The 113,000-nt window shown below is 39.7% G+C and overlaps 1 protein-coding gene across 16 annotated transcripts; it reads right to left on the bottom strand.

Annotated features, from left to right (window-relative positions):
• Positions 1-14,684: 14,684 nt before the first annotated feature.
• Positions 14,685-94,885, bottom strand: Picalm (phosphatidylinositol binding clathrin assembly protein). Of its 16 annotated transcripts, none has more exons than XM_041661002.1 (22): positions 94,644-94,885; positions 66,789-66,931; positions 62,006-62,081; positions 58,133-58,235; positions 52,344-52,437; positions 50,729-50,840; positions 48,806-48,912; positions 46,740-46,781; positions 45,122-45,207; positions 42,889-43,012; positions 42,486-42,622; positions 41,901-42,004; positions 35,953-36,102; positions 32,652-32,759; positions 30,358-30,489; positions 30,242-30,272; positions 29,997-30,096; positions 27,577-27,603; positions 26,054-26,113; positions 24,905-25,009; positions 17,480-17,581; positions 14,685-16,148 (listed from the first exon to the last, which is right to left on the bottom strand). In XM_041661002.1, the coding sequence occupies exons 1-21, from the start codon at positions 94,771-94,773 to the stop codon at positions 17,489-17,491; spliced, it is 2,064 nt and encodes a 687-aa protein (XP_041516936.1). In that variant the 5' UTR covers positions 94,774-94,885; the 3' UTR covers positions 14,685-16,148; positions 17,480-17,488. The 16 variants fall into 16 exon arrangements, with proteins under 16 accessions (XP_041516936.1, XP_041517027.1, XP_041517115.1 ...); XM_041661093.1 differs by having other exon boundaries at positions 27,577-27,600; XM_041661181.1 differs by having other exon boundaries at positions 30,358-30,474.
• Positions 94,886-113,000: the final 18,115 nt, after the last annotated feature.

Here is a 113,000-nt window from a genome sequence, read left to right as displayed (position 1 = left end):
TCGAGCTTGAGGAAGCTGGTAGCATCATTTCTGCACTCAGAAAGCAGAAACTGAACGCTAAACCAGATTCCTGGATTTGACACAGCCCTGCGCCCAAGCCTTCACACCACACTAACCTAATAATGAAGAGAATCCCTCATCCGCTGCCCAGGTGCTGTGTAATCTAGCACTCTTCCCAGGTGTGCCTAGGGTCTTGTCTCCTGGGAGCGTCCAGACCTGCTCAAGTGACAACAGTCACCATCATTAAGAGCAAAAGCAATAAAATTACCTTCACTGAAGAAAGAAATTCGACTAGCAGGAAGCTCACCCCCTCTGGAGCTATCTCAAGCCTGTCTACCCGGTCCCCATGCAAAGGGCACTGTAGGCCCTTTCCCACAAGGCACTGCAGTTGCATGGGTATAATCAGCACTCCTTGGCTCTGTGACCAGAATCCACCACCGTACCTCGTTTCTGCAGTCTTTCTGTTTATAAAGGGTAAACCTCCTGCGTCAGTAAGAGAGAGCTGTTAGGGACCTGTTTAGTGGTAACAAATGGACTGCCTGGTCTGGAGCCTGGCGGGTGACTGCCAGTGCTAACACTATCCTCAGTCACTGTCAAAGTTAAAAACAGGGTCATCTTTCCTAACGTCCTCAGAAGAGGGTAGTGCCACCACCACCAACTGAGTGCTGTTAAGTGGAAGGCGTTAGTTCCCGTTGTGGCCAGTGCTTCCTGCCCTTTCCCAGTCTCTCCCAAATCTCAGAAACAGCAGCAGGTAAAGGTCATGGTTGGCTTCCCTGACTGCGACATGTATTACACACATACCCCCTACACACACACACACACACACACACACACACACGTTAAGTACTTTAAAATAATAATGGGCCAACTGGATGGGAAAACCTAGGCTGTGAAAGCTGGATTACTACAGAATCCATCTTTTCACGTGTACCTAAACGCTAGAAATCAAGTACATACGAGTACTGTAGTGTTTAGGGGAAAACTTTAACTCATTAATTAAAAAAACATAGAAGGTAGAAAATCAGTAATCTAGTAAATTTTACCTTTAAGATCTTAATAGGGGAGGAGGAACTCAAAATATAAACCATAAATAATAAGAGGCAAAAAAACAATTAAGGCCAGAAACTCCACAAAAACAAAGTTGGTTCTCTGAAGGGCTGAGAAAGAAAGAAAAAAAAATCCATGAAAAATGAAATATCACTATGGATTTTTTTTTATTTTTTTTAATGAGAAAAGGAAAAAAAGTTTCAGCCTCCTCCCAGCCTCCCATTTCCCTCCCCCTCCTCCCACCCTTCTCCCCATCCTCCCACCCTTCTCCCCCTCCCTCTCCAGTCCAAAGAGCAGTCAGGGTTCCCTGCCCTGTGGAAAGTCCAAGGTCCTCCCCTCTCCGTCCATGTCTAGGAAGGTGAACATCCAAACTGGCTAGGCTCCCACAAAGCCAGAACATGAAGTAGGATCAAAACCCGGTGCCATTGTCCTTGGCTTCTCAGCAGCCCTCATTGTCCGCCATATTCAGAGAGTCCGGTTTTATCCCCTGCTTTTTCAGTCACAGTCCAGCTGGCCTTGGTGAGCTCCCAATAGATCAGCCCCACTGTCTCAGTGGGTGGGTGCACCCCTCGTGATCCCGACTTCTTTGCTCATGTTCTCCCTCCTTCTGCTCCTCATTGGGACCTTGGGAGCTCAGTCCAGTGCTCCAGTGTGGGTCTCTGTATCTCCATCCATCACCAGATGAAGGTTCTATGGTAATATGCAAGATATTTGTCAGTATTGCTATAGGATAGGGTCATTTCAGGTTCCCTATCCTCAGCTGCCCAAGGAACTAACTGGGGACATCACCTTGGGCTCCTGGGAAGGGTAAGTGTGTGCTATCTAGGGGCAGATTGTCCCGGAAGAGAGCACAAACCCCCCTCCCCCAGCTCCTTCTGCAGAATCACTATGGATTTTTATAGTCACTATTAAAGACATGAAATGAAGAAAAACACCTTCCCAATAAATCTGACAATATCGATGAAACAAAAATGTCTCTTAAATATCATTTCTTAAAATCAGGAAGAGACAAAGATTCTGAATAATCTGTTAGAGAAATTAAGTCTGATTTAAAAACTTGGCGCAAAAAGGTTTTCAAACCTAATTAACTTTACTGGCACACGTTATCAGTCATTGTGGAGAGGAATTACACCAACCACACACAAACTCACCAGCGGAAGAGAAACTAACTCTTGGCCACCCTATGAGGCCAACGTTGTCCCAACACAAACACCAGCATTTCACGCCAAAGAAGCTCATAAGCCGGCGTGGCTTCCGCGTGGAGAGGGAGAAGGGCGACTTCCGCAGTGAGTGGTGACCAGGATGAGGTCTGAACTTCTGAGTGGGGGTTATCATGGCTGCGTGAACGTCGTTAAACGTTCATGCACCATATAGGATAAGGTAGATTACACACTTGGGTATATTTTATCCTCCTATGGAAACACTGTCCCCCGAGGCCTCCTATTCTAATCCATCCCATAAGGTGGCAGCGCGTAAAAGCCTTGCTTATGCCCGGTGATGGGAAACAGTAAGGTTGTCTCCTGCTAGGAGGGTAAAAGATAAAGGCTTTAAGTCAGAACTTAGCCGTTCTGTCACGCACTGGGAAAGCTCGGAGCATGTGGTGTAACATGGCGAGGGTCTGGTTCATTGTTCTGGATTGGCCTTCACAATGTGTACTTCAGAAGAAAAGAAACAACGGAAAGCTTTCAAGCTACCAGAGTGAAAAGCGTCACGGGGACCCAGGGAGGAAGCTCAGTGGAGCACTGGCTTTGCAGGCACAGAGGTGAGTTCAGTGCCCGATACTGCCAAAAGCGTCATTCGGGAACCGCCCTTGCCTTCTGGAGGTATATCGTCCCTTCAACTTTAGAACTTCTAAAACACATCTACAATGTTTTTCTCTAACCACCCCCAATTCTCAGCAGTTTACGCTGTAGTTTTGTTACGTGGCTCTGTTACAAACTGGTAAAGTCACCAGGTCGCTGAACTCACGGGTCAATGCCCCCCATTCAATGCCTTGTTCGTTTGTGGTACAAACCCGCTAGGCGGTCACTGTGTGGAAGGGTTAGCAGATGAGAAGATGACGGGCCTCTTGGGGATGTCATGGCCCAGTGAGAGGCTGGGCTGCCTTTGGTATTGTCTTTAGCAACAACAGCCAGCAGCACAAAATGCCCACAGGGCAAGCTACTGAAGTGGGTGAGTAACCTATCCTGTGTTTAAGCCACATTATTCTATTCTCAGGTTTAGGATAGGTCTGGCGGGGGGGGGGGGGGGGGGGGGGGGGGTTGAGATCCACATGAACTTGGTGGATTCCATTTAATTTCAGTTCTCAGAATAACGCGTGCTTACATTCTGCCCCTCCAGATTTGGGGAATGGAGACCATAAGGCATCGGCTTTAGCCCCTGGCTCAGAACTTACTTCCGTTAGCCCAGAAGTTAAAAGAGCTTTGAAGACGTTAAGAAGGCACAGGCAGGGCTGGAGAGATGGCTCAGCGGTTAAGAGCACTTGCTGCTCTTCCAAAGGTCCTGAGTTCAATTCCCAGCAACCACATGGTGGCTCACAACCATCTGTAATGAGGTCTGGTGCTCTCTTCTGGCCTGCAGGTATACACACAGACAGAATATTGTATACATAATAAAGTAAATAAATGTTAAAAAAAAAAAGAAGGCACAGGCAGGGTTTGAAAACACACATCGCCGAGGCTGGCTAAAACTGGGAACCTCTGGCTACAGAACGTTTTTAGGTCCTAGTTTGCTCTCTGTACCTCAAGGATCGGCTTTCCGTCACAGCTGAGATAACGGACCTTTAACAACCATTGGATTTTCTGTTCAAAACCGTTCAGCTGTCTTTTTGTTTTTTTTGTTTTTTTTTTTTTTTTTGTTTTTTCGAGACATGGTTTCTCTGTGGCTTTGGAGCCTGCCCTGGAACTAGCTCTTGTAGACCAGGCTGGTCTCGAACTCACATTGATCCGCCTGCCTCTGCCTCCCGAGTGCTGGGATTAAAGGCGTGCGCTACCACCGCCCGACCTGTTCGCTGTCTTGACAGTGTGTTCCTGCGGTGACACACAGACCAGCGGGGGCACAAGCTAGTCTCTGGCGACAATGGCTGTCCACACTGTTAGCAAGGGTGCTGTAGTGGGAGCCAATCAATCCGCCATCACTGCCCTGGTGGACCTAAGAGGCTCCACTCTGGACCTGCTCACCTGGAAATGCTCCATCTTCGAACACTGGGGCAGTTCGGGGTACAGGGAAGCTAGAGTCTTTCCGGAGCAATAAAGGCCTGCCTGTTCACAGTCTGCTGGTCCTACTGGGTTTCACGACAGCGCAACACAACAGCTCTCTGTATCTTTCTTGGAATAAACAGGCATTTACATTAAAAGCAAGGAAGTCTGTCCTTAAGCAACAGAGACTTTCTAAATATTAGTGACTAACTGGATTAAATGCTTCCATTTCCCACTCCTATGTTGTGTATGGCTCAAATTCCCAAAAAGTCTTTTTTTTTCTTACTGTGGCTTTTTCAGTTAGCTAAATTTTAGGTTATTGTGTTCTATGATATTAAAGTGCTTTTTAAAAAAATCAAGATACTAAAAAAAAAACAAAAAATCTTCAGATAGAGGCGGTTTCAGATATTCTGAACACCAAGCAAGTTTTAGAGTAAGTGCAAATGCAGACATCTGCAGACTTGGTGTCACGCTCGGTCAGCATTTCTCTCGTCCTGCAGTCAGCCTGCCGGCCTCGCCTTGTGGGTCAGTGCTGTCTCTTTGTATAGTCTCAGCTATAAAAATGTGCTAGCCGTTGCAACATTTCCCTCCTAAGGGGAAAGGAAACCACCTAGGCTAGATCTCCCTCTGCAAGGCTGTGCCTCTCTCAAGACTCCCAAGTGGGGAGGGGAAGGGCCACAGAGGCTTCTGAGCTCCTAGGGAAAATGGAGAATTAACTTGGTATCTATAATACTCCTCCAAAGTTAAACTTTTACACCAGGTATTTCCTCCTAGTCACTTTTTAAAAAGTGTTAATCTTGATACTACTTGTATAAAAACTTCGATGTGAAATCGATCTAGATCTGATACTATCTGGTGAAAAGATACACATTTTTGATACATCGTCTATCATTCATCTGGCCTAAAACTGTTACTTGTTTACTTCACTTTTAAGCTTCCATAATTTTTTTCACTAAAATGTTTCAATGCTAACACTAATATTTTATTTAGAAAGAAAATGGGAATTATAAAATGGGATATGGTTTGAAGACACTGATCAAAAAAACTTCACAAAGTGGACAATTATTTTGATACAAATGGTATGACTGACTAGCAGGAGCTAACTGCATTCAAGTCTACCCTATATCCTGCTTTAGCTGGGGAAAGCAGAGAGGATGAGGGAGAGACAGGTACAGAGGGATTAAGGACCATGGAACAAAATACAAATAAAAATGCACAGAGAACAATATTGTGGGGAGCAGATCTACATAGGACCAGCCAAGTTTCACATATGAGAAAAGCAACTCTATTCTGTTTGACTCATTGTTTTCTGGTGAAGACAACCAAAATAAATGCAAACATAGAGGATAAAATGGTATCCAGAAAGGCCAGTTGCATAACGGAATGTAGTCTGAGTCACTTACTGAAGGGAAAAAAAAAGACCCTCAAAGGCCTGAAGTACACATTAAAAAGTATTCTCCTTGAGAAAGCACCTCTGGGTAACCCAGACTGCCACCTTGCGCATATTGGATGTGTAGATCTGTTTTCAGTAGCTCGTTTTGTTCCCAGTACTGGACATCACACCCAGGGCCTAGCGTATGCTACAGAGATCTCTACCACTGAGCTTATCTCCAGCCCCAGAGTGTTATTTTTAGTTATTTTTATTCATCTATTTATTTTACATCCTGGCCTCAGCCTCACCCCCGTCTCTCCACCCCCAATCTCTACCACAAGTCTACTTTAAAGCTCACTAAGATACGCTATTAGGGTTGGCGCTAAACGGTAGCGCCCTTTCCTATCAGGTACGAGGCTCCGAGTTCCATTCCCAGCCCTGGAGATTTTAAAGACAAACCAAATGCTGCCTCAGGACCTCAGGGACTCAGGCTGCACGGGAGCAGAGCAATCAAGGGATCAGGGCTCTGCTTTGGAAGCGTTCACAGGACTATTGTTAAGGATGCAGAAGAGCTGAATGGACATCGTGAAGTCTGCATTTGAAGATTCAAGAAACCCTAACATCAGCAAACACTCAAGTATGCTTACGCAGGCACTTTGCCCTCATCGACTTCATTATGATGCAGTCCCGAGGTAGGGGCCACAACTAACCCTGTTGTGCAGAGGGAGAAAGGCTGAAGTTTAGCAACTTGCCTGAAGTTGCTTCCAGATTGACTCGAGACCCCATGCTATGTAGCATTCCTGCAAGAAACTTTATCATGTGCCAAGCTTCTACTTAGTAACTCATTAAACGCAGCACTCCTAAGAGGAAGACACTGTTATGCATAATTTACAGATTAAGAAGCTGAGGTCTGGGCTGGAGAGATGGCTCAGTGGTTAAGAGCATTGCCTGCTCTTCCAAAGGTCCTGAGTTCCATTCCCAGCAACCACATGGTGGCTCACAACCATCTGTAGTGAGGTTTGGTGCCCTCTTCTGGTCTGCAGGCATACACACAGACAGAACATTGTATACATAATAAATAAATAAATAAATATTAAAAAAAAAAGAAGCTGAGGTCTAAGGAGGTTGTGTTACTAGGTCCAAACGGACTTAATCTATTAGCAGTGCTGAGTCTACCATGGCTGTTACACTGTAACCGGCACACCAAGAAGTTGGTTCTCTCAGGAGAGAGGTTCTCTGAAGTGCAAGAGAATGTTCTTTATGATGCAAGGATCTCTCCAAACTGCCCTGTAGGCTCGTCTTCCAGATTCTATCAGCTTTCCTTCCATACATCCCATCTCCTCTCCAGGCAACACTGTGCCTGTCTCCCCTTAGGTCTTGCAGCCTCTTGCCTTTGGACCAGCTCTCAATCTGAGATTTGTTCATGCCTCAGGCTGCTACAATGGTCTCCTAACTGGCTTATCTATTTCTTCTTTTCTCTCCATTTTCTAATCGCACTTCAGCGACCAATCCTTTTAACAAAAATCTTACAGCAATTTCTAGTCCCCCTCTCCCCGCCCCAGTTCAGAAAGAAACCCAAGCCTCAGCATGCTATTCAGACCTCAGCATCTCCTGAGCTCCTCCAACCTACTTAGGGTGCTCTAGCCTTTCTACTGACAACCTTGCTGCTCATCTGAAGAGTGGAGCACAAACCCCTTCAGACGTCTGCTGCCTTCGGCTTGTGTATGTGTGGGAGGACTGCTCCCCTCACCTCATCGTCTCGCGTACTTTCCACCCTGCCCAAACTGCGCCGCGCTCAGCTGGTAGAGCAGTCGTTCACTGAGCGACTTCTCAAGCTCCTGTCGCTTCCTAGGCTAACTACTGCACACAAAGGGCACTCGGTATGCTTGGCAGGTCAGAGAAGGAGCAGATCTACTTCGTCTTCAGCGTCTCTGGCCAGCCTGCACACTTCGCTGGTTGTCAGTGACGTTACTTGCTCCCACCAAGCGTACCTCTACATTTTCTTTACTCAGACCTGAGTCATGACTTCTGTCTCTGCTGTAGAGTTAATAACCAAGTTCCCAAATGCCAGACTGAACAAACAGTTTGGGGTTCAAATTTCACTCATGCTGACCATTCCCTCCTTCACTGGAGTCCCTAGTGCTTCTTCCCTGCTTCTCTTTCAGCCCATCCATCTTCCTGAGTAACGGAACTGCTTCAGTGGGGCTCATCCTTGGTGAGGCCTTTGTTATGAATTTATTTACTGCCACCAGATTGTTCCTTTGGTAATCTCAGCCACCACGAATACTACTTTGCACCATATTTCCCATATTTTGAACTTGAGATATGCAAAGCAATGGGAAACAAAGCAAAAGCCATTTTTATCAATTTCTGAGATAGCTTTCCAGTTTCCACTGCCTCTTACAATGAACGAAGTAGAGATTCCTCCTCGGAATAATAAAGCTTAACAGGCAAAACAGACACACAAAGAAGCAGATCATCTCAAACTCTTTTAAGGGGTAGGGAATGGTTAACCTAAGCAGAATACCCCACAACTGAGAGCTGATAGCAATGCTAATTATGGCCCTTTTAATAAGCAGTATCTCACAGACCCACGGGGAGAGGGCTAGATCGAACCAAACACCTGAACCACTTTCTCAGGGAGCTACTACCTTCAGGAAAGAAATTATCAAGCAAGAATACTTTCATTATTTGATTTTCATCTTTGTTCTTTGTGGGGTTGTTTCTTAATTTTTGTTTTGAAAGTGAGAGAAAGAACAAAGTTGGGTGCAAGATGGGTGGCTAAGTGTTAGGAGCAGTGAGACCCCAGATCCTGAATTTCTTGTAATCCCCTGATCTGAGTGCCTAACAGCTGCTCTGAGCACGAGACCTCCAGGAGTTTCTGATGGCAGGAGAGTGGTTTCTGGTGGGTTTGGCTGGGACGTGGCTATCTCTATATAATCTGCCCCTGAAAACAATAAAGGGGGCGTTCTTGGGGAATTCTCTGTCTCTCTGTCTGTGTGTGTCTGTGTATTTTAACCTCCGGCCCCCTTGCCCAAAGCTCACAAACTGGATAATAGCACACAAAGCGCAGACATGGGGGCGCGGTGCGCGGCAGCTAAGGAAATGGGAAGGATCTGGGAGGAGCTGAAGAAAGAGAAAATCATGATCAAAACATTGTATGGGGCTGGAGAGATGGCACAGCTGTTCAGAGCACTGGCTGCTCGTCCAGAAGGCCCGCGTTCAATTCCCAGCACCCACATGGCAGCTCACAACTGTCTGTAACGCAGCTCAAAGTGATTTGACTCCCTCATACAGACATGTATGCAGGCAAAACACCAATGCACATAAAACAAAAATAAATCACTTAAAATTATGTGAAAACTGATTTAAAAAAACTTTTAAATTATGTGTATGTTTGTCTGTTGTCGGTAAGTATACATGAATGTAGGTGCCTACAGAAGGCAGAAGAGGGCAACAGGTTCCCCTGGAAATGCAGTTAATGTCAGTTACGAGATTCCAACAGGGTGCCTGGAACCAAATTGACACCAGTCTTCCGCAAAAGTAGTTTATGCTCTTAGCTGCTGACTCATCTCTCCGGAATCCCCAAACAAGCATTCTAACCTCATGTTAAAAAAAAAAAAAAAAAAAAAAAAAAAAAAATCTAAAAATATATGAAGAAGTAAAAAAACTTGGTATCAAGAAAACAAATAAATCAATTTAAAAACGGGGTACAGATCTAAACAGAGAATTCTCCAAAGAGGAAAATCAAATGGCTTAGAAACAAATGTTCAACATCCTTAGCAATCAGGGAAGTGTAAATGCAAACAACTTTGAGAATCCATCTTACGCCTGCCAGAATGGCTAAGATTAATTACACAAGTGACAGCTCCTGTTGGTGAGGATGTGGAGCAAGGAGAACACTCACCCACTAAGTGGGAGTGCAATCCTGTACAACTACTATGGAAATCAGTGTGTGGTTCCTCAAGGAGATGGGAATCGATCTCCCTCATGATCCAGCTATACCACTCTTCGACACACACTCAAAGGACGTCTCATCTTGTTACAGAGACACCTGCTCAACCATGTCCACTGATGTTCTCCTCATAATAGTCAGAAATTGGAAACAACATAGATTTTTCTCAACAGAAGAATGGGCAAAGAAAAAGCAGTATTTACACAACAGAATACCACTCAGCTGTTAAGCAAAAATATAAATAATAAAAATAAAAATCAAATCACGAAACTCTCAGGAAAATGGGTAGAACCAGAAAGAAAAATCATCCTGAGTGAGTAAGAAAGAGAAATATGGCACATAGTCACTTATGTGTGGATATTTGCTGTTAATGACTACCAAGCTGCAATCCATAGAACCAGAGGGTAGAGAGGGAGGTGTAGGGGGGCACGAGGGTGTGGCAGTTAGAGCTTCCTAGGAAAGGGAAATAAAGGTTATGAATGATGGAGAAGGCTGGAATGGGAGGATCAAGTAAAGAGGGGAGGAAAACGAGGGGCAAGAGGGGGAATATGGGGGAGAGACAACTAAAATTAAGGGTTATCTAAGGGGTACTGAGGAAACCTAATACAGTAGAAGCCTCCTAAAATACATACACATAAAAAGGCAATCTAAATGAAGTCACCAAATAATGGGATATAGAGTCCCAACTGACCATCTCTTGTCACCAATGAAACTTACAATACTGGGACTGGGTCACATCTAATTGAGTTGGGCAAAAGGGTCCCATGAGGACCCCTCAAACAAGCCAGAGCATTGCCAAGACTTTAGCTTGCTTTCCACAACGGATGGCAAGGCCCCATTGCTAAAGACAACACCTATAGAACTCACTGACATTGGAGAGGTCCAGTTGGTGCCTACATAGGACCTTCACCCCACGATCTACTGCCCTTGTAGGGTAAAACAGGAAGGCACTCTGCACACTGCCAAAGGAGAAGGGTAAACACCAACCCAGCCACAAACCTTTGGATCTACAATGGTGCCTTGCCTGCAAGATCTGCTAGGGCAATGGTGACACAAAGCTTATGGGAGTAACCAACCAATATCTGATATTTATGAGCCACTCCATGAAATGGACCAAGAACCTGAGACCAGACATTCTGCTACATCAGTACCTTGTTCAGCCATGATCAGAGCTTATTCCTGCAGCACATGGAAACAAAGAGACCCACAGCCAGACACTAGCAGTGAGAGAGACCTTGGAACACTGTCCTAAACCTTGGTGTCTTCATTAAATCCCTTCCCTCAGGGGTTAGGGAACCCTGCAGAAAATGATGCAGTGTAAGACCCAGAGAGGACGGAGGACACCAAGAAAGTCCCTCCAAAGCAACAGGCTCAAAGCTCATGAACTCCGAGAGACTGAGGCAGCATGCACAGGGCCTGAACACTCACCTGCAGCAGGTGGGGCACTAGTGAAGGACATGGACGCGTGTCCCCATCTCGAACACAGAAGCAATCTCTAATTGATAAACACTTGCAGATGAAAGCATAGTTTCCCCCCAGGGCATCTCGCTGGGGGAACTACTTCTAATAGGCTGCAGGAAGAGCAGATGAAAACTCAGTGGCATCTTTGGATGTCTCATCTCACAATGCTGGGTCAGGGATTTTTCTGCTTATTTAACCTTACTAGTTTGTTTTTTTTTTTTCTTTTTACCCTACAAGTCCTTTACCATGTATATTAAGCCTTCCAGTCAAGCCATTTTTGCTATTGTTTTAAAAATGGGATTGCAGAAGAATATTTGAACAAGTAGATCTGTTGTTACTTGTCCCTTCTCGTGGACTCTTTCCCTTCTGTTTTTGTAATTCTGACGCTTGTTTTATCATACTATATTATTATACTATTATCTCTTAGAAGCCTGGTTGTTTTCTAAGGAGAAGCAGAAACAGAATAGATCAGGTGGGAGGGGAGATGGGAGGAATCAGGGGTAAAGGGAAACCAAAATAAAGATATATTATGGGTGGGTTTACAACTATTTTCAATAAAAGGAGAAAAATGAAAAAAATTAAAGATTAAAATGTGGATGATTGAGTGAAGGTCTGCTTCTGCTGGTTGAATAATAAACTATCTTGCTTGCTTAAGGATGTCGGGCTGATGTGGGATTCCCCTCTGCAGGCTATGAAGATTTCATTGCCATTGGTTATTAAAGAAGCTGTTTTGGCCAATGGCTTAGTAAAGCCAGGCAAAAAATCCAAACAGAGATATAGAGAGAAAGTAGGTGGAGTCAAAGAGATGCCATGTAGCTGCGGAAGGAGAATGACGACAGCCAGAACCTTACCAATAGGCCACAGCCTCGTGATGATTCACAGATTAATAGAAATGGGTTAAGATGTAAGAGTTAGGTGGAAATATGCCTAAGCTATTTGTCAGACAGCATTGTAATTAATATAGTTTCTGTGTCATTATTTGGGTCTGAGCAGGCAGGAAATGAATTAGCACCCTCCATGAAAATAAGGATATATTACGGGGGTGGGGACACACACACATATAAAAGAGAGTGGAAGGTCTGCTTCTCTGTTGGTTAAATAATAAACAATCTTGCTTAAGGACGCTGGACCAGTATTCTCATGTGTAGTGAAGACCAAACGTTCTTGAAGGGAAAACAAAGTATGTATTTTCTGGATAACAAGAAAATAACTCAAGTCTAGAATGGAAGCAGAACAACCTGCCACAACTTTCCATCATAGTCTCTATATGCTGGGCCACTTAACACACATAAGTGTACTGTACATGAGGTCTTTAGAGACCATCTATAAGCTATAAGCCATAAGCCATAAATTGATATATCCTACAGTCATCCTATCCTCTAAAATACTTATGTGCTTAATGTACAATATAATTCAAAACAAGTCCCTACCCCAACTACCGCCTGTGGACTATTTCTTTTGAGTAAATTTCCAAAAGTGGAAATAGTATTCTTGAATTTTATGACAACTCGAGCTGATGCTTATCCAAAATGGCGGTGGTAGCCTTGGGAGTCTGTGTGGGAGAGCTGTGAATTTCCTACAAACTAGGAAGGAGGCAGAGCAGGATGTTCTAGCAAGAGGGCGGCCTTCTAAAAAGAAGGGTGTAACTGTGACAAATGAATGTGGTATGTCTACATTATTTCTGTGGGAAAGGCGACAGCCCTGAGAAGATTTCTTGGCTCTTTCACAAGACCGAAGATGGTAAGGCATAATAAATACCAGATGTGTTACACTCTATACTTGTTTACTTAAGCTACCTGTAAACATCGCCTCATTTGCTGGAGAGATGGCCCAGAGGTTAAGAGCATCAGCTGCTTTTCCATAGGATTCTGGTTCGACTCTTGGCACCCACACGGCAACACACAACTGTCCTTAACTACAATTCCAGGGGATCCGATGCCTTCTTGTGGATTCTGCAGGCAATGCATGCATGCATACATACATACATACACACACACAAGAAAAACACCCATATACATAAAATAAAAAATATGAAGGGGGCTGGAGAGATGACCTCACAGATAAGAACACAGCACTGGCTGTTCTTCCAGAAGACCTGGGTTCCATTCTTAGCACCCACAGGGTGGCTCACAACCACCTGTAATCTCATTTCCTGGGGAACTGATGTCCTCTTTTGGTTTTTGTGGGCACCAGACATGCACGTGGCAGATACACAGACTACTTGCAGGTAAAATAACCACACACACACACACACAAAGAAGAAAGTGCCCTAGAAGGAAGTTTACAGTTTTTGACAATATGTTCATTCTTATACAGTATAAAAGCTATAGCTGTGTTCTATGAAGTTGAAGATTAGCAATATAATTTAAGGCCTAGATAAAAAAATCTCATAGTCCGTGGTTAAAAGGTGTCTTTCACACAATCAGAAGCATAAAGCAAATTTAGAAAATAATTTGGAACGGGTCTCTCTGCCCTCCACAACTACTACCAACTTGCTAACTAGGCATTAGAGTTAGCTGTGTGAGGAATGCACAGCTGTTGAGTTGTTTAAATACTTGGCCCCCAATTGGTGGAAATGTTAGGCAAGAATTAGGATGTGTGACCTTGCTGGAGGTGCATCACTGACGGTGGGCTTTGAGGTTTCAAAACGTGGGCTCGCACTCTGCCTCCTGCTTGTGGGTCAAAATAGAGTTCTCGGCTACTTCTCCAGCATCATGCCTGCCTGTGGCCATGCTCCCCGCCATGACAGTCTAGGCCTCTAACCCTCTGAACCGTTAACCCCTACAACTCACTTCAGGAAGTTGGCCTCGCTGTGGTGTCCTATCACACACAGAAAAGCATGTGCTTTCCTCCTTGTACTGTGACGAAAGCTGCCATTCTCAGGTTTGTAGTTCTCCCGCCAACAATGACAGACAGCAGGGACGGAAGGCCAGAGTGGCCAACAGTCTAGACAGAGGAATATGATTCCCATTTCAGTTTGGAATAATGACAGCAAGCGAATGGACCATGCCGCTAATTACTTGACTCTTCCACCTGCTAATTTAATACCCTGGACATGTTAATTTTCTTCTTTTCCATCCATAAAACAGACTGAATGTAATTCTTATGCAGCAGAGTCCAAAAATACTTAAACAATAAAATAGAGGTGGTTATAGTGCACACACATGCAGAAACACATTCAAACTAATGTCAGGAAAAAGGTAAGTCGCATTCCTTAAAATACCCAAAGTACCAAGAGAGAAATCAAAACTTACTATTTTAAGGACTCTAATTTAAAATACAATTTCCCGGTTTATATGGAAACATTTTAATAATAGTGAAATCTGAAAATCAGTCATTATTAATGAGGCACACTGGCTAAAGACTATGATTTTTGCAACCACAGAAAATCTTTGACAGTACAAAGCTTTTAATCTCTCTGATGAGCTCTAACTACTGGATATTACTCACTATGCTGAATAATACAAGCATCTTAGCATACATAATCTTACACATAAAGAGCACTCTCTCCCTTAACTCACCCTCCTGGAGCATCAGATCAGAAGGGAAAAGGGAACAATACGTAGTTCAGTTTCTGAGTGAGTCCAGTTAGTAACAAGAATTCAAACATAATTCTTTTCAGATGTTTAAATAAAACAAACTTTACATTTTATTAAACCAGCAGATATAACCACTTAGATATAATTTTATTAGCAAAAAATGATGATATTGATAATAAAAAATGAAAGGAAAAAAGAGAATGCACCTCAAACCAGAATACCATAACATGTTTTGTGGAAGCTGCATTTTATTTGAAAATCCACCCATTTGCTAACATACATTTTAATATTGTAAACAAAAATAGAATCTGCAGAGACAATGCAACAAGTATGCTTAACTCATGTACAGAATTGCTTTCCTACAATGAACTGTCCTTCTTAAGGCCCCTCTCCACCCAAGTGTTAGGATGTATTTACAGAAAGCACCGATCAACAGTGCATTTTAATTCTTCATTAACTAAACTCTTGGCTAGACATTGAATTTAAAGATACTATCTCCCCTTATTTAAAAGGTACATGATCATAACATGGCACAAGCCAAATAAAAAGTTCAAGGATTTTTGTCCCCTCCCTTTCCCCATAACATCTCCTAAAGTTTACTGAAAAGAAGGAAAGTCTTGAAGTGAAAGCAATTCCTCACATTCATTTTGGAAAGGCCCTACTGTCCAATGGAATAGAATGACATGCCAAGCACGAAGCAGTATAGATCCTTCCCAATGCACTAATGCTGAATTTTAAATGTAGTGCTTTTCCTAGTCAGTGAACTGTTCCCCTGCAAAATCCTAGGCACAGAATTGACTATAAGGATTAATGCATTTATAATGCTTCCCTAAATCCCATAGAGACTGAGAATTCTTAAGAGATTCAGACCCATGGTTTTGCCTTAAAATATTTAGTGCTCTGTATGTCAGCTGAAAAGCATTCTGAATCAGATTCATTCTTGTGGACAAAAAAATCAAACATACTGTGAACGTCCATACTCATTTTTTAAGGAGGTTTGATATAATATTAATGTTATGTAAAATTGATAATCATAAATAAATACAAATACTTAAGGAATGTCTACTGCAAACTGAATATAATTTTTAAAAAAAAAGCTAACTTCAATTATGGTTTCTGTATTTGTGAGGACTGGAGGAAAGAAATATAATGCATAATTAAAAATTATGATTTTGATCCCCACTGAGTCCTGTTGAATTATGGTAAAGGACACAACTCTTTTCTCCAGGCAGCTTTTCCAAACACACACTCCACACTTTCCAAGTACGGGCTTTTCTTGGTTGGTTACTGATTATGGGTATTAATAGGAGTTGAAAGAACTGAAGTGTTAGTCACCAGAAAGACAGATCTTAGTCTTAAATCATGGCAATTCTTGGCTTTATAAACGATATTGACAAGGCTCTCCTAGAAACTAGTCCCATCCCTGCTGTGGGCCTTCGTGGGTTACTGGAGCGCTCTAATGGAGGAAGAGTTTCAGAGACAGCAGTTTGGATTTTGCTGCAAGTAAGGAGTTGCCACCTCGAACTTGTGTTCATGGAATAATTCCATTCTCCTCCATGTAGTTACATAAACTGTATCTGGAAAAAAAAAAGCCATGGTCTAAGTTAATTCACTATATTACAGGAAAAATCACAGATAAAAACACTTTCTGCCTTCACCATTCAACCAGCCTAAAAATGTTCTTAACATGCTCATCACAGACCCCGATGGCACAGAAAGTCTCACCACCTTCCTGTGTCCCAGTACTCAATCCATGAACCATACTGTAGGGACTCCTAATTAACTATTTAAAAGCAGGAAGGAGTGGAGGCTAGGGGAGAAAACCAATGAACTATTTTTCCTTAAGTTAAAAATATTTATCCATAAGCACAAATGTCCCACGTAACTCATTTGGGAAAGCAAAATATAAAATACTTTTTAAAATATATATAGTTAGAGAATAAAATAAAAGGCAGTGTTGTTTGTACTGATTCAATTATTTACTAATATAATTAAGACCCTGAAGCATCTATAAAGGAATACGTTTCAGTCAGGAGTCACTATTCACCCATCCCTCTTCAACTGCCTATGCACAGCTAAGACTGAGGTAGATGTGCGAGCCAAATAAAACCATGAACTGCCAAAGACCTAGACAGGAAATGTAAACTGGGGGTAGAGCATCAACAAGAACAATTAACTGTCTTCTAGAACATATAGGTGGTGTGGATCATATACACAGATCCTTGTATTCAAAACTTAAGTATTCGTTTGCCCTTAAATAAAAACAGGCTATAGCTGGGAGGCAGAGGCAGATGATCTCTGTGTGTTTGATGCCAGCGTGGTCCACAGAGTTCCAGGACAGTCAGCATTACACAGAGAGACTGTCTCAAAAAACCAAAACCAAAAAACCCAAACCAAACCCAAGGGAAAAAAAAAACAACAACACAAAATTGTATTTTTAGGTTACTATCAAGGAACACATAAAGTGCAACTCTCTAATGAAATTACACAAATGTATTTTTATCATTAGCCATAGCTGTTACACTGAAACTAAAGCTATTCCTAACCAAGACTTAATGCACTGTGCACAACTGGGGCATTCTCTACAATTCTCTTAGGATGGACTCAAACACATCTGTAAGGGTGATATTTGATTCCAGCCATCAGCTGTGAATAGTGGATGCTTCTGTGTTAAGATGTCCCTTGACCTCACACATCCAGTACGTCAAGCTATGTTCCAAAGGCAGTTTCTTTTGTCCTATCCCAAACTAGTTTTATTCTTCACTTAAAGAACAGAAGAGGAGGAGACAGTTGAGGCACAGAGGGAATGCAGGCTCCTTTAAATAAACAAGGAAGAAGAAGGGTGCACGGTGTTCAGTGCTGGCAATCTTTGTATCCACGCCCCCATCTCCCCCACACGCAGCAATACCTAAGTGACTTATAAGAAGTCCTCCAGAGAAAGCTCTGCAAAGGGGTCCTTTCCTGCAGCTCTGTGAGGACTGTGCCTGGAGGGGCTGGATGCTGCCGACAGCTGGGGGAAAGAAGACAGAGACAGGGGAGAAAAAGATCTCAGAATGACAGAACATGAGAGTAGAAAGTGTAATGAAGAAAGAGGTGGTTTTTGCTTTGTCACCTTTAATAAATTAAAGGCAGCCTTTGTAGAAAATGGGATTATTTAAAATGCTATTGCATGTCAAGTTAAAAGATATCCAATGGCATGTGTTTTCCAGAAAACAAATGTGCGCCTCTGAAACATAAAATGAAAGTCTTTATCCATAAAAGCTGGTATCAGTCAAGACTTCTAGTGTAGGGGGAGAAAGGGAGTAGGGAGTATACGAGATAGGATGCATAATTGTGTTTCAAAAAATAGCCTTCCTATGTCCAGACATATGTCCACAGTGGTCCAAACTGACCTCAGTTCAGACTCCATGTTTCCAGATGCAATTATCATTTGCTGCCTTCTTCCCGCAGGTGTCTCTGTTCTTACACAAGGCTTACCTCCTGCTTTTCTATCTGGACACCCTGAAGCCGGTGTACACCCTGAGGGAACTAAGCCCAGACGCTCTGAATAAAGGGTCAGGAAGGTCTCTGCTTGTTTCCAGTCCAAGTTCATCTGATTTTCAGAATTTGCCCCATTTTTTAATTTGAAAATAAAGTTGACCACTGCACCAAGTATCTTTACTCCCAAAGAAAAGACAATTTTTCTGAGAAATTAAGAGGTTATTGTGTGTATGTATGTGTGTGTGTGCGCGCCAACCCGTGCGTGCACTCCCAAGAGTTTCACCAAGCTTATTTGTGAGTATTTAAAACCCAACAAAACTATTTTTAGTTTGGAAGAAACTTCTGTTTCTCCTTTGCTACAGGATCACAGAGTCTGCATGCACAGGACCATTATGAGAAGAACTGATTTTAGGGTCATTAAGAATTAAAATTGATTAAGTAAAATAACTTCCATTCATATTTTCAACACTTAAATTATATAAAGAAATGTAAATCACAAAAAAAACTCTTTGCTGGTTTAAAAATTATTTCATCTCTTTTTAAGTTTTGCTTTTATGTTTGCTTCCTTGTTTTTGTCTTAAGGTCTTTTCCTTAAGAATGATTGGCCAATGAGTTTTAGCAAATAGTACCTCACCAGTATAAGCAATTTGACATTTAGGGCACTATAACCAGCTTACAAATTTGAAAATCATCTTTTGTTATTCTGATCATCAAGATTTTTCCAACCCATACACTACGTTAGAAATACACATTCAAAGGCAGAGAGAAGAGATGGTGGGAATGATAATGGACTTGTCCGTGCTGCTACAGATGGGAGGACTGGGCAACAGGTTTGTCTTGACTAGAGCTCTCAATATCGGCCACTCCAACGGCAAAGTAAAGTGAACCCTAACTGCAAAGATGCCCCCATGAATGGACGCCTATCCAGAAGAAAATGATTTCAAATACCCATTAGTCACTGGGATGAAAGGGCAAACATTCATACTTACTTCCACTCTTAACTTCACCTAGATTTTCCTTTTCATTTCAAGTTAAAAACAAATATACTCCACTGCACACTGAATCTAAATGCTAACTCTATGAGAGCCCCACACTAAAATGTCTCTTTACAACAGGTTTTCATGAAGGCAACAGTTTGAAGACCTGATAGCACCAGGAGAAAATGTCCCTGAAGAATGTATAAGAGACACCACCATTCTCAACATAAGCATGCTAGCAGGAATCAGAGTTTTACAGACAATGTTGAAAGAGTTCAGTTTACCTTGGGGAAAAACGCCCTCCAGGCTTTAAAAGTGTAAGACATGCACTGATAAGTCTTATGTATATACTTAGTAACATTAAATATTTGAGGCCACCAATGATTCAGTGTCTATTTCTACACACTACACTTCTTAGAAAGCTCCCCCAGAAGCAGGCTAACCCACATCCTAGAGTGGTCTGGCTGCAACATCACTCCAGGGCCTTGGACATCCAAGTGTCCACAAGCACCTACTCCTACCTTTTCCCATCGCTAAAGAAAGCACAGATAAAGTCTTCACTGGTGGGAAAGTAGTCAGACACAGGGGGATAAGGAAGGACAAGAACAGGACATGCTGCCCACATTACTGCTCAAGAAAAGCAGAAAGAAGAAAAGGGATGGTGGGCAAGGACACTCCAGGGGGTTAAGACGCAGTAGGACTTTAAGTTTGAAGAAGTCGCCCATGATAGAGTGCTGACTCTTTTTATTTATCATTCTTTGAGTAAATTAAATCTATTTTAAAGATGCCAAGGAAAACACACTAGAATAAGAAGTTAATATACTGGAGGAAAGGAATTATTAAAAACTCAACTTGTCAGAATTCACCACAAAATCCAATTTACAAGCTGGCATAAAATAATACCACTATGGAAATATAGAACAAACAAAATTACAACAGAAAATGCCCTGGTGCACTTTTCCAAATAGCATTCTCTATCCTGGAGTCCTAGTGCTGAAGTTAGTACAGCCACAAGTCAGTTCATATCCAAGTGAATCTATTTCATAATGAAAAGACATCTTACTGCTCCAACACAAGCATACTTAAGTCCTCTTTTCATTTATAAAAAAATTGAAGTATCGCAAAGAGCAGCATATAAAATAGAAATACTAAGATTTCCAAGTAATGAAGATGATGACCGCTGAGATCCCTCTACCGCTCTAACTAATCTTGACAAACACATGAGTGGTGAGAGGGTTCAGCAGGTAAAAACCAGTGCTGCCGAGTCTGAGACCGTGTTTGTCCCCAGAACCCATAGAGAGTGAAGAGAGAACCAACACCACAGGCTGTCTGTCCACAAGGTTATCCTCTGACCTCCATATACCTGGCACCAGCACACACTCCATTCCTATGCACAAATACATACAATACAATTTAGTAAAGACATAAGCCAAAATAAAAAAACAATCTTAACAACTTGCTTTTACAAACACTTGCTTCAAAGTGGAGCTATTTGGCTTTCTTTCCTTTCTTGGTTATAGAATGCATAGTAGAGAAAGAGTAGGGAAATCATAAATTAACAAAAGACAAAGAAATGTTTTAAAATATATTTCAAAATGTACTTTAAATATATACTTCAAGAAGCTGACAAGTTAAACTGCTAAGATAAAAACGGCTGCTTCATCATGCTAATTTACTATCAAAGAGGAAACTGCAGGTTAGAATAAGAATGCAACAGCAAGCTTGGAGAGCCAGGCTCCTAACAGACTTCTGAGAGGTTTGGGGGCTGAGGGGCTGGGCTGTAAACTCAGCTACTCACTCAGAGTCACACAAGGATCATAATGTCCAGGCCAGTCTGGGACACACAGTGACAGAAAGAGAGCCTGGGTTCAACCTCCAGCACCACAGAAAGTTAATGAGAACAAAATTTCTAAGAGATTAACAGCTTCATACCTAAAGTTCTTAGGGGAAATCTGGGCTCGGTGCCACTGACTTGTAATCAAAGGTAGAGGCAGGAAGATCAGAAGTTCAAAGGCAAAACATGGGTACAAAATGAACTCTAGGCCAGAGCAGGGCAGGCTACTGTGAGACATCCCTTCTCGAAAACAAACAAAAGCAAAAATAGATAGATATAACTAAGACAACAACTTCCTCACAGCTTTACATTCAATTCTCCAGTCACTACAAAGACTGCATAGTGTCAATGAGATAGACCCACTCTGACTTTGCTATAAAACAAAGACAACAACTTAAAAGAAAACTGGGTGTAGTTTCTTGGCTTTAAATGACTCACCAGAGATTTATAGAAAGATTAACTGAACTGAATTCTGGCTCATTCATAAAATGGGGTTCGGAATACCTAACCCTAATAATACTTTGCACAAATGTTTATGGTTATCATAAAGGTGTATACTGCCTGACATACACCAGTAATTCAAACATTGTTAGCACCTACATCAAACATTCACCTGCAGTGATGCAAGGCTCCCATCAAGAGCCCTGCATCTGCATAGCTCTGGGCGCTCTGCTAAGTCTGCAGCACTTCTCTCGCTCAGAGAAGCTCACGTTATGACTCTTCATTAACTCACCTTTAGCTTCCTCAGAGAGGGCAACATTATTTTAGCTCTTGTTTAGTGATTAGCAGTGACTTATATATATTATGACCATTCTAAAATGTATTAAAATGTTGTCAATAAAAACACTCTGTATAAGATGACCTCCAAATTCAGATAAAAGGAAATTAGAATTCTAATTTTAAAATTCACCAACTTAAGTTTTTAATTTTAACATCTAATATGTTTACTAATGTAGAAATATATTGAACCAACCTATAGAATTATGAAGGGTATGTGCTTGTTACTATTTGGATGTATGATACCTCTCTCACACATCACACACACACACACACCAAACAAATACAGAAAACAAACAAACAAACAAAAAACCCCATGAGAATGTGAAGGGCAGAGACCATTAACATACCTAAGTCAAACCCATTCCTATAATAATAAACCCACTGTCCTATAACATCATCTGTCTAGCTCATAAAGTTGCAGCCTCCAAAACCTCTTAAAGAGTCCCACACTGTGATAATAACTACATCCATTCCCTCTGTCTCCTCATCCCTTCCTTCCTTTCATAGTGCCAGAGATAAAAGCCAGGCAGAGCTTGTAAGTGATAGGGAAGTGTCCCACTGAGCTGTATCCTTATATAATATAGCAATGGGTTCATTATTGTAGGAATGGGTTTGCCTTACGCTGTGTGTTCACAGTCTCTACCCCTCCACTATGTTGCCAAAAAGTTCTAGCTACAGCTGGCACCTTGACAACTCAAAAGGATTTCTATTTGCTGTATGTACATTATTCAACCTATGTGTTCTGCTCAGTAACACTAATAAAACACATTCCCTTACAGTTGATAAGAATATTTAGAGACAACAGTACTACTCCAGGATTCCAGAGATACCAGCCTTGAAGCTTAGTCTCAGTAACAGTAAATTGTTTCAGGGTATTCAGAGCACAGCCAGATCACTAAGGGCATATCCAATCCATCTGCGTGGGAATATAAATATACAGTGTTGCACGCCATTAGTTTTCTACTAAAGAAACCCCACTTATTGGTTGTTTCAATGAGCAACAAGGCAGGGAAAGGTTTTCCTCTAGAGGAAGCCATATGAGGACAGCTTCATTTCTGACTCCAGCCTCCGAAAGTCCTGCTGTCCTGAGCCGTGACCCTTGGAAGCTAACAGACCAATGCACATCTTGCAGGCTCCAAGGCTGCTACTTTTTCTGTTCTTAAATTTAAAATCCTATTTATGTCATCTCAAATCTATCAAGATACTTAACTTAGAGGAAGAACTTTAAACAAAAATACTGGAGCTGGAAGTGGTTCAATGGTTAAAAGCACTGGTTGCTCTCTTCCAGGACTCCTAATATTTTATGACTAACTGGTATATAATAAGGGCTCTACAGAAGCAACTTTTCATTTATGGTACTAAATCTAATTCCCAAAACAATTTCTCTCATGGTCCTGCAAAACAGTAAAAAGACAAAGATAAATGAACACAAAGTACTACTGGAAGTCCATATGGCTTTCTTCACAAAGATACAGCTGACCAAATCAGCTGAGAACCATTCAATATCCAAGATAAGTACATCAAGACACAAGTGAATGAAAGAATGAATGATGCACAACGCCCTAAAGCAGTGTCATTGCTTCCTTTCAGACACTTAACTGATGTCAGACTTGTGTAGTAGACCATCTACTGCAAACGACAACAAGAACCCTTTTTAAGTCATATCCTCCCTTAAGCAAAACGAGCAGTACTCAAAAAAGCAGCCTTTATATATAAAGTTATAAAACTTTAATAATATTCTTGTTTTTAAAAGTTAAGCGCCCCTTCAATTTTGTGCTTAAACAAAGGTTGAGCCAACACAAGTTCCTCATAAAGAAGTGATAAGACAGCAAGCACAACAACCTTTCCCACCATCAAAAAGCTTCAACAACCTCTAAAACCATTATTATGCAAATAATCACTAAAGAGCTATTTCCTACCACAGCAACTACCACAGTTACTAGGGTAACTACTGTCTTCCTGCTTAAGTGACATAATACCTACACACAGCAAACAATTTACAAACTACTGGTCAGCTGTGCGCATTCTAATTTATATAAAACATCAGTAAAATGTATTTCAAGTACAAAAGGATATAATTAAAAGATTTAGGAACAAACATAGAAAGAGAAAAAAAATAAAACCTATGAGGATTCAGCGTTTTCCATATAAACACCGGAAAAATGCAAATGATAGCACAAAACAAAGATTGCCCCACACCTCTTGAAGTGCAGTGGTGGTAACCTCTAAAAGGTACAGAATGAGGAACATGAACCAAAGGAAGGGAGTGGAACTTGGCTGGGATGCAGCTCAGTAGCAGAGCTTATGTTCAGCATATGTGAGGACATGGATCAATGATTTTAATACCTAAAAGGGATTAAATATGAAATGGTCTCCTATCCATCACTGTCTATCAAATAGACTCGACACATCTTTATAACAATGTTGGTCCTAATAAGTCTACTAATAAGTATGTGCATTAGAAAAGGAATACAAGCTAACTATCAAATACTCTGCTTTCAATAAGCTTCAAAATTACAGTTTACCAACCTTCTGACACTGGAAGCCATTTAGGAAATCAAAGAGTACATTAACAATTCTATGCAGTGAGCAGAGCCACACATAAGGATAAGCTACCCTTCACTTCATAAGGTACTTATCTCATAGCTTCGCAAAATAATAGAATCCAGACTGCTCTAACGTGTCTCCAACTCCTCCCCGAAAAGATAAAATTAAGAAGACACTTAGAGTAATCGTCAGGAACAGGGAGGGCATTAGAAGCATTTACAAATGCTTCTAAGTCTCTCCTTTAAAGAGTCTAACTTAGCACAGCCTTGCCAGGGATTCTTCCCTACTTTTTTGGTTTGCTTTAGTGACAAAAAGTTACTTAGTGGAAAAAAAAAAAGGAACAGACAATTTTTCTGTAGGCTTTCTAAGAGTCTGCAAACATCCCAAGAGCAACACATACAGCAAATCCCAAGCCATCAACTATAGGCTGATATTCTGTGGCAATGGGTTTGAGAGTCTAAATGTCAAGAATCACAAAGAAATAAGCTTCCTCAGCTTTGGAAGCTTCATTCCAAGCATGAAGTTATAGGAAGTTCTCACCTACAAGACTTGTATAATTTACTCGCAACTTTCTTACAGTTAATCAATATTCTAAAAAGTTCTTGCATCAGGCAGCTATAAAGCAAGTAATATCCATGACAAAAGGGAAAGTCTGATTAGTGTTACAGAGCCCTTCCAAATCAACACACACAACAGTTATGCGCATCATTAATACCTGTGCTCCTGATACAGGGCCAAAGGGGTTTGGTGGTCTCATGACAGGCTGGCTGTATATTAAGGTTGGTTGTGTCATTACAGGCACACTTCCCATCTGAGGAGGCTGAAAAAAATAAGATAATATTAAGTTAAGAAATGCTGGGTCACATATTCATTACCGTGGAAGAAGTAAACAAGAGGACTAGTGGGAATAAAAGATGAACGCTACCTCTCTGCTTTGACTGCAAGCAAGGAAGACCGCTATCTACAAATTTCTGAGCACTTTCATATAGCCTTAAAATATACCAAATAAAGCCTAACCTTTTCTATCCAATGGATTTGCCAAACTTTTTTTTTTTTTTTTGGATTTTTCGAGACAGGGTTTCTCCGTAGCTTTTTGGAACTTAAGCTTTACTGTAGTATAACAAAGAAATATTCTGACAGAAAAGACGAAACGAGGAGGAAGAGGAAGGGAGGAGATGGTTGAGGAAAAAGCTTCAAGTATCCAGATTTCTCTAGGTCTACATACAGAGAAAACTGTAGGCTCTATATCTAAATATTAATATACTTCAGAGCATGCTGATTGCCTTTGCATATCAAATCAAGTTTTATGCCATATGCAAATGATCATAAATAATGACTGACTTTATGTGTGTGTGCATACGTGCAGGTGTGCGCACATGTTCATGTATGCATAGGTATAAGTACACACGTGGAGGCCAGAGGTTAACCTCATGTCACTAAGGGAAACAGAATATAGATTATGAGGATGGTAAATGACTCAAAGACTGGTTCTGTACCACAACAATCACTGTCAGTGCACACTAATCTACTGTCTACTGTATTAAGTGGTATCATTTCACTAATCATACCAAAATAGCTTAGAGTAAACACTAACATCTAAGTGAGTTTGCAATGAAAGGCAACATGCACAGCAGAGCTACAAGGGTGAAAATAAGTGGTCAATACTGGACACACTAATCAACAATACCTATTTTACAACAACTATTCTTAAAACATTCTTATGAATCCTTGTTAGGTTCTGGATCTATTAGCATATACAGGGCACTTAAAAAACAACTAAGGTTGTAATAAACTACTATAAATAAACTAATGTTAGGAATAAATTACTCTATTGTCCAAAACTTTTATTTAAAAACATACTTACAATCCCATATCCCATCATGCCTGTTGGTGTGGTAGCAGGATAGGCCATTACAGGGGGTGCCTGATATGGCAAAAGAGAAAGTAAACAAGGAAATGTTAATTCCTGGATGTCACAAGTTTAAAGGATTGTCAGATTTCTATTTAAGACAAATTGCTAAGACAGCTATGATTATGTAACACTTGTGATTACTGGAAATTGTCGATTAATACTCAATGAGAAATAAAATCTCAAAATTAGCAAAAAGCGGAACTATTAGGAAAAAAACACTTAAACTTAGACTCAACAGTAGTCTAAGCTCACAGCTTTCAAAGACCTTTCCACAGAGCACTTGGCTGCTCTGTTTGAGACCCTGGATTCTATCCCCAGCTGCATCAAGATAAGCAAACAAATGAAAAAGTCGCCAGGGATTTAAAAATATCCAGAATTTTAAGTCTATCATTCTTATAAAAGTTGGGTTCCAGAACAGCTAGGGCTACATACCCTGTCTCAAAAAATAAAATAAACAAAGAGTAACATTAAAATGTTTATCAAGAAAAAGATAATATGGATGGGTTTTTGGTGTATTTCTTTAGTACTGGAAGTAAAAAAAAAATCATAAAGATTCCACATGAATTAGTATCATGATGTTCAAAAAATTAGTTTCCAAGGATCTTGCTCATGGTTGTCAAAACCACAGGAAGATTTCAAAGTGCCCCTGAGTGACTCTCCCTAGAACCACAACTTTCATGTAGGTAGCTGTATGCTAGCTTCCTAATTTATCCTAAAACTTTAAATTACATAGAAGGAATTCAAGTTCTAAGTACGTATTAAATGAGGTCTTCTTGTTCTACTTTAACTGATGATTTGTAAACATACAATCTAGAAACAAATTGTTTTAGATATGGCTGTCTTAACAATATTCCCTGCATACCTCTCTCATAAAAGACTAAAACTGAGCACAGGTGAAAGACCAATAACACGGTTAAAACATAAAATTATACAGCAATTTGAACATATGCATGAAGTTAAATGAAGCATAACTTTAAAAATAACACTAACAAGTGAAGTTTAGTATTTAGGTGAGCATGTAGGGCATATTGGTCTCTCCGCACTTCAAAACCAAGATCTATAAGAGCAGTAAGACAAACTGCCTATTACAGCAGAAGCCTGTAAGATTACATGCAATTGTTATTTCAAACATTACACAATCAACATTTCCCTTCATTCAAAAGTCATCAAGTGCATGGTGGCAGCACAGATACACACAGACACCCAGCCATCTGGCAGCAAATGGCAGAATATTAAGCAAGAAAGAAAAATTGATATTTCCCATGCCACCATCAGAATCAATTCTGCAACACACCCATGAAAAATCAGTAGATGCTAGGAAGAATTTCTGGCACACTGAAAATCTGATGTGAAAACAAGGACTAGCTGGAAGGTTATGAGAGTCTGCTGCAGCGGTGGTTAATAGCATGCCAATTTATTGCCAAAAAAAAAAAAAAAAAAGGAAGAAGAAGAAGGGCTAGGTTTTGGTCACTTACGTATTGTGGAAAATGCATGCCATTCTGCTTTTCCCCAGGGAGAACAATTACATAATGCAATAACACTGGATTAGAGCAAGTACTTACACAACAAAATACACAGAGAGCATTTTAGTTTACATGTACAATCACTACCTAAAATTCCGGGTATCTATATATCTAAAAAGAACATCTATTATCAAACACTATCAAGGTTGACAAGGAAAACACGTTTAGCTACCTCCCTATATAGACACAATGGTTTAGTACTTACAAATGTTATTAAAACATAAAATATATCAGTGATGCCTGAACAAAAAATTCAAGTGCATCCTCAAATAGGATGACGTCATTAATCTACCAGCAGGGTGGGGGTTACCAATGAAAACAGCTTGGGTATAACAAATATTTTAACAAAATAAGTGAATTTGCCTGAAATATTAAAAATTAAAAACCTTGACAGTGTTTAAAGAATTAATTAAAAGGTTAGAAATGTAAAGAAAAATCATAAGCAGCAGTTTACTCTTAGTGAATCACATCACAGGCCTCACATGTTAGCCATCAAAAAAAAAACTATAAAATACACACAAATATCTTAAGAGATGACACACACTACAATATACGACACACTGTTATATTGTCAACTTACATACAAATGGCATAGGGATAGGTGTTTATTACATTCTATAAGTCAATATTGGGTAAATGCTAGCCAACGCTTTCAGTATCTCATAAAGATTAATAATGACAACATTAAATAATCAAACAGCACTGTGCTTTGATATTAGCTGTTGTACTCACAGATGGGATGTACACACCCATCTGCAGCCATGAAGCCACTGAACTAACACTCCTACCAGTTCTAGTCACTGAGGCACGTTATAATGGAAAATGCTGGATTCACAATCAAGTTCAATTTAAATCAGCTTTAAGTGCTTTCCATTTGGAGATTTTAAAAGGCACAGACAACACTGTACTTCCAAGTGATATATGTACTCTTAGGATACACTTACTGTAAGTCATGTTCATATGCTTGTGTTTGTATGTAAAACCTAGACTATGAAGCAGACATGGTATTAGACACCTGTAACTCCAGCACTTGGAAAGCCGTGGAGAAGAATGGGGCATATGAAGCTGATCTGAACACTTAGTAAATTCAGAGACAGTCTGGGTTCTATAACAAAACTTTCCATACTCACACCTGCCTCCTTGAAAAACAACAAAATAAAATGAAGTTAAACTCAAATATTTTCATTTTATAAAGTCTAAAGCTATTAACAATTTAACCTAGCCTACAGTTTTAACACATAAGCAATCCAAGGTAAACAAGGCAACGTCCTACAAGGGACTTAATGACAAGACAGCTGCTATATTAAGCACAATGGTTCTAACAGCAATTAGGGAGGCTATAAGATATAGCACCTAAGTAATCAAAACCCTGCCTTCATACCACTCAAAGAAAAACCATATTTCAAATGTTTCAACAGAAAGGGTATGAATTTCTTGGGCAGAGGGAGAGGAGATGTGGTAGATTAAGATAAAACAGGCCAAAGACAGGAAAATAGCCACAAGCTATTCTGGGCCTACTATGTCTTATAGTAATTAAAAACATCAATAGAACCTCTTTTATATTAGGTGCTACATAACCAGCAAACACTGTTTTCTGTTAGCGAACTTTATAATATCCAAGTTCAATATTCACAGCACTTCCCAAGTTATTCATGCACATGTACAGAGGCATAAAATACTGAATTACACCACCGTTCATTCCCCAGTAATACAGAATAAACTAGATGTTCTGCTTCCAAGTGTTGGGATTATAGGCCATATACCAGTATGTCTGGCTTAGAATGAGGCTTTATAAGATGTGAAATTGGTTCAGTGTTCACTAATTCATTGATCAGGGTAAATTCAATCAAATATTAAATGGCTACAAATAATGACAATCAACTCTATAAACTATATAAAACTAACAAAACCCAAGAAAACAATCTGTTTTTCCATGGTGAGGTTCAAAGGATGTACGGACTTTAGATCCTAGACAACAAAATAATAAATTTAGAGTGACAAAACAGTGTGTCCTGCCTGTAGCTTGGAGGCCACATGCTATGAATGAATCCCATTACTTAAGAACTTTGTACTGCTGCTGTATGTTTTAGGAATTGTGCATATACCCTTGTCTATAACGTGTGAGAAAACACTAGCTCCTATCACAACCACACACTACTTATTAAAACAATGTCTAGCCTGGAATAACCTTTAAATACATGTTAGGTATTAAAATGTGCCTGACAAAGATAGTCAACCAGCTTTAAAGAAAAAAAAAATGAAGTAATTAATAAACACAGTAATAATCTTTCCATTTCTGTCTATCAGGTTAATCTTTGTTACACACTGTAGTTAAATATCCATGTATGAGGATCAGAAGCTCTCCAACTCACCATTGTTGCAGCGTTCCAAGCAGTTGTTGGTGCAACCTTTGGTTGCCAGTTAGATCCTCCTGTCAACTTCTTCTCACCTGGCTGACTCCAACTTACATCACTTTAAATAAACATAGACACACAATATTTCTATATGGACACACTGAACATTAAAAGCACCAAACTGACATCTCTATACACACTTCTGAAGTGAAAATCACATCAGCTTCTACATGATATTTAAATAACATGAACAAGATACTCACTTCTTAGTGGTTCCATTTCCAATGCCAAGATCTGGAAAAAGAGAAAAGGATTTAAGAACTAGAATCATTTTACGAAACAAGCTCAAGGGTGACTGAAGAATCGAAGGACTACTTACTGCCCACAAGGTTGGCTAAGGATGAGTCCAAGTCATCAGACACTAACTTGTTTGGTGGAAGTTTGGCAATAGGAAGACTCTGGTTCTGAGAGGCCACTGTTGGTTTGAGGAGTCCACCTAGTTCATCAAAGCCTTAAAGTTACAAACAGACGAAATGGGACGCGTAAGGAACTTCACCAGCTGCAGCTTTCTAAGGGACTTCTCTCCCCTTTCTGCTGGTTTACTCACGGCAAGGTTTCCCAGAACACGGGAAATGCCCTCACGTGGAGAGAGGAGAAATCTGCCATCTTCAAGCAAACTTTAACAGAAATAATTAGTGTAATCTAATGACAAAATTATATCGAGGTTAAAGGGAATGATTTTAAAAAAGTTATAAAAGGGAGGGAGAAAGGATGTAAATCTCTCCCTATCCCAGCAAAAATTTTCTGAACACTCAAACCTAAAGTCCCTTTTATGTTGAGAAAAAATATTTTTAAACGTCTTTTATACTGGAGCTGAAGAAATGGCTGAAAAGTTAGTAGTACCCATATCAGGTAGCTCACAAGCACCTGTAATTTGAGCCCTGGAGATCCAATGTCTCTAGCCTCTACAGGAACCTGTACTCAAGTGCCTCCTCCACATATGCTATTATAAAATTAATCTTTTAACTTCAAAAAATTAAGAAAAAAAAATAAGACAGGTCCTCACTTGTGCAGCTCTGATTGGGCCCAAACTTCTATGTAGATGAGATCAAGCTGACATTAAACTTACAGAGATCCAATCTCTGCCTTCCAAGTGGTAGGATTAAAGGCATATGCCACCATGTCCAGCTACAACAAACCCTTTTACAAAAAGGGTTTTTTTTTTTAATTGTGCGTGTGTGCATGTGCACATGAGTCAGAAGAAAACTTGTAGGAGTTGGTTCTCTCCTTCTACCAAGTGTATCCTGGAGATGGAAACTCAGGTTGTAAGGTTTAGAGCAAGTGCCCTTACCACTGGGCTATCTCATAGGCCTAAGAAGGCATATTTTAGAGAACTTTTCACTTCTCATACTTGGGAATATAAAAACCTAAGTCAGGGGCTGGGGAGATGGCTCAGTGATTAAGAACACTGGCTGCTCTTCCAGAGGACCTAGGCTTAATTCTCAGCACTACATGGCAGCGCTCATAACTGCCTGTAACTCCAATTCTAAAGGATCAAATGCCCTCTTCTGGTCTCTAAGTGAGCCTGCAGACACATGGTGCATACAGAGACAAGCAGGCAAAAAACCCTACAAATAAATAAAAATTATTAATTTTAAATAATTAAAAGACTCTAAACTGTATCCAAGAAAACTATGTAATTACATTATTTCACCTAAAAACAAAAATAAATAAAGGTTCTTCACCAAGGGCTAAAAGGTAAAAAATCCAACAAAGTCAGACCGCTTCAGGACTCAGCAGCATGACTGATCCAGGAATGCTAGAGCCTAAAAACAGGAAGTCACCAAGGATGGTGATTTCCAAAATAAAAAAACTTATTAGTTTCCAATTTCCTTTTCCTAGACAAGCCAAATTCAAAAAAGAAGAGTCAAATGAACCCTCAAATACAGAGTTATAAGCCTAAATTAAATGCACATTAAATAATTCCATACGCATATGCTTGCTTCTTATTTTTATGGATAACTAATTATACATTATACAACTAAAACACTTCAATATGTTTTAAAGTTAAAATTTAGTTGTTAACTGAAGTCAGTGATTATGTTCTTGTAGGAATAAAATTAGAACATTAACGTTTTATAGGGAATGGTATAAACTTCACAATAACCTGAAGCATAAAGCACTGGCCACATCCTAGACTCTTACAGTCTCGACGACAAATTAGCCCTGCAGTCACAACCTTTAACACACGCAGCTTTCTTACATATATGCTATCTAAACATGACAAGGTGAAGACACACTTGTCTTCAGTTTCAGAAACAATCTCACACTGTAATATGCTCATTGTTCGTTTCAGTTAAATAAAAATTATGATAACTGAAAAGTTACAGCACTTTACACACAAGAAACTGTTTTCTCTAATAGTGCTGTGGACCAAAAAAACAAAAACAACAACAACAAAAACAAAACAAAAAACAAAAAAACTTTCCCAAACTCTAAAACGCTACCAAGAAAAATATTCTTTGAAGTTCCCATCAAGTAAGTGGTTGGGGAAGAAGATCAATTTACTCCAATCTATAAATGCTAAAAGCAGTATGTTTCCTATGAAGACTATGCATTAACACACTAGCATATTTGGAATCAGCAAAAATAAAAAAAAAATATTTTTCTTACCTCCAGAATCCACCGTAACATTTGTAGATTTATTTCCAAACACAGACTCAAAGTCAACATTAAGGCCAGCTGAAGGGTGTGGCTGTGCAACTGGAGAAGGGCTGAATCCTAAGAAAAAGCAAAATGCAAAACGCTCAGCTTTCTACCAACTCTATTAATAGTTAAATACAGTAACCATATATTAATAATGGTAATAGAATGGGGAAAGCAATACATTCCTTAAGCAAAAAAGCTAGTTTTTGAAGATAATTTTTTTTCTCCAATACATCACACTTTTGAGACTAGTACCATAGTCCAAGTGATCCTCCTGCCTCAGCCCCCAAGTGTTAAGATTATAGGTGTGAGCCATCATACCCAGCTACATTTCCATCACCCACTAAGGAACAAAGAAGGAGCAACATGCATCGGATTATAGGTTTACTTCAGTCCAGAAGGGAAACCTTTGCTTGTCTTTTATATTAATTTTGCATCTGATAATATTTTTTCCGAGACAGAGTTTCTCTGCAGCTTTGGACCTTGTCCTGGAACTCTATAGATCAGGCTGGCCTTGAACTCACAGAGGATCTGCCTGTCTCTGCCTCCTGAGTGTTGGGATTAAAAGTGTGCTCCACCACTGCCCAGCTCTGATGATTTTTTTTTGGGGGGGGGGTTCGAGACAGGGTTTCTCTGTGGCTTTGGAGCCTGTCCTGGAACTAGCTCTGTAGACCAGGCTGGTCTTGAACTCACAGAGATCCGCCTGCCTCTGCCTCCCGAGTGCTGGGATTAAAGGCGTGCGCCACCATCGCCTGACCCCTCTGATGATTTCTTAAAACCTAAATTCATCTAGAACACAAAGGTCCTGCTCTCTCTCTCTCTGCCGACGACCTTCTGTATCCTGTATCTCTCTCACCTACTTTTTTCCTACTTTATCTCAAAAGTTATACTTTAAAAAAATTGTTATTACATGTATTTATTAGTGTCTGCCTGTGTGTGTATATATATATGCATGTAGGCATGCATTGTCACAGTGTATGTGTGGAAGTCGAGACAACTTCTGAGAGTTAGTTCTTTCCTAACAGAAAAATATCCCAAACTGGAATTAAAGGCTTTGTGCCACCAAGGCCTGGCCCAAGTATCTTTAAACACAGACCAGCAACATAGTTCAGTGGGTAAATGCATCAAGCTTTAGTTCAATTCCCAGGACCCACAGGGTAGAAGGAGAAAACCAACTGCAATGAGTTGTCCTCAGACACAGATACATGTCCACACTCATACACACTCATTAGAGGATTAAAGTCCAGGGCCAACCACTCCTGGGTTGTAGGTATACTTTTAATGACAATTTAAATGAAGGGAATCAAGTAGTGTGCACAAACACACAAAATTAGCTGGACTCTCAAAATAAAGTAGTGCACTAGCCAAAAACACATTCGCCGGGCTGGAGGGATAACTGAGTAGTAGTCAAGAGTATTTGCAGCTCTTCCAGAGGACCAGAGTTCCCAGCACCCATACCAAGTGGCTCACTGCTGCCTGTAACTCCAGCTCAAGGATATCAAATGATCTCTTCTGGCTTTCAAGGGCACTCATATATACATGACATACAGTTGTACACACAGACACATACACATGAATTAAAAAAAAAAAGACAGCCAGGCAGTATTGGCGCACTCCTTTAAACCCAACACTCAGGAGGCAGAAGCAGTCAAATCTCTGTGAATTTGGGTCCAGTATGAGCTACAAATCAAGTATGAGGACAAGCTCCAAAGCTACACAGAGAAACCCTGTCTTGAAAGAGAGAGAGAGAGAGGAGAGAGGAGAGAGGAGAGGGAGAGGGGGGGGGGGAGAGAGAGAGAGAGAGAGAGAATATCAAAGGAAAACAGCTGCTTTACATTATACAAGTTAGTAATATAATAATAAAGTCTCATGAAGATGTCGAAGTCATGAGTATAGACTAGAGCATAATAGGCATCTATTTACAAAATCATAATGTGCTTTAAAAAAGACGGGAGGAACACATCCTCAAAAGCAAGCAAGGGCTGGGATATGGCTCAGTAGTAGAGCTTGCTCAGAGTGCCCAAGCTCCTAGCTTCATCTCCAGTATCAATGGGGGCAGGGTGGGAAGTGGGTCTATTTATTCCTAACAGGTTTATAAAAATTCAGCCAGGTGTGGTAGGATATGCTTTTAATCCTAGTACTAGGGAGGAAAGTAGATCTCTTTGAGTTCAAGGACAGTTTGGTCTATATATTGAGTTTTCCAGGACAGCCAGGGCTACACAGTGAGAGCCTGTCTTGTACGGGGGGGGGGGGGGGGGGGGAATCCCTCCTGTACAAATAAATCAATCAAGTAAGTAAATGGTAACAGAAGGTTCGTGATGTATAAGTGTAGTATTAGGTTCTGTCTGGGTTTCAAAATAAAAATCCTAATAAGGCAGAAGAACAAGGGACTCAAGACGAAAGGGAAAGGAAGGAATGGGGATAGAGGTATTCAACTTAAAGCAATTTTTGAAAGAACACAAGGCTGAGTACTCCATTAAAAAGAGTAATAAAAGCCAGTATATCAACTTAATAAAGAACAACAAAAAAAACCCTTTCAACTCTTTTCAGCCAATTCTAACCTATCTTTGAATACCTAACTTTACAGATAAAGAAGAGGCCTACACAAAGATTCTAGCTATTTCTCCCCCCAGCAAATTTAGAATATGTCGTAAAACACTATTTTCTGTAACTCATGTAAAATTTTGACTTTTAATATTGCAATGGCAGGTTAGTCAAGTCGCTGTTTTAATTTATTAGCTAAAATGGAATATGTACTTTTCACTTTTCCCTTTGTCTTCAGACAAGTGATGAAGTAAAAGACTTAGGAAGGGGACTAAGGAAATGAACAACTTAAGGCGACATGAACTTATAATGTGCAATAGCTTTAATGATAAGAATGACAAGGGGTCTCCTTCCAGTGTACAAAGGTAAAAAACCTAAGTATACATGCAAATTTAGATGTTACTTTAAAATCAACTCTCTGAACTAGTAAACAGGATAGGACACAAGACACCAGTAGCTGGAGTGTCACCCTACAGCTGACAACAAAACCAAGAACACTCAGAATTAAAGGGGATCTGCTTTCTGAAACCTGCATTAAATACAACTAGGAGTATTTCAGCAATCAATTTAAGAATCTTAACTACATACATTATCACTCCAGTTATTTTAAAATTTGATGTTAAAATCCAAAGTAATTATTGTAGCACTATAAAAGTAATTAGCACATAAGTTAAAAACTTAGTATAAACATGAATTGGGAAGAAAAGGTTAAATGGTACTTTACCAACAAACATTTCATGAGTAGGTGTCCTAGTAGTAAAGGTGGGTACATCTGAAGAAATGGGAAGGTGAACATCACCACTACTTTTTGTGAGGAAAGGGTTTAAGCTTGGAATGGCATCATCAACAGCATCTAGAGTAGCAGAGAAAGGATCTGTGCGTCCAAGTGAATTACAGCAAAATGAAGAAAGGAAGCAAATAAATTAGTATTGTGATTAGTTGAAAGATGCAAAGTGAAAAGTAGTAGTTATATTATTATTAATTTTACTCACAAACACATTTCATCACTAACATCAAAGAACTGCATTTACCATATAGAAACCCTTAGGGGAACTGTCACCATTAACTACTGCAGCAGACCATTACAGTTAGACTTGCTTCTCCCACATTAGAAGCTAATACTCATACAGTTAAATAAGAGACCAAGCACAAAACATTCCCATACCACTCACCTTGCACCTGCTCTGGCTGAGTGTACTGGTTTTGATGGCACAACTACTCTGCTTACTCAAATCATTGAAATACATACTTGGTAAAGGTACGGCATGAGTAAATATGCAGAAGAAAAGCCATTTCAAATTAAGGTAAGAAACTGATTCTAATATTTGTAAAATTCCTGTTTAGGTTCAACAGCCAGAAATATTAAAGGGAAGAAAAAGTTTAAGGAGAGAGAGGGACCTGCTGACAAAGAAATGACTGTCCCGTTGTCTGGGAACAACTCTAAAAGTCCTGAAGTGGTTTCCTACAGGGTAACAAAGGAGGCTCTTTCCTCCTTCAGTTTTGTATCTAAAGTTACTCCTGAATTACAGTTTTCCTGTTCTTATGTCTCACTCAAGTCAGCTGTTCTAGTGAGGAAAGCCCCTCAAGACTGAAAGGTTTAACTAAAGGAGAAAAGAAAAAAACAAAGGATAGCAAACATACAGCATCATACTTTTATTTGTAATAACTAAAATCAAGATGATTCTACACATTTAATCACCAGCCTCTTCCAGTTTTACGACTACATAAATGAACAATAACCTAACAATAGCCAAAACTCTAAGGAACAGCTAGCTCACTCTGACAGGCACACTTCCTTTACTCAATCAATTCAAGGCAAACATTCAATAATCCTAAATGTAACTACTTAAAAACTGGAAAATCACAAGAAAATAACAAATTAATGGGTTTAATTAAAGCATCTTTAAAAAAATTTAATTCTTTATTGTAAGTAATGTCCTAGGAAGCAAGTATTCTTATAGAATATCAATTCATTGTAAGAAAATCACTTCTAAACTCAAGCTAATTAACTACTCAAACTCAAGATATGTTAACATCTTCCTCATAAATGTAAAAATGAAGACAACAAGAAAAATGAAACAGCAGTGAGACAAAGTAAGAAAAAATAATTCAGAAATAAACAGATATATAAGAAGTTGGTTTTGGTACTTAAGCCAAATGTACTTTGCAGGGAATCATGGAGTTGGCCTTGAGAAGAATGCATCATAGTCATGGTTCCTGGGGCACTGTGTCTCTCACTTCCTGAGAAATCAGGCACACCCTCAGCATTCAGCCTACCTTTGTTTCTCTGTGTCCCTTCCTTAGAAGTCAGAGAGCATGTATCACTTTGGCAGATCATTAGTCTTAAGACATACTTGTCTGGCTTGCAAGCTAGCAAGTGTCACTGTATCCTATTTTGATACGTGTATAAAAAGTCTGATTGCTTGGAATAAATTTGTCTCAGACTCGATCTTGCTGAGACCCCTCCAGCCCAGCCTGGTTTTCATTCCCAATGACCATATCAGGAGACACTGGTTTGGTAAATAAGCAAGGGCACTTACAACAATGCTGTCTATCCACTGTAGCTCCTCATACAATAAGGACATTTGAGTTTAGAGTTGACTAGTGGAGTTGGAAGTATACTTTGAAAATATTCAATAATGTAGAGTTTTAAAGTGCATTTTATTTTGCTGAGCAAATAACAAAGAAATGCAAAAAATGTACAACACATTCATAGCAGACCAATCAAACAATAAGTAAATCCAGCTTCTATTCTACTTGACAAATCCTACAATTAATCTAGACAGGGTTAATTAGCAGACAAAAATAATAAGCACAATTATTAAGTATAATAGTGATATTCAAGCTATTCCAACTTAAATTAGCTCCCAGACTGACAAATTTCAAAACTTTTTCTCTCTTGAGTATTTGCAGTGTGCTTGTGAGTGCAGACATTTTTGCCTCTGTGTGGGTATGGGTATAGAGACCTGAAGCAGACACCTGTAGCCTTCCTCAATCTCTCTCTCTAACCTAATTTACTGAGGAACTCAAAGGAAGTCAGAATTTGTCAATTCAGGCTCATGTATCTAGCAAGCTTGCTCATAAAAGATCTTGCTTCCAGTTAGCATCTGAAATCTGGAATAACCTACAGGTCACCATACCCACCTGGCATTTACGTAAGTTCTAAGGACCCAAACTAGTCCTCTGACTTGAACAGTAGCAAATACTTGAACCATTCATTGAGTGATCTCCCTAGCACTCTTAAAATTTTGAAAGATTCAACCCAGCATAAAACCTTCAACCTACATCTTGCCCTGCTGGCAGAGTGTTCTGGGGCCAGAGTTCTAGCAGAATCCTCATCAAAGAACCAGAGAGACTTCATCCAGCAACTGATGGGAGCAGATGCAGTCCCACAGGCAAATACTAGGCAGATATTGTCATTGTTCAAGTTACTGTACATGATATACTCAAAAGGAATTTAATAGTTGCATTACTTTGCAATGCTGAATATACTAACCTATAATTTGAGTCTGTTTAGAAAAACAGCTTTCCAGCTTCTTTATTTAAAATAAAAAAGGGCTGGCAAGATGGCTCAGCACATAAAGGCACTCGCCATCAAGCCTGTCAACCTGAGACTGCTCCCTGGGATCTACATGATGGAAAAGAAAACTGACTCCCAAAAGTTACCATCTGCCTTCTGCACTCATGCACGCGCGCGTGCATACACACACATATCAATCTCAATGAGCAAATACAATTGGTGTGGGAGGTCCTTCTGTCTACGTGTTACCTTTATTGGTTAATGGATAAAGAAGCTGCCTTGGCCTATAGCATGGGAGGAGGAAGGCAGAGTTAGAGAGATGCCATGGATCCGCCACCAGAGTCAGACATGCCGAAACTGTGCCGGTAAGCCACTGCCACGCAGCAATACACAGATTAATAGAAAATGGGTTAAATTAATATGTAAGAGTCAGCCATTAAGAAGCTAGAGCTAATGGGCCAAGTAGTGATTTAATTAATACAGTTTCTGTGTGATTATTTTGGGTCTAAGCTAGCCAGGTGGCCAGGAACCAAACAAGCAACCTCCTTACTATATATAACATTAAAATAAAATAAAGAGAAAATTAACATCTCGCTATAAGAGAGACTCTGTGCTTATATCTCTTTAGTTCTATGTGGAAATGGAATGTTATGGAACTGTCCCCTCCCTGCACCAGCTAGTCTGTTCTCTCTTTTCCCCTGGTCTTAGCTTCCACTCATGGAAGCAGGACTTACAGGAAATGAGTAATTATTAAAAAAAGAAAAAAACAAGCCAGAAGGTGAAGGCACATGCCTTTAATCCCAGCACTGGGGAGGCAGAGGCAGGCAGATCTCTGTAAGTTCGAGGTCAATCTGGTCTACAGAACAAGTTCCAGAACAGGCTCCAAAGTTACACAGAAGAAACCCTACCTAAAATAAATGGTAGAACAAAAAGGCTAATTAACTATTAAAACATTAAAAATAAAGGGAAGAAGTCAAAATTATTTAATGGTCTTGCTAATAATGCTAACATTTTAAAAATATGCTTATTTTCTATTTTATATTTGTATATATACACTAGCTGCATGTAAGTATATATGTGCATGCCTGGTGCCAGTAAAGGCCAGAAAAGGCTATCAGATTTCTGGAAATGGAGTTACAGGCACTTGTGAGATGACATATGAACCCCAGTAGGACTCCGACCCATCTCTCCAGCACCTGAGAGCTAGGAGTGGTGAGGCGTGCTTTTAGCACAGGATTAGAGGGTGGTGGAGACAGGAGGTACCTATGAGCTTGAGACCAGCCTGATATACTTTATTCCAGCATAGCCAGGACAAAATAGAGACCTCCCCCCACCCCACCCCAAGCCCCAAAAAGTACAACTAAGATTAAATAGAAAATACAAAAATGTATCAAAAAAATTCATGGACTGTTAGGACACCTTGTACTCTATTTTTATTTTAGTTAAGATTTTAATGTGTTTATGCCTGTGCCTGGGTATGTGCATGGGAGTATATAAGGAGGCTAGAGCTATCAGACCTCCACAAGTTGTGGTCTGCCCAACATGGTGCTAGGAATAGAACTAGGTCCTCTACAAGAACAGCATGCACTCTTAATCACTGAGCTATTTCCTCAGCACCAAGAAACTCGGTTCTTAACCTTTAATTTGCTGTCTAGTTTAATTCTAAAATAATTCTAATATACTTATTAAATTACCTTTCTTTAGAAATTACTCTCAAATCTCAGGATTTTGCTAAATTAAACTAACCTTAATGCTTACACAAAACTAGTCTAAAACCAAATTTTCTATAACCTACACTGAAGAGAAAATGTCCCCTTATTCAACAGAGTATTTCCTATACTAATTTATTTATATCTACATATAACAAGACGTACTCTAGGGTTGGGTGTGGTGGTTTCATCCCTACTATCTTAACACTTGGAGGCTGAGGCAGAGGGATTGAGACCAGCCTGAGCTACAGTGTGAGAACAAGGCTCAGAGACGAGACGTGAGCTGGACTAAGGTGGATGGAGGTAACTACCTCCACTAAGTCATTCTCCCACCTCCATATGTGCACTGTGGTGCACATGCTACTGCCCCAAACAATCACCACCACCAATGTTCTCCTAGTTAATGGTAGATAACCCTCACCTTCACAGAGTTTAGATTCTTATATATTAAACAGTATCTTAGGGCTGTTGATATAGCTCAATGCCAGATCATCTGTCTAGTGTGGGCAAGCCCTAGGTTCAATATTCAGTCCTATACCACAAAAAAAGGGGGGGCAGGCATTGGAGGGGAAGTGGAGGAGAAGTAAGAATGGATAAAAAGAAGCATAGAAACTGTATTTTTAATTCAAATGATTAAATATGAAAATCTTACATGCTGTAAAATTTAATACCTCCAAATGTTAGATGAAAGCCAATACAAATTTTAATATTTTATAATTTTCTACTTAGCATCAGTCTTCCTCAAAAAAATCTTTTTCTTTCTAATAATTTTGGTGACTATTTATAGAAAATATGCATACAAACACACACACACATACAAGACCATCCCATGGAGATGACCTGCAAAGCAGGCACCTCACTGAGCTGTGAGACACAAATAGTCACCACTTTGCTTTCAAGATGATGGAACTAAAAACCTACTCAAGGACAGCAAACATTGCTATTATTTTACAAGTCTAAGTTAAAGAAACATTTAAAACACAATTAATTAATTTAACTAAATATAATTAATTAGAAAGGACAAGAATTACCATGAGATACCTGGTTACAACATACTTCGCTGGCTGATAACACAATCTGAATTTACTAAAACTTTACCATCTAGATACACAAAAGTAAGGATTTTACCCACCACAAAATGTTTTTCTACACCAAAAGCAGTAATTACTGTATATTTAAAATTCACAATGAAGGGCTGATCTTATACTTTAAAAAGTGGTCATTCTTCTTATATTTTACTTCATCCTCCCTAAACCTTATTTTGTAATTAGCTATGAATTCTAATACTTCATACATAATAATAAACTGTCTTTAGGAGATAAAAATTAGTCTACTGCCATCTTAGTATTTCTCAAGTTCCCACATACCAAGTACAATCAAAACCTCTGCTACTTAATGGAGAGGCAGAAGCCTACACAGCATTTACACAGAATGAAAGCTTACCTCCCCATGTGCTTGCTACCTGAGGAGCGGCTGACATGGCATGGACAGAGGGATGAAAGGTCGGCTGCTGCAGGTCAAGCAGGTCATTTGGCAGCTTAGATGTGCTAGGAAAAATATTGTAGAAACTAGTTTTATTTCTATATGAACTCTGCTAAATTAGTTGGTCTTCTCTACTCCAAGCCAAAAAAATTAAAAGTGAAAAGCTTCAATGCAAACCTCAGAAGAACAATAATTCTGTAAAGGTAACAGCTGCACGCTTCCATTTAACATAATTATACAGAGGTCCAGAAAAATACTTGAACACAATGTGTTAAGTTTCTATCGAATTTGAGTAACAATGCCTTTTCTGGAAAGACTCAATGACTTTCCTAAGAAAACACCCATTCCCTTGTAGCATATTCCAATTAAACATTAGTAATTTAGCCACATTCCATTTCCTAAACATGTAAATATATCCATGTGACTTCATAGTTAGGCAGTATACCACTGCATTGCTATTACACCTTTCGTATTCATTTGTGATTACAGTATCATTTGAAGACACTCAGACTGAGTATTCAGAGACAGCCTTTGTCCCGGTTGTACCTGTTAGAAGAACCAGGGGTAGAAAACATGTCGATGGCTGGTGCAGTCATTACACCCCCTGCTGAGGTGGACACCGGAGAGGCTGCAGTTGTTAGAGAGGTGTGCGGTTTCTTCGCAAGTTCTTTTAGACGCTGCTCCTGTTGAGAAAGGAACTTAGTATAAGGAACCTAAAACTAAACCTGCTGGTACAGAAGCTGAAAAACAACAACAAACCATTTCCTAATTCTGCTTTAACAGCTGCAGGGTACCCCTCACTTTTCACCAAGCATTCTATGTGACGAAAAATGAAACTGAGTTTCAGCCTGTAGGATTGCTACACAGTTAAAAACTTAAGTCTGGCTAGAGGTTTATTTACATAATGATCCCCTCTACTTGTTCTTCACAAGAGAAAGCCCATACTTACCTTTAGTGCTTTTAAACGAGCCTGTTCTTCCTCTAGTGCTGCCTGCTTTTCCCTTTCATCCACTTTGGTCAGAGATAGGCCAGTGCTTGCCAAAGAAGAGACTGCATTGGAAAGTGTTGTAGCCCTGGGGTAAGAGAATAAAAGTAAACAATTCATATCTAGAACATAAAATAAAGTGGCCCTGCCTTTGACAAACTAAAATAACAAGTTTATAGACTTAAAGCTAGTACTTCGGATGGAATCTTCTAACCAGCAACCTAGAAAATTCCAACCATTTTAACACTGTTCACTGATTTGCAAAATCACAGTTTCTAGAATTAAGTGTCCAACTCAAGAAAAAATTTACAACACAGGAACACACTGCCTCTCTGAAGATAAGAAAGCAATAGGAAAGAGACTTCACGTTCCTAGGAGTCCTCACAGACAGACAGCATCAATGACAATTCAGTGTCCCCGAGACAGCTCCTACACTCTCAAAACCCTGGCTTTCGACAGTTCTACACAAGAAAAGCAGAGTTTGAGCACCAGAGTAAATCGTGCATGTCCAGGCCTATTTCCCACAACAGCACTCCCAAAAGCGACTCCCGGGGCTGTCGGGTTCCTTGAGAAGGAATATTAGGTTCAATTCAGTCATGAGTCTGTGTGGCACCTCCTTTCTATGTGCTTGCTGACCACATAGACCGCCAGAATTTTCTTCTCAAACCTATTACACATACACATTCATTACCTCTCACTAGCCATATCCTTTCCCCTTCATAAAGATCTATTCACACTAGATACCATGAACCAACATTAAATTCTAGGATAAAGAACTACACCTGGCCTCAATTACTCTTCCTTTTCCCACAATGCACATACTACTAACTGCTGTTGTAAAGCCATAAGGTGGCAAAAGCTAATCCAATTGATGTAAAGTCAGTATCGTACATGAGTTAATGAGAAGGCAATGGATGAGTCGCATAATTATGACAAAAATAAGCCAATGATGTCATGATAAATATCTAAGAGAAATTGGTATACCTAAACCACGTGAGTAGATTTTTTTATTTCTTCCCTATAACCAAATGGTCTCTAACATCTTAATGATTATAGTACTTCTAAAAGTCTACTATAAAATCAAAATCTTGCACAAAATATTATTTAAAAAATCACTAGTGGATTTTTCCCTTTGGAATTGGGGAGCTGATGGGGCTTGGAAGGGGAGGAGCATTTCAGGCTGACCTTACTCACCATAGAGACCAAGCTAAACTCACACTTGCCTTCTTCCTGCCTCAGCTTTCCAAGTTCTGGGATTATAGGTAAGAGCCATTGTACCTAACACTGCTTAAATTATTAATAAAAAGGGGAGAAATCAGCAAAATATAAACTAAAAACCAAAAAGAACCAAAGAAAAAGTCTCACTATATATTTTATATATTCTTTTAAATAAAAAGGTAAAATCTTCCTAAGAAAACGAGATAATTATTCAAGCAATTACTACACCTGACCTAAAAAAAAATTCTATTAGTAGATCATTATGAGATAATTTCTATTATTTTTAATTTACAAGGTAAACTGGGAAATTAGCTCAAGACTTGACTTGATTAAAATAGAACTTGACAACAATCAATTCAATCCCACCAAATGTATAAAAAATGAAATAAGATGTCAGACATCCCAGGCCTGAATCCTAGTATTACTACTGCATCTACAAGGGAGACAGTACAGGAGTTGAGCAAAATTAATACAAAATTATCTTTTGATTTTGAAGCATGATATTTACGGTGAGTTTTAATACTGAAACCACAATTCTGAACAAAGCCTTACTGTCATCACCTTCAAATATGTCAACACTCACTGACAGCAGGAAGTAAATACATTAACCCCTAGGGAGTCCTCTAATTAAATATAATCTTCTAGGGGGCTGGAGAGGTGGCTCAGTGGTTAAGAGCATTGCCTGCTCTTCCAAAGGTCCTGAGTTCAATTCCCAGCAACCACATGGTGGCTCACAACCATCTGTAATGAGGTCTGGTGCCCTCTTCTGGCCTGCAGACATACACACAGACAGAACATTGTATACATAATAAATAAATAAATATTTAAAAAAAAATAATCTTCTAGATAACTAAGTCAGGATAGAAAAACCATACAATGAGGACCTTGAGCTGGTTTCATCTATTCCTTCAAAAAAAAAAAAAAGACTCATTTTTTACCCTTCAAAAAAAAAAAAACAAAAAACAAAAAACCAATGTACCTGCTTGCAGCTGTGGAATCTTTGATTTTCTTCCCTTCCAAAGAAGCTAAATGTTGCTCTAAAGCATCAAGAAGACTGCTGGGAGCCTGAAATTACACAAATACTAGGAATTAATAACTATTACAACATTTTACAAATTAAATCAAATGTCATCTAACATGAGAACAACAAAAATAAATATATACTTCATGTATTTATTTTAGCTACCAAAAATAAATTATAATCTTTTATTGTTGTTGTTATTATTATTACTATTGGAACATAAACTACTTGAAATTACTAATAAGCATCACCAAAAGTGTAAAAACAAAAGATAAACATCAAACCTAAGAATCGTGTAAGAACCCAAGATTTTTAAATATTTAATATATGTAAAATTTTAGCAAAAACAGTATTAAGAATGAAACACATACATATTTTAATATGCATATAAAAGAATGAGTTTCAGGGCTGGAAGGTGATTCTTCAGCAGTGGGTAAAGACACTTGCTGCCAAGCCTGACAACCGTAGCTCAACTTCTGGACTCACACAGTGAAAATATGAGAACAGACTTCTAAATGTAGTCCTTACTTCCACACATGTGTGTTGGCATGTTTGCCTGCAGTCACAAATGCTACACACATAAAATTACACACACACACTGGGGGGGGGGGGATCAGATAAGGCTCAGCAATTAAAAGCACTTGCTGCTCTTTCCAGAGGACCTTAAGTTTGTTTCCCAGCACTCATGCAGGATGGCTTACAATCAACTTTAACCTCAACTCCAGGGGATTCAATACCCTTTTCTGGCCTCCCTGGGCACCTACACACACATGGCATACACTCACATAGACACATGAATAAAACAAAAAAATTTAAAAAGAAAAAATAAAAACAGCAAATGACCCAGCTGGAAAACTCCTGGTCATTTACTCTAAGGGTTCTAAACCAACATACCAGAGATACTTGAACATTCTTAACTGCTCACAATAACTATGATATGGCACCAGACTAGATGCTGCTCATCAATGCATGAATGGGTAAATAAAAATGTAGTGGAAATACATAGTGAATTTTTATTCACTGTAGTGAAATGACATCATAACACTGTCAGAAAAATGGATGGAAGCCAAACCACCAAGTTAAACAAGCCAGACTCAGAAAAGACAATACTGTTTTCTGCCGTATGTGGAATCTAGATTACAAAAGTTTATGTATATTTACAAATTGTGTATGTATGTCTTAAAAACTAAATAATTCCCTCCTGAAGGGAGAAGGGAATGTGAGAAGATCCACAAAGCCCCTCCCTTGGGCTAGATGACTAGTGTAAGTGAATCTGGCTGCGAGCTGGGTAGGAAACGCCACAGGTGCAGTTTTCACGGATCACTCATTACCCATGCTCGGGTGGGCGTTTCCACTGTGCAGCTGTTACAGTACAGCAGTGGACAGACAGGCCACCATAATAAGAAATGAGTTCATCATTCATTGCATGTGTAATAAGGTTAAAGAACTCTCCGGAAATACAGTAAAATGTTAAAAAGCTGTAAGGAAAAACCATACTCCTCATGAGAGAAATGAACCCTTCTCTTGGCACTGCAGTGCACATGACAGTGGATTGATGTTTTAACAATCTACTCACCTGGGACAGATCTGGAATATCTCCTCTGTCAATTCCAACTTGCTGCAAGAAAAAATGCTGTATTTAACATGTGGAATTATAGCAATATGAACATCACCTCTTCAACATGCCTTACAGAAGCACTGGGAGAAATGAGAATGACTATCAACAGTTCTCTGGGACATAAAAAAGAAGCACATCTAAAAGCACCAACTTCCCTTAAATTAATTTTCTTTTTTCATTTAAAAAAAAATGCTTCCCCTGACAGTCACCACAGAAAATCCTTCAGAACCTATTATTTGGGAGCCAGTGAGACGGCTAAGCAGAAAGGCACTTGTTGCAAAGCCCGACAACCTGAGTCATCCCTGGAATCACGTGGCAGAAGAACTGACTTCCACAAGTTGTCCTCTGACCTCAACACAAATGCCATGGCACTCAAGTGCCTACACACATAAATAAGTTTTTAAAAGTCTGTTTATTGTGGTACTCAGATTTCTCATGAATGTCAAGTGATATTTAACCAGGACGTAACTCTCTCCACAAAACCTCACTGAATTTTCAAGAGGTTCAGGCATTAGATAATTACCAGCATAAACAACTGCAACAAAACAAAATAAAAAACCTTCCTTCCTATTTAGTTAGGACTCAAATTAGAAACCTGTATTTCTCCCCTGACTATGTCTTATTTTCTAATAATCCTCTTTTTCTCAACTTTCAAGAGTCTCAGAATAAAATCAGTAGAAAATCTAATCCAATCCTATTTAGATATTAATAGCTCATCACTCAGACTTGGACAACTGTTCCCTTGGTATGCATTCCAAGAGATTACTGTTGCCTTTAAAAACTGAAGTTTCCTAACGGCACTGCAAGCCCAAAGACAGTCTCATGACAACACTATGCAACAGAATCTTTCATCTTAGATCACATGTACAGACAATGCATTCCACCTGTGTCTAACATGCAACTTGGAGATAAGGAAGGGCTTTTTTTAAATGTATGGCAGTAACTGTAACTACCAAAACAAAAAATGCAAGAGACCAGAAAGGGAAGTCAACAAACTAAAACTGACTTGCAAACTTTACTGGAATCATAGCATAAACCCTGCCTCTTCAGTTTAATATGTAGCTGGTACAAGGGACTAGGGGCTGAGGTCAGAGTTCTCCCTGAAAGACCTGTCTGAATCAAAGCAAGTGTCTACAGGCATCATAAAAAAAAGTCACCTCATTTGTTAAAGAATAAAGTTATCATGTCAGGCAGTGGTGGTAGCACACATCTTTAATTCCAGCACTAGGGAAGCAGAGGCAGATGGATCTCTGTGAGTTTGAGGTCAGTCTGCTCTACAGAGAGAGTTCCAAGAGAGCCAGGGCTACAAAGAAACTCTGACTTTTGGAAGAAAAAAAGGAAAGAATAAAATATCACAAGGGTAATAGTGCCTAGAGCCACTAACTTGGTAATTAATGTAAGTAATCAAAATATTCTAAAGAAGGGGCATTTCTGGCAGTGATGGATAAGAGGGTAAAAAGAGGGGGAAATCTTTATGCGTTGTCTCTGCTAGAATAAAAAAGGATGTCTGTAAACACTAGAACTGCCTTCTGTGTCAACTTCATAATAATTATTGAGAGAGTTATAAAATTACATTATCATATAACCTCCTCATACTCAGTAATTAACTATTCAAAATTCACTTATATAGGAGAACAAAAACACTGAATTACGTGACTCAATTGCAGGCCTGTCTGGAGGAAAAAGAACTTAGGCAGACATTGGGCATTTTCTATCACCTTAACACAGTAAGCCTTCAAAAATAAATGGTTACTTCTAAACACAGACATCACTGCCACAAGTGTATGTATTTGTAGAGATGTATACAATGTAAAAATAGAATAACTTTTCAATATCCCACATAAATTAAATATACAGCATGTGCATTATTAAATATTATGTCACATTAATACTGTCCAACAGAATTCAAAAGTACCTATTACTACTACTAGATATAGATAGAATATACAAGAATATTTAAATATTTCTTTCATTTGGATGACGATTTCGTCAAAATCCATACATATAAACAAAAGACAGCTTACCTCTGCAACCTTCAGAAACTCTGAGATTCTTGTCATTCTAGTCAGGAACTTCTTATAGATGTCAAGACCTTCTTTGCACTGGTTCTTTTTCATATCAAAATATTTTTCTGCCCAAAGAAGTAACAAAAATACTCTTAGTTAAAGTTTACTTAAACAGGAAAAAGATTAGGCCGTGTCTCCAGAAAGATCCTAATACTCTCAAAGAACTTACCCTACAACAAATGTAGTGCTAGATTACCTTGAACACGTAAGCAAGTTAGAAGCAATGCTAGGAGGGTTAGGATGTCAGCAACTGAGAACTGACTGGAGTGTACTGATATGACTATTTGTTCACAGGACTGCTATGGGATATTTATGTGTAAACACATGTTATTCCACTTAAAACACTAAAATCTGTTTCAAAATTCTTTACTAATAACATACCAATACTAACATTCTAGGATGGCAACTTCACCCAATGTCACTTCAAAAGCTCCCTTAAATTTCATCTGTACACAGCAATAAAGAGCTTCACATTTACCAATCATGAAGTCGATGACTATGACTTCCACAGCTTTGTATGAAAAATAAGTATAATTTACCTGTCCTCTTGGATTAAATTACCCCTCCTTATATTAATGTTGTCCTAGTCTATGGAAACCACATTTCAATAAACTTTCAAAGGGTCAGGCGTATACAAAATAAAAATACTTGGCATCTGATATTTAATACCTTCCTTTTCTACTCCATTGAAAGCTCAATTTAAAAAATAAAAGAGGGGCTGGAGAAGTAGTTCAGAGGTTAAAAGCATTTGCTGTCTCTTAACAGAATTCTGTCCCTGGCACCCACGTCAACCGTGTGCAACTCTAGCTCTAGGGGATCCATCTGGCCTCCACAAGCACCTGAACACACAGGTGTTGCACACACATAGAGATTAATAGACATTAACAATTAATAATGCATTGCTAATAATAATATATAGTGTTAATTATAATTAATAATAGTATTTAATTTTAATACCTGCATATTAATGGATTTTTATATTAATGGTATACAAAAGTATCCATTAATAAAAAATATTTAAAAGGTACCTTTCTATGCAATATTAACTATTTCAAATACATCTCGCTATGTAAGAAAACATCATAAATTCCTAAAACACCCCAAAGTAAAAAGTAACCCAAAAAAATGTTGCCTGGCTTAAAAATAATTATTAATTTCAAATTTAAGTTTAGGGACTAGGGATATAACCCAGAGATAAAACATAATTTATTAACATCCAAGAAACCCTGGAATTAATCCCCAGTACACATGCATGTGCCTCAAATTTAGGATAAAATATATATACACATACTAGTTTTACAAGGTTCATTGTAGAATAAATATTAAGGTAATATACTTTCTCTGAAACAAAGAACTAAGAGGCTTTTCCATTTAAGTACACATAACATAAAATGTATTATCATGCCTAACCTAACTTTACAGATTTAAGTATTTCTAAAAATAAATGAAACAGTCCAAAAAATTACAACTATATAAAAAAAAGTTTAACTAATAGCTAAATATTCTGGTTATAAAAATGAGAATTTAGGGCTGGAGAGATGGCTCAGAAGCTAAGAGCACTGATTGTTCTTCCAGAGGTACTGAGTTCAATTCCCAGCAACCACATGGTGGCTCACAACCATTTGTGATGAAATCTGGTGCCCTTTTCTGGTGTGCAGGTATACATGCAGACAGAATGCTGTATACATAATAAATAAATAAATAAATCTTAAAAAATTAGAATTTACCCACTTGTGTGGCTATACATGTAAATGATTATGTTCAGGAATAAACCTTTTCTCCAAATACATATTTGACATGTGTCAAAATGGACTTCACAACAGCATAAGCAACTACAGTATTACTAGTTCACAAGGTTATCTAAGATATCGCAGTACTTACCCAATAAATTAATGATTCCTTCATTATATGCTGCAAAGAGTCTAATTGCATCTTTGAACAGGAGCATGAAGGCAGCATTTATTACCCCATTTGTGAGTTCATTACTATTAACCTAGGGGAAATGGAAAATAAGATCAGCTTATCTCATATTTTAAATGACACTAACAAAATGAGTCCTTACTATTAGTAAGACAATAAATTAAAACACGTCAGCTTATTAGAAAGAGTGTACTTTGCCTAGGATATACATTACACATAAGTTTTCCAACACATGATTGTGAGAAATCAGAATTATAGGCAATTATTGTAAAACTCTAAGAAAGAAATAAGAAAGCAAACAAACAGCAAAGAGCAACTTCTGAACATTCATTGTAGTTTAGAATTTACTTAGAGTGAAAAGGCCATTTACCTCAACTCTTGAAATCACTCACCTACATCTCAAGCCTCTTATATAACTTTATTATAACACTAGAGGTTTACAAAGCGTGCACTAAAAACCTCTGAGAAGAGCAAGTAAAATTTTCTATACAATAAAGTATAACACAGACTCTAAAACAAGTAAATAATTTCATAGAAAAGACCAAACTATGTACTAAGTGAAACATACGTGGTTGGACCTTCTGAGTCTATATACACCAAAATAATGTTCTCTAAACAGCAGTTTCCTGTGTCTTCAAGCAAGAGCTTTTCTTCCTTTTTATGAAAGGAAAGATCTTAGGCTCTGGGAATTACGTTCTCTTCTGCAGCTAACCCAGCACTATATAAAACCAGCAAAAGCAGTATGCAAACCATTCAAGAACCTGCCTATGAGTCACTAGTGCTATTGTGAACACTGAAATTTTAATTTCATAAAATTTTTAAATGTCACAAAACAAAACCTTTTCAAATATATAAAAATGAAAAAATGATAAAATCATTCTCAAGTCACTAGTTATTATAGCGTGACACTTTCTAGTCTATGAAACAAACACATGAGTAGTTTGCTGAACATTTCCTTTAGTCAACACTCACTACCCAAATAACATCATTTAAAACTTACAGGAAACCTTGTCTTGAAAAAACAAAAAAAACAGCCGTGCGGTGGTGGCGCACGCCTTTAATCCCAGCACTCGGGAGGCAGAGGCAGGCGGATCTCTGTGAGTTCGAGGCCAGCCTGGTCTACAGAGCTAGTTCCAGGACAGGCTCCAAAGCTACAGAGAAACCCTGTCTCGAAAAACCAAAAAAAAAAAAAAAAAACTTTTTAGGGAATAAAATGCCAGTCACTATGCAAGTCATAACAATCTATCATAAATGAAATTTGAATCTCCTCTTATTTCTAAGTAGTTGTCATGCTGTAAGTCCTACCAAACAAAAGGGAAATATTGAAAAGGCTGTGCACGTTTTTTAAATCTACAGTTCCTGTGAAGAATTTTAACAAAGCACTTTACCCATCACTTGTTTTAGTCTGTATGAACTAAAATTCTAGCACCAAAGAAAGCCCTAACCACTAGCCAAACATTATTACAGCACAGTAAAAAATTATGAAGACTTGGGGTTAAAGTTATGATTATCTAACTAACTAGTTATGATCATCTAATTTTTAGTAATTTTGAATTACAAAAGCATATCAACTTACATTAAAATCAAGAAGTGCATCCATTTGGTTTTGGATAATTGGTACAGTTTTTAAGAGTTTTTCCGTGTTCATTGTTCTCATAACTCCATCAGCCCTATTAAGAAAATAAACCAAAATAATTCACCATTAAATCTCCCATTTGGCTCTCTATTTAAATAACAAGACTGTGATGAAATATCACAAATTTTTAAGTTATTACTGAACTCTGTATCTCAAGTAAGGATTATATAAAAAGAAATGTAAAACCAACAGCTGGAAACTAGTGCTACCAGCTGTATATGTACAGAGATGGCTCAGTAGTTAAGTGAACAGGTTGATCTTCCAGGGACCTAGGTTCTGTCCTTAGCACCCACATGGCAGCTCACAACCATACATAGTACCAGATCTAGGTGATCCAAACCCCTTTTCTGGTCTCTGTGGGCATTAGAAAAAAAGAAAAAATAGTGTACACACATACAAACAGCAAAATATCCATTCAGATAAAATACTATTTTAAATGAAAGTGAAGGTTTACATTATACAGCCAGGTAGACTGTATAGTTATCACAAGAAATGGCAGGAACCTCAGTCATCATTATATGTAAATGCAGATTTATACTTCTTTAAAAGCAAAAGAAGACTACTGCCAGAATCCACTAAACAATTAAGTGCTACAGAGTCATGAGTTAATTCTATCTAATTGATTCATAGCCAGGTTAGTAATGTTAGTTCATAAATAGACAGGACAGGAGTATCACAACCTCCAAAGCAGTCTGTTGCAGAAGAACTTTAAACCTCTGGCATCTGGCAGCTGGTGAAGTGAGTTTAAAGCACATTTCTAGATTTCTAAGTCTCAGGACCCGAGTTCCAACCCTAGACTTGGGTGTAAGCCCAGGACCAACTCCTAACAGCTGTCTTCTGACCTCCACACACACCAGGGCACATGTGAGTAACAGTATTCACACAACAGTGAGAATAGGTGAAATTATGGAAAAAGGATTCTGATCATGTAACTCAGTAGTAGAGTGCTTGCCTAGCACGTACCAGCTCCTAAAGAGAATCCCCAATACCAGGGAGGGAAGGAGCATTGTTTATGAGTCAAACATCAAAGTCTTTTCAAAGAAAATTACAAAGAAGTCAGTTCTACAAAAGTATTTTTTATCAAGTCACTCTAATCAAAGCCCTACTAGGAATAATGTCAACAACTTACAAAACCAAGAGTTTAATGAAACCAACACTGGACTGCCTCAGCCAGCTGTTGATCAGTTTCACCCCGGTTAGTTTCACTAATGTATCTATCAAATGCTCCATACTGTTTTCTCTTAAGTACCACACTGGTTAGTAGCAGTTGCTGGAATCTGAGAGAACACAGTTCCTGTTTGTAGGTTGTTCTCATAACTATCACACACTCTTCCCAGAAACCATAACTTCTATTTATTCCCTTCTTGCTGACGTCATTTTTTAACTTTCTGGACATTTCTCCATCACAGATACCTTAAATTTTGTCTCAGACTTCTTGGTTTAACATCTAAATGAACAACCAATACAAGTCCTTTATCTCAAAATCTCTTTTACAGCAGCCTGCGGTACTCACATCATCCCAACGCCTGGCTCCCAAATGGAAAGGACTCAAGTGATACTTCAATTTATGACACTAACTGCAACCTCACAACTTCTCTGACCAAGCAGCACTACTGCAAACATTCTCTTGCTAATACCTCATTTTCTTGCACCTTTCTCCCTTGCAGTCAGTCACTCAGCAAATTCATGACCTTGGATGAACAAATAATCCATTACTATCCATACGTGACTACATAAAAAGCCACACAGGGGATGCAGTCGATGGCATGACAGCCTAGCGTGCATAATAAACTCATCAGTTTTTAAAAATCACACCACTGGCCAAGCTGGCAGACAAATAAATTCATGATTATCAACTTCACAAAGATAGGAAAGATTTCCACCAATCCTTATAGTCTAATTATTTAGAGAACTCCAAAGTATCTTCAAACTTCCCTCTACTTCTGTGTCTTAGCTACAGTTAGCTTAGAGCTGAAACTCTCAGCTCATTAACTCTCAAAATGTCTCATTCAGGAACAGTCACATGGAAAACAGTTTATTGAACAGGGTGCAGGGAGTAAGAAATCAGACTCCTAGGAACCTTTTATTACAATCTTCTACGACGTGTCTAAACATGTAACATAAGTTAGAGTTTGGTAAAAATAATTCACCTCTCGACTCAAACCGGTTGTAAAAAAAGACTTGATTTCACCATTTAATATCTTGCATATGCCTACATTTTTCTTAAGATTTCTACTTTAGGCCAGGTTGTGGTAGCACATACATTTAACGCAAGCACGTGGGAGGCAGAGGCAGGTGGATCTCCAAGTTCAAGGGCAAGCCTGGTCTACAGAGTATGTTCCAGGACAGCTAGAGCTACACAGAAAATCTGTGTACAAAGTAAGTACAAAAACAAACAAAATTCTACTTTACTTAAATCGTCTATAATTTCAAGAACAAGCTGAAGCGCACAGCAGCCGTTCAGATCTCAGACGTGGAAACTGCAGGCATTTTAGCTGGGAAAGGATTCACCAGAAATTTCTGTGGGCATCATACTCACTGTTCCTTTAAATGCTCAATCACATTACAAAAACAGCTGCTCACTTATGTTCATAGCAGCATTATTTGTCATAGCCAGAATATGGAAACAACCTAGATGCTCCTTAATTGAAGAATGGATAAGAAAATGTGGTACATTTACACAACGGAGTACTAGTTAGCTGTTAAAAACAATGACATCGGGGCTGAGGAGATGGCTCAGTGGTTAGGAGCATTGCCTGCTCTTCCAAAGGTCCCGAGTTCGATTTCCAGCAACTACATGGTGGCTCACAACCATCTGTAATGAGGTCTGGTGCCCTCTTCTGGCCTGCAGACATACACACAGACAGAACATTGTATACATAATAAATAAATAAATATAAAAAAATGACATCATGAAATTTGAAGGCAAATGGATAAACCAGAAAAAAAATCATCCTGAGGTAACCCAGACCCAGAAAGACAAACATGGTACGTACTCACTCATAAGTGGATATTAGATATAAAGTAAATGATAGCCATGCTACAATCCACAGACCAGAGAGGCTAGATAACCTCCCAGGAAAGGTGAAATAGAAGAGATCTCGTGGGTGGTCTGGGTGGGGGCAGGTAGAGATGAAAACATGAAGATCAGGAGGGTAGAATATTCAAAGAGATGACCAGAAGGGGGGGGGGGGGATTTTCAGGGTCATATAGAAAAACCTGGAGCAAAGGAAACTCCCAGCAGTCTACAAGGATGACCCAGCTAAGACATCCTAATCTGGCCTTCTGTGACCAGGCAGGACTTCCAGTGGAGGGACTGGAACGCTGGCCTAGCCACACACCTTTGACCTACATTCTGTTTGCCTACAGAAGTGTGGAGGTGTTAAGCATGGCATGGAGATTGTGGGAGTAAGCAACCAATGACTGGTCCAGCCTCAGACCCATACCATGATAGTGAGCCTACCCCCTGTCACCGCCTGGAGTGTCAGGACCCAGAGGCTGGATGACCCAGAGACCTAAGATAGAACTAAACATGATTGGAGGAGAAAAAAAGAAAAAGAAAAAGTCAACATAATGATGACTAAGGATACTCTACAATACTTTCAGATTGGTGACTACCCCAGTTGTCACCAGAGTCTTAATCCATCACCTGATGGAAACAGACACAGAGATCCATAGTCATGCATTGGGCTGAACAAGAATTGTACCAGCCAGGGTTGGTCAAGAACATCACAAGGGAACCCACAGAAACAACTAACCTGGCCTCTTAGGGGCTCAGAGACTAACCAGAGAGCCTGCATGAGAACAACACAGGCCTCCGCATATGTGTGACAATTGTGTGGTTTGGTCTATTTATGGGACTCATAGCTGTGGGAGCAGGGACTGTCTCTAACGCTTTGGCTGGTTCTTGGAACTAGTCCTCATACGGGGTTGCCTTGGCCAGCCTTGATACAAGTGGACGAGCTTGGCCCTATCTCAACTTGTTCAGTCATGCTCTGTTGATGCCCCTTCCTGAACAAAAGAAACTGAGAAGAAGTCGATTGGGGGAAGGATGGGGGGGATGAGAGGAGAAAAGGGAGGGGAAACTTCACTAGAATGTAAAATGAATAAATACATTTTTAAAAAAATCTACGGTGGCTCTTTCCTGAGCTCCCATGATACAGCCTAAGGGAAAAAGCTGCCTATATATATAAAATACTACTAGACATCAAAGTACTGGTCACACTATTCATGTCATAGTTCTTATACTTAGATGATCAGTACTCAGAATGCAGAAAGATTAAACTCAACTTTTACATGCATGTTGTCTCAGAACATAATTCAATCCTCAGCACACATATAAGAGTGGAAAAAAGATCCAATTTCATAAAGTTATCTTCTGACCTCCACATATGTACCATGGCATACACGGCTCCCACCCCACCATGCACACATGATAAATAATTTTTGGGAAAAAAAATATAAGTGGACACGGTAAGCCCTGGCTTGAGAGCTGCAGTCACTCCCAAAGCTATCTTCCCCCAAGTGACTTGTAGCAGCATGTTCCCAGTGGCAGGGCCTAGGATCCAAAGGGCCTGCAGTCCTCAGCCCTAGGATCCTGAAATGAGTTTTCCTGTGACACAAGGACCCTTGGCCTTCTGCCTAGTTTTGCCTAGATTTTGGTTTAAGGCGCAGAGCTGAGCAATATAGGTGATCGCCAACAAGCAATCCCAGCCCAAGTGCTTAAACTACATCAGGGAGTTTTATCATGAGTTGCCCTGAGAGCACAGCAGACAGGGTGCTCTTTACCACTTCTTCATACCAAAGGATCAAGAACTGATGAGCAGTTGAGTTATGCACCTTTGGAACATTTAAGACCATTGGAACAGTCATACAATGCAAATGGTATCTGCTACATCCATCTAAATCCTTGTTCTATGACAACGTTATTTCTCCCTCCCCCAAGCACCCCCCCCCCCAGTGCGGGTTAGGGATAGGGTTAGGGGGTAAGAGTAAGGAAAACTGGTGATTTCCCCGCCTCTCTCCTCAATCACTGGATTACAGGCATATGCTATCACAACCAGCTATAAATGGTAAAGGAAAGAACAAACAGAAAGATACCCTATGTTTATTAGAAACTAAACATGCTACAGGTGGTGAGACTGCCCAGACAGACCGGCACATTTAGTAACCCTACTTCTAAAAGCCTGGCTGCAAGCAAGGCCAGGCAGGACACAGGAGGCAGAAGCAGACAGATTTTTTGAGAATTCAAAACCAGACAGGGAAACATGAGGCCCTATCTCTAACCAAAAGAACTAATTAAAATTCTTGACCAATTTTTTTTTTAACCAAAACTGACGTACTAATCCTAAAATTCCCATGGAATCACAAGGCAACCAGAAAAACTGAACATAATCAATTGAGTGGGTGGAGAACAGGGATGGGGCTGGGGAAAGAAACTACAAGAAATAAAATCACACCGTAGGGTTATGGCACATAATCTTGTAAACATACTAAAATTGGTTATAAAATTTAAAAGGATGAATTTTTAATCATGAGAACTATAACTCAATAAAGTTGTTACAAAGATAAATAGAACTTTAAAAAATCCTACTACAGAAAGTATATAGCATTCCTCCAAAGAAAAATAAAGTTTAGCTATAGACCTGGGCAAAGTTCTGTAATTCACATTGTATAATTCCTGTTTTATAGTATTTGATATTTGAATTAGAGATAAAAACATAACTCACCCTCTTTTCACTTTTGTGAAATCGAATGCAACTTGTCTGTATGAAACTGCCTTTTCATTTAGATACCTACTATACCGCCTAATAAATGTAGACATATCATAGCCTGCAAAACAAAGTTTTCGTGAATGATTAAAATCTAAAGTTTACTAAAACAACTTTATTATTCAATAGCACAAATATGTTATCCTAACTATATTCAGTGATGCAAATTAAGTAATACTAAGTTTCATACTAAATTCTTTAGAATTTTTAGATTCAGATGTATCATATAAGGATTTAAATTTTTTTTCCTTTACAATTTCACTAAAAATATATCTATTTTGTTTCATTTGGCCCACACGCCTATTCTTTACTTTTCACGAGTTAGAAAAATGTTTCCTTTCACAATTTAAGAATCTCAGAACTCAAACTTAACACTTTTAACACCCAGCAGAACCATAATTCCATCCTTCAAATCAAATGAAGGTTCTGTTTTTATACTTGTGAAATCTTTAGCTGTGTATTATTTAGGAAAAATGTAACACAGATGTACCAACCATGTAAGAAGTATGAAAAGCATTGTCCAATAAAAAGGACAGTTATATATATGATGAAGGTGCAACCAGTTTTATGTATGGTTTCAAAAAAAACCTTGCTAATTCATATAAATCACCCTAACACTGCTTCAACATAATCAGCAACATAAAGCTTTACCAGTATATTTTTTAAGATACCAGAAACCTTGTATTTTAGCAACTGTCTAAGTCAAAGGTCTATAATTTTTGCTTCTCAATGAAAAATAGGTCAGTTTCTTTTAACTTGGCTTGTTCAGATTTAATTTGACTTGATATCTGATTTACAAAAGACAATAATAACCACACACATATGATTTGATTTCGATGTGACACCTACCAATCTGCAAGTGTTTAGTGACTGCTTACTAAAAAGTCAGAACAAAACAGACAAGGAAGAAAAATGGAATTACTGCTGCCGCTCGCTCGGCTCAGACCTGCTAATGTACTTTATAAAACATCTTGGGTTTTTGGTCGATGCTGTTCCGTTCCATCCCCTTACCTATTATTCTTCCTTACCTTGAGAGGGAAATACCTCTTGCTCTTCAAACCTCAACTGATCTTATTGCTAAAATCTTTATAGAATATATATTTGTTTGTTTTGGTTTGTCAAAACAGGATTTCTCTGTGCAGCCCTGGCTGTCCTGTAACTCACTCTGTAGATCAGGCTGTCCTCAAATTAAAGAAAATCACTTTTCTCTGCCTCTCAAGTGCTGGAATTAAAGGTGTGTGCCCGAACCATCTAGCTAGAATATAAGTCTTTAAAATATGTATAAGTGTGTGTGTGTGCGTGCGCACGTGTTCCTGGTCACTCCATGCATATGGAGGCCAAAGACAACTTGCAGAACTCTGTTCATTCTTTCCACCATGTGGATCTGGGGATCAGGTTTGGCAACAAGCACCCTTACCTACTGGGCCATCTAATCTATCTCCTCACAAAAAGAATAAAAGTCTAAAAATCTTTATCTCTAACTTTACATAATTTCTGGACCTTGAGAGAAGCCTATATGGTTAAGAGGCCCATTTGCTCTTCCAGAGAACCAAAGTTCAACTCCTAGCACCCAGATGACAGCTGACAATCATCTATAATTCTAGATTCAAGGGATTCAATGCCCTTATCCAGCTCTGCACGCACTGCAAACATTGGCAGAGAGACATAAATGCAAATAAAACACCCACACACATAAAATAAAAATACAAGTTAGAAATAGTAAAACGAAATATATTTATTTCATTTTCATCTCAAGGAAATGAAAATTAGTAACTAATGAGACAAAAACCAACGGGATGTATGTATAGAATCTATAGTCGTTGCAGCTATAGACTATAAAGTAAAAGTTCATAGACTTAAAAGTAAAAGTTAAATAAGAGCTAAGAAACATCAATAAAAAGATCTCCAAGAAAAGCTGGATATGGTGGGCTATGTCTATAATCCTAGCATTTGAGAGGTTGAAGCAAAGGACTTCCAAGAAGTTCAGGTCAGCCTGAACTACTGAGACCCTGTCTCAAAAAACAAACAAATAAAAAACAAAACAAAAGCAAAAACCAAAGCAACAAAAGTGAAGGGAGAAGACAGCAAACAAGGAGTTTCTATCTTCCCTGAAAGGGGTGCCCCATTTTACTACACCATCAGTCTGTTCTATCTTTTTTTATTTTTAAAAATATTTTTAATATTACAAAATGGGGATATTGCTGATTACCCCCCCCCCCTTATGTCCCTCTTATTAAAACAAATTGAACAAGGGGCTGAAGAAATGGCTCAGAGGTTAGGATCTCTTGCTACTCCTACAGAAGCTCAGAGGGCAGCACTCACAATCACCTCCAACTCCAGTTCCGTGGGATCTGATGCCCTCTGTCTTTTTTCAACTTCTGAGGGAACCCACATGTGTGTGCATATATACACATAACATAAATAATTTTCTTTTAAAATAAATAATACTAATGAAATTCTGTTACCACTGGGTCTTATGCACTTAACTTATATTCCAGAATTACTGGAAGCATATTCATTTTAAGCAATATTTCTTTCTATCCATGCTAAGTCATACTCCATTTAGCAAAAGGAAACAAGCATCAAACTAAATACACTAAATTTTTCTTAATTTGCACTGTAAGAACCATAGTCTAGGCTCTCATTAACTTGATAATAGGATGGAGCAATGCCTAGAACAGTCTCAATGGCTTAAAAAAAAAAATCAGTCTATTCTGATCCAGCTTGACCTTCGGCTGTTTCCTTGTAATATACTTGCTTCTCCCCTACAAAAATCCTTTCCTAGTTCTCTACTACACTATAAAATTTAAGCCCACCAAAGTCTTCTGTTTGGTTTTGGTGTGAATAGCTTCTTGAGGGCTGTTTACCACTACACATGTTCTCTAGGGTGTCACGCATACTCATTTTCCTATGGATCTTAAATATTTCATACCATCTGTACAAGTGTACTTAGATTAAGAAATCTCTTCACTCTCAAAGCCCTACACAGGTCTCACGTTCTCTGAAGATCATATTTCCCAGACTGAAACTCACTGTTAATCTTCCCAAATAGGTTAGTAATCCTTTATGTGGCCTTCCCAGCTCTGGCAGTCAAGACTATGAATATCCAGTTCTAGACAACAGACCCCATTAAGACAGAATGGACAGGGATGGCTATAACCAACAAGGCAATTTAAAGTGATCAGACTCAAAGAGAAGCAAAGGGAACTGTTAGAGAAGTACAGGAGGCATCAGGTGGGAGTGTTCAACTCACAATCTGCACATGTCTAAAAGTGCTGTTACATAGCACAGTAACAAATATTTAAATATATACAATGAAAACTCTTTTAAAGATAAATAAAAAAGGAACAACCATGCTATCAATGTCAATTAACACTATATTCAATTTTGTCCCTATAATGTACAATGTCAACCATATTTCTTATGATAAAACAAATCCAAAAAGCAGCAGTAACATTTAAGGTAACTAGTTAGTGTGCCTGGCATTATTCTAAGCACTTTAGGGTTAGTTATTAACTAGGTTTACTGAGCAGTGACTATCCTTTTTTGTAATTTTATGGACAACAACACAGAGGTAAAGGAAACTTGGTCAAGTTCATGTATTCTAAGTGCTATAGCACAGGCAGTGCAGCTCCAGAGCTCATGTTTGCAACCCCCGCCCCGTGCTGCTCTCAGAGACTCAAGTGTTAACTATGACAACAACCTTAATACCAAATTAGAAGACATTCACTCAAATGTGATCTGAAGCATCAATAAGATTTAATATAGTTGACTGCTGCAATAATCATTATTTGGGGTTACTCGGGTTTCTAGAAAACAAAAAGTCTTTACCTTGCAATCCACTTTTATCCAAAAAATTGCTTAAGTTAAACAATGTGTTTCTTGAAGCCAAATACTGTATGAAACGCTGGAAAACAAACAATTATAAAAAATTATAGTGCTGCCATCTTACAAACTTTGAATTTGCAAGCAGAAGGAAAGAGATGGTTAATATATTAAGTGAGCTTATTTCAATTTCCCATCCTCACTCTCATTAGTCACCCAAAAGAAAAACATAATTTTCATTAGTACATTGATTACCATCTAATGACCACAACTACAATACTAAAGACAAAATAATTGAATGAATTAAGTACTACAATCAATAATTCTGTCTTTACTATAGCATAGTAGTACACAGATAAGTATAACCAGATCATATCTGTACTTTAACTCATTTATTCTGTTTTTGTATGACATGTCAAAGCACATATATGGAGGTCAGAGGACAACTTTTGGGGGTCAGTTTCACCCTCCATCATGCAAGTTCTAGAGAACAAAAACTTAGATCCTTGCTTCACCTACTGAACTGTCTCACCAGCCCTCCTAAATATGTTTATTATTATTTCTCTCTCTTTTTCTTTAAGGCAGAGCCTCAGAAGTTATTTCACACAGTTTCATCATAAGCATTGGATTCTGGGGATCCAAACTCAGGTCCCTAACTTTGCACAATAAACACTTTACTAACTGAGCTACCTCTCCAACTCCACTATCGAGATTTTTGGTTACCCCAATTTTTGTGATTTTTTTAAAAAAAGAAAATATTCTTAAACACACAAGAGAATGTTAAAGGTTACTTCTTATCCACTGACTAGGTTAAACACATTAAAATACTCACTTCAGAGCTTATGATACAATCACAACATCGCAGACTCCATTGAAAACAGCTCTATAATCTCATTTCCTCCTTCCCTCATTAAAAGTGACTACTCTGTTGAAGCAGGCATAGCTTCTGACAATTTCTGCATGCAAACATTGATGCAAGTTTGTACTCTCTCTGAGATTTACAGCTATGTGCACTGCACTCCTCAGACTCCTGAGCCTAAGGAAATAGGATGATGAATCTGAGACAAGCCCTGGCTACAACAGAAAAGTTCTATATCCTGCAATGTCAAATATCTACCCAAAACTTGAGTTATTTTTAAACAATTTCTCTTCCTTATCTGTTGTGTGTTCATGATAGTGTGGTGAGGTGGGAGGTAGGTGAGAATGCACAGTGCACATGTTGGAGGCTGCAGGAGGACGGTTTGCAGGGCAGGGCCCCTCCATCCCCCATGTGCACACCATGTACTGACTTAGACTGTCAAGCTTCAAACTGTCACCTGCTGAGCTACCTTACTAGCCCCATTCTTTATGTAAATATTAAAAAGCATGTTTACTCAATATGCAAACTTACTTTTTAATAAATGATAGTTTTATATAAAATTGTTTTAATTTTTTTTTTTTTTTTTTTTTTTGAGACAGGGTTTCTCTGTGGCTGTGGAGCCTGTCCTGGAACTAGCTCTGTAGACCAGGCTGGTCTCGAACTCATAGAGATCCGCCTGTCTCTGCCTCCCGAGTGCTGGGATTAAAGGCATGCGCCACCATCGCCCGGCTAAAATGCATGCTGCTGTAGTATGTGCGCGTGCACACACACACACACATACTACATACACACACAATAATAATAAAACGGGTGGCTGGAGGGATGACTTAGCACTTAAGAGCACTTGTTTGTGGAGGACCTGGGTCCAGTTCCCAGCACCTCTGTGGTGACTCACAACCATTCTGTATATTATCTGATTTCAGGGGCTCTGACACCCTCTTTTGACCTCGTTAGGCACCAAATAAAGATATGGTGCACATGCATCCATGCAGGCAAAATATATGAACATGAAATAAAACAAATGAATGAGAAATAAAATATATTTCTTATATCAGCAAATAGATTTATATACCTGATTTATTTTTTTACATTTTTTTATACTTTGTATATGTGTACCCATACACAATCCAATCCTTGTAGGGGTAAGAAGACAACTTTGTGCAGTCATTCTCTCCTCCTAAAATCTGAGATCTGGGGATACAGTGCAGGTGCCAACCTTGGTAGCAAGTGCCTTTACGCACTAAGCCATTCTACAGACCCTGTTCACATATTTTATATACCCATATACCTGAGATGACATAAAACTCTCTTGGGAAAAAAGGAACCATGAGTGGAAGAGTTTAAGAAGCCTTGGCTAATTCTACTTATTCATTATGGTATTCCCATAACACTAACAAGAAATGTAAAGTAGATAGAAATGACTTGTTCAAGACACTTAGCTATTATATGGAAAAAAGGGATGGGAGGTTCTAGTTATCCCATGTCAAGACCCTATGACACAGAATCAACCTTTAAAGATCTTCTCTGAGTCTTGGTTTCTCCACTTAACACTAGTGGGAATTGGGACAGCTCATTCCTTGTTTCTATTTTAGCTGCTTGGTATGGAACAGCCATGACGTCTACCTACCAGCCAATAGTAGATCTCTTCTACTTGTAAACAAATGTTGAAACATTATATCCTTCCCTGTTAAGAGCTACCATTCTATGGTATTCTAATCACCACAGCATAAAGGAATCCTATGTACATCTCACAGACTACAGAGTTGCCAGTAGATAAACCTGAGTTGAGAATAAACGAGAAAAGGGGCAGAGGAGAGATGGGGGAAGCAAAGCAAGGCAACTCCCTTAGCTGCTCTAGGGAAGTACAAAGTACAGTGATGTGCCATCTTTCTCCTGTCTGTTGGCCAACTGTTAGAAACAGCAGTCAACTTTCTATCTTGCTTTTAGCAACGTTAGTCTGCATACTACTGTCTCATCTGAAACTACACTCATAGAACATCACAACATCTGAATATACTACCATAAATTACTACATCTAAAACCTAACACTGATACTTTTTTGCCTCTTTCCTGGAATTATAGTTGGCTGTATTTGTAGCTCCTGAATTCTTCAGAATAAATACCTCTAAGCAAACACACATGTTAAAAGTAGAAACTATTATTATAGTTGAGACCAAGATGTTTTGAGTTACATTTAAGTAGCATACCCAAACACTTCAACTGGATCTATGAACTGGCTGGAATGGGTTCAGAAGCAACTGGGTAACATATGCCCTTAACAGTTGCTGCGTGATTGACTAGTACACATTTTAGGCACCACCGCAGAATGCCATTTTTAAAAACTACAAACAAATCTCCATATGGTGCTATAATATGAATACCCCAAGAAAACTGAGGGAAAAAAGTTAATTTTACAGCCAGTGGTTGTGCACTCCTTTAATCCCAGCGCACTCAGGAGGAAAAGGGAGACAGGTCTCTTTGAGTTCAAAGCCGGCCTGGTCTACTGTCAGAGCTATTACACAGAAAAAACCTGTTTCAAAAAAGAGGGGTGGGGTGGGATGGGGGATGGGCTGGCTAGAGAGATGGCTCAGTGGTTCTGTTCTTCCTAAGGATTCAGGTTCAATTTCCAGTACCCACATGGCAGCTCACGACTCTCTGTTACTATATAGTTCTAGGGGATTTGACACCCTCGCACAGACATACATGCAGGCAAATCACCAATGCACATAACATAAAAATAAATACATTATTAAAAAAATAAAAAAGTGAAATATAAAACTATATGATGATGACAAACAATACGGAATATGGTGATACTTATAACAAGTAGAACACAGAAACAAGCCAAATACAGTTTTGTTTCCAAAGTATGATTATTGCTATAAGAACCACGAGGGAATAAAAAAAAAATGTGCCAGGAGTTAAGATTTGTTGGAATGATGTAGCTGCACTGGTATCTTTCACAGAAGAAAAGAGTTTCTCCTGATCTAGAAGCCTAAGATGGTAGTAAAATGAGAGGTGACAGAAAACCGTGAGGCTCAGTAATCAAACAAGACAAAAACGTCTTTCTCACCCTTGAGAAGCATCTTTTCTTTCCAAATTACTCAGTAAAATAGATCTATCTAGTTTCATTCAATCATTCCACAGCAGCTTAATTAAACACAACGTCACAATAAGTAGAAGAGCTGAGAAGCCCAAACAAGGTTAAGAACCAAAGACTGATAGGCTATCATGGAAAACAAGATGATTCTTTCCAGACAGAAAACCCATCAAGGTTTCTCTGCAGGTCTTACTGGTTTACCCTTCTGAGCAGCAAGGGCACCAGGAACTTCTAAGATGAAGACATTCTTTACCAGTCCCTCTCAGCAAAATGTCACGTTAGTAGTCAACAGCATAACCCTCCACTAAACAAAATATTTCCAAAGACAACCACATGCAGTCAAACAGCAAATCAATGGATGATAATAATAATAATAATAAAAATCAGGCAGATATAGACATATAGTTTATAACTGAAGACTAGAAAGACCAGTGCTGTTTACAGAACGTAGTGCTCAGAATTACCTCTGCTTCTCCATTTCATTACTAAAGTCCTGTACGCTCTGACCTATGCTCTACTTTCTAGTTTATTTCATTACTGTTCTTCAAAATGCGGAATCTAACGTCTTTATTTTTGGCCATATGACTTGCTCTTTTTATCTACATTCAGCTACAGTAGTCACCATCTAAGTTTTAATGAGCAAAGCAAGTTAAATAATCAGTAATCACATCAATATACATGGTTTTTGATATACTTATCAAGTTTTTCCTGGGCTGAAGAGATGTCTCAGCATGTAAGTGTAGATGCCCTGCAAGCCTGATGACTTGAGTCTGATCCTGGAAACCCAACCTCCACACAGTAATACAGTACTTTTAAAAAGTGGTTCTTACCTCATTTCCATACACCATCAAATGATGAGTTGTAATGAGTGACTTGAAGACCACCACCCAACTACTGTTAGTAGTTCTTTCAAACAAACTGTCTGCCAACTGTGGGATGTTCACATTCATCTCATTTGTACACTGAATTAAATCTGTAATAATAAAAAAAAAAGGTTAATCTCTAGTTTTAATTTACAGATTTCCATAGTAGTTTGGACAAACTGTTAAAATTCTTTCAGGAGAGTTGGCAAGATACCTCAGCAGGTAAGGTCACTTGTTACTAAGCCTGATGACACAAGTTCAAAACGCAGGACCCAAAGGGCATGAGGAAGCTGGAACACACACACACACACACACACACACACTCTCTCTCTCTCTCTCTCTCTCTCTCTCTCTCTCTCTCATATGGCATGCACACTTGCTCACATACACAATGTAAAATAATTGACAATAAGTAAGTGTAATTAATTTAAAAACCTCCTCACGTAGAGTTAGAGAGTAGTACTGGTTAGCTTTACATAAATGATCAGTGTCGGAGTATTAAGCCAGTTCCCCTGGGTTCTATTCAGTGCCAAGTGGTTTATTCATCTCAAAAGGAATTGCTTAGGAGCCCTAAGAAGTTGTAGCTATCTTACTATCTATAACTTTCAAAGCTACAATTCTGACTATATTTACCCCTTTGGAGTAAAATCTGTAAGCTTTCCTTTAAAAAAAAAAAAACTTTCAAAAGAAATCCTGTATAGACTGAGCAGGAAGACGGCTGGTCATCTGTACAAGTGTCTGCTCTATGGTATCCTCTGTTCTAGTAGGGAAGGAGCAGAGAGACATGTCTGTGACAGAGTAAATCTTAGTTTATGCAAACTATGGCTCATTCTTGTTCCCTCAATCCTACTGAGTTAACTCAGCCATTCTTATCAGCTAGCTAATTCTGACAAACGAAACTGAAAACAGATTAAAGTTTCCAAATTAAAAAGGATTAATACTGCTAAAGTTCCAATTTTATTTTTACTTTATGTATTTACTTATTTGAGGCAGGACCTCTCTACCCATCTAATTATTTATTTATTTGTTTTTTGAGGCAGGGTCTCTCTATGTAGCCCTGGAATCCAGGAATTACATAGATCAGGCCTGGCCTCCAGCTCACAGAGAACTCGCCTGCCTAGGTGCTGAGATCAGGCATGTGCTACCACATCTGGCCTAATCTGATTCACTTCAAGCACAAAGGCATTATTATAAAATAGTCTAGCACACAACTGCTTGATTACCAAAATAGAATTCTTACTAGACCTCAAAGTTTTACCTACAGTCTGCTTTAAAATTTTAAGTGGCAAATTCAATATAGGAAATCCCAACTATGATCCATTCTATAGAATAGAAAGGTAGAATCAGATATGACTTGTTTTACCTTTAAAATGTGTATCATATATGATGTACAAATATGTCAGCTATAACTATTATAATAAGGTTGTTGTAACTATCCATGACTGGATTAGTAACCTGTTCACTTTAACAGTTGAAAATGACTAAATGGGAATTCAGATGACCTAGCTTGGCCTTGGCTGCTTGCAAGAAATAACAATGTAACCAAGAGTTACTTGCCTGCAATTCTTTAAAATGCATGTTTTAGTAGATCCAATTAGTAACATTTGCTGAACAACTCAAGTAGCTACCCAAGCTAATACTGCTTGAAGAACAAAGTACCACACAGTGAAACAGAAGGCCTACAGAACAGCTGAATGACAAAATCTTTCACAACTCAGATCAATTGTAACAAAAACAAAGAGTAAATTCAACTCGGGTGTGTATGGTCTGGCTTCTGAGACTTAAAAAAATATGAAGGAATCCAATCTACCTCAATACTACTTTGCACTTGTTCTACAGCACTGCATGCCTTAATGCTTGCTTTATTCCAAAGTCAATCTGCTGGGCCAACTCTACCTAGAACAGTTTACTTCTTTGTTTAAAGACTAGGTCTCCCTATATAGCCAGTCTGGCTCTACTTATGATCCTCCTGCTTCAGCCTCCCAAGTATTGAGATCCTAAGTATATAACACCTGACTCTGGTCTGACCTGATGTTTAGTTTTAAAAACTAAACATCAGGTCCCCCTTCCTTCCATTTAGCTTTACAGCCTTATCTTTTTTTTTCTTCTATATCCTTCCAGAAGTTACCTTGAGAAACTACTGCCTCAAAGTATCATTCATTTTTTTTTTGGTTTGGTGTTATATGTGATTTGGGTATGTGTTCATGTGGATATGTGAGCAAGTGCATACAAAGTCCACGCGTGTGGGCATGAACATAGGCCAGAGATCAATGCCAGGTGTCTTATCTATTGCTTTCCACATTTTTGGGGGGCAGCTTGACACCTTGCTGCCTCTGTGTCCCCCACCCTTAGGGTAAAAGGTACCCGCCTCTATGTGCAGCTATTTACGTGAGTGCTGGGACTCCAAATGCAGATCCTCATACTTGTACAGCAATCCCCTTACCAACTGAGACATTTCCCCAACCCCTTAGGCATCTTTCTGTTTCCAAAGTTAAACCTGCCATCAAGCTCCTCAAAGGTGCTCTTCCTACCTCTTCTCTGTGCATCTGTTATAGAGATATTCATTCTACACATCAGTAAGCTAAGCTTTCTCATGCCATCTCCTAAACCTCCAAAAAGGCTATCTCTTTATCTTAGCATGAAGACTCTGAATCCTCAATCTGAAATTGGGAAGGAGGTTACCACCACATGTAATCAATGTTGCCAGCATGAATATCAAAGGGGTAGATAAACTATTCTGCAAAGCACAACCAATACACCCACCACAACTAAAACTGCCAACAATGAACTGGGCATGGTAGTACATGCTGCAATCCAAGCGACAAGACAGGAGAATTGGCACTTGGCACAGTGAATAAGGCCAGTCAGGGATACAAACTGAGACTCCTCAGAAAACCAAAAAGACTGCCAAAAATAAGGAACACTGTTCAGACTGGCTTCCCTACTTTTGGTAATAGCTGATTTAGTATCTCACCTACCCCACAATGCTAATCATTCTCTAAATGATACACAATGCTCTACAAAGCAACACTATCATTATCTAACCTAAATAATGTCTTTTCTTCCAGCATGGGACAAGGAAATACACTTTGCTACTATCTTTCACCAGCAGAACACCTTTCCAATGCTCTGTGGTGCATTTGCTACTTCATACCTGAATCTTTTCATTCAAGTTCATTATTCAAAATATTGTTTTAGTGAAGAATTTCCTTCCACAAACTAAAGTGCCTTCCAAAGTCACTGACATTGGTACATAACAATTCTACACTACCAAACTTTCTTCTACACCTAACCGACTTCTAGTCATTTTGTTCTATTAATCACCTCAAAAGGAACCTCCATTTCTTTATTCATCCAAGATAAATAGCTACGGCTAAATAAAGTCTAGTTTAGTAGGAACACATTTCGGGCTCAACTACAGTGTACACACATACACACAGCGGGTGTGCATAAACTGTCAGTTACATGGGCATGTCTATACTGCACAGTACAGAGTATATAGCACGGATGTGCACACACTATGGACAATCATACTCTGCTCTCTTAGGATCTGCTTTCCTTCTGCACCCCGATATCCTTCTCTGCAACGCGTCACAAATGCCAAATACCTCGGATGTTTGGCACTGTTCTTCCTTCTACTTGGGATGCTCTTCCCCCAGATACTAGTTTTCTCACTTTCTCTTTCTATAGATCCTTGCTGAAATGTCACATTCATCAGAAAAACGTCTTTGAATATTAATTCATATTAACACATACTTAGGGCATCTCTTTAACTCCATATCATCATTACCTACTCCACTATACACTTGTTACTATTTAACTCATCTTACTTTGTTTAATGACTATCTCTAAACTATTAGTTTTTGGGTGGACAGAGTTGCTTGAGCTCCACTATTTCCCCAGAGGTCTGAAACAATGCCACAATATAATAGTCACTCATTTCTCAAATAAATACATTCATCTTGGTATATATTTGTACATGTTCTTTTCTGACGACATATCTATTTGGTCCAGGCTCACCTGACATTCCCATGTAGATAAGACTGAACTCCAACTTCCTGCCTGTCTTGCAAGTACTGGAAAGTAAAGGCATACCCTGGATACATATGTACACTTTTAGGAAAGCATCCATAGCCGGGCGGTGGTGGCGCATGCCTTTAATCCCAGCACTTGGGAGGCAGAGGCAGGCGGATCTCTGTGAGTTCGAGACCAACCTGGTCTACAAGAGCTAGTTCCAGGACAGGCTCCAAAACCACAGAGAAACCCTGTCTTGAAGAACCAAAAAAAAAAAAAAAAAAAAAAAAAAAAAAGCATCCAAATGAGCATGGTAGTTTGCCTCAAAGTCAAAACTGACAAAATAGAGAACTCAAGTCCAGCCTGAGCTAGTGTGAGACCGTATCTCAAAAAAACAAACAAAAAAGAGGGAGTGAGAAGGGAAAAGAGGAAGGGTTAGGTAATAAGGGAGGAAAGGGAAGGAAGGAGGCAGGAAGAATCCATCCACCACACTGGCAGGTTACAGCTATTTGCTATTGTTAAAAAGGTGAAAAACAAGCCCAAACGCATAATGTGAAATTTTCAAATTTCAAGTTAAAGGACATCTAAGAAGTTTTCACGATCACCCTTATGAACTCTGCTTGGCTTAGAAGCAATCACATGGAAAGAAGGAGAACTCAGAGGCTCTAAGGTAGTATTTCACATACAACAAAACAAGAAAAATGAAGTAAGAATTCACGGTAACTGCTGAGCGGTGGTGGCGCACGCCTTTAATCCCAGTACTCAGGAGGCAGAGGCAGGGGGATCACTGTGAATTTGAGGCCAGCCTGGTCTACAAGAGCTAGTTCCAGGACAGGATCCAAGGCTACAAAGAAACCCTGTGTGTATGTGGGGGGGGGGGGGGGGGGAGATAAGATTATATACCAGAACAGACCAAATGCAAAACTAAAACTGTACAAATATTACTAGGGTGAGGAACTGTATAAACTCGGCTGTTGTATTTCTACACAACTCCTTAATGCAGCCAGTCACTCTCTCCAAGCAGGTATTCTTCCCCACCATAAAGGCAACTTAAATGTTTCTAATTCTGAAAGGAAAATGCCTTTCTCACCTGTAACTAAAAAAGCAAACTTCCTAACAGAACTCTCATTTCTGAGAATTTCAATTACTTGTCCCACTCTGTATCTAGGACTCAGTGACTGGTTTTTGGTGTTTTTTTTAATTTTCTTTGGTTTTTTTTGTTTTTTGCTGTTATTGGTTGTTTTGTGCATACATGCATGCGTGCGTGCATATGTGTGTATGTGTGTTTAGAGAAGATCTTACTGCATATCCCTAGCTGGTCTGGAACTTACTATGCAAATCAAGCTGACCTCCAACTCCCAGAAATTCACCTTCCTATAGTTCCCAAGTATTGGAATTAAAGGTATTTGTCAACCATGCACAGACCCAGGAGACATATTTCTTTTTGGTTTTTCGAGACAGGGTTTCTCTGTAACTTTGGTGCCTGTCTTGAAACTAGCTCTTGTAGACCAAGCTGGCCTCAAACTCACAGAGATTCGCCTGCCTCTGCCTCCCGAGTGCTGGGATTAAAGGTGTGTACCACCACCGCCCGGAAAGACATATTGCTTAAAAACAAAAACTCTGTAACAATTATCTAGAGAATATAAAAATTGAAGTCCACCAACATGTCTTTAGCAATTCTCAAACCCCACACTCAAAATATAAAAACAAAACAGCATGTAGGTTAAAATGAAAATTTCTAGAATTTAATGTCATAAAGAAAATTTGCAACAGTGAATAACCAACTTTCTTTTCCCATGGAAAGTTAATGGAACCATCAACTACCAAACACAATGTTCTTGCTTTTATTACTAATACATTCCCCCAACTTGTAACTAGAATTAGCATCTGAGAAACCAAATATTAGTTCTATTTATATAGACCAGGCTCTTTGTAAAAGGTAAGTAGGTTACAGGAACTCACTAAATAACAGATTTATGTCTAGAACTAAACCGTTGTAAATGATAAGGATATTTAAAAAATAATGTCCATGTACGTTAAGAGACAGGAAGGGCCCAGGAGAACCTTAAATTCATAATCTGCCTACCTCAGCATCCCAAACACTGGGATTACAGGTCTATATCACTGTGCCCAGAAGCAATTACCCAATTTAAAGCAAATCCTAAATTTTAACTACCTAACAACAAAATAAGAAAAATAATACAAACACAAAACAACAGTCCTGTATTTTTTAGAATATACAACAAAATTTGAACAGTTACCAAATAGTTTAATTTGTCTTATAACCAAACTCCCAGCCGAGGCCACCAGCCTAAGTAGACTTCCCTATGCTACCCAACGACTTTAGTGTTCACATCTACAGTAAGTCAGGCAGCTCAGAGAGCGGAATTCAAAATTGAAATCCAAAGGTCTTGAGTTCCCATGTGAAAATAGCCGCTCAGTAGACAGTATCAAAACAACTCTGCTAACAAATCAGATTTCACAAATGTATGTGAGCCTAGCTAACATTTTTTAAGAGTGATATACAATAGTCATTAGGCAAATGTTATTATTACAGAAAAGTAATCTCTTTGCTCAAACTTCAGACTTTTGTCTGTTGCTAAGGGGAAAATTAAGTGGTCAATTAAATGTCACTTTACACCTCCAATCTTTGGAACTTTTTATGGATGTGAGTTAAATTAAACAACGCTCACCAAGAATAACAACTTGGGATAAAAAAACAGCTTCTGGGGAATTGATATAGAAGTAGCAAAACATCACCTGCAAACACCTTTAATCCCACTACTTGGGAGACTAGAGGCAAGTAGAACTCTGAGTTTGAAGCCATCCTGGTCTACAGAGCAAGTTCCTGTGGGATCACGACCCACAGGTTGAGAACCTCTCTTGAAAGTGTTGATGCAGGGACTCAAAGCTAACATATAAAAGAGTTATGTCAGTACCTATGTGATCTCAGGGATCACAACAAACACTCCTCATGACACACACACACACACACACACACACACACACAGAGTAATGCTGTGCTACTTAAGACAGACCCTTTGAAACTTATGTCCAATGGCAGAAAGGAGAGCTTAACAGGAAACAGCATCCGAGGAAAAGGCAGAAAAAAAACCAACATTTCCACTGTTTACAAGCTTAGAATTTAGTCCAGTGTGGTGATGTATGCTGTTAATCCTAGCACACAGGAGATGGCAGAGGCAGGAGCACCTCTGTGAGTTTGAGGCCAGCCTTGTCTATAGCTGGTTACAGGACAGCCAGGGCTGCAGAGATCCAGTCTCAAATAAATAGCACAGAATTTAAAGGACACTATTCAACGAGTAGGTCACGATTTTGAACTCAATTTAATTTTCACAATGGCAGCCCTAAGGAATCTCTAGACCCCACAGTTAAACTAAAGCACAGTTAAACAAACTATCTTAGAAAGAAAACCAAGTCCTAATTGTAGGCAAACGCCAGTCTGTTAGCACAACGTAGGTATGCTATGTCTGCCACTGTGTTCTCAAAATGAACAGGATAAGAATTAAGAGGTAATTCTACAATTGTGTAACAGACATTATATTTATCCTGCTAACTAATAAAGCTTCTTAATCCTAGTGTCTGTGCATGTATTTGATGCACTTATTAATGGCAAGTAGCTACGTATACAAAGGCAAGGACATATAATTGCTCTTCTAAAATGAGGTTTTGAAGGGTAATGATAATAGTCTTGTACTGTGTACATTGTTATCTGTATGTATGGAGCTGACATAACCCAAGAGCAAGAGGTTACTGAAGGTGGGGACATGTTTTCCCCAAGTCCCTGTATGTATCACAATATAACATCGTATCTCCTCACATTAGTGAAATATGTGTCAATTTCTCTTCTAAAACCCAGCTTAGTAGAAGCAGCACTGTGTCTTCTTCATTGTGTTTCCCTGAAGAAAAATTAATATATGAGGATTACGTGTGTCAGTAAAAGTGCTTGCTTGTCTTGTACAAACAAGGCCCTGGATCCATCTCCAGCGACTCAAATAAGAAGTGAAGTATAACATAGAAGGCATGTGCAGAAAGTAACAATACTCTGTTTAAACAGTATACGGTCTGGCGCAGTGATAATTTGAAAGAACTGTACCAGCAACTTAACAATCGTTTTGTCATGTTTTTAGGACTCACATACCTATCCTGTCACCACAATGACACATATAAAATACCTTACTACAAAGCCTCCATGTCAACGCTAGCATACAGGAAACCCTTCCCCGAAAAGGGATGTATTTAGTTGAGAATGGATTGACTGCTCCCTCATCTGGAGTAGAGAAAAGCAGAACCCAAACAGGAACTTAAAGAAGCATTCAGATGGAGACAGATGCACAAAGTCACCCCTGAGATATTACATAGTAAGAACTGGCCAATCACAGATAGGCATAAGCCAAATCAATTTAAAAGTGCAAAATAAATTATTTTAGTTGAAGGTGAGTCATTGTATAATTGCCTTAAATTTTAAAATTGAAATAAAACCATTTTCTTCAAATCAGCTTAACTTACTCCCTTAAAATTATTCATTATTATTTCATTAGTCTCTTCATCTACTTATAAATACAGAAGAAAAATCTTACAACAAAAGCCAAAGGTTTGTTATGAAGATGCTTTATAGAAATACATATACTTTCAAAACATTAAGTATCCAGTGATTATAAACTCAAATTAGAGTCCCTGTCCTCACATTATCAAAATGCTTCTGCTTACTATGTGAGTACTCTTTTTAAGATTTATTTAGTTTATGTAAATGAGTGCTGTATCTGCATGTGTCAGAAGAAGGCATCAGATTCCATTACAGACGACTGGCTGCTGTGAACTGAACCCAGGACCTCTTGAGGAGCAGCCGGTGCTCTTAGTACACCTCCAGAGCGGCTGTGTTTTAGTGGACTCTGCATTCCTACCACTGGGTGGCAGACTGAGCAGGGAAACAACAGAGCCTGGCAAGCACAGTTCAGTCTCAGGAATAAGGCCTCCACTTTATATGTACTCTAAAGCAGTGAATTCCAAACCTACACTCCTGCCACAAATTACAAATAAGAACTACACAGAAACCTCATTTTTGGCAAGTACTGCTTCAAAAGCCTTCTATACCAATTTCCAGTTTATTAGAAAATGCAAGATCAAAACATTAGTAGAGTAAAAACCCATCGCCTAACATAAGAATTTAAAAATATTTATTTAAATTGAATGGGAAGCCAAAATGGGGTAGAAAGGTAAAGGTGAATCTGAGGGAAGTTAGGGGGAAGAGGAGGCAAATATAACCCAAATACACCCTGGTGGTGTACACCTTTAATCCCAGCATTCGGGAGGCAGGTAGATCTCTGAGTTTGAGGACAATCTAATCTACAAGAGCTAGTTTCAGGACAGGCTCCAAAGTCAGAGAAACCCTGTCTCGAAAAAAAAAAAAAAAAAGTACCATAATAACCTCTACCAATGCTCTAAACCAGAATAGTACAGGGGTGGCATGTAGAAAACATAAATTTAAATTTAAGAATTCTCCTAAATACCAACAAGACCAATAAAAGGGAAGCAGAGTTTGAGAATCTCTGCAAACATGAATCAGAGTATTATAAAAAATGTAAAGGCACCTGAAGATGTAAGTGGAATTGGGGCAATTTAGAGAAAACCATGTTCTAAAACGTGATTCACCAAGTGTCCTGGTTTCTACCCGTCCCTATGCTGTAGGCTCCCTTACAACTGAACCAATTTGGACAGAAATTATGTCACCCTCGTTATCATCTTACATAGTGAAAGTTCACAAGTAGCTAAGAAGCGAAACAACCCACCTTGGGCACTTCTAGTTTTCTCTGCTAGAGTGCCGCATTTTGGATTTCTACTAGCCTTCCTAAAACACCAACACGCTTCTTCTATTCTGCGACTTTGTCCTCTCCCCACAACTACTAATGTATCTCACCTTAGTCGCTGATGCTTGTTAGTTTTTTAAAGCACTCTTGGAAAAATCATCTAATCTGCTAACAAAGTCTCAAGCAAATGATGTGTATGTTTCTTCTCAGAAAAATCAACATAAGCTCTTCTGGGAATTGGAAATACTAGAATTTTTACATTTGTATCCAAAAATATTTTACACCTTAAAAAAAATCAGAACATAACCAAACCTGTTACAAGCCCAAGACTTGTGAGGCAGAGGTAAAGTTATTGACGTCTCCAAGTTGGCCTGAACTATTCAGTAAAGCACACAATAAAACAAGGCTGCTTCATTAATAATCCAGACGCATCCTTTTCTCTGTTAAATAAATCTCAGGAATCTATCTCCTATGTCACACATGTGAACACTGTACTTGGTCAATGTGCTCATATGATATAAGTAAGTACGGCTTCAGAGGTGATACCCATCTCCCCTCTTGTATGTTCCAGGAAGGAAGAGTGGAACCAATAAAGACTCTTACAGTGCCCAGATCACTGTTATTTTCTAATCGCCAAGCCCACAGAAGCAAGGAGTCACAGGACGTCCCACATGTAACAATTGAATCTGCCTATTCAGAAAGAGTACCGAATCAGTTAGTTCCCCTGACGATATCCCTCACTCAGAAAGCACAAACAGTAGTCCATGTCCCCAGTGAAACTAGGAAAATGAAAATCTGTGGTCTACCTTCCAGAAGCTTTGCAAACTTCAGAAGCAACAGAAATCCGCTTATTCTAAAAACATCCACTTTACAGAATAACTGAGCATATAACTGAGGACAGGCTCAGTTGAGTACTGTGAAAGTGAAGGCAGGAACATCAGAAGTTAGATACCAGCTTTGGTTATAAATAAAGCAAGTTCAAAGTTAGCCTTGACTACACGAGATCCTCAAACATTACCCTCCAAAAACCATTATGTGAGAAAGGGAGGATGAGACACTATTTGTAATACATACTAATACAATTTGAAAATAATGCTATTTACCAATTCACTGTTTAGAAAACATCAATACAGCCAGACGGTGGTGGTGCGTGCCTTTAATTCCAGCACTAGGGAGGCAGATGCAGGCAGATCTCTGTTAGTTCCCTGAGGCCAGCCTGTTCTACATGAGCGAGTTCCAGGAAAGGCACTAAAGCTACACAGAGAATCAGCTCGGAAAAACTACAACAACAAAACAAACAAACAAAAGACAAAACAAAACAAAAACATCAATCCAGTATACTAGAGTAAGAAATTAGAGGACTCAGTATGCTTTTTAAAGTGAAACTAAATTTACCTTTTCTATTAAAATTAGAAAGACAGTAACATTTTGGATATTTGCTGGTATTATGGATTTATCAGCTTCAAGTACCACTAAATACAAGGCATCTTCATAACCATCCTTCTGATACTAAAATATATTAAAATAAGGCCAGGGAAGGAGATACACACCTTTAATTCCAGCACCTGGGAGACAGCAGGCAAGTATCTGTAATATCTGTATAGCCACTCTGATCTACATAGCAAGCACATGCTAGCCAGAATTACATAATAAGACTCTCTCTAGAAAGAAAGAGGGAAACTGAGGGAAATTAAAAAAGGGAGAGAGAGAGAAGAAAGGTGGAAGGGAGGGAGGGAGGCTCGCTGGCTGGCTAGCAATACATCATACTTAGTACTTCACTGGACTTTTATTTAGCTCCTGTGTGTATCAACCACACAGTAACAACTGCAGCAATGCTAATAATAAAGACTTCAAAATTAAAAGCAGCTGCCTTGTCCATGTAGGTATCTGTAACCAAATAGATGTCACGTGTACAATTTCAAAAACTAAACACTGTCTGTGGATGACATTTGAAAAGTCTGTTAAATTTCTGGAAAAAAAAATTATGTTTCTTGTTGTCATGAGGAAATAATGTCCTATGGAGTACAACCAGCCACCATGGTGGCACACGCCTTTAATCCCAGCACTCGGGAGGCAGAGGCAGGTGGATCTCTGTGAGTTCGAGACCAGCCTGGTCTACAAGAGCTAGTTCCAGGGCAGGCTCCAAAGCCACAGAGAAACCCTGTCTCGAAAAATAAAAAAAAAAATAAAGAAAGAAAGAAAAGAAAAGAAAACTTAAACACCTTTCTATCGTCATTATGCACTAATTTAACTAACTTCCAGTATAATTTTGTCAAATGAGCCTCAAATAAATCGTATGTTCAACTAATATGCCACGACAGGGAATACTACTTGTCCAGTTAGCCTTCCTTAAATTAGACAGATACTGAGTACGAGAACCAGCTTACTCTTTCACTGCTGCTGCCAGACACCTTTTGGAAGACTAGAACTGGCAAGTGAGAAGGGACCTATTTTTAGACCTTCCTATGACATTGTGCTTTAAAGTTCATCTGTTCCTGTTGGAAGTCTTTGGACTATCCCTTACTTAATAGTCTGGCCTAACTGCTGCTCCATCTCTGTTTCAAAAGTAACAAAGATATAATCTCACCATCCTTAAAGTTCTGCTCTACTGTTTTCCTAGCTCTTTCAAGTACAAGCCATCTCCATGGGACATGACTTACTATGTAACAGAATTGCAATGTACCAAAATGAGTGAAGGCTCTAGAATCAAATTATAAATTCACTCTTATCATTATTATGTCTTCAACTATCTCAGTCATTTAGTTTTTTCTTATTTGTTTTGAAATATGGTTGAATGCAACCAAAGCTAGCTTCAAACTAATTCAAACTAAACCTTGAGTTCCTGATCTTCCTCACCCTCAGAAGTACTAGGATTACAAGTGTACTCTGTAGTTGCCTTAACCACTGAGTTTCAAAACCTGTATTTAAGAAATAAGAAATTAATATTTAATTTTCACAATATCCCTGCTTAATTACCAAGATCTATTTTGATTATTTCACAAGCTTTAATGCACCATTACAAATTAATATAGCTTTAATTTAGCATCTGTTTCTCCTAATTGGCATATAATATTTTCAAACCCTTCCCTTGCAAAACCTTCTCTAAGGTCCAATTTTTTTTCACCAACAAGGAAATGCTTAAGCGGGAAATGCTTGCAAAAGCAACACAATACTTACACATATGGTCTCTTCATATAATCTATTTCTGATTATTGCAACAGCTTATTACAAAGCAGGAGAAGCTGTTGTCGCCACTGGAACATTTTACATACATGTCTAACAGTATGTAACAAACAGTAGCAGCTATGGTAGTATTAGAATCTTCTCACTCCAAAGATGAAGGAAAACATACATTCATATTCAGATCCCCCAATAATAAGTGATATAAGCCTTCCTATTTATCCTAAAATCCATATATTCTGTTTTTACTCTCACAAAGCTAATTTCTAGTACAGGCAAGTTCAAAGGACACATCTTAAAAGTTTTACGTATTTCCCATCTCCAAATAACTCAGAAACTCTAAGACTTCACTTATAAGTAAGTTTAAGACAATCGTAAATATCAGAAGAAACTCAACTTTGCAGATACTAAAAGAATGGATGTTTTATGGGACAGATAATGGATTTTTCTCAGGTTCAGATACTGCATCATCAGCTGCTCTAGACAGCTTTAAACTCTCTGCCAGCTGCAACTCCCAAGTAATTTCTTTATCAGCACCTACCCTTTATGACCACCCAGCTAGTTGTGTCATGCATTGATTCTGGGACAGGCAACCAAACTATCCCAAAGTAATACCTTGGTTCACTACAAGTCTCTCTCCTCTCTCCTCCCCCACCCCTCTGCCCCCCCACACCCCTAAACATTTTGCAAAACTGTGAGAACAAAATTAAATGGGAGACTGTGTGTACAAAACCTAAAACACTGAAGTGAATTGAATACCTTACATATGTGCCAAATCAGCTAATGACGATTACATAGTGCCATAAAAGAAAGTTATGAAGGATGAGCTTAGTGGCACATGTCTGTAACCCCAAGATTTAGGAAGCAGAGGTAGGAGGATAGCCACAATGCCCAGGACAACCTAAACTAGAATGAATAGCAAGTTCCAGGCTTTCTAGGAATAAGACCATGTCTTAAAAAGCAAGCAAACAAAAAACTAATGTTGAGAAAGGAAAAACAAAATAAACAAGAAAACATTGCTTTCTAAACCATAACATTTTAGTCATCACACAGCAAGTCTTGGCTCCAAAGAAAAAGCATGGACAGGAAGGATAAAATGGACATGTCTTCCAAACCTGAAAGCTGACGGAAAAATGACTTCACAATAACAAGCCAAGTCAGGCATGGAGCATAAACCTGTAACCCCAGGCCTTAGATAGCTGGGTCAGGAACAATGTCAAAGAATTGACAGTCACTTGGGTTATTACATATGAGTTCAATGTACCCTGCGGAGCAATGTCAAAGAGTTGACGGTCACTTGGGTTACATAGTGAATCGAATGTACCCTGTGCTACATTAGAAGACCATGTCTCGCATCCCAAACAAGCAAACCAGAACTACTTGAGATCAAGAAGAAAAGAATAATCTCCAACACAGCCATCGACCGTATAAATCAAAGCCCAAATTCCCCTAGGCAGTTCACCTGAAATAACATTAGCAACTATAATCTGAAATCAAGTTTCCTATTCTAACCTCGAAGAAATGCTACCAAAGTTCTTCCCTTCCAAAGATAACCTGAAAACAAACCAGGAACAAACAAATGCTAAAGGCAAATTTTCTAGGTATAACTACACACTCAACATAATTAAAGATTATAAACTATATTAGTAAGTTGTTTAATGTTCAGTCATCAGAGGACCAAAAACAAACAAACAAATACCAAGGAGAAGAGGAAACAAGCCAAATAAAAACTACCTGTGCTATCTGCCCCCTAACACCACAGACAGCAAGCACATCAGTCTGATCAGGCAGTAGGACATTCACTGCACAGAAACACAAACTCCTTCCTCTGCTGCTAGCAGTTATCACAGTTACACAGATTTCAGTCAAAACCTCGGCAAGCAATTATATATTTTTTGGAAATGTCGCCCTGACCTACTGTAGAATTCTGGTATTAAAAAGAAAACATATGCATTTCTTGTTGCATAAGAGACACAAGTACACACAACACAGCAGCAGTCCTCCCAGCAAGCAAAGGGTTCTTAATGACACATCTTATAGCCCTAGAGTTATATTAAATAAAGCATAAAATAAGGTTTATGGCAACAATCTCTAATTCATCACTTAATTAAATCTAAGCCTTTACTTTCTTAAAAATAGTACAGGGTGACGGATGGGTTAATGATGCTTCTGGTATACTTTCAAGTCTTCTATTTTGATAAAGCCAAAAGATACAGGACAATTAGTCATTGTAGATCATTTAGTCTATGAAAATAGTTTCAAGCATTGCTACTATCACCTTTTCTTAATACCAAAATCATATTTCTGGTATGAACTCTCTCAACTGGTAAGTGAACCAACTTAAGATCAATATCATACTTAAATTTAACACTAATTGAAATATTAATTCTATTCATGAACAAATTATCACTTAAAAACTGTTGACTGAATAGTTCACTAGCTCAGCACACTAAACCCACTGTCTTCATCAAGACAGTTGTGGTGGAGCACTCCTATAATTCTAGCACTCAAGAGGTGGAGGTAAGAACATCAGGAATTCAATGTCAGCCTTAGCCACGTGAGAACCTCCCTCAAAAATAAAACACAAGCATAAAAGACAATAAATACTTACTAAAAATACTTTTAAACAGCAGAAGTAAATAAAACATTCAGAAGTAAATAAAACAGTCCCTATTTTCAGGAATAGGCGCTGTAGCACAAAAATAAATAAATACACACAGACACACACACCAGCAGAAAGGCATGGAAAGCAATTTCATTACAATTGCTACGGGGCACAGCTGGGCAATTAGAATTTAAAAGTCCTGTCCTTCCCCAAACAAATGCATCCGACCTAATGCATGAAACGGACCCTTTGACAAGCCAGGTGACTGAACTGGGGTCTTAAAAAGTAAACATGACGGGCTGGAGATGGCTCAGCAGTTAAGAGCACTGACTACTCTTCCAGAGGACCCGGGGTTCAATTCCCAGCACCCACATGGCAGTTCACAACTGTCTGAAAATGCAGTTCCATGAGAACTAACACCTTCACACCAATGCACATAAAATAAAGTTAAATAAGTCATAAAAAAAATTTAAAAAGGTTAAATTATAAAAAAGTAAACATGAGATGTGTTTGAAAAAGCTGACAGAAGACTTTTATCATCAAATATTTTCACTTGCATATTTTCAATAAGAGTATGAGAAATTTCACATTTTGTTAGCCATTTTTTTCCTAAAACAAAATCACATAAAAGAATACTACCCTCTCCCTGCCAATAGTAGCAAGATATACAAGCTCTGTTTTTTAAGTAATAATATACTAGCAGATGGGACAGAACACTGATGGAAAATAAAGCAAGAGCTCATAGACAAATTGTCTCTGACAGTAGTTTCCAAAGCCTATGGTGGTGGTTTCCAAAGCCAAGAACAAAAGAGCTACAGAAGCACAAATATCACATCACAGACTAGCAGAGGAAGCAGGCAATTTAGAAAATAAGCAAGCTGAGCAATGGATTTCCCTAAGGTCACACAAAGAGAAGGCTGGTACCCCAGACTCCTCACTGTGAGTTCCCCTCTTGAAGTTGTTATTTGCAAATAGAAGCTTACATATTTATAGACATTTATTTCTCAAACAAGTCTCCTATTTGCCAGTCTTAAGTGTTCTGTGAGCTAAAGGATTTCTCCAGACTTACAGTCAAGGTTCTTTATTACCATCTAAAAGTTAAATATATTCTGACCAAAAAGAAAAAAAGTTAAGGCTAGGGACTTGTCATGGTAGTAGGAATGCTTGCTTAGTATGCCCTAAGGCTCTGGGTTCAATCCCCAGCACTGCAAGATAAATAAATTAAATGGATAAAATGTCAATGTTCGTCTGTCCATCCGTCCTTCCTTTCTTCCTTCTTTCTAAGGAAGGAGGGGTTGGAGCAGGGTCTCACTATAGCCCTCACTGGCCTGGAACTCTAGAATAGTCTGACCACAAACTCTTAGCAATTGTCTCCGTCTCCTGGGTGCTGGGATAAAAGATGTGCACCACCTTCATAAACTAGAACAAGACTACTAAGTACATTTTAATAGGGTTTTATAAGTATGCTGATACATATCAATGCTAAAAAACAGGGAAAAACCACGTCAAATGTTAGCTGTTCTCCCATAGTGTGTACACTGTACTGTATCTTAACCTAACTAACTTTACCCAATTTGTGTAATACTCAAGTTTCCTTAAGCTTTTAAGTAATGTTTACCTTGCCAGGAATGATGGTACATGCCTTTAAACCCAGTACTCAAACTGAGACCTGGTCTCAAAATGGAGAGAGAGGGAGGAGGGAGGGAGGGGAGGAGGCAGGGAGGAAGGGTTTAAAGTAGGAAGGGAGGGAAATCTTTACATTAGGTCAAATTTAGTTATATATTAAGCCTTTGTTCTTCAATTATCCACATCCTCAGTACTTGTCACTGTATTAATAACAAAGTAACATTAAAAAACTGAAACAAATGATAGTATCCAGGACAACAATACAATGTGGTGATACTAAGTACATACAGATGTTGGATCTAGACACTATTTCAAGTCTGGCCCAGAGTAGTGATTTGTTACCCCACCACTTGGAAGGCTGAGGAAGGAGAAATCCCGAATTTGAGAAGAAGCTGGCAAACAGTGAAACCCTGTCTCTAATAGCCAAGCTTAGTGGGCCACCTATAACCCCAACACTCAGGAGACTGAGACAGAAAGACTGAAGTGAGTTTGAGGACTGCCCAGGCTTAAATACAAGAATCAGCAAAACAAATAGAACTACACAGCACTGTCTCAAAGGAAAAAACAAACAAAAAACAAAGAGTTGAGGCCATAATCTAGTAACTTAAGCTTCTAGTAAGCAAAAATAGAAGATCAAATTCAGCTTCAAAGCAAGCAAAGCTGTCTTTTCCCATTTCTATGCTGGCAAAAGTAAATACACATTGGTTCCAATAATGGTACAATTTCAACAAAGCTACCGAGCAATAACCTCTGACTAAAGATGTGTGGTTATAACTCAACTCCTACAATTACTCTACACTTTTGACCCTTCCAGCCACAAAGAAGTCCACTCTCACATAGAGCACGTGTTAATTCAGACCGCTGCAGTCTCCTACCCAAGCGTGTCTGTACGCTCTTTCCCTCTGCATGAACTTACTCCTCTCTACTCACCACTGAAGACCCAGCTGCCCCATGGATCAAAGGCAGTACCTGCCATTCTTTGACACTCAATGGCATTAGATTGCTATCTATCTTACATTGCCTGGTAATACAAATACAGTTCCTATATATGTCATTTTCCCTACTAGATTAAGGACCCCAGTCAGCAATTTTGCTTTTAGATTTGAATAATCACCACACAATAACCTGGGCATATATTAAAAGAAGGCGGTCAACATGTAATTATTATTAAGGAGTTTAATTTCTACCATACTATAAGTCTCATTTGGTAGATTCAGCTTTTAAAACACTCAGAACAACTGCTCATTTAGAGACAAACACATCTAAATAAAACTGAATAAATCAAAGAGAACACTCTAAAAATCTTTATTATTCACTATCATCTAATGAGTTTATGTCCATTCATAAATAAATATAGGGTTCACTTCAAAGACTAGATTTCTGAACAAGCACACAATAAACAAAAGATGACAGAATAGCTGATTTCATTTATTAAGAAAGAAAGAGTTATGCATAACAACATTTAAAACACTTTCAGTCTTCTGTTCCCGCTTCCCTGTCCTCTGCAGCCTACAAAGTTAGGAAAAAGCACTCCCCATCTTCATGGCACTGGCATTTAATAACAGCAAAGGGAGAGGGACTCCAAGATAAAGATCAGTGGAGTGAGGTTGAAGACAAAGTCTGTCAAGGTAACAAGACCTTTATTTAAGGGCTCCCCAGCCTCATTCAGCCTCTTCTCCAAACACTGCATTGCATCATCCAAGGTTTTTCCACACTATAAAGCTCTTTCTACCTCCCTCTCACTGTACATGCTAATTTAAAAATAACTCTTTATATACCTGCAAAAGCACTATACATTCTTTAAAATCTGGTCCCCTCCCTGTGAAGGCTTTGCTAACCTCCTTTCAACATAATTCTTCCCTCTTACTTTGAAACTTCACACATGAACTATATACATATCTCAATGGATTTCAATTACTTGGTAGTTTTACACTTATTGTCCTTTTAGGGGAAAGACAAATTCACATCTTCATGCTCTTTCTGAACCTTAGCACCCCACTCACTGTATCTATCCAAGACTGGATTAGGCCCTGATCAATATTAATTAAAAGCTAGGTATGATAATTCACACCTGGGATCCCAGGACGTAAGAAAGACTGCTGCGCTCCAAGGTAGCAGTAAGACTTTGTCTCAAATAAATAAATAAATAAACAAAAACCAACCACAAATCAGCCTTCAATCCCAGCAGAGACAGGCAAATCTGAGTTCAACATCAGCCTGGTCAACAGACAAGTTCCAGGACGGCCAGGGCTACACAGGGCTACCCTGTCTCAAACAAAACACACAAAACAAAACAACAACAACAACAACAAAACCTTTTTTCTTTCAATATTAAGTTTTCTAAAGACTGTCATTAAAATATCATTAAATAAGAGTCTTAGAAAAATGAGTCTCATGAAAAGACAAACCCATGATCTCAGTAGGCCTTCTGAAACAGCACGGAAACAAGGAGGGAAAGGATACAGCTGAGGCAGGGCACAAAAACAACCATCACCACACAAAGTAGTGTATTAAAAATAAATCCTTCATTTTTTACTATTTCTATTTACATTTTAAATGTTTCTACCAGTATTCTCTATCATAACACACACAGGTATTTAGTAAATAAAGTCTTATATTCTACTACAAGGTATATACTATTGGAGATAACCGAAAGTTTAAGTCTAAGGCTGTCTGGAATTTACTTTTAAGAACTGTATAAGCACATAATCCTAGAAAGCAGAAAAGCTAAAGGAAAGATTTTACTGACAAAATTATGCTTAAAATCAAATATGCCAACAACAGGTAGACCCTGGAATAAATATTTTTGTGTCAAACTGACACAAATTTTTATATGAACTAAATCCAAATATTTCTTCCCCAATTGGCATCATTCCTTCCCTGTCAGAGCAGAGTAAGAGTGTCCTTGAGTCTGGAAGAGCTCTTCAGGCAAGGCAGTGACACAGCAAACAGTACCACTCTCCAGCATCTTCCTTTTCCTCTCCTAAGATCCAAAGCACTACTCAATTCTACTTTATGAAAAGCAACGGAAACCTCACCCCTACTTGACCCAGCCAGCATCTTTGATTGCATACTTGTCCCATGCTGCACTTGGCAGGGGAAAAGAGAAAATATGGGGATCCTTTCTATAAACAATTAAATTACAAGAGCTACAAGAAAACACCTTTGAGAGATAAAACGTATCATTATAGGCAAGTACAAGACATCTCTGTAGGAACAAAAACATTGTCTACTAATGCTTCACCTCTTCACACAATTAAAAACAACACATAACCACATAACTCAGAACCTAAAAACATAGTGATCAAGTAGTCTATCCGGAGAGAATGCTTGAGCCAAATAATTCTACTCAATCATCAACACACACTGGCCAACACTACAGGTAAACATTTCTATTTCCACGTTACATGAAGGTAGTACAACTGAACTTTACTTTGTCTCCTATTTTGGTCTCCATTCTCTCTTAGACAGTCCAGCTGAAATTTACCTGCCACTATGCAAAGCACTAAGAGGTATGCCTTTAAAATGGGATTAGGCCACAGGACCTAACCTTCATGAGTTGTTCATGTCATTATTGTGAGAGTGGGTTAGTTATCAAAGCAAAAGTTCTTGTGTTCTTTACCACGTGATAGCCTCCACCATGTCAAGCTCTAGCAAGAAGGCCTTCACAGAGGCTGGAACACTGATACAGGACTTCCCAGGCTCGAGAACCATGAGAAAGAAATTTATTTACTTTCCAAATTATTCAATATGTGATATTCTTTAAAAGTAGCAGAAAAAAGATTAAGACACATCTTCACACCACATATCAGTTCAAAAGTAATCAATCAAGCCTATGTGTAAGAGCTAAAACTATAATCAAAGTGCTAGAGACAAGTGTAAGCTTGAATCAGCCAACGGTTTCTTATATACGATAGCACTAACCACCAAAAGAAACAGATGTTCACCAATAATAAGTACTTCTGTCTATCAAAGGGCACTATCAAAATGTGCAAAGGCAGAGAGATGCCATAGTGGGTAAAAGTGGTTGCCATAAAAATCTGAGAATCTGCCCCCAGGGGTCTGGGAAGATGGCTCAGCAGTTGAGAGCACTGGCTGCTTTTTCAAAAAACCTGGGTTCAATTCCCAGCACCCATATGGCAGCTCACAACTCTCTGTAACTCCAGAGGATCTGACAACTTCATATAGACACACACACAGGCAAAACACTGATGCATGTAAACCAAAAATAAATGACATCTTTAAATAAAAAAAAAAAAAAACTTGAGAACAAGTTAAAAGAAACCATAAATGACACAGACCTCAGTACACTTTTCACAAAAACTGGCTCAAAATGATTACAGAACCAAATGAAAATTACAAAACAAAGTTTCTCAAAGACAATATGAGGACTAATACAAATGATTTTGGATTTGGTGATTAGATTTCTTTTTCTTCTGGTTTTTTGAGACAGGGTTTCTCTGTTGCTTTAGAGTCTGTCCTGGAACTTGCTCTGTAGACAACGCTAGCCTCAAACAGAGATCCACGTACCTCTGCCCCCTGAGTCTGGGATTAAAGGCGTGCACCACCACTGTCCAGCCTTTAGGGATGGCTTTTTAGCTACAACACTAAAGGTGTAATCCAAGAGGAAATGAACGGCACTCACCCTTTGATGCTCTGACCTTTAGTGCAGCTCCTCAGGTGGTGAGCCCAACCATACAATTATTTTTGTTGCTACTTCATAACTTAATTTTGCTACTGTTGTGAATCATAATGTAAATATCTGATATGCAGGATATCTGACAGGTGACCCCCTATCAAAGGGTCACTCGACCCCAGGGGTTGAGAACCACTCACTGGTCTAAAATATACTGTAACTAAATGTTTCTGCTTTCTAAAAGATGCAAGGAAAAAGGAAAAAAAAGAACTAGCCACAGAGTATTTAAAAAAGATGTTTGACAAGTCAATTATCCAAAATACACACAAAAAATAAAAACAAAAGTCCCCTCTTAAAATTCAGTAAGAAAACAAAGATTCTGACTTTTAGGAAGAGTCAAATACTGTAACAGAAGAAACCCCTCAAAGACCTACAGATACCAACCAAGCACAGGACGAACTATGGTAAGGCATGATATGAACAGTATGAACCCTAGCACTCACCTCCAAAGAGTGGTCAGTAAAAACATCATCAAATGCATGACAAGATGCGAACGGGACTTATCATTCATTGCTGACAGGAATAAAAAGGGACAAGGTGACTTTGGAAAACGGTTTAGCGGTTTCTCACAAAACATACTACATGGAACATATACACAAAGAAATGCTGCTAAGAGCTTAAAATGTAATTGGCAAAACGTGGACATCCTTCAACAGAATGAACAAATAATCCATGGCACATACAAAGAATGTTATTCAGTGTTTGAAGGAAATGATCAGTGTTCCACACCGAAAGACAGGGTCATTTGAAGTGTGTATACAGGCTGTAAAGTCCATGTGAAAAGGCTACTATTGTATGCAAGATCCCAATCACACAGCTTTCTGAAACAAGCCAGGAAGATGGTGAAAGATCAGAGACTTCAAGAGGTTTGGGAAACCACAAAGCATTACAGGACAGCCAAATTAACCCTATATGACAATGTAATAGTGCATATACGCATATATTTGTCCAACCTACACTTACAAAAGCAAGAGTGAATCCTAATATGAACTGCTCAGTGGTGGTGGTGGTGGTGGTGTATTAAGACAGGTTCATCAATTATACAAATATACCACTTTAGTCAATACTTTTGACAATACAGATGTGGGAATATGATTACATGAGAAGCCTCTATAAAGTGAGTAGCGCTCTAAGAAACATTCGTCTTGCTGAAACCTTAGCATACTCCAAAATTAGACTTGAGCTCAATGTCCAGTCCACCTCTTCCTGAATGTGACCTTGCAGAGAAACACAGCCTCTCACGTAAAGTCACTAAAGGAAAGAACAAGTTAATAAATGCAAAGCATCTCACACATAATAACCCCAAAAGAATATTCATTAAAAAAAAATCAATAGTGACATGTGCCTATAATCCTAGCACCTGGGAAGCAGAGGCAAGAGTCCCAGGAACTTAAGGTTATCACCAGTTACATAGTGAATTTGAGGCTAGTCTGGTCTATATGGGACCCTGTTTCAAAAAATAATATTAATAAATAAAACTAGGCATAAGCCCAAAAGATATACACCAGCTTAACTACAAATATGAGAAATCCTCCCAAAATCCAGCAAATCAAAACTCTGAATGTAATTTTAATGCAAAACCTTAGGTTCATCAATATAACTTTTTAATGAATTCATTAGTCAAAATTAACAGAATAATTCTTCATGAAAAGAATATACACAATGAACACAAAATTCAGAAAGGTCATATTCAAAATTCCAATTATCTAGAAAAATATATAAACTACTTCAACTAGGAACACATGAGAGAGAACACAAAGTATTACAGGACAGCCACTTTAACCACCAAAAGAACAGGAAGAGCTAATACTAAACCTTTACTTTCAAAGTCTAGGGCTACCTCTTCAGGGTAGGACTCCAACCTCTTCCCAAGAAACCTTTATATTCTGCTTCTTACCGATTTGATTTTTTTCTTAAAACAGTAACATTAAACACTCTGAAAATAAAGAAAATAAACATGCAACTTTCTATGAATTGTGGTAAACTTTCATTGTAATATTCTAAATAATGATCAATGTAAACCCTTTTATTTAAACTAAAGCAAAACTTTGGGGCCTGGTGGCATAGGTCTATAATCACAATACACAGAAAGCTGAGGCAGAAGGATCACAAGTTCAAGGGCTATAAAGAACACTCAAGGCTACCCTGTCTCAAGAACAAAAATAAGAAAAGGATTATGTATACAGTTCAGCGGTAGAGCCCTTGCCTGGCATCTGTAAGGCCCTAGATTCAATCCCAATTATTGTAAATTAAATCGACTTTGATAACTAGAATTTTTAAAGAGAGTATTTTAAAATATGAATGTATTCCATGCAAATGCTTTGCAGGCAATCATGGACGTGCATGCTTGTCATCAACCCCATCTCAAAGGAGGCAGAGGCTAGAATCTGACTTCAATATGAACCTGGGCTACATAGACTCCCAGGCCAACCTAAGCATGCAAAACACAATAGCCAAGTCACTATGAAGTGTTTGATTTCTCACTTGCACCTCTAAACTAAATGATACTTTAAAATTATCTACATAAACGAGATACATAGTAAACCTAAAACACAATTCTCCAATTATGTATTAAACACTTCTTAAATGCAATCACTTTTAAAAAATGTTTTAGAATTCATTTGGTAATTACAAACAGAATGTCAGCTCTCAAAAGTTTCTCTGGACAGTGGTAGCACACACCTTTAATCCCAGCACTGGTGAGGCAGAGATTGGCTGATCTCTTTGAGTTTGAGACTAGCCTGGTCTACAAAGCAAGTTCCTGGAAAGCCAGGGCTACACAGAAAAACACTGTCTTGAAAAACCAAAATCCAAAAACCAAACCAAACCAAACCAAAATGGTGGTCTTGGGTTCCACAACATCAGATCCAAATCATTTGGTAGAAAACAAGCTGTGTCTGAACACACACATTTTTGTCATTACTCCACGCACAATACACAACTGCTGACACAGCATTCACATCGCAGCAGGTTTAGGGAATGTACAGGAGGACGTGTAAGTTGTGTGCAAACACTGCACCTTACACAAAGGACTTGAACTGTTGTAGACTTGGGCGGGGAGACAGTTGTGTCTGAAAATTTAAGGTTGTGTCTTCTATCTTTATTACAATAGCCATTAGAAGTCTGAAATCATGATTATTTGTCAAGTTTAAAAACTCTTCGCAGTAGGAACATTAGTAAACACTTTTATGACCAATACCTAGAAACAAAAAAATTTCAATAAGCATATGAATTAACAATAATCACTTCCTAATATGGAAAAATATTGACAAGGAAGTACACAAAAGCCACCTCTACGTGCTCAAGGATTTATAGGGGCAGCAAATTACTAGGTATATTTTAGTTAAATGCTACCATTTTAAAAAATACAATTGTTTCCACTCAGTTCAAATAAGCAGATGTTGGTAGATGAAAACATTAAAAAGCCTAAGAGAACTAAGCTTTCAAAATTAAGAAAAATTCTTAAAGGGGAAAAATTAATTGAACTGATTCATTTATTATATAGCCTGAAATTCTTGACACTGACACTGAAAATTGTCTGTGAATAACTTTTCAAAGCAGACTGAAGAGGGAAGGGAGAGTTGTAATTAGTGAGATTTTGCTAAAATATTAGTAACAGTTTTACAGTAAAGGGCAAACTGTCACTGTTTTAAACCTAAGACAGGCATCTCATCACTAACACACTAGTATGAAAACATTAGCAATATGCTCAAGCTCTAAAACACGGGAGTTTGGAAACACAGCTGTAGTAGAGGAAAAGTACAGATATAAGATTAACCCTAAAGACCAACTAGTTCAAATCTACAGTAGTAACTATTACAAAAGCTCACTAACTTATTAAACCACAACCTTTGCTCCTACCCTCAAATACCTATCTTCTAGCCATTCCAGCAACATTTTAGAATCATGACTGCCACTGAAGATGCAGGCTTTACAAAGGCTCTATCTGTAGTCATAATCTATCATTCTGAGTGAAAGGGAAATATTTCCTATATTCCCAAGCATCTTACGCCCCTCCACACCAAAAAAACAAGAACTGAAAAACCACAAACACAGTATTGAAACAAACAGGATTTTGTATCACAGAAACGGGCATTATAGCGTAGGCCTGGACAGCTGAGGCAGAAGGATGCTCTCAAGTGCAAGCCCAGCTTGGGCTACACAGCCAATTTTGAGACAAGCCTGGAACTGGAAGGAGGGGTGTGAACAGAAACGTCTACTCGGATTAGTCTACATTTTCAAAAGCATTCACGATGTAGTCACACTGTCCTGAAGATGTTTACAGAAGTGTCATCATTCAAGTCCACTCTCTAAAGAGGGAAGACCGTTAACAGCAGCCTGTGTGAGCACCACGGCCAACAAAGACAAGAGTTTCATAAAACTTTTCCACAGCGAGGGAACAAATCACAATGAGTAATGGGTTTGTCTGTGAAAATCACTTGTTCACACAGCACTTAGAGAGCAATGGATCTGAGAAGAATTCACACGCTGGGTTTTGTTTTTTGGGGTTTTTTTGTTTGTTTTAAAGTGCAAACCTCACAACCAAAGTCTAAATGCGAAGCAAGATTCCTTACAGCGAATTCCCTTTCAGGGCAAGCTCACTCTTGCTTCACAGGGCAAAGCAACTTTCATGTAGGATGAAAGTCATTTCAGCTAACGTGTCCAGGAGTCATTTAAAGAGACTTTACTATCGTTCACTATGGCTCTATTTTTTTCTTGAAATGTTCCACTGACTCAAGGATGGAGTGATCCACTGAGCTTTGTACCCTGAGGCAAAGGAGCAACCAGAAAAAGGAGGTGGTTTTACAGGTGGCTCCTGGGTTAGAAAACAATGGGGAGGAGTCTGTTCTAGAAACGGTGGCTAAGTTAGTGCCGCTGCAGTAAAGGTTTGCGGCTGAAGCGAGCGCAGTTACCCAAAATACAACCACACAAACGAAACCGCTTCCAGACTTGAGTACTTGTACCTACATTTATTAATCCACTTCGAATCCCAGCACTTCACACTCGAGCTTCCAAATTCAAACCGCCAACGTTAACAGTTCCCAGAACGACACCAAAACCAGTAAAGCCCTTTTCCATGTCCCCGTGTGAATTGACAAAGGGAGAGATCGGGCATTCACAACTCGCCCAACTTTACACTCAAGACAGTATAGTGATGGCAAATAAAGACAGTAACTCCCCACCAACGCTGTTCCCACACTACACCGAAGCCCTTTGTTTCTACTCCCCGCAAACGTAAATGGAACAGAAGCCGAGAAGCTCGGCGTAATACTGAAGGAAGGAGGTAACAAAAAGCCAAAGGAACTTAACGGAAGCTACAGAGGCAGAGATAACCCGAAAGGTCGATAGAAAAGTAGGAAAGGCAACCCAAAAGGAATGGGAGGAAAATCTAGGGTGTTGGGAACCACTTCAAGGGCTGCCAAGTGACAGGAATCTGGGCCCACCAAGCCGAGTTAGGACGGAAATCCGAAAAAGAGCTAACGGGAGGGGGGAACAATGGGGCGGTGAGTCCCGGAGCTAGCGAGGCGACACCGAGCCGAGAGCGGCCAGGAGATCCGGGACGGGTGGGGAGGAAGGGCAAAGGGCTGCCCGGAGCTGGGAAAGGAGTTCGGGCGAGCACCCGGGTGGGTGGCAAGTTGGTGGAGCGCGATGGGGCACGGTGGCGCCTAGAGCCAGGAGGAGAGGGTCTCGGGGGATCTCCGGGTGGGGAATGGCTTGTCACGCTGCTTTCTCTTTGGAGAAGAGAGCGGAGGCCGCGGAAGGCAGGTGTGATGGAAGCGGCATCGGAGCCACGGCGCAGCTGAGACGCAGGGAGGGAAAAGGCAGCTCGAGAGGGAGAAGAAAAAGATGGAGAGGGGGCGGGGGGCTTCACTCACAGTCCAGGTGCTTCTTCTTGGGGCCCATGATCTCGTGGGTCGTGGCCTTGCATACCGTCTTGGAGACCGCGGAGCCGGTGACACTGTGCTGGGCCGCGGTGATTCGGTCCGTCAGGCTCTGGCCAGACATCTCTGCGGCTCGTCCGCCAACCCCCTTCCGCTCGGCAGCCGGCGGGGCCTGGGACCCCCAAGCGCCCGAGGGTCCCCACCCCCCACCGCACCCCCGACCCCCACCGGCTCCCGGCCCGCCCGCTCGCCTGCCGGCCTGGGGCGGGGCTCAGGGCCGCGCGCCGCCACCCGCCCGCAGAGCCCCCAGGCTCGCGTGTCCCCCCCGCGGGCTCCTACACCCAGTCGGGGGTCACTCCCGAGCCCCGCGCCTCAGCCTCAGCCCACCCTCTGCCCGGGATCAGCTGGAGCCCGGTCGGGCCAGAGGGACAGGCAACTGCAGGGAAAATGGCGGCGCCAGGCTCCTCCTCGGAGCTTTCCGGGCGGCCCCGGCGTCACGTGACTCGGGTCCCGCCCCCTGGCTCCCTTCCTCCCGCCCCTCGCTCCCTTCCCTTCCCGTTCCTCTCCGGCGCGCGCCCCCCCTTCCTCCTCCTCCTTCTCCTTCTCCCTCCCTCGCTCGAGCGAGGGCAGAGCCGGGCGACGGCGGCGCCCGCGCGCGCGTGCGCGCGCCCGCGCGACGTGGTGGAACCCGCCCGGCGGGCGCAACAGGAGGCCCGGCCCGCGGGGGCCGGCGAGCGGCTCGCCGCGTCACGTGACGCGCCCCTGCCAACAGGTCGCCCCAGGCGGGGCCCGCGTGTCACCGGGGCGGGGTGGGGGGGAGGGGGCCGTGGGAGGGGGCGGCCCGCATCGGCCCCCGCGTCCCCTCCCAGGCCTGGACGTGACAAAGAGGTGAGGCCGCCGCCTGCACGCAGCTTGTCCCCGCGGTGGAGGTGTCTGGGCTCGCCGGGCTGCTCCGCGCTCAAGTTGGCGACGACCCCGTGGCCCTCCGCAGGTCGAAAAGGACTCGGCCCCAGCCGGACTCTTCGGAGCCTCCAGGCAGGCCTCTTGGCTGTGGGACTATTCCATTACACGTACACACCGGGTTTGGTTTGATTTTTTTTTTTTTAATATCAGAAAGGTCTTTTCGCACCCCTTCGTTTTCCTTGGGAGTGTTGGAAATGTCACCTAGTTTTGTTTATCTCGACTACTAAAAGGCGCCACAGACGTTCCTGCCTATCTAAATTTAGATATCAAGCAGCCCGGTACTCATTTAACACGGTGTCCAATACGACAGGAAACACATAGCTTCAGTGGAATTTGAAAAGGGAAGTAGTAGGGTGATGTCAACAGTGATTAACTTGACCCTACAAGGCTGACAACTTGGGACATGAAAGGTCCACACCATAGAAGGAAGTGAGCCTGGTCGGTAAATGGAGAAGTCCCATTCAGGGAGTCAGACATCAGTACCTGCGATCTCCCCTGGTTTAGTCTTTCTTCCCTTTGGCCTCTTTTCTCCTCTTGTGTGAGCCAGATTTCCATGGAAAGATATTGACGCTGCCCGGTAGGCATTTTAGAACAGTATGACATCCTGAGACTCTGATCTATGAAATCCAGACGATCTATTAACAAGGCCTTTTAAAATGTTACTAATGCTCTCTGCGTTTAACTCAGGCTTAGGGATAAATTTTCAGTTCTTTCTGAATGTTAAGTTACCATCATGGTTATATGTAATCTTGCTAGTTTCAAATGAAATGCTAGCGTAGCCGAAATCTGTGTACACCATCTGCCAACCAAATCTAGAACACTGTGCTTAAATCTGTTGACTCTCAAAAGATGAAAAAACTAATACACGTTGAAAATTGTATGTGTGGTATCAGGAATTCCATTCCCTTTTTTATTTTACACACACACCAAACACACACACACACACACACACACACACACACACACACACACTGGTTGAAATTCTGAAACACCAATGCTTTGCCAAGAACTCACAGTTCTGAAGCCTGCAGGTTTCATTGTCAGCAAACCAGCTTGAAATTTCACATAACTGTAAAATTCCCTTTGCTGCATCTGCAGTCCATCTGTAGTTTGGTGCCCCGTGTTTATCAGGCAGTAGAATGGACAGATTTTATTTTATTTTTTGCATTTGTTTATGATGTGCTTGCATGTATGCATGTTCACATGTTGATGCACATATGTGTGGGTACAAGATTTAATCCATCATAATCCCTTTATTCTCAAACTGTTCTAGTAATTTCTTAGCTAATGCCTCTATTGTTGTTTAACCCTCCAGTTGACAGTTTCTGAACCTATAATGGGTTTATTTGTCTGGGCACTAAAATTGTCCACAAATTTTATGTAGATTGTATCTCCAAAATATGCCAACTCATCCCCTACCCCACACCACCAATCAATGTTTTGGGACTAATCCTCAACTGTGTTAAGAGGTGTGGCCTAATGGGAAGTGTTTAGATCATAAATGGATTAATGCTAATTAATTAGAAGAACCTTGAAGTTCCAATCCTCCCTCTCTCCCACTTTATCTTTGCCTTGTGCCCTAGAATAATTAAACTCTTGATTATGGACCTCCTAGCTTCCAGAATGAATCTATATATGTTTATCAAAAATTACCCAGTCTTGCTAGGCAGTGGTGGTGCATGCCCTTAATCCCAGCACTCAGAAGGCAGAGGCAGGTGGATCTCTGTGAGCTCGAGGCCAGGCTGGTCTACAGAGCCAGTTCCAGGATAGCCAGGGCTACACAGAGAAACACTATCTCCAAAAACCAAAACAAAACAAAACAAAAATCCAGTCTGTAGTAATTCTGCTACAGCAACTAAAAAAGTAAAGCAAACTCCACTGTGGCTATCCTAGAAAATAAGAAACAGGTCTCTGAGCCATGGGAACAAGACTCGATGCTCTACCCTGACCTAACTACTTATTGAGCCTCATCTCTTTCCGTTCTCCTACATGTCTGCTGCCTACTGCACTTAGGAATACCAGTTTGCTTTACAGCCTAATGAGCAAGAATCTCCTTCTGCTACTGGTCATATCTGTACTTAGTTCCTTCATGACTGTATGACACTAACATGGGGAGGGGAAAGAAAGAGACTTGTGGCTTGGATCTGGATTGTCCTCTACAGGATCATGTGTTTTATTTAAGTTCCTGGTCCTGGGGCTGGAGAGGGAGCGCTGTGTTAAGACTCCTGTAGTAAGGAGGTCACTTGTTTAGTTCCTGGCCGCCCAGCTAGCTTAGACCCGAAATAACCACACAGAAACTGTATTAATTAAATCGCTGCTTGGCCTACTAGTTCTAACTTCTTATTTGCTAACTCTTACATCTTAATTTAACCCATCTCCATTAATCTGTGCATCACCAGCAGTGTTTCAGCATGTCTGTCTCTGGCGGCTCCACGGCGGCTCCCTGACTTTGCCTTCCTCCTCCCATGCTATAGGCCAGGCCAGTTTCTTTATTCATTAACCAATAAAAGCAACACATAGACAGAAGCACCTCCCACACCAGACTACTTTCTATTCTTAAAGAGAACCAGAGTTCGGTTCCCAGCAGCCAGGTTGGTTGAATGATAACATCTCAAATTCAGTTCCAGGAGATCCAATGCCCTCTTCTGGCCTCTGTAGACACATGCATATACACACAGAGTTCACGGGAGCCTATAAATAATTTAGTTTTATTTTAATTTATTTTTTTTAAAAAGAAAACAGATCTTTCTTTTTTCAAAATACATACCAATTCAAGTTCCCATTCCCTCCACTTACCCCCCAACACACACACAACCCCTCATCCACTCCTCAGAGAAAGCAAGGTACATTGCTTTTGCAAAGGTCCAAGGCCCTCTCTACTATATCTAGGCTGAGCAAGGTATCCATCCAAAGAGAATAAGTTCCCAAAAAGCCAGTATACACAGTATACTGGGGGCTACTGGTAGTGTCACCTATAAATAAATTTTTAAAATAATTTTTAAATAATAAAAAAATTAAAAATAAACACCTGTTCCTCGCCTGATAGCACTGCTTTGAGAGGTTGTAGGGCCCATGTGATGGAGGTAGGCCCTAGAAGGCAGGCCTTTGAGGGTTACCTGCTACTTCCGGTCCTGCTACTGCTTTCTGGTCGATCCTTCATATTAGGAGCTCTGTCACACGTCCCCACTAGCACAGCCCCGCTCCACATATTTCCCATTCCTAATGGATGGGATGAAACCCCTGAAGCCAGGAACAGCAGTCTGTGCTTGCGTAGCTCTGGTCAGGTGTTCGTCATAGCAGGAGAAAAGTGACGGATACCTACCCTCAAGCCACTGCTAGCAGCTGGTGTGAGCAGACCTCCCCATCCTAATGATGGTGGACGGATGAATGGAAACACACGTACTTAGATAGACAATCGCTGCAAAGCTTCCATCTGATCAAATCTGCCCACTTTTTTACAAATATATCATCCATCCTATAATTATCTGTCGGAGGCATCATCCTTACTCGGTATTTTGTTAATTCCCTCTTTCAGAAAGTATGTACTGAACGCTGACTGTGTGTCAGGCACCAATTTAGACGCTGTGTTCTGTTCTAATGGGGAAGCCGTCAGTTCTATGGGAACTAACCTATTTTCTATTTCAGTCACCAACTTGAAGGCATGTTTGCTTTACAAATGAGCAGTCCCCAAACAGAAGGAAACAATGTGAAAGCACATGTTAGTTTCTTAGCTCTCTTAAATAGAAAATTATGTTGGAGAACGTCCTGGAGTCCAGGAGGAAAGAGCAACAGGTTTTTTAAATTTTGTTTTTTTTTAATGCCTCCAATGTACTACAAATACAGCAAAACTTTTTCATGTAATTCTTCTTACAATAATTGCAAAAAGTATTGTACTTACCTAATACAGAAATACAAACAAGTCCAATAAAGTAACTGTCTAAATCCCACATATTCTAAGTGGCAGAAACAAGATTTAGGAACTTGTTCCCTATTATGATATACAGACCATTTAGCCAATAATTGAAGCAATTGACAATAGAGATTAAATTCATTAACACATAGATGTTGTCTATATTCAATGTGCTGCTTGTTGAATGTTATAATGTACAGACAAACATGGTCTCTGTTCTGAAACTTTAGTGGAATAGGGATTGTATTTGTAGGCTTTAGTATTTCTTCATTTATTTTGAGATAGGCTCTTAGTCTGTAGCCCAAAATGGTTTTAAATTTGCATTTTAGCCCAGGCTGACCACAAATCCATGTTCCTCTGACCTCAACTTTCTGAGTACTGAGATTACTCACATGTACCATCACCTTTGGCCTGTTCTTAAACTTTCAAAATCTTGAAGTAGGGTCCTGGAAGGATGGCTCAGCAGTTAAGGACATTGATTGCTTTCCCAAAGGACCCAGGTTCAAACCCTAGCACTCACTTCACAGCTAACAATGTCTGTAACTCAAAGATCAACATGCTCACACAGACTTACCTGCAAGCAAAAAAAAAAAATGCACATAAAATAAAAGTAAATAAACTTTTTTAAAAAGACAAGAAAAGCTTCTTGAACTAGGACTTAAAATGAATGCCTGACCCGAAGATCCTGATAAGCCTACGACCTAAAAGTAAGAAAGCCAGTCTGGCATGGTGGCACACACCTTAAATTCCAGGACTTGGGAATTAAAGAATTGGAGGCCAGTGATGTCTACATAGTAAGACCCTGTCTCAAAAGAAAATGAAGAGAGTCACTAGAATTTCTATAGTTATTACTTCATTTAAACCTATCTTGAGGTCCAAAGAGAGCCTCCTCCTCTGTCCTCACTGTCCTCAGACATTATTGTTGTTTGCTAAATTAGACCCCTTTGACATTGTATTTACTAGGTTGATAAAAACGTCCAGCAGCTTACTTCTCCCTTATCTTTAGCTACTTACTTCTCTACTTAACGACGCAGCCAAGTGAGTAAAAGATCGCCTTATGTAACCCACTTTCCTTTGTAACAGAGAACTCAAGCAAGTACTCCATTTCAATTGAGGAGACTAATTCCAGCTCTCAGCATACATACTTGCAATAATATTGGCATGCTAGCGTTGATTACTTACTCTGTGCCAAGCATGGAACGTGCATTCCTCCTGCACTCTGAAACAGCTTCATGGCTTCAAGGAGCACAGACATCTGATGACCAAATGGTTTCTTTCTTCCGCTAAGCAAGCAGCTAGACTGTTTCCTGGCCACGTTTCTGATTAGTTGGGGCCAAATGCCTGATGTCTGTCCAAGAGAACACGGACTGAAAATGATGCTGATTTGGGCCATGAGCCCTGAAAACCTCTAACATGTGTTCAGCATTCTTTGTTCTCCTACTCCCAGCTGAATAGAGGCTTCAGAGAATTAAGAAGTTGAAATCACAACATGGAAGACACCTGGAGTTCACAGGCAAGTCACTGGAGAAGAGTTGACCAGGAGCACCTAGAGTAACGTATTTGTTCATTAAAGAATGACTGAAACATCTCAAACTGTTACCTGAAATGAATCTTCTTATTCCGTGGCCCTACAATACAATTCAAAGAGCAGGTGTTATTAATTGCTCTTCCTGCTAATGCCGCTATTTGGAGCTTTTGTGCTTTATATGAACTTTAGGATTGTTTTCTTTTTCTTTCTTTCATTTTTATTTTTTGCTTGCTTGTTTTTTGAGACAGTTTCTCTGTGGAATAGTTCTGGCTGTCCTGAAACTTGCTTTATAGACCAGGCTAGCCTTGAATTCACAGAGATCTGCCTACCTCTGCCTCCTGGGTGCTGGTATTAAAGGTGAGTGCCACCATACCCATCTGAGATTTTTTTTTCAAGTCCTGTGAATAATACGACTGGATTTTTGTAGAGACGTCATTGAACCAGTAGATCACTTTCAATGATGTGGCTATTTTGACAGTACTAACTCTGCCATTTCATGAATATAGGACATTTTCCTATCTTCTAGTGACTTCAATTTTGTTCGTCGTTGATTTAAAGGTTTGTATTGTGGAGGTATTCCTTGTTAAGGCTTTTTCCCAGTTGTGATACTTAATCTTGATTGTCAACTTGACAAGATTTAGAATCACCACTGTCTTAGTTAGGGATTCTATTGCTACGAAGAGACATCATGACCATGGCAACTCTTATAAAGGAAAATATTTAATTGAGGTGGAGGCTTACAATTTCAGAGGTTCTGTTCTTTATCATCACTATAGGAAGCGTGGTGCTGGCTACATCTTGATCTGAAAGCAAGAAATTGATTGAGGGGCTGGAAAGATGGCTCAGCGGTTAAGAGCACTGACTGCTCTTCCAGAGGACCCGGGTTCGATTCCCAGCACCCACATGGCAGCTCACAACTGTCTGAAAATGCAGTTCCATGAGATCTGACACCTTCACACCAACAAACATAATAAAGTTAAGTAAATAAATAAAAAAAAAAGAAATTGATTGAGACACTCGATAGTATGCTGAGCATAGGAAACCTGAAAGACAGTCCCCACGATGACACACTTACTTCAACAAGGTCATAGGTACTCCAACAAAGCCTCATCTCCTAATAGTGCCACTTCGTATGGGAGCCCAATTGCATTCAAACTACTACAACCACAATAACAATTCTTTTGACATGTCTTGTGAGTATTTTCTAGGACAGGTTCATTGAAGTGGGGAAGATTACCCTAAATTTGAGCCAGGTTCCATGCCCTGGGGTCTTTGACCGAATAAAAAAGAGAACATGACCTGGGCAGTGGTGGCACACACCTTTAAACCTTACTCTTGGGAGGCAGAGTCAGGTAGATCTCTGTGAGTGTGAGGCCAGCCTGTTCTACAGAGTGAGTTCCAGGACAGCTAGGACTGTTACACTGAGAAACTCAGTTCAGAAAAATAAAGGGGAGAGGGGCATGTTCATCACTCTACTTCTGACTGTGGATACAATGTACCAGCAGCCTCAAGTTCCTGTTGCCATCGCACTCCTGCAAGAATAGACTGTATCCTTGAACTGCAACCCCAAATAGGCTCTTCTTCCTTTAATTTGCTTTTAATCAGCTATTTTACCAGGACAAGAAAAGGAGTAACTAATGCATGTTAAGTATCTATAGGCAAGGGCTTTCTGAAAAGTGCTTCCGTAGCCCCAAAGATCAACAGTGAGATTACATCCGGTTAAAAATCTTCTGCATAGCAAATACATTGATTAATAGAGTAAAGAGATTTCTAAGAGAAAGTGGGAATCTCTGTCAGCTATACATCAAATGTGGGATTAATGTCTGTACGACAGAAGGAATTCAAAAAGTTAGACACTAGCAAATCACAATCAATAGGCAGATGAATTTAATACATGGTTCTCAAAAGAAGTACAAATTGCCAATAAATACGTTAACATCCTTAATCATCATGGAAGTGCAAACCAAAAGGTTCAGTGCGGTTCCGTGTTCTCCCAGGCAAATGTCCATGTAGGAATTTTCTTGATAATTTTATACACAAGTGAAACATATTAAGATTATACCTATCCTCCAACTCCTCGGTTCCCCACTTCTACCCCGCCCCCAACTAAACTTTGTTGACGATTAGGTTCATCGAAAGTTTGAGTATAAAATACTGGTTTCTTATGTGGGGGAAAGTGTCCCCAAACTTGCACACCCTCCTCCACTGTGACACCATAGGCTGCAGAGTTGCATTTTGACAAAGCATGTCACTGATACATCGTTGTTACCTAACACACAGAGCTTACACTAGGCTCCACTCTAAATACTGCACATTCTACAGGTTCTGAGAGATACATGATAATCTGAGTCTTCTTACAGCACAAGAGAGTAACCCTGCTCTGCAAATCCCCTATGCTTAGCCTGGGTACCTGCTGCTGCGGCTAGTACAGCATTTCACTGATACCAGAACATAGATGCGCTCTACAAATCCCCAGGCCTTCAGTGCCAGGCTGGGACTGCTGAGACAGCCAGCCTCATGGGCTGGCGGCTGTCAGATTCTCAGCCTCTCCAGTGTGAAGACAGACACAGCTGGACTACCCAGACTATACCGTATAAGCCAATCTAATGATCTCCTTCTAATGTACATTCATTCTGTTGATTCCGCTTCTTCTGTTCAGACTCTGACTTGCTTTGCCCTCTGACTTCACTGTTTAACTGATCCAAAATGTCTTGTTGATAGTTTCATTTGTTCAACTTTTATTTATTTGGTATTTTTTTTATTTATTCAGCATTTGACCTCTTACAATAAAGTAGTAACTTCTAAGATATGTATGTCCAAGCTGGAATGGAAATTGCAAGTCTTCGCATATTGATTTTTAGTTGCTCATGAGGCATTCAAATGGAGCTAGCTCTCTAAAATACCCAAGGATCCTCATGTAGCCTCCAAGAAAGATACTAATGTGTCAGACGAGGCAAGCGCATGTATGAGTAGGGAAGTCATGAAATTATGCAGGTTAACTGAGAACAAGCTAAAGGCAGAGTAGTCTTGGGAAATCCCTACCTTAAAGAGAGCATACAACTCTGCACAGGCACTGAAGCTAACAGCTGCTCCAGTAAAAATGAAGTCTTACCTGATACCTTCCCATTGCTCAGATAAATTTATCAAAGTTCATTACCTTTTACTCTTTTACACCTACACCTCCTACACCCCAATTAACTGAAGCAATTATATTATATAACCTGCTCGTCCTGGAGCTTTTTAAAAAGATGTAAACTTTTTACCAGTTGAATAAAGTGTCTCAGCCTGGTCTGTGCGCGTGTGATGTGTAGGTGTCAAGGCCAGAGGTTGATGTGTTTCCTCTGTTACCACTTTGCACCTTATTTTTTGAGACAGGGTCTCTCGGTGATCCTGGAATTTTAACTTTTTTCTGTACTGGCTCTCCAGCAAGCCCCTGGGCTCAGGCTGTCCCCATCCCCCAGCACAGGGATTAAAGACACAGGCTGCCACACCTAGCTTTCACATGAGTGCTCGGGATCTGAACTCAGGTTCTCATGCTCGGGCAACAAGCACCTAACACACTGAGCCACCTCCCCAGCCTCTCAGGGATCTCCCAGCTGTCTTTTAAATAAGGTTCTGTATGTTATTCAGTAAATCAGTTGTTTAGATATATCATTTTAAACAAGTACATTTGTATTCTAACTGATAATCAAGAAAAAGTCTTGAATACCAAATTCTAAACTTCCAAAAATAGAACTAAAGTTTGAGATTCTAGAAGTTGCCAAGACACAGTAATATATCTTTATGCTACAGTAAAGGAGGGGCAGGAAGGACACATCTGCCAAACTTATAATTAAGTCACTTTTTAACTGGTATGGCTTTAGTGTATAAGGGAATGCTTGAAGGGATTTTTAATCAGATAAAAATAAGGTTGTTGTTTTCTCTATACCAATTAACATAGTTGACATTTAGCCAGATTTTCCCTGGTCACTGCAGGGGATGTACAGTTTGTCCTGATTCTGTGGGAATGAAAAATGAAGAGCTTGGCATGAGACAAAAATGTGAACCCAAAAAATGTTGTCAAATATAGCAAGTCAAATTAAGTCGATTGACTTAGTAAAGAACAACCTATGTTTTCGAGAGAACAAAACAGGAAGATGGTCTGAAATACTAACAACTGTAATAATAAGTGAGCATGAGTTTAACTGTTACAGTATGTTAGCAAAGAACATGTTTGGTTGAAGACATTCTGCTAGAATTCATGGTACATCCTTTAACACACGTTTTAGAGAGGAGCTGAGAGTGACTCGTATACAGTGTATGAGAACATGTTTAAAATTTTAACACAAAAGCACTACTTGAAATCATCCAGTCTCATTCTTTAGTCCCCAGTGACCATGGAGCTTACCAGTTTAGCTCGATTAGCTGGCCAGCAGGCCCCAGAGCTGCTTCTGCCCGCATCTCTCCAGTGCTGAGATTCCTGTAGGCATACTCCATTGAACTCAGGACTTCATGCTTGCATAGCAAGCCTTTCAACCACTGCACTGTCTCCCTGGCCCCTGAGACAAGTCCTTCATGTTGCCCCGGCTGGTTTCAGTGACTGGGATCAAACAGTTTTTCCTCAGTCTCCCAAACACCCCAGACTACAGGCACACAGCAAAGTAGAACAGTTATAGCAATGTATCATCGTCACACCTGGTGCATCTCTGTCTTACGTTTGGACTGGGAAGAAACCAGCTCTCTTGAACTGGGGTGAATGGTTGCAGAGCTGACTCGGGTGTTACCTGATGACGACTGCAGTACCAACAGTGACCTTACAAATCTAGGTAAACGCTACAAACTGAGTGTGGCAAAGTCTGTATCTTTGGTGAGAACTGTCACCCGACCCTAAACTACCATACTCAATATATTTATATTAAAGAGAAATGAATTTACATCTTAAGACATGATTACTGGGGCTGGAGCGATAGTTCTATCAATAAGCACAAGAACCTAAGTTAGATTCTCAGTACCTACTTAAAAAAAAAGAAAAGCTGGGATTGGTGATGTTTATAATCCTAGTTCTTAGGAGGCAGAGCCAGGCAGAGTCCTGGGTTCACTGGCCAGCTAGACTAACATAGTAGTGAGCTCCAGGCCAATGACAGGCCCTGTCAAATAAACAAAGTGAACTGCGTCTGAGAAACACCACCAAGTTAGTCATCCATGGGTCTACACACACTCATGCACTTGCATGCACGTAAACATGCACACACAGAAACGAGATTTGTGGTTTTTCTCTCTTCCTTACTGTACACCTATTCCCAAGGGGCAAAGGCTCCATTAGGATTTCCTTGGAATGTTCTCTCGGGTAAACTAAAGAGGAAGATCTAGCCGGGCAGTAGTGGCACACAAACCTCAAATGCTTGCCATTTTTAACCTTTTTAAGTTGATCTCATTATTCTAGTATTTTTATCATTCTTCAAGCAAAGTTCTTTCAATTATCAAGGGGTAAAGAAAAGCTATAGTATGTGTGCTGGCTAGTTTTATGTCAGCATGACACAAGCTAGAGTCCCCGGAGAGAAGAGATCCTCAGTTGAGGAAATTCCTTCGTAAGATCAGGCTGTAGACAAGCTCATAAGCAGCATGGCCTCTGCATCAGCTCCTGCCACCAGGCTCCTGCCCTGTTTGAGTTCCCGTCCTGCCTGCCTTCAGTGATGAACAGTGATGTGGAAATGAAAACCAAACTAACCCTTTCATCCCCCAAATTACTTCTGGTCATGGTGTTTCATCACAGCAGTAGTATCCTAAGACAGTATGTGACAGATGGACAGATGTCCTGGCCTTCTAGTCCATAAGAGATTTACAGTCATCTGACTTCTTATCAAACAAACAAATCTGTTGATATGTAGCAAAGTCCATCTAAACAGACCGGTAACAGATTCCTTGAGATGAAAGATACCATTAAGAAACTACAGGAGGGCTGGAAAGATTGCTCAGTGGTTAAGAGCACTGGCTGCTCTTCCAGAGAACCTGGGTTCAGTTCTCAGCACCCACATGGTAGCTCACAACTGCATTTCCATAACTCAAGTTCCAGAAGATCTAATACCTTTCTCTGGCCTCCTCAGGCATCTGGCACACATAAGGTGTACAGACATGCATGCAGGCAAAATCCCTATACTTAAAAAAAAGCTTTAGAGAAAAGAAACTACATGAAATACTTGGGCAGCTTTTATAGAGTAGAGAATTCTGTAAAAATACCGAAGGGGTAATTCTCCAATTTGTTCTCCACTAAGATGCTGCTGCAGGCTCTTCTGAAGTGCTTTCAGTAAGAATGACTCAGAAATGAAGACACTGCTTACAATAAAGCAAGAATGCTATCCCATTTCTCAGTGACCCAGACAAGACAGATTGCTCAGGGAAGCTGGCTTCAGATAGACAGACCATATAATCAGAGTGTCCGAGCTACAAGTGATGTCAGACGATAACTACTCTGTTTTATAAGGGAAAAGATGAAGTCCACAAAGATTGCAAGCTGCCTCAGATTAGGAACTGGTTAAATAAACATCAGCCGAGTACAAACTGTGTGTCAGGTTTTAGGCATCAGACCATGACCCAAGTGTAGTAGAAGACAAGACCCTGACCACAGTGAGACTATTGCAAAACCAGGACTTAGTCGGTTCCGAGAGCCCAAGCCGGTGAATTGCTGGTCGCCTCACAATATCTCTTATAGGAAAAATATTTGACAGCCAGGCAGTGGTGGTGCACACCTTTCACCCAGCACTTGGGAGGCAGAGGCAGGGTAGATCTTGTGAGTTCAAGGCCAGCCTGGCCTACAGAGCTAGTTTCAGGACAGTTAGGGCTGTTACACAGAAAAACCCTGTCTCGAAAAATAAAATAAAACAAAACCAGGAAGGAAAGAAGGAATAAAAAAAGTTTGAAAACTTCCTAGTGAGAATTCTTTCTCAGTATATCCTGAACATAATTGGGGTGTACAGGCACTTGTCCTTATTTCTTTTTTTTTTAAATCTTTTTTTTTTATTGAGAAAATGAGAAAAAAAAAACAAGTTTCCACCTCCTCCCAGCCTCCCATTTCCCTCCCCCTCCTCCCACCCTTCTCCCCCTCCCCCCACTCCTTTCCCCCTCCCTCTCCAGTTTGTCCTTATTTCTTGAAAACCTCTGAGGAACATAGGGGATTCTATTCTAACGTTAAAGAACATCCTTGTGAAGATTTTTTAAAATCAATCCTTTGAAAGACTTAGGACACTAAGAAATCATGAATTGAAAATTCTACAAAGAAAAATAATGGGCACCATCTTTATCCTTAAGAAGCTACCACCCAGGTAAATCCTAAAAAATGCCCACTAGCTTTTTGAATAGCTACTCTAACTGTATAGCCATTCCTTTTTCTCCATAGCCTCACCAGAATTTGTTGTCAGATTGGAACTGACTTAGGCAACAGCTTCCTGCGATTGCAGGGGAGCTGGCTGCACTTTCCATCACCCACATGGCGGCTCACAAACATCTGAAACTAGTTCAAGGAGATCTGGTGTCCTCTTCTGGCCTCTCTGGGTACCAAGCATGCACATGGTGCACATACATCCATCCAGGCACACATTAAATAACTATTACAAGGAGAGACAGGAAGGATTTCAGGAAAGCGTAAATAGATGCATGACCGTGACACAGCTTATGCATACAGTATCAGTCAAAGAGAGCCACACTTTTGGTTTCAAACCCTTGTACACTTTCTGATTTTTCCAGAAGGAGAGAAAAATAAATTACATATTGCAAATGTAATTGATCATTATTAAGGCGCATTTAGTTACCCACATGGCTGGTAATTTCAGCCCTTCCCAGAACACACTACAGATCAAGTTTTTTTAAGCTCGAGTGTCACATGAAGAGGACTAGTGGCCAGTGAGGTCCTACAGTGCAGTTGGCCAGGTAATATATTACTTATTGTATATATCAATTCAGCCAACACTCAAATACTCTCTACATCTAGGCTTTGGGGAGGTGGTGTTTGTTTGAGATAGAGTCTTGCTGTTGTAGTGCAGGCTGACCTCAAACTTGCAGAATTCCACCCGTTTCCGTCTCCAGGAATTAAAGGCATGTCCCACGATACCCAGTTTAACATGCTGTCTTATCCTAGGAACTCTATTATATGCACGAGTAGAAGATACCAGCTGCTAGGAAACAAAACCAATGCAAAGGCTTCACAGAAAGAAATACATGATGATAGCCGAGCGTGGTGGTGCATGTCTTCCATCTGAGCGCTCAGGAGGCGGAGGCAGGTGGATCTCTGATCTCAAAGTCAGCCTGCTTTACAGAGTGAGCTCCAGAACAGCCATGGTTACACGGAGAAACCAGCCCCACCCAAAAAAAAAGAAAAAGAAAAAAAAGTACATGATGGTATAACCTAGATACTAAACAGTGTCTCCTGTCTGAACAAACTAACTGCACTGGATAAATCTGTGATGAACAGTGTTTTGGGTTGCACTGCCATGAGACAGGCGTAAGGATAAAATAGAAGGTCATAGGCAGTTTGGGAACAACTCATCGCGTGTCATAACTGTGGCCCAGGAACCAGGTACTTCCTGGATCTAAGTTTGTGTGTTTGTTTGTTTGTTGAGACAAGGTATCACTCTGTAGCCCAGGCTATCTGGAACTCACTGTGGAACCCAGGCTACCCTCAACCCTGTGGTGCTCCTCCTGCCTCAGCCTCTTCACTGCTGGGATCAGAGGCCTCACGAGCCACCACACCTGACTTGGTTAGCTCTTCTAAACAGAAAGGTAAACTACTCATCACCCACTATTGCCACACTTCCAACTGACCACAGGGCTTAGAGGCAAAGCCAAAAATAAGTGAACTCAAAGTTAGCTGTGTGCCGGCCACTAAAACAGTCGAGGCTTCCTCGTAGGAGCTGGGTCAATGTCTCATGGTAAGCAATCATTCCTCTGAGAAGAGCAACTGGTGTCACACTGATCTGTCTAACCCTTCTTACACTCTCTTCTTTTCCTCCCTCCAAGTCCCCACCACACACTCTGTACAAAGTCAGTTATCATCATTCACACTGTCGTCTTCAAATGAAACATCAAATACATGTCTGGATACCTGAGAACATAAAATGTAACCTAAAACATCTGTTAGCTCCATCTGAGAAAAGAAGTAACAATTTGAATTCAAGCAAGAATGTTTTTTTCCCACAATCCCAGAACCTAGACAACAATGAGGACACTAAGACAGACTTACATAGATCTAATCTACATGGGAAGTAGAAAAAGACAAGATCTCCTGAAAAAATTGGGAGCATGGGGACCTTGGCGGAGGATTGAAGGGGGAAGGGGAAAGGTAGGGAGGGGAGCAGAGAAAAGTGTAGAACTCAATAAAAATCAATAAAAAAACATGCTGTAAAAAAGAATGTTTTGTGCTGTTTTTATTCATAATATTCAAAATTTGTTTTCATAAAGCTTAGAAAAATTCTCTAGCAGTATACTAAAATGCAGCGTGCTAGTTAACACACAAGCCAGGTCTTGTAGTTGTATACCACAATTACTGTAATTATTATGGCTAATAATTATTATAATAAACATGTATGTATCACTGTATGTTACTAAAGTGTTTTACAATATTTACCCTTATTCTACTGATACTAAACTAGTAAAGCTCCAGAAGCGTTCTTATTCACTAATTAGAATTAAGTTTGACTTTTTTTTAAAATAAAACCTACAGAAAAAAACAGTATATATTTCAGTTAAAATATTCAACTGGTGTCTTAGTTAGGCTTCTGTCACTATGATAAAGACCATGAACAAAAGCAACTCAGGAAGGAAGAGGTCTATTTTGCTTTACAGTTTACAGATCCTCAGGAAGAGAAGCTGGGACAGAAACTCAGACAGGACAGGAACCTGGTGGCAGGAACTGAAGCAGAGGTCCCAGAGGAAGGCCACATTCTGACTTCCATCCAGACAGCCCAGAATCAGCTGCCCATTACCGCTCACAGTGGGCTGGGCTCCCCCATAGCAATCATTAGTTAGGAAAACGCCGCACAGACTTGCCTACAGGCCAATCTAAGGGAGGTACTTTCACAATTAAGGTTCCTTCTTCCCAGGCAACCATGGCTTGTCTTAAACTGACAAAAAACTAACCAGCACAACTGATTTGACTCAGAGTGTAATGAACTTATGCATATTAAAATTAAATTATGAAAATGTGACATGCCATTTTAGTTCACCTACAGAATGTAGCAGCACTGATGTTCTGTATTGTGTTCTCACAACTTTGGGATTACATAAATCACAAGGAATGTTTATCAAAAATCAACTTCCTTCAACCCCTAGGTCACATGTCTGAGGCAAAGGCAGAGGAACACTTTTTAAACAGTGATACATGAAACTCTTTTCAGCCCAGCAGTTCAATCCCAGCACTCGGGAGGCAGAGGCAGGTGCATCTCTGAGTTCAAGGCCAGCCTGGTCTACAGAGAGAGTTCCATAACAACCAGGACTACACAAAGAAAAGAAAAAGAAAAAAACTTAAAAAAAAAACAATAGTTTTCAATTCCTAGATACTGAAAACATGCAACATGACATTTTTGCCTGAACACTCCCCGCCATGACGATTATGGATTAAACCTTTGAAACTGTAAGCTTGCCGCCTCAATTACATGTTTTATTAATAAGAGCTGGCATGGTTATGGTATCTTTTCACAGCAACAGAAACCCTAAGACAATCTCTTTAGTCTCTATGCAGAGATGCTACTTACAGAACAAGATCAGCAAGCCCCACATTGTTCTATAGAAGTGACAAACCTCGATGACACTGTGAGAGGAGCCTGGTCTCAACATCAGAGCTCCAAAAGCCGTTCTAAGTGGCTGCTACGGATGATAGTTACACTTCATCAAGGGGCACCACCACCACCATGGGCATCTCCATTAAGGTCACCTCTGGTGTCAACTCCAAGACCTCCAGCTACCCAATCTCTGACCTGTGGAAAGAGGCTTGTTCACCAAATCTCCCTACAGGAGCTCACAGACCATCTTGTTAAACCTGCACCAGGATCTCCGCCGTACAGAAGAGCCAGGCGTCAGCTGTGGCTACCACAGGGGTTTTTATACAAGAAAAACAAAGTGAGGCCAGTGTGGCGGCACAGGCCTTTGATCCCAGCACTCCGGAGGCAGAGACAGGCAGATCCTCTGTGAGTTTGAGGCCAGCCTTGACTACAAAGTGAGTTCAAGATAGCCAAAGGATAAATAGTGAGACCTTGCCTCAAAAAATAACATAAATCTAATTAAGCCCGTTTTCAAAATAGAAATGAAAAAAATTAACAGAGAATAAATGGGACACACAGTTTGACTATAGCCAGCGAATTACTTCTTCAAAGTTCCAATCCAAACTCTAAGGGATTGTTTTTTCCTTACAACTATTTTTTTTTCTCTTTTTCCTTTTTGTTTGTTTTGAGACAGTATCACAATGTAGCCCTGGCTAACCTGGAACCCATTTGTAGACTAGGCTAGCCTAGAATAATTTATAGAGACCTACCTGCCTCTGGCTGTGAGTTCTGGGATTAAAGGCACATACCACCATGCCTGACGCTATTGAACACTGGTCTTACTATTTAATTCAGACTGACCTTGTATTTGCTATGTAATCCAGGCTAGCCTGGAACCCATGGTTTTCCTGCCTCAGCTTCCTGAGTGCTGAGACTATGAGCCACCACACCCAGCTTCAAGCCTCGTGTTTTATTTAATCCTCTATGAAATTTAGGCTTTAGTTTCCTTGTTCACGCAGACAGGTCTCACTATGTATCTGATGTTAGCCCCGAGTAGCCTAGTTCAGGATAAATGCAAACTCTCACTTTTCCTGCCTTCACTTTTAGAATGCTGCATTATAGACATGTACTACTGTGCCAAGTTTCTAATACTTTAATTACAAATTTTAAGTTAATATTTAATAATTCTTTTATGAGTACACTTTTGTCACATCCTTCTGTCG

This window comes from Microtus oregoni, unplaced genomic scaffold (genome assembly GCF_018167655.1).
Source record: "Microtus oregoni isolate MIOR12 unplaced genomic scaffold, Mior012 000000F_ref0000247, whole genome shotgun sequence".
Classification (NCBI taxonomy): domain Eukaryota; kingdom Metazoa; phylum Chordata; class Mammalia; order Rodentia; family Cricetidae; genus Microtus; species Microtus oregoni.
This window is presented reverse-complemented; position numbering and strand designations above follow the sequence as displayed.

Coding starts and splice junctions, on each gene's coding strand:
- Picalm (XM_041661002.1), bottom strand. CDS start 94,773: ATGTCTGGCCAGAGCCTGACGGACCGAATCACCGCGGCCCAGCACAGT. Junction 42,623..42,888: donor CTCGTTTAAAAGCACTAAAG/GTAAGTATGGGC, acceptor CTTTCTCAACAG/GAGCAGCGTCTAAAAGAACT. Junction 30,273..30,357: donor CTTAGCCAACCTTGTGGGCA/GTAAGTAGTCCT, acceptor CTCTTTTTCCAG/ATCTTGGCATTGGAAATGGA.